At 40.2% G+C, this 112640-nt stretch overlaps 3 protein-coding genes and 1 long non-coding RNA gene across 5 annotated transcripts in view; 2 read left to right on the top strand and 2 right to left on the bottom strand.

The window, feature by feature from the left end:
• Positions 1–7039: 7039 nt before the first annotated feature.
• Positions 7040–60939, top strand: LOC308403342 (integrin alpha-5-like). Its single transcript, XM_080892667.1, has 30 exons — positions 7040–7417; positions 14963–15087; positions 16939–17039; positions 17526–17649; positions 18135–18196; positions 18362–18407; positions 18565–18690; positions 19719–19763; positions 19951–19994; positions 20110–20166; positions 23902–23954; positions 25714–25922; positions 27440–27631; positions 27724–27769; positions 27847–27960; positions 30966–31021; positions 31529–31686; positions 35751–35888; positions 41929–41996; positions 47918–48068; positions 48598–48690; positions 48981–49060; positions 51754–51834; positions 51925–52030; positions 54228–54386; positions 54484–54591; positions 58247–58360; positions 58796–58897; positions 59013–59135; positions 59679–60939. The coding sequence occupies exons 1-30, from the start codon at positions 7218–7220 to the stop codon at positions 59760–59762; spliced, it is 3165 nt and encodes a 1054-aa protein (XP_080748793.1). The 5' UTR covers positions 7040–7217; the 3' UTR covers positions 59763–60939.
• Positions 60940–63088: 2149 nt separating this feature from the next.
• Positions 63089–68238, top strand: fbxo2 (F-box protein 2). 2 transcript variants are annotated; one of them, XM_080890877.1, is made up of 7 exons: positions 63089–63206; positions 64160–64225; positions 65044–65170; positions 65810–65902; positions 65984–66122; positions 66869–66935; positions 67641–67777. In XM_080890877.1, exons 2-6 carry the CDS (start codon positions 64189–64191, stop codon positions 66908–66910), a joined length of 438 nt encoding a protein of 145 aa, XP_080747003.1. In that variant the 5' UTR covers positions 63089–63206; positions 64160–64188; the 3' UTR covers positions 66911–66935; positions 67641–67777. The 2 variants fall into 2 exon arrangements, with proteins under 2 accessions (XP_080747003.1, XP_080747002.1); XM_080890876.1 differs by lacking the exon at positions 66869–66935 and having other exon boundaries at positions 67641–68238.
• Positions 68239–69511: 1273 nt separating this feature from the next.
• Positions 69512–71475, bottom strand: svbp (small vasohibin binding protein). The gene is made up of 3 exons (XM_080890878.1): positions 71339–71475; positions 70212–70337; positions 69512–70114 (listed from the first exon to the last, which is right to left on the bottom strand). Exons 2-3 carry the CDS (start codon positions 70323–70325, stop codon positions 70028–70030), a joined length of 201 nt encoding a protein of 66 aa, XP_080747004.1. The 5' UTR covers positions 70326–70337; positions 71339–71475; the 3' UTR covers positions 69512–70027.
• Positions 71476–109995: 38520 nt separating this feature from the next.
• LOC308402956 overlaps positions 109996–112640 on the bottom strand; it is a 4193-nt gene continuing 1548 nt past the window's right edge. The window contains exon 3 of the long non-coding RNA XR_013972833.1: positions 109996–111411. This is a non-coding gene — a long non-coding RNA (uncharacterized lncRNA). The remainder of the gene's footprint in view (positions 111412–112640) is intronic.

Below are 112640 nucleotides of genomic sequence, written 5' to 3'. Positions count from 1 at the left end.
CTAAATATCTGTCACTGATATCAGAGTTACAACTTTTCAACCAACACAGGAGAAGCATAGTTGCCTGCTCACGTTTTCCCTACTGTTGATGGCTTTGAGTTTTGTAGAACTGCCATAAAGACGAACAAATCTTTTGTTATGCTGTCGTAGACGCTATCCAATGCCAACAAACTGAATGCTACAGAAAGTTAATGTACATTTACTTCAGGTGTTTAGCAAAACTAGCTTCTGTAATGTGGCCTTGCAGAGATGCAGTTCAAAGCAAGGAGGCAGGAATCCAAGTATGTTGCACTGGCTCAGCGTTAGCGTAGTTAACCTGCCTGAAGCCTTTTGGAGGTGGAGAAGGCCTGGTTGGGGTTATTACAGGTCCTCTGTACTTCATAACAAACACAATATAACGAATGCTTTATTTCCTTTTTGAGCATGCTCCATTCTTTACTTCCTTAAAAAACAAACAAAAAAAGCTGCTCTAAGTTTTAGTTTTCTTCCTGTCTTTGTGTTGCAGTGAAATGTTTCCACTGATTTAAGGACTGACAGAGAAACCTGGCTGCCTCAGTTCAGAATATTTTTCAAGCTACCTGTGGGAATACACGCTAACAGTTTAGGCCGCAGGCAACCATGCTCCCAAGTGTCCCTCATAGATTGAATCTTGGTCACTGATGGATTTCTGTTATTAATAGAGCTGCTTCGTCACCAAGAGGTTAATATTGAAAGGTGATATTCACAGCGGAAGACTCTGGGATTTGCTCCAGTATGAATATAATTTATTGTTACTTGTCTTTTTCTCAATGAGGGGCCTTCATCCGGGTAAGACAGTATCAGAGGCCTGTTTCTTCTCCGCTGGCCTCGTGCTGATCTGCTTGTTTGCAGTGTGAGTTTTCCTTGCTGCTCCCCTTGAGCAGTTGGCAAGTAGGTTCAACTTGGGTAAGAGCTGCATTAGCTCAGGTTCATTAAGAAGCAGTTTTGTGTTGACAAGGCAGATGATAGATTCGCTTGGATTGAGTTCTCTGGAAGGCTGTGGAGTGCCGTGCACGGCTTCATCAGTTCATTGTGGATGAAAGTGATGGAAATGAGATGTGGGAAAACTAGCTCACACACCTCTGGATCTCATTCATAAATATGTTTCCCTCCTGCCCCCACATACACGTACCTCATTCATTACTGTATAAATGGAGAACTAATGCTAATCAACGCTAATCAAACACTTAAACGGAAGTGGTGGCTTTTCATAGCAGGCCATGACTGAAGAAGTTAGTCTCTGTGGAAACGAATGGGAAATCTCTAATCTCTATTTCTTCCTGTAAGACTATTCTTTTTCCTCTACTGCTTAGTCAGCAAGCAGAGAAAGGTCAAAGGTCAGGCTCAACCATTCAAGGAATCGGTGAGATTGCTGCTCTGTGATACAGCAGAGTAGAAAAAACATTAGAACACCACTGTTCATACTGTATATTCTTTATAAAGAAGTATTTTATAATAAAAATGCATCAAACAGACACGTGACAGCAGGGAATTTTAGCTTTTATTGGAACAGGAAGCTGTGAAAAAAAGTATACCCTTACTGCTTCCACAGGACATAAGAGGATAAGTAATCAAATGCACCTGATTAATACCCCACTGTGAGCACCTCTATAAAAGCAAATGTTTTGCTGTTATAGACACAATGTAGACACTTTATTAATGAACAAGCACCAAAGGGTTAAAGAACTCCCATTTAACAGGATGAGACCTTCTGCAGAACTAAGCTCAGGAAGGGTCATCCACCTGATGTAATGAGGGGAGAGGAAAGTGACAAGCACGGAGATACAACAATATTGATGGTTGCAGCTTTTACTGATCCACCTAGCTACAAGTGCTCGTGCTAAACATGCAACGTCCAACAAACTGGGAAACAGAAAAGAACCACTTGCAAAAAGAGACCTATGAACAGTAGTAAGACCTCAAATAGAGAGATTTAATTACAAAATAAGTTGAAACTCTTTTCAGTTCATCATCTTTTTAAAGTAGTGTGCAGAATTAGGATAAGCACACATCGATTGGCACCTAATGACAGTTGCAAAAAGTCTGATTGTCCTGAGGCAGCTTATTTCAGGCTTGGCAAATACCTAACTAATAACCTTAGAAAAACATTTCCAAACTCCTACATTAGCAGACATGTTGTTGTTTTAATTGCAGTAATTCTGTTGCTCTGTGTGTAAAGGTAAGAGTGCCCTTACCTTCATTGTTCAGTGCTCAAGACAACATGCAGACACTCCTAGCAGGTGTGTGTGTTATGTCTCTTATCACCTTCGCCCTGACATGATGCAGACAGTCCTGTGTGGGGGTGAAGCTGAAGGGAATTTTGGCTGTAAAAAGGCATAAATAATGTCCCCACACATGGCTGGTGAGTGGACCAGTGGAAAATGAGACCCTTTAAACTCTGCAAGCACATACGATTGCAAACGATTGCAGAAATGCTGAAAAGGTTGTTTCAGTGTGTGCTTCTGTTCTCAGGCCTTTCCAATTAGCGACTGCAGATAGAGCCGGCACAGCAGGCATTTGAGCTTTTGCAGTTTCAGCATGCTCCTTGTAGCTCAGAGCGTCGTCTTTTTTTTCCACAGCAACGAGCCAAATCAGTAAAGGTCACCTCTGTGCACTTCCCTCTGCTTATTTCTGCTTTGAAACTAAGGTTAGAAACACATAGTAAGCACAGATGCAGAGAGTGTGATTGATGTGATGATTGCTTTGTTTAATAAGCCAATTTTCAGTAAAGTAATGGTGTATCTAAAAAGATATTATTCTGTCCATCCCTCCATTTTCTTCACCTTATCAAATTGAGGATCGCGAGGGTGCTGGAGCCTATCCCAGCTGCCATAGGGTGAGAGGTGGAGTAGGCCCTGGACAGGTCACCAGTCACCAGCAGGAATAACTTTATGAATGCATCTGTGTATGTATGCATTTATTTAATTTTGTAATTGAACTAAAAAAGGAAAACTCTCATATATTCTACATTCGTTATCTGTAAAATGTTACTTTATTTTCGATGTTTGTGGTGACCAGCTCGTGAAAATCAGAAATTCTGTCAATCCTCTCAAATTATTAGAATTATTTTGAGTCCCTTTTAGTAGGAAAAGTGCAACGGGGATGAACCCCGACTTGGGAGGATTGTCAATAAATGTTGCTTCAAGAACTTCAGAACCAGAGGCAACATCACAAGACCTTACCGGGGCTGAGGAGACAAAGAACTGCACTGTTGCTCGGTGGCCTTGTTTTCACATGAAAGTAAATGTTGTATTTTATTTTGAAATCAAGGCCCTAGAGTCAGTTTGATGCACAGAATCCAAGGTGTTTGTAGTCCAGTGTGAAGTGCAGTCTGATGATTGTGGTATTATGTCCTCTGCTGGTGTTGGTGGTGGTCGGCCCACAGTGTCAAAATGGGTTTAATGTATTTGATTGGCCAGCAAACTCGCCTAGCATGACCCCATAGAGTCACAGATAAGCTTGAGGCTTCTATCAAAACAACCTGGCCGGTGTCCTGCAGGTTTTAGGTCTCACCCTGGGTCAACACACCTGAATCACATGATTAGTTTATTACCAGGCCTCTGGAGAACTTCAAGACATGTTGAGGAGGTCAGTTAACCTTTAAATCAGCTGTGTTGGATCAAGGGCACATCTAAACCCTGCAGGACACCAGCACTTGAGGCCTGGAGTCCCCCCACCTCTGCTATAGGGGGTCTCCACTTCTGATCTCAAGCACTGGGTACTGCTAATATAAACTAAACGCACAGCTGTCGTTTTGAAGCACTTGCTTGGTATTCAGCTTCTGTAATTAACTTACCACAGTGAACAGAGAAATCCTTTAGAATAACTGTTTTCCAGAAGCAGAGTTACAGCTATGCTGCAGTCTTAAAAATGTTACAACCAAATTTAACATTTTAATTAATGAAATAAAATCGGGCCTCCCTGAGCCTGGTTCTGTCAGATTTTCTTCCTGTTGAAAGGGAGTTTTTCCTCCCTGTTGTTCCCAGTGCCTGTTCATAGGGGGTCATCTGCTTGTTGGGGTTTTCTCTGTATTATTACTGTTGTAGGGTCTTTACCTTACAAAGGCAACTGTTGTTATAATTAGGTGCTCTATAAATAAAACTGAATCAAATTCAATTGAAATGAATTGAACTGAATATAAATATGAGTACCATGTTACAGATATCCAGAGTGTCAGTGGGCACTTGAATGCACCAACAGAAAATGTTGCTTGTGGTCTTCACATTTGTCCCCTGCATCAAATTGTACAACTGCTACAAAACAAGTTGAATAATTTATTTATATATCTACAAAAATATATGTCTAAATGAACAAAATGAAATAAAATAAAGAGTCAGCCAAAAAGACAAATACCTTCATGGGTCAGTGGAACTGTTTGCAACAACACTAAGTGCGTGTGATTTGTCGTCAGTAGAGAGAAACTTAGGGAGGTGCTGCAATAATTTATTGCCTCATTGCATATTACATTGTAGTTTCAGCACCAGATGGCTCTCAAGCCAAATACATAGCACTGTGTGTTTAGCAGTGCCACTAAACCCTTATCATTGTATTTGGTGCTAGTTTGCAGTTCATACCTCAGGCCAACAGAGGTCAACAAAGGTCACAGGTTGCTTGAGTTATCCAGGCAGTTTGTACAACACATGGTAATGTATATACTCGATTTAAGCCAGGTCTTCACCTCACAGCCGCAACTCCTTTTGAATTTTAACCATCTCCACTTATAGTATATTGCTAAATAATAGGTTTTGAGTGGTGGAGACAGGCACTTGTGAGGAAACACAAATGTTTTAAACTCATTAAAGTTAATGAATAGACCTTCAGTCTCATGGATGTGCTATTTAAATCTGTTACTGAAATACATTCTTGGACAAGGAAATACGTAAAACCCAGCACATTACCACATCAGCTGGCATTTGTGACTTTATAAGGGGAACTAAGCGTTGTATTATGAGTTGCTACGAGGACCACTGTGCCATGTGAAAATGTGTTTTTACCGAGTGAAAACAGTCTTTGTCCAAGTGCTGTTGCCTTTGGCAGGTAATGCATTTTGACTCACTGTTTTTCAAATCTGGGGCCCTCTATTACTATAGGCTGCACATTTACATACACATAACCATGACCAAAGGAGACTAATAATCACACAGTGTATACTCGCCTGCACGTCTGCAATGATAGCAGAAAGTTTATTCCCAGCAGAGTGACGAGAGACTGAGCTGAAGGTGGAACTCTGTGGGCTTTCCCAGTTTAGTCATGCCGAATTGCCTTGACATGTCTGCATGGTAGAGGAAAAGCACAACTCTGACAGTAAGTCTGACTTTGAAAACATACAGCCTCTTTTCTACACACGGATGAGTGAAACTCCAAAACAGCAAGAACAAAGATAAAAGAGTTAATTTCTTCTTTGTATGTTTTCCAGGAAGATCTTTGTAAATGCTAAGAGCAGCTATAATCAGTGTTGGTACAATGATGAGGTGTTAAATGACAATATGAAAACAAAGTAACAATGTTCCAGTGAACTGTCACGTCAATCTGCAGCTCCTTTCAGCAATACAGAGCTTTATACCGACGTTCGGTTCTTTTATTTATTAGTGTAGCAGCGTTGGGAATGTATTTCTGCTGAAACCTAATGTAAAATTTGGAAGTGCATCAGCTGTGATTTGGTAGCACTGCATAAAGGAGTCGACTCTTGCAAAAACATGAAGGTAAATCTGGAACCTTCATAAGAACTTTAGATGTCTGACAAGTAAATGTCAGTTGTTGGCTTACTCTTAGACGTCACATAGTCTTATTTTCCACTGCAGCAGCAATAAAAAAAGAAGAAGCTTAAAACCCCGCTCTTCACTACCTGATGTCTATGTTTCCATTTTAAATTTCCTCCTTTCTGTTAAGTAATGGGATTCACTTTTCCCTAATCGTTCAATCATGAACTCTTCGCAAAAGCTAGACTTCCAAACTTGTTGCCAAGTCACAAATCCTGTTACATGATTGGAATGACATTTAGAGAATAGTCTTATTATGCTAAATGTAAAATATTTAACAGTTGGGGAGCCGTAAAAGTTACAGCAAGTGGTTGCCAACTGTCCTGTGTTAGCCTGGTGACCTGCCCAGGTTGTACCCTGCTTCTCCTGCTATGACAGCTGGGATAGGCTCCAGCCTCCTGTAATGCTGAATGGATAAGCAGAAGTGAATGGATGAATGGGATACACTGAATGCTGAAACCTTACATTTATGTATACATTACAGATATTAACTGTACTTTGTACTGTACACATTTCTTCTAGTAAGTCACACTCTAAATACAGCACTTTACTGTCATTTTTGAATCCACGGCATCTTTCTGCATCTAACTACGAGGTCTAAACCATCTTTGGTAAGAGCCATAGTCCTAATTCTAACCCTGTGCAATCCTCTGGTTTAAGATAAGCATTGACATGTAAATCGAAATGAGGCAACAAGAGAGTTTAATTGATTTAACAGGGCTACATTTGAATAAATAAAAAGTTCAGCTAACATTAATCCAAACGTTAATAAAATGACTGCATTTAGCATTTATATGCATTTAGCTAAAATGTGTTGCAGTTTTGTTTGTCTATATAATAATATAGTGGAAATGTTAATATATATTTATGTGCATCAAATTAAAAAACAAATTTACTGAATTACAGTATTGTAAAATGCAAAGTTTTTATAGTATGATTATTGTACTGCAAAAATACATCTTCTCTTGCTGTAGAAGTGAAATACAGTTTTGATACTGCAGCTTGGAGTCACTGTAACTTACAGTAGTGGCCTGTTTATTTACAATGTGCAATGCTGAAATAACCACTTCTCTCTTCGGTGCCTTGAGGTAAAGAGCTTTAGCCCACACTTGAGGTTCTGCTGTGATATTTCAGATTTCGTGCCTTTTAGCTTTTTACAGCATTTTTTTCTTTGGGAACCAGACTGTCTGGTAATATTTAAAAACTCCACCCCCATATCTGGCCGCACTCTTCCCCTCCCTCTCACTCTGACCCTCTTCCTTTACAGTTCATCGTTCACTGTGGGACTCTACACCGGACCTGTTGCATCTGAAGGAGAGGATATTCAGGACACCAGTTTATGATTACGACTCCAAAGGCGTCCCGCGGAAGGAACAGCACGCATGATGCGTTTGCGGCGCTGCGGCTGTTCAATGAAAGAAGAGACGCGCAGCACAAGAGATGGGTACCGTTCCTGGACTTTCACCTACCCGGTCTTGGGGAAAATGTTGTGAGTGCGCCGTGCTGGCTCTACCTGTAGTGGTGCTTTGGTTTCAGCTTGGCGCCGCTTTTAACTTGGACACGGAGAACCGCGTCGTCTTCACTGGACCCCCGGGGAGTTACTTCGGCTATTCTGTGGAATTTTTCAAGAACTCATCCAGGTAAAGTGCCAGGAACGGCCACAGAGCTGGATTCTTTCTCCAGGTCAGCGAGGGGAAGTTTTCCGGCTCTCCTTACAGTTTGTAAAGTTTCTTTTTATTTCTAGTGTAAGATTAAAATCTTGTCCTTGTGGTTACTTTACGCAGTAACCCACTTCTCTTTTGGCGCCCCTATAACATCACCCTGAGACACAGAGCAGTATTTTCTGGTAGAGCCACCAATCCTGACATGAGAAACAGATTTTAGATTTTAAAAACGCATCTCTGTGTTTGGATCACAGCCTAAATGTGTGTTTACTTGTGTTATTGGCCATTGTCCCAGCTCTTTAAAGGTTTAAACAGCATGGGCTGGGGGGAAATGTATGAAATGAAGCTCACATGCATATACACATACATCTCTCTCCCCCTCCACCACACACACACACACACACACACACACACACACTGGATATAGGCCCAACTCTGATTGGAAACAGACACACAAGTGTGTGTCTGTGTGTGATTGAGGGAGCAGGGGGTTAACCTACAGCAAAGTAAGAAAAATGCAAGTCTTATTCTGAATGAAGACTGAAGGGGCATTAAGGGTTTCCCGATGTTCTTTACTGACAGATGAGGAACTGCCAGGTGAGATGAAGTTAAAGATCAAACCTTCCCCTACAGACAGCCTTTAGCATCACCTATATCTCCTCTCTTCTGGGCACTAGTGGAAAAAGCACACACAGTGATTTTGAAGAATGTGTGAAGTTTATCAAGCAAAACCAGCCTTAGTTACAGTTCTGCATCAGATTTGTTTGAGAGGCCAGTGCCATGAAAAACTAAAACGTTTATAGTAGACTGCAATACTTCAGGGACTCAGTCAGTGAAAACATATTCAGTGTAGTGCTAGAAAAGAAAAACCTGGTTTTCCCAGTTTGAATCCACAGTAGCTGTAAATAGAAAAGAAAAAACTACTTTTCTTTAAACAACATAAGCCAAATAGAAAATGTTACAATCTGCTGTTATAGCGATGTCGTGTACACGTGTGTTTTAAATTGTCACACAACAAACTGTGATCAGGTTTGGCTAAACTGCTATGTTTTATAGCTGGTATGGAAATATCACATAAAAAAGCCTTGTTCTTTTTTTTGTATACTTTATTAATCCCCTGTAGGGAAATTACTCTCTGGCAGTGGGCAGCCACCAATCCAGCGCCTGGGGAGCAGTGTGTAGGGATGGTGCCTTGCTCAGGGCTACCTCAGGGTAGCTCTTTGGTGGATTTGAGCCCCTGACCTTCCAATCATGGGGCGAATGCTCTACCTATTGAGCTACGTCCTCCCCTCCTCCTTCATATATATTTTTAAGTGAGCAGCAGTAATTTATGGATTTGTTTAAAGTTTTTTTCTTTCAGAAAAGTATTTATTTTACATTAATGTACTACTGAGTCATGAACTGTACTGTTTGTGGAGGTCAGTGTAGCCAGATGTATAAATCACCAATACTTTTGTACAATGTTCTGTCAATGGCTCTAAACAAAACCGCGTCACAGTACAAACAGTACAAACAAACAAACAAACTTGGTCCTCTGTATAACACTTCCCTGCTCAGTTTATGGTCTCAGCCAATCATTTTGAAAATTTTGGTTATTCCAAATTTTAGAAAGGAAAATATTTCAGCAGATGCTCATTTGCTGACATATTGTGATTGACAAGCGAATGAACATGTGGTTTCCAAGCCAGGCCCGCCCCTTATGTGTCACATCTGATTTCTAAACAACAAAAATGATAAAACAAACAAACCGACTCATATCCAGCCTTCAAAATGGAACATCACAAACTGTGGGTGACGTCATAGTGATTATATCCATCTTTTATATTGTGCTGTCTCTGGTCAGTACATCAGATGAATGCTAGAGTCACACTAGAGAAAGAGACAGGGCAGGACCAAAATGAATGCAACTTTGTTCAATGAACCTGCGATCTTGTTGCCCTTGTGACCGTTCACAATCAGTTCTCAGATTGACTAGGGTGCATCAAGACAGCAATAAAGCTGTTCAGTCAGTGCTGCAACAGAGTCAGCAGTTAGTGTTATAGAGGGCGGATGGAGCAACCTTGATTATCTACAACTAACAGTAAATTGTACTGCATTACCCCCCTACACAGTCTTCCTAGTGCTGGTAGTTTACCAGTTACAACTGAACTGCTAACAAGCTGACAGAAACAAATACCCTCAAAGTTCTCAACCACATTTTTCTATTTTTCCCTGGAGACAAACAAATCCATGTTGGTTTGTCCAGTCAAAACGCCCTGTTTTAGCCAGCTGTTCACAGCTGCTGACAGCCTCTGGAAGATATGTTACATCACCTAAAAGCACTTTATGTTTGCAAGCCTCGATGATGACAGGGTTGTAGTTCAGTTTTGCTGCAGGTTTAATCTGCTTTATGTTACCACACCGGAGAGCAGCTGGTAGCTGGCAGCCATTGGAAGTCAAATGTAAAGCTACTTTTGCTGGAGTTCACTTACACCATTGTCATCCCTGGGGGCTCACAGACTAAAGTCAATGTTGGTTTAATGAATGTAGATATTTTCATTTAAGGAGGTCGGTTAAGATTACGTGAGTTTGCTCAACTAAGCTTGTGGCAGTCAGAGGGAATATTGTGGAGTGGTTCCTGAGATGTTGGTTTACACACATCTTTTTTTTCTGCCTATGCTGAACAATACCACATTTTGTCTTCCACCGAATTCAAGCGTACTGACAGCAGAGAAATGCAGCTGAATGTCTTCCTGTGAATCTAGTGCTTGTTGCGATGAGTAAACAACACAGGAAAGGGATGCAACTGCTGAATTTTCATTCTGCTGATGGGATAGTTTCTGCAGGCTGTCATGCATTCTGGCAGTTGCTTCGCTGTCTGTCTGTTGGGAGCCTTGGGAAGCTTTCTCTAGCTCATATCAGGTGCTGTGGTGAATAATTATACGTTAGGTTTTCTGTTAGGACAGTGCATGTATTCACTTAGTAATGAGAAGCATTTTGGGATGACAGTCTTGTGGCTTTTTGAGGAAATCAAAACTATGCAAAAATTAGAGAGGTTTGGAGCATTTCTTAATTAGGCTAGGAATATGCAGACGAGTGACTTGGTTTGGAGAACAAAGTCATCTAATGTTTACTACAGCTTTCGGAGCTGTAGACAAACAGTTAAATCCTTCTCATGTGCTGAAAGAATTCTGTCCTATCTGGAATGTGACAGAAGTACAAAACATGGCATATCACATATCAGGTCATTATTTATTTAACAGGAATTATGCAGCAGAAGGTTTGGCAGTTTGCTGTGCCGGAGCATTCAGGTGTTAACATGTTGCTAAGGAAAAAAGACATCAGCACTAATCTTAGAGATAAATGGGAAGGGTTATAAGGTATTTTCCAAACCATTTGTAGTTCGTTATTCTACAGTGCGGAAGATTATTCACAAAGTTGAGCTCACTCACTACAGGCATCAGTTAGCATGTTAAATGTCAAAGTTAATGACAGTAACATTAGAAAAAGAATGAACAAGTATGGGTTGTTGGGCAGGGTTGCCAGGAGAAAGCCCCCTTTCCCCCAAAAAGAACATGGCAACCACAAGGCTTCTTTAACAGTGTTCTTCTAACATTCTCTATATAAAGCGCCTTGAGGCGACCTTTGTTGTGATTTGGCGCTATATAAATAAAATTGAATTGAGTGGAGTGTATATTTGGAGAAAACCAAACACAGCATATTAGCACAAACATGCACACCATGCCAACTACAAGCACGGTGGTGGAGGCGTGATGATCTTGGCTTGTTTTGCAGCTACAGCAGCTGGACTCAACCATGAACCGCTCAGTATACCAAAGCATTCACGAGTGAAATATGAGGCCGTCGGTCTAACAGCTAAAGCTTGACCCAATTTTGATCGTGCAATGTAACAATGCTCCTAAACAAAGCAGCAAGTGTTTAACTTAATGGTTGAAAAAGCAAATCAGTATTTTTTGCAGTGACCCTGAAATGGTGTGATGCAAACTTCAGTGAACTGAAACTGTGTTGTAAAGAAGAGCAGGTCCACAATATGAGACCAATGAAATCATACAGCAAACAATTATTTATTACTTCAAGTTATTGCTGCCAAAAGTGGGTCTCCAAGCTACTGAAACATGGGGTGTCCTTAGTTTTTTACATACAGCTATTTTGCAAATACTGACACAGTGTAATATGGCATGTGTCAGGTAATATTTGCCTAATGTTATGACACTGATAATTTCTGATTATGTCTTGATATATAAAATCTTAGAACAGACACAGCATGTACTTTCTTTTTGCCATGACTGTAAAGTTTTCGACACCAGGAGGATCTAGAGAACAATAAAGCTGCCTAACACCTAAGATGCTTTATGTGCGATTGCCTTTAAGGTGTCACTGACTATATGGCTATTCATGGACTGAAGGATGTATAAAAAATTATATATTACATACTAATTATATGTGTTCATCTTAGTGAGATACTGTAGTGGACTGTTTTGCTTTTGTCTTGCTTGTTAAAACACACAACTAAACGTTATTATAAAGCCGGTTTACAATTTGTTTGGATAGTTTCCCTGTTCATAAATACTGCATAATAAATTGATTCTTTTTCATTTCTAATGGTCCTTCCAGTATTACAGTACGCAGTGCTTCAGAGGTCATGAGGGAATTTCTAACACTGTATTGGTTTGTTACTTAACACTGATTAGCAGATATCTATATCAGCAGCTGAAAACTGGCTCCAGAAAAACGTACGTGTTGGTGAACAAAATGCTGTATTGAGGCTTTTTAAGGAAAACTAATAACCAATGTAATGTGGCTACATCTAGGCTACAGTCTGCAGTGTTGAAATGAAATTTCTTACAGACGTTTAGAATACCAAGATTTATAACTTCCTGTAGTCTATTACCGCCACCAAAATATTCTTTTTTTCCACTACTTTGGTGCAGTTTTGGAGATTCGGTTATTACACTTGCCTTTTGCTCTGATTACTCATAGAGGTTCAGTAATGATCTCATGGTCACAAGTGTAAAGACACTAAGGGAGCAGTATTTCAGGGAATTCTGGGCCACACGCAGACGTGTGAGTTCAGTGAGTATATTTACATGTTAACCAAATACAGCAGATTTTTGGTATGGGGGTCCAGTTCATGTAAACACCATATCCTGTTTATTATAAGAACCCTGATAAAATCTTAAAAAATCTGAACAGTGACAGCACTGTGATGCACGTCAGCAGTTCCCAACCATGCTAATCAGGTTGTGTCTACAGACAGTACTGATCCCTATCACGGGATCAATAGGCCTGTAGGTCATGAGCAGTTCTACCAGTTCTTTGTTTGGATCATTTTACAGACCTGATGTGGTGAAACTACACAAATAAATATAATTTTGTGTACAAATATGCCACCATTAGGACACAACCTATTTTGGAATAATGTGACTGTGAGTAAATTCAATGGAGGTCATAAATCTTTCACTAAAAATTATACGTTGTACTGCTCCTGAGCTTCTTTCCTGTTCGCAGCTGTTCCTGTTGAACATGAGTTCAAGGAAAGGAATCCTGTAATTTCGGGGCTCAATAGTGTCATTCTACTGATAAACATCCTATTGTTCAGGATTTGTAGCTCTAGTGTTTTTAGTCACCTCAGAGAGTGAATAAAAGTTATATACTGATTTGAAAAAGTGAGCCACTGAAAGCCTGTACTCTGCACTCCTTAGTGGCTGTGGAGTGAATGGTTTATAAGGAAAGCTCATCCAGCCGTGTAAATATTCCTAAGACATTTTGGGGGATGGGGAGAGTACAGAGTCTGTCTGATATCTGCTAATGTCATCAGTCACCACTGTCTTAAGCTGTGCCATTGGCTCTGGGTTTTTTTTTTTTTTAGCAAGGCTGCATGAATAACAGGTGTAGGTATATATTTGCACGATATTTATCTATATCCATGCAAGCAAATGTTTAGAACAGCTTTTGATAGGTCACATTAATGTGTGTTATTGCTTTGTTGATTTCCAGAGTATATCATGAAAATATGCACAACCATCTCAGGATACTTCTTGTCTACGCTCCCATTTTTTCCACCAAAGTTTGTTTAATTTTCTAGCTACAAAGCAAAAGTACGTTCAGCACGAAAGTAATAACTGAGAGATAGAAATCTATATCTCTTTAACCTAAAGGAGCTGCCACATGGTTGTGCGCTAAGTGAAAACACTGAGTTACTGTATTTGCATAAATAGCTTCTCGTCATTGTAAGACAAAAAAGCAAATGACCACGTCTTTGTCTTTCTAAACAAATCAAAGGCTAAAACCATACCTAAACAAGGCTTTGAGAAAGATGATTGCCATTCATTAAAGTGAAAAAGAGCTACAATACTCTGGGACCAACGTGTTGTCATCGCAACACTTTGAGTCTATAATTTCCAAACAGGTCACAGTCACCTACGTAGGACAAAATATAAGAACAGAAATTTAACTATAACCAGGATAGGTCCAAGGTCCAATTTATATTTGGAGAAAAAGGCTCTGTTCTGGGATTTTTTTCTACCTTTCATGTGAGAACATGAAGCTGGAGGTGGGCAGAGCAAAACAAGACTGTAGCCCAGAATAGACAAAGCTGGACTGGGACTTATGCAGCACTCTGAGCTTTTAGCAGACAACATACATGACATTAAGTCAGACACAGGATGAAAGGAAGAGTTGGGTTAAAGTGGGTTGCAAAGCAGATTGCAGGTGCAGAAAAAACTGCCTTTTAAGTTTGCCAATAGAAACCACAGAGGGGTATAAAGTGAACCTTCAGTGATGGGGACTAATGTGTAGAAGGCGAAACTACTAATTTTGGAGGCAAACTGGACTTATTTGGGAAAAAATGTAAATTTTTTTATGTATATCAGTTAATTTCACCCCTGGTTGCAAAGACTTGGGATAAAAAAAATTGCATATCTTTATTTCCTCGGCCTGGAGTTAAAGTTAGGATTCAGATTGGGGTCAGAGCATTAAAATGGAGGGCAGGATAAATGACTATAAGTCTTGGTGTTGTCTGTAGATTTATGTTTAGCAGTGCCAGACAACGTCCTGTAACTGTATCTAACATCTGGTGTAAAAGTAACTGGTAATGGCAGGGATCGGTGGGAATGCTGAGGTAATAGCTACAAATTGCTCTTTAAATGTTCTTAACATACCTCTATGAAACAGTTGTGCTGAACTTTACAAACTTCTATAAACAAAACAATGTGATCTAACTTCTCAAATCTTTATGGCTGTGTTTTCATAGCCGGCAGTACAGACTGTCAGAGTCTGGTTTCCTCTTTGTCATCATTTGAGTTCTGATTAAAGGAATTGTGCAGCATTTGGGGAAATGGACATATTTGATTTCTTGCTCAAGTGAAAGGATAATTTCTGTGTTCATGTCTAGAAGCTACAGCCAGGAAGGGTTCATGACTTTCTTACTGTCTTGAGATCACCAAAAAATGTATGTAGATATAGTTTTGGAATTACGCTTCTGTACAGAAATTGGTCATATTTTCTTTTCTGCTGCTCTAGCATCAACATTTTGATCGGTGCCCCGAAAGCCAACACCAGCCAGCCCAACGTCACTGAAGGAGGAGCTGTGTACATGTGCCCGTGGAGCCAAAATAACTGCACCATTATCAGCTTTGACAAGCAAGGTAGGGTGTCTCGTTAAATCTAAATTAACGGTTGTCTTCTTTGCACCGGCACAGATAAAAATCATGCTCAATATTTAAAATCCAAGGGAGACGATTCTCCCTACATCATAATCACAGCAGTGGCTCGTAGGTCATATTGTTCCACAGTATTAAAATGTCACTTTCCCCAAAGGTACCGTGAAATAGTTGAAACAGAATGTGTAGTAAACGCACAGCTGTCTTTACCTCGCCATTAAAGTGGCTGAGAGAAGCTATGGGTAGCTTCCCCCAGTTAAGCGCCGCTGTGCTTGACCTTGAGGTCAGGAGTGCGGCTCCCTGCCATCTTCCATCGCCCGATCTAGGGGCCATGTGTTTTGATTGAAACTAGCCTTTGATGTCTTTCCTGAGTTTTAATGGTGACTGAGTCTTTCCTCAACCCCACCCCTCTCTAAGGTTTCCATTTTGGGCAATGAGCTGCGTTTGCAGTGTTTTCACAGAGCTTTGATTTTTCTCCTCGACTCGGGGCCCAGTGTTGTGAGTGCTCTTTAATTAGCGCAGAGTCATTACGGGGACAAGGACCCCAGAGGACCCGGCCTTCCCCCGGCCCTGCCAGGAAAACAATCACCTCCATCAGAAATGCAGGAAACGATAAGGACCACCGTTTGAGGATCAGAGGGTGTAACTTATCACGACCGACTGCGTGCTGATATCAAATTGTGGTTTGCACAGACCGAGAAATGTGGCTGTGCAAACTCTGCGCACATAAATATACACTCGCAAGATGTTTACAAACACAAATGGTCTCGGAAACTTGATATAGTGTATTAGAAAACACTTAAAACCACGCTTACAGTCACACACCACATACATTTACATTCAGTAGTCTCGCTTTTCCCATTTCAGGCCTCAGGATTAATGGTGTGTTGGAGGACGTAGGCCAGACTCCATTAACCAAACAGGCACACTGAACTGCAGCCAGGAGAGTTTAATGTCACCACTCTAGTAGAGACAGCAGGAACATATATCAAGAAAATCACCACGGTTAAGGTTACAGTTAAAGCCACATTATAAGTATAATTTACATTATTTGAGTGCTTAAACAGGGACTGAAGACAAGTGTTCTCATTCAGGCATGCAGAAGGCGTTAGGGTTTGTTAAGCGATCAGGGATCCTGAATGTTCCTTTTTATGCGTGTGAGACAAAAAGCATGCGTGTGCAAGAAATTGTCCGATAGCAAATCTCTACAACTTTTATTTGCCACTTAGTGAAGTGGTTCTTGTTTTAACTGTGCTCCAAAGGACATAAAGGCAACTTGGCTCAGCTGAGTCAAGTTTTGTGGACCAGGAAAAGCAGTTGAACTTGGAAAACTGTCTTAGTTTCCCAAATTAATTATTTTAACAGAATGTCCCTGAAAAAGCAAAAATCTGGAGGTGTAATGTTGCTGAAGTTGCAAGATTAAAACTCTTTGGCACATTCTCCTTACACTCCACCAAACCTTTCCTCATCGGTGCCTTAGTATTGCCAGGGCCTCTTCTTAAAACACATCTTGACAATCAAATACGACCGTTTGGGTTACAGTAACAACAAGGTCCAAGTCCTTTTGAGCTGTTTGATGTCTGCCATAGCATGGAGGATGGATTAAGACTGCAGACCCCGGGAAGAAGGCCATAAAATATCCATGTAAAAAGCCAAGAACATGTGGGGAACTCTCTCAAATGAAGCCCAGACAGCACAAAAGTCAAACACAACACGGTGATCAGAGTTAAAATAGCAACTCCTGACATCACTGAAGTTTCCTTCTAGTCCTGCTTTCTGAGAACCAAACTGTGTGGTGACTATAAATCTTTTGGGTTTTCTTCTGTGTTTTCACAGGTGACCGGTATTTTTATATAAATGACGTGAACACTCAGGTTGAGTTCAAGTCTCATCAGTGGTTCGGAGCTACTGTGCGTGCCCATGGTAGCAGCGTCCTGGTAAGAATAGCTCATTGGCTAGATTGCTGAAGTGACCTGTGGCATATTTGTTTAATTGAAAAGCTGTTAACATATAGTGCAGACTTTGTTGTCAGTAATTCTTTAATATGGGGTTTCGGAAACACATTCTCACACCCAACAGTAAAGCTTGGTCAGCACACTTTATCATTGCATTTCAACACAACAGCTAACTCAATAGCTTAAGAGACCAGGAGCAAAACCTCAGGACAAGCCAAGTGACTCTTTTTTTCTACTTCTTCACAATCGTCTTGGTTTGTTTGGCGATTTGGTTTGGCTAAGTGACTAGTCAGCTTATGCTATACTATGACTTGGCCATTGAAGTTTCTTACTGTAGGCAGCAAGTCCAGAGTCTTAACAGATTTTTGTCTCGTTACACACTCGATGCACTAGTAGCTTAACAACTGTAAGGAAGTTTAAGAGTAAAGTTTACATTTTTTTATTGAGTCTTCTTTCTCTGGTCTCCAGGCTTGTGCTCCCAGATACTACTGGAGGACTGAACACGACATACCCTTCTCCGATGTTACAGGAACCTGCTACCTCGCTGTAGACAACCTCAAAAGATTTGTGGAGTTTGCACCATGCCGAACAGGTAAGCTAGAGCAGCAACAGCTACCTTTCAGGGGATTCCACATCTTAATCCACCAGGTGACCAGCAGCTCACCCACAATTAGGGTTAGCGTTGGATTTGTACTAAAATGTTGGTTAAACCTTTCAAATGAAGTCTTACACACTCACTTTAGCATTGTACCTTATGATATAAGTCATCACAGGTGCTAACCATAACCGTAACCCCACTCCAACTCTATGTTTGTGTTTGATGCATGTCAGAGTGATTATTTCTGAAAAGCTTCAGGATAACAATTTGGTAACAAAGCTATATATTTGGATTACACAGGGTTTGGGTTCTCTTATGACAACTTAAACCTTAGAGAGTTAATCTAATTGACACCCTACCCCTAACTACAGATGTCAAAGGTTGCAACTCCATTATTGGCAGAGATGTTATGAACAACGTGAAGTTGTTGTTCAATAAATGTATTGATATTTAATATGTTTTGTTGCTGCTCACTGCAGAAAGACATGGACCTGCTGGACAGGGCTATTGTCAGGGGGGATTCAGTGCTGACTTCACCAAGGTAAGAGAAATGTTTGCTAGTTTTATGCAGGAACATGGTCAGTGTTTCTCTCTTTTTGCTGATCAAAGCAGTGGCGATTACACTGTGTGCACCAAACATGCACAGTTTATTTGAAACTGGTGACACACAGATTCCTCAGCTCAGTTGTGTGTGTGTTTTTTTCAGGATGGGAGGGTTGTGCTTGGAGGACCAGGCAGCTTTTACTGGCAAGGTGAGCTGAGAGGAATGTGATGCCGTATGGCTGTTTTAGAACACATCCTCCAGTGTTGTTTTCTTCTTCATGGAGAATGGATAAATAATTGGGAACCAAAGTTCAAGATACACATGCCTCACGAGTCACGACCCTTTGTTACTGGTCTGTTCTGAAGGTCAGCTGATCTCTGCCACTACAGAGGAGATTGTTAAGGCCTACTATCCTGCCTACTTTCTGCTGTCGGTCGCCGGGCAGATTCAAACCCGACAGGTGCAGGGAAGCTATGATGACAGTTACCTGGGTAAGGAAGCACCTTTACCATTCCCAGCATAAACCCGTCGTATGGGCAGTTTTTGTTTTATGTCTGTTTTCTTAAGTCTTTGTTATCTATATATAATTATATCTATTCTTCGAGTAACAGAAGAATGATCAACAATGCCCACAAAACACTGAAAATTTACAATGAAGTTTGACAAAATAAAAAAACATTTTCAGCTTTACTGGAATGAATTGTCGTCAGTTAAGTTGAATGCCTGTGATGTTTAAGACCTGCCGTGCGTTGAACGTGATGTGAAACAAACACATGCAAACGGAAGATCACACTCTGGGGGGCCAAATCAACATGATATATACAAAAATCCAAACAACTGGGATTTAAAATCAATTTTTCAAAAGACATATCAATTTTTGAGGGCCCTTATGTTGCATGTATGCTTACGTCTTGTCAATGCATCACAAACTATTTGCAGTTTTTTTTCCCAAGAATACATTTATTTTTATTGTTTATTTGCTGTCATTCTGTGTATAATACCTCACAGTATTCATAGCATTGCCTAAGTACAGGTGTAGTGTGGTATAAGTAGTGTATAATTGGCCAGCAGATAGCCCTGTGGTTCTGCTTGCATGGAACAAATAGTATGAAAGTAAGAAGGATTATTTTCTTTGTTTCCTGACTGCCAGGGCTTGTGAAAAAATGTATTTTAAAAAAATGACTTAGTCTGATGGTTAGAGTTAGGGTTACAGCTGAGGTCACCACCGACTTAGACCTCAAAGATTAATAAAAAGGGTTACATTATTTTTTCGGATTAATGCTTATAGAAAAATGGAAATAAGGTTTTGATGAGCGACAGTCAGAATGATGATTTTTTTTGTCCCATGGTTACCAAGACTTACAAGAACAATTCAAAACACAAAAACAACATATTCTGATGGGGCAGCGTTAGCGTTGGTGTCATGATGATTTCCACCTCACAGGGTTAAGGCATGTAGGCAAAAATATACTTTTATTGTATCCACCACTTCAAGCTGTTTCTGTCCTCTCTCCTGCAGGTTACTCTGTGGCTAGTGGCGAGTTCAGCGGGGATGGTGAGGAAGGTGAGGGTCATATTTACAGTACTGAGAACCAAAATGCATGGCTGAGTGTGGGGATTGCTGCTTTGTTTCGATAAACGTGTTTGTGTAGTAACAGAAAGGTGTTATTAGCCTTTCAGGAAGCCAAAACATTCAGACCCCCCCTCCCAAAATAAATCTGATAATTATGTTGTTACTTTTCTTTTCACAGATTTTGTCACAGGAGTTCCAAAAGGACTCATGCTGTATGGTTTAGTAAGGAGTTCCTATGTTCTTCTTGATTTTTGCAGTACAAATAGGAAACGTGAGGCAACATGAAGGTTCTCAGCGCACAGGTTTTAATAGCTAACTCTCTGCTGTTCTGATATAGGTGTCCATATTAAATGGAAGTGATCTGAAATCTCTGCTAAACCTGACAGGGGAGCAGGTACGTACAAGTGTGACTGGATGTTTTTTTTTGCCTGACTGCTGTTTTCATGTATGGTCCTATATTTAAAGTGGCATGTGCAATGGAGGGTTGGAGATGAAGGAATTTGCCCTGTGGAGAAGAGGCCTACGCCAGGGTCAGAGCTGCAGGTCACAGTACGCACAGCTCGTGGTTTCTAAAAGCTGTTAATCAAACCCAGAGTTAGCAGACACCAAGACAGTGGTCAGCATATTGATTCAGGATGTGCATTTTTAAAGTCAGTCAGAGCTGAAGAGCACCAGTGCTGAACAGAATTCCTTTAAATAAAGCCCACAGATTAACAGTGTTGGTCAAGTTACTTGAAAAAAGTAATCAGTAACTAATTACTGATTACTTCCCCCAAAAAAGTAACCCCATTACTTTACTGATTACTTATTTTCAAAAGTAATTAATTACTTAGTTACTTAGTTACTTTTTAAAAACACGATTTACAACCTGAAGAGGTGATAAAGCGATAGATCTTTCAGCCCAATTCTACTTTTTCTGCATACTCCATCATACAAAATGTAATCAAATGGAAAAGTGTCTTTTTTTAACTTGTTTTATCAGTTTTAATCTTTTAACTTTATGCATCAAGCAAAAATGTAATTATCTGCAACATTCTCTGACTTGAATAAATTAGTTTAACATTTAAACCTATTTTCTGCACATTCCAGCACATAAAATAAAATATTTTTTGTGTTTACACTCACTCTTTCAAATAGATGCAAGTAAAACACAGCAGGAAATAAATAAAGTCAAAGACTCAGCGGTCCTGTTGCTCTATTTTCACCTGTAAAGCAGGACTGCGGTAGGCGGAGGTTTACCCTGGTGCAGGTGTGCCGCGGTCAGTTGATGAATCCGCGAGTTTCTCTGTGAGTTTCCCATTACGTCGTTGTGCACTCGGTGCTTGCTCGGAAGTTTAGGGGTTTTTTCACTGTAAAAAGTTTTCTTCCTACGCACAACGGACACTAATGTTTTTGTCACTTTTTATGGAATCAAACTCAAAGTAAGGTCAGTACTTCCACGCTTTAAACGCTGCACGCTCATACTCTCTCCTGCACTCATATATGATCCATTGTTGATCTGCACACAGCTGTTGTCACTAACGGCGCACTCGCTTACGTCACTGTCATGAGACATTCTCGCAAAAAAAATCACGGTTTTAGTAACGCAGTAACGCAGCGTTCCTACGGGAAAGTAACGGTAATCTAATTATCGTTTTTGCAATAGTAATCCCTTACTTTACTCGTTACTTGAAAAAAGTAATCAGATTACAGTAACGCGTTACAAGAAACGCGTTACTGCCCATCTCTGCAGATTAATCACGTTGGTATATTTAGCTCAGCTACTCATTGAGCTTTATTTTTGACATGTTAACTTTCAACGCTGTGCAGCTGAAGGTGTGAAATGTCATCTGTTAACCACCTACTTAATTTCCTGTGAAAATGTAAGTGCTAGATTACAACGTTACCCTTTACTATCATTAAAATACTATTTATCAATTCTCTAGTGGTGAAAAAGCTGAAGGGTGGTGATGAGTCATTTGTAGAGGGCATTCAGAAGCCCCTTCCTTTGACCTCGAATGTAAATATGAGTACATGTTTCATTTACATCCAGAATAAATTTTCCTTCTGTGTTTATTGTATTTGCTTAAAAATGTAGGTTAAAACCAGTAAATGAAAAGGACAATTTTTGTCACACATTTTGGTTTTATTAATTTAGCTAAATTTGAATCTTGTCCCTGAACTCTGACACTGAATTGACTTTAGGGTGGGGTCACAGACAAACTGTAGAAGGGGAACAGAAACGAAAAACTCTTTCCCTGTACAAACTGTCGTGTGACACAAAGGTAACGGTATTGCTTGAGTTGTGACATACCAGTTACGTCATTAGGCTTTGCTGATGCGAGAGCATGTGACACCTGGACTCATGGTAAAGCATATGGCTAATCGTGCGTTTATGTTTGTGCGGCGCAGCCTGGGAGGTCATCAGTAAGTGCTCAGAGGTGTCCATCTGAGGGTGGAGGGCGCCGGATAAACTGTCAGGTCATAGTGAGAGTGATCTGGTGTAAACTCCCGGCTAATGAGGCTCCTCTCTCTGTTGCTGGTCTCTCTATGGGTGCTCAGACTGTGATGTAGAGATCAGCTGTGAAAACACACCAGAAAGCCTTTCTCCAAGAGGTCGTGTTGCTTTGCTGTTGAAAACGACAGTGTCGGTCGCTTGGACGCAAAGTTGCAGAGCGGTACAGCGTCACATGTACAAATGCAAAGTGGGTGTAGGTTAAATTGTAGGCTCTACATACGTAGATTCAATGAAGAAGTTTAAATTAAACTTCAGAGTTAGCAGTTTGACTGCGTTGCTCATTAACCTTTGGTCACTAACCTTGTCTGCTTTTGGTGTTCCACTTTGTTCATCAGCCACAGCTTCTTTGGTGAAGGGCAATTATAAACTACCATTAGCATTCAGGTTAGGGCAGCTTTAATGAATGGGTAAAAAAAAAAGGCTCTTAATTAAAGACAGACAATGCTACATTTACATCACCATCATTTGTTTGTGGACTTCATATTTAAAAGCTTTTGCTTCAGCTTTATGGCAAACCCTACCAAGCTGGTTAGCAAGCTGTGCCCATAAACTGTAGGGTTGCAATGTCTCAATGCATGCATCCAGGTAGGCAAATCCCAAAAGGTTGATTCTGTTCATCTGGATGTAGCTACATCCAGATGAACAGAATCAAACTTTTTGGATGTAGGGTTGCAATGCACACAGACACTGGTGTGTCGAATTTTTCTCACCAAGACTGGAGATCAAACATTTTGGACTGTTTCACAGTTTGTTTGTTTTTTAGCTGATTTCAATTTAAAAAATACTGCAAAAGGCACGAGCAGCACAAATGTGTGAATATTTTAACATGTTTGGCACTGCTGTATTGGTTTGATTTTTGCCACTTTGTTACAGAACTTTGTGGCCTGGTCCTCATCTCTACAAACCTGACGCAGTTTGTAGAGCTATTAAAGGAACCCCAGACGTTGTGGCTGATGACTGAAAAGCCATCAGTGGTTGACTTTTCCTAGCTTGCTGTTCTCACCACAGCTCACCAGACCTCAGAAGAACATTACCAGAGCACTTGATTTTGTTTTCTTGGACTTTAAGTGTAGGGCAAAACAGTAATGCCAGAGTTTTACATTGCTGCATTAGAACTTTATCCTGAGCCTCAGTGATTTATGTTAAGAGCTGCTTTGCATGTGCACAACGGGAAAGCAATCCTAGTATTCAGTGTTGTTTTTCACAAAGGTTTCAAGTGTTGGAAACCCTTCAGTGACGCTATACTACAAATCACTTTGAAATCAGAGTCAAACGAGGATGTAACGTGACCCTTATTTATCATACATGCTCATACATGGCATGAAATTAAACCGGAAAGCCCAAGTCCCACAAGCATTTTCTTTGGGTGTGCTTTAAAGGAGTTGTAGTTATCAATTCTCAGACCCCCTACCTCAACTCGAACTTACAGGAGCGTCAACACTGAACCCCATGAAAAGAGAGAAGAGGAGACCCCAGGGGATTGTGGGATTGAGAGAGAAAAAGAAAGCTTCTGGGGGTGGTGGTGGAAAGATAAAAAGGAAACGTAGAGAGAGAAAATGAAAGAAAAGAAAGGGATCTGTGCGCTGTGGTATGATTACAGGCTAACTGGGTCTTGTTTGTAATGCATTCCAGATGGGGTCCTACTTTGGCTACGCAGTGGCAACCACTGACATCAACAGCGACGGGTAAGCGACTGTCATGGTGGCACAAAATATCAGCAGTGAGTGATGAAATGGGAGAGATACGATCAGCTAAAACAAGAAACTAAAAACAATTGAAACAGAGGTCAACAGTGTGACTTTTGGACATTTCCCACAGTGGTTCAATTACTCATGCTTTCTAATGTGTCATTAAAATTTCCCCCCGAGAGTATTCTTGTTCTGTGCAATGAGTTTTTTTGCCATTCTCACTTCCTCACTCCCTTCTTCTTTTAGAATTTCAACATTTACTAGTAGAAGAGTCACAATGTAGCAAGTTAAACCCTGAGAACGTTCTAAAGCTCACACCCTTCTTTGTTCCGCTCTACACTTTCAGTCATGATGTCACATACAGTGTTAACCTCACTCAAAGGACTCAACACACTGTACAGTATCTGTGTAGAATAAGAGGCTTTTCCAGAATGTTAATGTTACTGGAAGTCACAGTGAAAGGGCAGTTAGGCCATATTTAGCAACTGTAGTGTGACATAGTGCTAAATGAAACTGAATACAACAGGCATTTAAATCAAATCTATGGTTGGACTGTGAGAGAAGTAGTCGTGGCTTAGCGAGAAAGCTCAAATGTAAATGTAGTGGCAGACTTTATTATTTCCAGATGAAATCCACACACGCAAAAATCAGCTATCTGTGCTAGCTAACAGTCAGTGCAGTTTTATATGAGTTGCCCTTTTAGCTAGTCACCGCAAATCACATTTGATTACGTTAATCTCAAGCTGAGTCACAATGCTGCAAACTCCTAAATTTACATAAGAGGGAAAAAGAGGATTACATTTTGAAATGAAAAAATGCATTTTTTCATTTCATTGTGTGTTAAAAGCAAATACTAAAAGGGGAGCACCTAAAATCATTCTCTGATTATGTGGCTTTGACTCAAATTAAACTCTTTGTATCTTATTGTCTGTGTTAATGTCCTAATTTTCTCATCCTGTCCTCATTTAACCCTGTGAAGCCAAGTGTGCTTTTCCTCTGAAAACCCCCCAAATTCCACAACATCTTTTAAACAACTGCAATTACAAAAAATATCGGATGTAGCAAATATGATGCAAATTAAAACTCATACATTACAACAAGTTTCTTTCTTTAAATTTAAAAAAAAATGGATTTTCTGGTAATTAATTTATGTACAAGGGTAACTATTGTTACTCTTTTCTAAACTGAGTGGTTTCTGTCAGACCTGCTTCCAGAACAAAATTATTGGGGTGCATCAGACGTTAATCAGGGTGATCTCTGCCTATACAGTTTACTGGTCATCAAAACAACTCTTTATTGATATACAGGGTGGAGAAGAGGGTTGCATTGACAATCCAACACAATGGGCAGCACATTGAACACATTTTATAAGTGGTCAGAAACTTGTAAATAACTCATGAAAGAATAAAGTTATGTTGAAACCAAGCACACCATTGTTTTTCTTGTGACATTACCAATAAGTTTGATGTGTCACATGGCCCTCTTCCAATTGAAAAAACAAAAGTTGTATCCAAGATGGCCGACTTCTAAATGGCCACCATGGTCACCACCCATCTTGAGGAGTTTGCCCCCTCACATATACTAATGTGCCACAAACAGGACTTTAATATCACCAACCATTCCCATTTTATTACGGTGTATCCATATAAATGGCCCACCCTGTATATTGAGGTGTCATTGAGGGTACAGGGTCTTCCTGTTGTCTTCATGGGGAAAGAATAAAGCTTCATAATTTGCTTTTTGCCCATAACTCCAGTCTGGATGACCTGGTGGTTGGAGCGCCGCTGTTCATGCATCGGGGGTCTAACGGGCGTCTGGAGGAGTTGGGAAAAGTGTATGTGTATCTACAGAGGGGTCCTCTGGAGCTGGAACCAAGTCAGTCTCACCTCCTGGGTCTTCAGGCCTTCAGCCGGTTTGGCACCTCTCTGGCCCCGTTGGGTGACCTCAACCAAGATGGTTTCAATGGTAAATTTGCATCATAGAGAATGTGCTGAACATAGACCAGAACGAGACAAAATAACTCAGTTGTTACACTATAGGTCATAACCCCATTTCTGAACATACTTTACTATAACTTATGTAATTCTATTGGAAAATCCACCCATTGTCTTAACCACTTACACAGCTTAGGGGTGCAGGGAAACTGGAGCCTGGTGTAGAGGGAGAGTTAAACCCTTGACAAGTTTCCAGTTCATTATACCATTAACACATACAGTAGATACAGACAGCCTCACAGGCGCATTGTTGAACCTAACATGCACGTCTTTGGACTGTGGGAGGAAACTAGTGCATCTGGAGAAAAAGGAAGGCTTTTTTTAAATTTGAGGCATCATTCACCACCATGCCACCTTTTCTTTTGAGACCACGTTAGTTAAAGTAAGATTATTTTTCCATCTGGAGTCATTTATTTTCAGATGCATGGCTCTGTTCTTGTTCCTCCCTGAAATTCCAGGCATACGTGATGGGAGAGCTGCAGAAACAGAAAAGGCCTAACTGACAAAAGACATAACCTTGATTAAGTCAGAAATAGCATGAAATTGATAATCTGGGGTAAAGGTGGGTTGCAAAGGAAACAGGATCAATGCTAAAGCACCCTTAAAGGAGCCACTATATGAGATTTTGGCAATATGACATGAGAGTGTAGTGTAGTGGTTTTCTTGGCAAGCAGAAGGTTCCTGGTTCAGTTCTAACTAGAGACACAAAAGCCTTTGGCGTTGTCAAATATAAATGAAAATGTTTCTGAAACAAAACCTGCAGAGCTACTTGCTGTGGTGAAGCCTTTAGCCAAAAGTGGCCCTCTTGTGTGCAATTAAGAAGTGTACCAGCTCAACTGTCTGTGGGCTGGCAGATTAGCAGATCTGTTGGGAGTGCTGGCTGAGGTGAACTTTGTTGCCTACCAGAAATAATACTGCACTCAGTTTGTTTTTTTAGATTTGGTTTCTGTCCCATGAAGTAGTTTCTTTCATACAGATCTGCATTCAAGTGTCCATTTGTCTAATGAGTTTCTTCTTTGGTTGTTTCATGCTATAAAAAGATAGAGAAAAGGGTGAAAAGTGCCAATCATATAAACAGGGAAAAGCAAATCCTCACATTTGCGCAGCATAAAGAGCCAAATGTTTTGTTTGTTTATTTCCTACATGACTGAGTCAGTATAAGGGAAAGGGTGTAGTGACTGATTTCATGTTTCAGCACTCGTTTAAACGGCCTCAGATGCTTTTCCAAATGTGAATGATAACTTGGCTGAGCTAACAGACACACTGACAGAGTCTACACTTCATTCATTCAAGATTCAGCCAAAGTCTAACAATGTAAATAACCAATAAACACAGCAAATGACTGAAGTCTGCTCCTTGAAAAACAACTGTCAGTCCTAGAACAATTGTTCTTCATTATTTTGTTGTTGAAGGAATATAAGTGCGTTGTGCTGCCTTGCATGATAATATACATGTAGTTAACAAAGTCTTGTTGCTGTTTACGATCAGACGTGGCTATCGGCTGTCCGTACGGAGGAGACGACCAGCAGGGGTCGGTTTTCATCTACAACGGTCATGTTGGAGGACTGAAGGACACCCCCACTCAGATGCTCTCGGGCCAGTGGGCTTTCAGCTCTTTCCCGGCCAGTTTTGGCTTTACTGTGCGAGGCAACAGAGATCTAGATCAAAACGGGTACCCAGGTATTGCAGAAAAGGCTCCAACAGATCTCTATCAACGCTTCTTCTTTGTTTCATTTCATTTATTGATTTAAGTCACTTTCCTCTTCTCGCAGACCTGATTGTCGGTGCTTTTGGGGTAGATAAAGCTGTCCTCTACAGGTATGTTTAAACTTTTAGTAACGTAATCACAATCATGCAGACCATTCTACTCATTCTTGTCTCGTGTCTGCAATCAGAGCTCGGCCAATAGTGAACGCCAGCGCGTCTCTCACAGTACAGCCGACCATGTTCAACCAGGAGGAGAAGCACTGCATGCTGACCACAGGGAATAAAAGTCTTTCTGTGTCTTGGTAAGGTATTTTCCTGTTCAGAGTTCGAAACATATGCTTATTAATAGGTGGATTATACACAGTGTGATCGAGCCTTTGGCACTCACCGCTGTAGTGGAAGTTTCTTTAATGGTCTACCAAAAAAGTTTAAGAGCAACTCAAGAGTTCTCTGAGGTTATGGAGCATCTCCTAAATTATGTAACACACATCTTAGTCAGTACTTTACCTCAAGAGAATGTCAAATGACTTCATGTTTGCCAGTTTCCTCCTCTGAACACAGAGTATTCTTAGAATCAGTGGAAAAACAAGGAGTAAAATTCTCCCAGCTTTCAGTCCCAATAAAGCTCTTTCCACAAGTTCACTTTAACCATTGGATTCAGTGTGGAACCTTTAAATGCTGTTGTGGGGTGTTTGCCAAGCTGCCTGGTGTCTTTGTATCTGACTCTGATGTTGATACAAACGAGTCTTGTTTTCATGCTTATTGCTGTATTTTTTGCTGCCGTGGAAACAAAACGGAAACAGAGGGAGAGAGGAGAAGATGGGGAGGTGGGAGAAAGGTGGAGTAGCTACATGGAGGAATGAAAAGAGAGTTGGGAAGGAGACGGAGGCTTTGAAAAGGTTGGAAAAGGCTTGTAAGTTTTATGGAATGAATGAACACGATGTTCATTCATGTACGTGTGTGCATTTCAAAGCTAGAGCTCCTAAAAGGGACCTTTCATGTGTTTCCATAGTTACAACAGCTAATATTAAACATGACAAGAATTTTTACTTTTCACTTAAATTCCCTCACTTTTATGTGTTATAATTCTGAGGAATAAAGCTCAGGTGTCTGAGGTGTTAGACTGTAGCTCTTTTTGCTCTTGGTTCTGCACAAGGCATTTTATATTTTAAGGTAAGGACCCTACGATAATACAGAGACAACCCCAACAATCAGACAATCCCCTATGAGCAAACACATGGTGACAGTGGGAAGGAAAAACTCCTTTTTAACAGGAAGAAACCTTCAGCAGAACTAGGCTCAGGGAGGAGCGGGGCCATCTGCTGCGACTGGTTGGGGGTTGCAGTGAAAGACTTTAGAGTAAGCAGTGGGAGTAGGATTGTAGAACGTGGTGATGTTGCATATCAGCTGGTCATGTGTCCAGCTGAGATGAATTGTGCCTAACCATGTCTGTGAGGGTGAAGTCAAACATAACCCAAACTTACAAATCACAAGTTTGCCTAGAGAGGATAAATAAATCTGTGTACAATCAGAGGAGAAGTAGATCTCACGAAATGACAAAACTCCTGAAAACATCTGAAGAACGTGATCCAGCGAGATGCCAAGCAGCTCCCAGGTGTCGCCAAACAGATTTACACAGCTTGTTTCCTGTGCTTTTATGTGCACCATTCAAGCACATAGTGTAATTGTTAAGTGCTGACTTTGTGTTATTATTCCAGCACATTTAGAGTCAGTGTTTACTTTGGTTTAAATGCAAGTAAATGGCCAAGGATGGCTGGAATTAATTTAGAATCAGATCAAACTGACAACATTTTCGTATCTAATTGAAAGCTGTCTGGGGATGTTGCATAAACATAGACTGGAGCATTCCAGTGTTTTATTCTGATCTCTACCAATCTGCCACCCCTGCTGACTGCAGGAGCGGAGCAGTGGATCTTCTTGTTTTAACTGGTTAATCCAACCATCCATTTCCCTCTGTGAGCATCGTTTCCCATCACACCTTCTGCTTTGTCCAGTATAATGTTACAGTCACGGTACACAGAAAATCTACCGTATTTCAGTTCTACGGTTATATAGTGAGGTAATAATAACAAACATCTTGTACTTAGCAGGTTCTAAAGTTAGGCAAATATAAAAGCAAAACAACAACACTAAACTATTTTATTATTATTTTTTTTTAAAAAAAAAGCTCAAATGCAGTGTGTAAAAACTTAAATCCACCTGTGTCTAGAGCCACCTTTAGCAGCAATAACTTTAGGTAATCATTTTCCGTATGACCTAGTTTCGCATCATTGTGGTGGAATCTTTGCCCACTCTACTTTACAATGTTGCTTCAGTTCATTGAGGTTTGCGGGCATCTGTTTATGTGCAGTTCTCTTAAGGTCCTACCACACCATCTTGGCCAGTTTGAGGTCTGGACTTTGAGTGGACCACTGTAACACCTTGACTCTCTTCTTTTTCAGCCGTTCTGTTGTAGATTTGCTGCTGTGCTTGCGATCGTTGATCGTTCCATGACCCGATTTTGGCCAGACTTTGGTTGTCAGACAGACGGCCTCACATTTGACTCTAGAATACTTTGGTGTACAGACTAGTTCATGCTCAACTCAACAATGTGCTTGGTGGTGCTGCAGTTCTATGAGATGTTCTCTATAAATGTGGTGCTGTGCATTATGACCAAACATCTTCTCATGGTTCATCTGAGGTTGAATTTTCCTAATTTTAAGACCTGCTAAGAATCAGATAAGTTTTTTTAAATTATTGCTTAATACATACAATCCTAAACTTTAAGAGAGGGAGTACTTTCTGTCATCAGATTACTTTCTGCAGAATTTGGTCTTCAGAAGGTTGCAAACAGTCTTAGACTGAATTTGGCCCTTCTAATCTGTATCTGAATTTATTGCACAGCATCAATTTAGATACACTGGTTCTCACACTTTTTCTGCTATTTCTCATTTAAGAAGCACAATACTAGATTTTTTTAATGAATTATTAACAATTAAAAATGATACAGTTTGATTTTGACTTAGGATAAGCACAGGTAGCATCAAAGGACCCTTTTATTTGGTCTCCGTAAGAGAAGAACCATAATTATTCACTTTATTTACTGAACAGCTGCCTGATAGAGGCATACTGTAGATGCTTAATGCACACTGTCTTAGTGCAGGGAAAAAACCCCAAAACAATAAATCTATGAATAGGGGATACTTTCTGAGGAAGACAGAGCTACGGCTCAAATAAAGTCAAGACATCCCTGCTAGCTCTGCATGCTAATTTTTAAAAAATATTTGTGTCTGTCTTAAACCTCCAGCGTCAGCATCACTTTCTGCCTGCTGGCTAATGGGAAGCACCTCCCCTCTCATCTAGGTGAGGCACACACACACACACACACACACACACACACACACACACACACACACACACACACACACACACACACACACACGCACAGATGGTCCCCATTACCTTGCTTTCTTTGTGCAGCCACAAGTATGCTAGCCCTCACTGTGGTCAATTTGGCAGTTAAGATCAAGATAAAAGAACAATCGTGTAAACACGGGGTAACTTGGTGGGCTCCGGCAGTTTAGAAAAGTGCGTGTGTGTTTATTTGAAGTGAGTGGGTGTGTATTGTCTCTGTTCTCTGCATAGTTGTTGTCATGTGGTCTGCAGCAATGCTCTCTATGTTTCTGTACAGAGAACAAAATAGCACACAAAGGCTGTTTGCCATAATAATATTTACTCCTGCATATGTGTGTGTTTGCATGTGGCCAGGCAAACACAGACGGCTGAGCACATATGCGTTCGTGTATGTGCTTTGCACCAATTGGCATATTTGTGTTAAACATAGATGTGTGTGTCATACATTTTTTTAAGGCTTCGTGGCAGAGGTGCAGTTGGACAGTGGGAAGCAGAAGCAGAAGGAGTCTATCAGGAGGACTCTGTTCCTGGACAGCCAGCAGCCCAGCCTAGTGAAGACCTTTAACCTCACCAACAGAAAGCCCCTGTGTCACAACAGCAATATCTATCTGCGGGTCAGTCACACAAGCTGTGTTTGCACCTTGAGGTCAAGCAGTTTGAGCGAATGTTTTCCATTTGATTTTTTTTAGCAAACCTTTTGTTTTGGTCAGGTAGAATTTATTTATCTAGTCAAACTAGAGAAGATATAGGACTTCTCCTATTTTTTTTCCTAGTCCCCCTTGTGACTAGGAAAAATTGCCCAATGATTCCACTGAATGCTTTTGAGGGGAAATAGCTGCAAACCAACTGGTCGCCTAGAGGTTGAACATACAATACCCTCAGTTACTGGGTAGCCACTTTTCATGTCAAAGGAATTGCACAGGAAGCAACCTGTCTCCAAACTGTTGTGGTCTGATTGCAATCACGTTCAGGTTCTCCATTGGCAAAGGCTTGCAAATAACATGTTGCAGTTGCAGTCTGCACTGCACAGATCTCTTTGTAATAGGGTACTTCACTTAACTGGTTACATTCCTGTATAAAAGAGACGTTTCTGAGCGCCCATGTCATTATTTCTGGAGAAAAGTCTTCATTTCTGTTTCAAAGTAGTTAATGTGAAGTTCTGCTTAATATGAATTTCTGTATATGTAGATGATAACAGATTTACAAGATGGGAAAGTATTTCTGATTTTTACCATATTTGTATTTATTTTTTTTATTTGACCTTTATTTATACAGGCAGTCCCACTGAGACTCAAGGTCTCATTTACAAGAGAGACCTGTTTCAGACAAACATATTAAAATTACGACAACAAAGAATAGCCTAATGTTTACACAGTCATTTCAAAAAGAGGAACAAGTTCCCATAGTGATGATTTTACAAGGTAATTTTTTCATTTTTTTAAATCTGCAACTGAGAGAGCTGCGAGTCCTTCTGTAATGCATCCAATGAGGACTGGGCAGAAAACGAGAATGCCTTCTTTCCAAGTTCTGTAAGAGTCTGATAAATAAGAGGGGAGTAAACCACAAATAGATTTATAGATAAAATTATACCAATGAGCCATCCTGTGTAAGGCCAGTGGGAAGCAGTCAGCCAGAGAACAGAAAGTACAGTGATGTGTTAAAGGTTTACAACCAGTTAGAAATCTTAGTGCCCTGTGATATCATGATATCATGTAAATTATATCATGTTATCCAGGAGGGGTAAAAAGGTGGTAGCAACGAGCCTTTTCCCTGCCGTGAAAGAGAAACACGATCGATTTTGGGAATATAAATAACTGTAACTCATCATATTATCACAGTTTGTGAGTAAACGCCAACTTCAGTTGCAAACTGATAACCGACTTACTCAATCTTAAAACTGTTTTATCACCGTAGCACAACTGACTGCTAATGTTCACAGAGCTGCTGTTCATCAGCAACAAGACTGCAAGTTCTTTGTACTCTGTCACAATAGTTTTGGTTGTGCTGCTGTGTCCAGCCACTGTGTGACTGTAACATGAGGTGCTCCTCAATGAATAAGAAATGAATGAAGCTAAATAATTTGCATGGTTGCTTATAAAGCATTCATAACTTGATTTGGAGCCTCTGAAAAGTACAAAAATGCAGTGAAATACATCCATGAACCGAATAATTCAGCAACAAAAACTTAATTTTTATTCTGTGACAACAATATAAAGCAAGAAAGACCTCAAGCTCTTTCTCTTACCTTTCTGAATCTTTCTCTTGAGTCTCATTCTAGTTTCTCATCAAATACAACTAGTTCAGATGGTCATCTGGAGCTTTGGCGCATGCCGTTCCCCTGATCTCTTTCACCACATTTCCTGTCAATTTGTACCACAAAAAAAGAGGGAGAGAAAAAAATGACACGTGTTTTATGACAACCACTAGTAAGATTACTGATCAGTATTTCTTATGCATGTACGTACTGAAAGTTGGTACCATAGTTAACATATAAAAAACATTAAAAAAGGACAACATATCTAACAAAAGTTAACATAAACAGTGAATCTGAATCATTCATGAGCTTTGCAGATCTTTTGTAAGGAATGAAAAACATTTAATAATTTAAAGGCTAAAAGATATGTAAATTGCATTTTGGTGAGGAGATATTGGCTATAATGATAAGTACACCCAGCAATTTTCAGATATAAACACACGCAGGGACAGAAATGTACTTTTAGGCAGAACTATGATAATAAGCCTGCAAATAGTCGCTCATATTTCATGCTGTCATCTGGGCAGGAGAACAAGCACATATCATTTACAAACATGAAAGTAATTGTGCAAACAGCCCTTATTCTTCAGACCAACCATTTCATAAGTATGCTTTTAATAATTTTTGCAAATTTTCTACTTCTTAATGTTTGGAAACGACTCCAGCCCTGCTGCTTTTCATTGGAGCCGTCTAATCAGAGACTGGTTTGCACCTGCAGAACCAGGTGAATGCACTTAACTTTCGGCTAATACCGAGGTTGAAGTCATTTCCTAATAACAGGGTTTGAAATTGCTGTTTGAAGTGCTACGTGAGGTGAAACTGCTTCAGTACCAATCCTCTCATCACTTAGTGGTGACCTGATCAAAGATTGTGCCTGACAAAGGCGCTTATGTCATACGTGTGGATGTTCACTGTTAGATATAATGAGCAGAGCACTTTGGTCTCTGACAGGATAAGAGACCAGAGTAGAAACTGACAAACATGCACTCATGTCAGTCAGCACTTATCTGTCTGTGTACTCTGTACTCTTTCTTTAAAAGAGCCACATCATTGTCTTTATGCAAAGGGAATTCAGGCAACATGTTATTAACTTTAAACACACTCAGGCCATTTTAAAGGTAATATTACTTTAAAAACTAACTTGTTATATCACTGCTGTTATAATATCAAAATCCCTTTCAATTTAGCTTAGCAATTTGGGTCAGTTCATCAGTTGTGTGCATTATAACCTCTGGTTTTATTGACTTTACCTCAGTGCATAATAAGTTGATATTGCCAGCCTCTCCTTTAACCCCTTAACCAGAAACAAACCAATTTGTTGTTCTCTGATCAACAGTTTTGGGGCTCAATCACAGTTGTACCTTTGTCCTACACATAGCTTTGCTGACTGATTTTTCATACAAAGAGCTGAAGTGAAACCAAGTGATAAAAATAGGTGCACTGAAAGCCACTTTTCTGTGTGTTTCATGCCGTTTTAATTTTAATTCTTTGTGGGGGTTTTTCATGCTTCTTGCTTCATCCACCTTTCAAAATCAAAATTAAAATCATCCACTTATAGACACCATCAACCACATCAAGCTGTTGGTCATTTGAATGACTGCATATGTTGTATACCCAGAATCCTTCACAATAAGCGAATACAGGTTTGAATCCCCCATTAGCCAAACTAAAAGCTAGCTAACAGTATCACTGGTATTTTGTTAGCTAACCTAAAAGCTAGCTAGCAGTAGCACTGGTATTTTTTTCCTTCTCAGCACAAGTTTTGTGGAGTTTAGCTTGCAGGGAGTTATTGTAAATGTCAGGTAAAGATCCTTAACTTACATATATCCTATAAATACTCTAAAAGAAGTAAAAAAAACAATCAATCTGCATCTACTAAAACTGATTTCACTCACACAATTTATGTTTTTGCATAGTGCCAATTCAGAACAACAGTTGCCTCAAAGTGCTTTATACTATAAGTCTTATAGTATAAGATAACCAACAGTCCGACTGACAATCCCTTATGAGCAAGAACTTGGTGATGGTGGGAAAGAAGAACTCCCATTCAACAGGAAAAGACACTTCGGCATAACCAGGTACAGGGAAGGTCGGCTGTTTGAGGCAAATGTTTGGGGGTCAAGGGAAAGAGGAAAAAATGAGAGAATAGCAAGACTGAGAGCAAAAGAACTTGAGCCTGTAGCAGTATAATTAAGGGATGGTTCAGTCATCAGATCCATGGGACTGGTTCACTAAGGAGACGGGTGTGCTAAGAAGTCAGAGTGAGCCACACCAGACATTAGTTACTACAATGAAAAAGTAATGTAGGCCAGTTTTTGCTGTAAAATCTGTTCTTATTTTCAGAAATCGCACTTGGTAGCTTTCTTTTATTTAAATATACAGATTTCTCAGCTTCTAATGCAGTTGTTTCTTTCTCTCTTTCAGCCTGAGGAAGAATTTCGGGATAAACTGTCCCCCATTTACATCAGCCTTAATTTCAGTTTGGATCCACAGGCCCCGCTAGACCAACATGGCCTCAGACCTATCCTCAATTACGAGACAGAACAGCTCATAAAGCAGAAGGTATGTACATCATCTAATGATAGGATAATGCAAAACGCTGTGACAATACACTGTTGTATGCATGTAGAAACAGATGCAGGGATGGTAGAGTTAAACAAGCAGTTTGAAGATGTTGCCTATTATTATTATTATTAATAATAATAATAATAATAATAATAATAATAATAATGTTATTCTCGCAATTAAAAGCCGAAATGCTACAGTTTGGTGGTGCCAGTAGCGCCTGTAAAGCACAACATCAGGCATTTTAAGCAAAACAGCAAATACAAATCAAAACCTGTTTAAACCCTCTGTTGCTAATGCGAGTATTAGGAATTGGTCATTGAGATAAAGTATTTCTTCAGGTCTCATTAAACCACTTCAGAAGAAAGTGGGCAACACAAACCACATATATCTGATTGCAGCTGTGCTGTAGGGAAGTGGGTGTGTCATGCATAGGGTTAAAGTTAGTGTAATGGTGAGGGTGGTGGTGTCATGAACTTGGTTTGCAAGGCTGCAGCTGGATGCTTCTACAGCAAGCTGTGGAGCAATTTTATGGCGGATTACAGTTTCTCCATATCCTGCACTATTAAAAAGGCGAGAGGAGCCTCAGCTTACCCAAAATTATTGGTGACAATAATTTTAGTGCAGTTTCTTTGAAAACACTGGATTTTTAATGATTACTTCAGCAAAGACATTGCCTTACAATTCAACCATCTTTCTAAAATGAAACCCGTGTTGTGGTCTGGAAGTTATCTGACTGTCTGCTGGACACCTTTCCCGGACTTTCTAGCATGTGGTGTTGGTTACTAGGACCACTTCCTGAGTTAACTAGCCATTGTGCAGAGGATTGTATGTGCTCCTGCCATTAACAGCACGATACAAAAAGTATATCATTTACTTATGGATAAACAAATGCACTACCAGCACCCTCCTTCCTAATTTAACCTTACCAAAACCTTCCCAAACATGATGGTCGAGCCTCACCTGTGCACATTTATTTAAATCTTGCAATGAAAGCTTCAGTGGAGATCGTATGCTTCATGTGTGCCGCATATTTACTTGCAAAGTCTGTTTTTTGCACTTTGTTTTTGTGAACATGGCATCTGTCCCACCTATTTTCTCCTCTTTTTCTGTCAGCTTTGTAGAGTGAACGACCCAAAGGAAGGATGCAAAGCAGACTGATAAGAAAAAATTAACCTTGAAGTCTGGCTTAAAAGCAAAAACACCAAATTTAGCACACAGCAGAAATCCAAGAGTTCCAGGAAAAACTGAAAGAGCAAGAGGGAAGATAGACAGATGCTTAGAGGGACTATGTGTCTGTCTGTGGGGAAGGACAGAACTATATATACACACTGAGGACTAACTGGGAATTGAAAACAAGACAAAAAGTAATCAAGACAATCACAGGGGAGGAAGTTAAACTGAAAGCAAGACACACGAGACGACTAGTTATCAAGTAAATTAGGAAAAAGAACTCAGCTAAATACAGAGACAAGGAAACTATCAGTAGGAAGACATGAAGGCTAACTTAAAGAGAACAAGCAAACTATAAGTACATCACAAAACTGAAAGGCACTACAAGAATAAGAATAAACAAGGCCGGGACCCAAAATAAAGGCAATGCAAGAAACTTCAAATACTAGAATAAACAAAACCCCAAACTCAGGTGTATTAACTATGGATACAAACTCAACCATGTGATGCATCCCAGGGGTTCATAACATTTCCCTTTTCTGCTGTGTCTTGGATGCATTTTTAACGTAACCCTTTGAAAACTGTCTTTGAAGTCTAAAGTCTCTGAGGATAAGAAGTGTGTGCTTCTGTAAAAGTGTAGAGTCTGTCTGTACTGTATATCACATTACCACACCAAAATCCTAGACCACACCACTTATATGGCCACACGCCGTGCTTCTTAGGGTTTAACCAGATGGTCGCCACAAATGTTACCAGATGAAGGGAGAGCAAGGGGAGTGAGGATGCTCTACCAAGCAACCTAAAGTCATGTTTGTTCCATACATGGTGAAGTCACGGCTCACTCTTACTTTTCATATAGGAACATGACTTGATTGGCAAGGACAGAGGCTAGCATTGGCCCTTCTATAGTAGCGAAGCCCATATGGTTAGAGGTTGCGGGTCGGCACTGTTAAATCAAGAGCTGCGTTCTGCTCTCTGGTCTCTGTTGGCAATTCCTTTGCGCGCGTTTCATATACGAAGAGTTGGAAGGTTTATGGAGGACTTGCGAGTCATGGCTCTGCAAAAACACAGAGGGGGGACTGACAGCTCCGTTTGGGCGGGGTGGTGCTCAGCTCACAGACATCTGGTTGTGGTTTGTTTATGTATGTTGCCAGTGGTCTCCTCCACCAGGCAAGAGCCAGGGCCTGCAAATGTGCACATGTTTATGTGAGGTATATAAGCTGAAGTGAGTGTGTGATGTGGGTGTGTAAGTGTGCACTACATGTGCTTGTAATTGGAGTTTTGTAATATTGAGTGCACCAAACTTTTTTGAGTTCGGAATCCTTAAAGGAAAAATTACCAGGTTCATCTGTTGATCTCCCGTTTTAGCCGTCCTTTGCATAAAAGCTAAGATTTTGTTGAGTTGTATGCTTCCACTGAAGCAGATTTGTGACACGGAGTAAGATTTATTGGCATTATGATATAATTAGATAAAGCTGCAGACTTCTTAATCAATTAGAAATATCACTCTTCCTTTAGTTTCCAACACAGCTTTAATGAGTAAGCAACCTAAACCATGCTTACTGTGTGTTAGCAAAGTCACACCTCATCAGCTGTGTTTTTCCTATGGTGGCTTTGGTTACCTGCATCAGACTGCAAGTAAATTCAGCACAGAGTTGCCCCCTGATTGCTTTTATTTTCTTTGCTCCTTTGCTGTGAAGGATGCGTACTCCAACATGATAATTTGCCCCAACATACGTCAAAGCTTTAAAAACTACCTGATGACAGAAGACCAAGTCACAAACTTTCCTCCATAGTAAAGTAACCCCACTGAGGGTTTGTGGGGTTTAACCCTTGTTATTTTTCTTCGCCATACTTTTTGTGAGACAGGGTTTAGAACTACAAGTCCCATAATGCTTTACATTGTGAACTACAGTTTGAGCCCTGTTATTTTCACTCTCTGTGTTCACATAATGCCAAATTAGCACCAGTGAAAATTTCCTCAGTCAGCTGTCAGTAATTGCCATGAGCTGTGTACCCATAGACACTAATGCTGTGGACAGATTTGCTGCTACGCCTTTCTAGACAAAATCAGTTTCACTGCTTTTTACTGCGTCCAGACAGGCTTATATATAGTAAACTGCAGGACTACAGGACACTTAATCAGAGCGTAAAGGCCATTGATAAACTTGATAATGCTTCAGTGATGTTGCCATGCATTTCACGTTAGAACATTGCTGGGTGTGGTGACAGTACAATAGCCCACAACAACCACACCAGCAACTACAGGGATACTGCAGAAAATTGAAATGATGTCAGAGCTCATTATTCACTGCATTAATGGCTTTTCACTAATATCCAGTTAATTAATTTCTGTTCTGTAATTGCTTTGTTATATTACAATGTTTAGTGAGAATGACACAGTCTGCTGAGCTGTCAATGACTAGTCCAGTTAATGAGTTCATTTTATCATCATTGTTTTTGTGTTGGGGAAAGAGTCAGACGTCCATTGGAGCAGAATTAGTCTCTCGTCTGCTGTCGTAGCTGGAAAGACCTTCTATCCAAACCATTATGAGACTTTGTGTTTGGGTCCAGATGAATGTGTCTCTTCAGTACATTTCCAAGCTGTTGATGTGCTCTTAAAGGTCTTGCAGTTCAAAAAATGAAACATGTATATTGTATTTGCATTTAAAGAAGGGTTGACGGCATATAGTTTTAGCCCTCTGAGGTCTAAGCCTAACCCTATATTTTGGAGAAAAACAGTGTTTGTGAAAATGATTATATCTCTTTGTCCTTGATTACCAAGACTTGGGAAATGAATTTCATAAAAACTTTTTATCTGGGATGAGCGTTAAGGTTAGGGTTGTTGACGATGAGGACTTCAGGAGGTTAAGATCTTCTCTTTTGTATAATGTCGCTTGGGTCAATGGTTATGACACATGTCATTAATTTCCAGTAAATTGTTTTGAAACTGAACTTATGCCAGATCTAATTGTGATGCTGTTTGGAGTTTTCACTGTAACATGAAGTTGATGGCAGTAGAATAGCCTGCTCCTTTAAGATCTGGAGGGAAACATGCTTTACATTTGTGAGGATCAAGAGATGAAAGTGAACGACAGATGAAGAGTTTTTAGAAGGAAGAGATTATAGGTTAGAGCTCATCACTTGATCTTAGTAAGTGTATCACAGAGCATGTTATTCTCAGTGGTGCAGTCACAGCGACGCCCCATAAGCAGCACTGCACTCACCAACACAAACAGTCAACAGGCCAAATCAGACAATGATTCCACTCTTTTTTTTTAACCACATTCACACATGTTGGCTGATATTGACCTAATTCTCTGACCCTACGTCTTACCTCTCATGACTCCCAGTATATAAGGCTGGCCCAGAGTACTTATGTAGAAAACAATAAAGAATCGCAATATAGTACTGGGCCGTCAAGCAGCTGTGTTTAGTTGTAAGTGGCCAGACTCAAAGATCTCAAAGAGTGTAGACTATCAGAATGTGAGGGAGGTGTCTGCTTAGGCTTCTGCAACCTGGATAAGCCAAAGCAAATGGATGGATGGACTACATGAATGAATTTTATCAATGCACGTGGATGGTAACTTATTTTAGGCAACTATAATTACAGCAGCTCAGTTAAACTCAGTTCTTACCCACATAAGAACTGAGTTGCATAAGGTCAAAGGTCACTTTGCCATTGTAATGTTCTGCACATCTGCAAGCTGCTTTACCACCCACCTCCACCTCAGCTTCTCCTCTATCAGTGTCATATCTGTTGTCATTGAGTCAGGAATCTCCCAGAGCAGAGCCATGCTGCCAAGTATAAAATACTGCAGATGGGAAGAACTTTGACTACATGGTCTTGGCTAAATTTTATTACAGCTGAAACCAAAACAGATGAAGGGGAAGTTCTGTTATGCTCTGCATCCATCCTCCAATTCTATGTCTGTGCACATAAATCCAGTGCCGGTCGAAATGAACTCATATTAGCAAACACAGGTGACTGTGGGCGAGTTTTAACAGGAAGAGACTTCACGCTTAGAAGTGTACAGTGTATACCTGCATAGCATTTAGACTCAAGCATGTTTGTTATTAAATGGCCGATAGCATCTTGGGTCCTAAATAAATGTAAAACTAGGAACTTGAAGCAGGGATCTCCACTGAGACACTGTTAACCATTGCCAGGCTGATTCTTTGCTCTCTGTTGCATTCTTTGGGAATCTAATGATTCCCATATGTTGGAGAGACATGCCACAGCTACGATGACAGTAAAGCTACAAGGAAGAACAGAGAAGAGAAGACAGAAAAAAGGGAGAAAGGAGGGAATAAAGCAAAACGCTCAAGGGCACGTTAAAGAAAAACTATACTTCTAAATCAAATAACATTTATCTTGTACTGTGGTCATCTGTCACGTAAGACTAAAGGGCAGATTAATCCCTACTGCCTTTAAAATATGAGCTTTTCTCTGTTTTTGAAAAAGACTTTCCCACAAAAATGTAATACTTGTTAAGATGGAATTACTATCCTTTGATTCTCTTAAACCTTCCACCACCATATTTTCTCCCTTTTCTTCCTTCCCACATACGTGTAAGGCACGTATTACTTTTACTCTGCAGACATTAAAGGGTCATGTTTTCTCACAACTTCCCAGCATCTGGTAGATGCAAATATTGTTACAGTTTTTTGTGTGTATATAGAGGATATGTATAGTCTGTATCCTCTCTTATCCTTTCATTAAATCACAAATCTGTTGTTCTGGCTTCTGTCAACACCCACTTCCTCCAGAGCTTTTCTCTCCCTGTACCTTTTGATTTTACAAGGAACCAAATCTAACTTACTGCTCCTATTTATTCCATTTATCTCGGTCTTTTTTTTTCAGGCCCAGATTCAGCTCGATTGTGGAGATGACAACATCTGTGTCCCAGATCTAAAGCTGGCTGTTTATGGGTGAGAGGAACCCACCTGATCCAATAAACACAAGTTAAAACTGCTAGCCACCTGAAGCTAAACTGCCATAGTTTTGTCCCTCACGCAACAACAATTCTAATTATTCCAAGAAAAGCTTCGACTTTTTGCAGCCAGGAAGACCAACAGAAGTCGACATGTTGTCATTTGATGAAATCAATATTGCTAAGCTGTTAGTAATCTTGCTCCTGGCTGCGTAGCTAATGCAAATCCAGCATTCACTCGTCTTTTAGCTCCGTTATGTTAACTTACTAACACTATCCATGCGGCGATGGGAATTAAGCAAAGAATAAAACACTTCCAGTTGTAACGTAATACAAAGTAGATAAGAGTGGTGAGAGTGAATCACAGAATTCGACACAGTTTTCAGGCCTTAAAACCAAAACAAGGAGCTGAAAGATGCTAAAATAGTGAACTTGGGGAAAATGATCATTTGCTCATTTTCTGTAGTATCATGACTAGTTTGCATATGAACTAAATACATATAAATACTGCAGTTTTAAAGGCTTGTTTCTTTTTAAACTGTTTTACATGAACAAAACTATAATAGCAATATCCATTTATACAGTCACACAATTCCCAGCAAGCAAACGAGCAAAGAAGAAAAACCCCTGTTATTGGCGAAGGGTTTGGGACAGGTGTAGATGTGGTTCCACCCGTTTTTCTTTTACTTTGACTCATCTGAAATAAATCCCCAAATGGAAATCTATTAATAGGAAGACTGTAACGCCTAAATGTTTCAGTCTTCATTTAAAAAGTAACACTGTTGCTGACAAACCGTCATTTTAACCTGTGACTTAAATGATAACCAAGCCATAGATTGGTTGTTTGGTGCATGTTAAAAGCTCAACAGTTATATTTGTTTGAATTATTTTATTTAATTTACTTTGAAAGTTTCAGTGTAGAAAGACAGAAAACGTGGAATGGAGGTCCTCTGGTTTTATGTTACTAAGTACTAAATAACTGGACACACAGGGAAAAAAAGTGGTAACAGAATTAAACTTCATGCAAATTTCGAAGTTATTTATCTAATGAAATCACAAATTCTTAGCAAAACATAAAATAAAGACTTTAGCCATCAATTAACTCTGAGGTCTTACTCGTCACAGGTGATAACCCTAACACCCTAACCCCGACCCTCCCTACGTTTTTCAGAAAGTGTTTCACTTAGAATCATTTCTTTGTTTGTTTCTCTGTTTCCTGATTGTCAAGACTTGGGGAAAAATAATTTTGTAAAATTTAAAAAAACAACATATTTTGATGCAGATTAGGGTCTGGGTTGAATTTCTATAATTCTAATTCTATAGTTCTTTATAAAATAGTCATTTATTTAAAGAAGTTAAGGAAAAACATATGAAGATATAAGCCTGATACACACAGAGTGAATCCTCCACCAGTATCTGAGGTCTGGGTATCTTGGCGATGACCCTAAACCTGAGCTCAACCCTAACCCGGCACAATCAGTATATATTTACATATAAAACCATGCAGGGTTCAGGTTAGGCAGGTTAGTGTCATCGATGACTCAGACCTCGGAGGGTTAAAGAACGTGATCTGGATCCACTGCAGAACTGAATGAGCTTACATGTTTCACGAACTCCAGCTTGTCAGTCTTTTTCGCTGTCAGACATGATCACATCCCCCTCTCCCTCACTGAGGAAGAATAGGAGGTTGTTTACAGCTCAGAACATGCGTGCACTGGGGTAAAGATCGTGGCTCAAGAGTTGGGAGTTCGCCTTGTAATCGGAAGGTTGCCGGTTCGAGCCCCGGCTTGGACAGTCTCGGTCGTTGTGTCCTTGGGCAAGACACTTCACCCGTTGCCTACTGGTGGTGGTCAGAGGGCCCGGTGGCGCCAGTGTCCGGCAGCCTCGCCTCTGTCAGTGCGCCCCAGGGTGGCTGTGGCTACAATGTAGCTTGCCATCACCGGTGTGTGAATGTGTGCGTGAATGGGTGGATGACTGGATATGTAAAGCGCTTTGGGGTCCTTAGGGACTAGTAAAGCGCTATATAAATACAGGCCATTTACCATTTACCATTTAATGACTCCTAGCTCTTGGCACAATAACATATCATTGTATATTAATCCTGAATCCTTGTTGCTGAATAGGCTCCAGCCAGATAGTTGGCTGTGCCTCAGCCCATTCACAAAGCGAACACACACTCCAGACTTTCTCCTCCCAGCCTGCCAGCTCTGATATGTGGACTGTTTTGCATTACATGGCCATGTGATTTCTCTTAGCTGTAGAAATACAATCAGTGCTAAAAGTTTCCCATGAAAAGTCAAAGATCTGCATTTGGAGCTGCCACAGGACCAAACTTGGAATGATTCAGCACTTCATCCATCTGCCGGTGGATCACTGACTTCCTGACGGACAGGAAGCAGCATGTGAGGCTGGGAAAGAATGTCTCGGACTCCCGGACCATCAGCACCGGCTCCCCTCAGGGCTGTGTTCTTTCTCCTCTGCTCTTCTCCCTGTACACCAACTGCTGCACCTCCACCCACCAGTCTGTCAAGCTAATCAAGTTTGCAGATGACACCACCGTTATTGGACTCATCTCGGACGGGGATGAGTCTGCCTACAGGAGGGAGGTTGAACGTCTGGTGTCCTGGTGCAGCCACAACAACCTGGTGCTGAATGCCCAGAAGACAGTGGAGATTATTGTGGACTTCAGGAAGCACACAGCCCCACTCCCCCCCATCATCCTGACTGACACCCCCATCACCTCTGTGGACTCATTCCGCTTCCTGGGTACCACCATCACCCAGGACCTGAAGTGGGAGCCCACCATCACCTCCGTCATCAAGAAAGCCCAGCAGAGGATGTACTTCCTGAGGCAGCTGAAGAAATTCAACCTGCCAACACGGACGATGATGCAGTTCTACACTGCAATCATCGAGTCCATCCTCACCTCCTCCATCACCGTGTGGTACGCTGGAGCCACTATCAGGGACAAACAGAGACTGCAGCGTGTTGTGCGCTCTGCTGAGAAGGTGATTGGCTGCAGACTCCCATCTCTGCAGGACCTATACACCTCCAGGACACTGCGGCGTGCAGCCCGGATCTCAGCTGACCCTTCTCACCCTGGACACAGTCTGTTTGACCTGCTCCCCTCAGGCAGGAGGCTCCGGTCCATTCGCACCAGAACCTCTCGCCATAAGAACAGTTTCTTCCCCTCTGCTGTTGGTCACATGAACAATAACCATATGACTGTCCCCGCCACTAACACATGACCCTACGCTGTGTCACTGCATCATTTCATGTTTGGCACTGATCACCACCTGCACTCATGTATATATCTTTCTACGTAGCACTCTATTCTTATTCTCATGTATATATCTCATGTATATCCCATGCACATATCTTTCTACGTAGCACTTTTAATTCTTATTCTTACTTTTTTTTTTTTTTTTTCATGTCTATTTAAGTGCTATTTATGACACTATGTTTGCACTGAAGCACCGCAGCAATTTCCTAATGTTGTAAACCTCAACATCTGGCAATAAACCCCATTCTGATTCTGATTCTGATTCCACTAAAACACAGTTTCCCTTCACTGACTGTTGCACACAGCGATTTCCCTTCTTTGCCAAGAATTTGCAAACAGTGGGATGTTTAAGATTCATAACCTAAAGGTCTGTCGCTGGTGTTTTAGTTGTATCCTCTGGCTTTAATTATGCTTTTATGAGCTTCATGATCCACTGTTATATTTTTCCCAGCGAAGTCAGTGTAGTATAACGTGTCAGCTGTGAGCTGCTGATTCCTGCCCATTCCTGGCATCGGTGAGAGTCTGCTGTTTGTGGGATCAGAGTTGCTTCCTCTGCATTTGCTAAATTTGCCCAAGGTTAATTAAAATCATCTGGGTGTCGTCTTACCTAGTTTGGGGTCACTGTGTCCAGACCCCTTTTTTGGGGGCGGGGGGGGGAATGGAGTGAAAGATGAACCCCGGTTCCAACCTTCAGCCACGCTCCTTTCTTCCTTTCCTGCTCAATAGAAACGTGAATTTACTACTGCCAAGTGTAGCTGATGGGGGAGGGCCAGAGTTGAAGGGTGTCGAGTGGATTTATCACTTCTCTGAAAATGTGTTTGCACACAGGGGTGTCACTATGAAGTCGAAGAATAAGGTGGGGGTCGGTTTCCTGAGACAAATCACAGTGATCAGATTTGGGTCATTTCCCATGTCACTCATGACATGATATGTCGGAGAAAATGGCCTTTGGGGACAGACTGAAACAAAGATTCATTGTGTGGAAAGACTTTGTCCCTGCTTTTCATTACGTTTTACCTTCTTTTGGGCCACGTTGGTCATGTCCTGCACCCAGTGACTTGACATAGATCTGGAAATGAAGGAAAAGTGAACTCTGCTGGCGTAGAAGCTGTGTGTGAAAGCTGCTGTTTTCAGTCATTTTGATTACAGTAAATAAACTAGCTTTTCAAGACGGAATAATAAATGGCCTGTGACAGTCAAGGGAACCAAAAGCCAGAAAATGAGTCTGACACCATGCAAGTGGCTGTATAAGGATGTACTTAGGACTTCACTATACTATGGTAAGATGGCATTATTATACAATCATCTATCATATATGATATCTGTGTATTTAAAAAAGGCATGTCAAATTCACTGTGGACCACACACAGCCCACTTTGATCTTAATTTTAAATCCCTGTGATAATTTCAACAGTACATCTCAGTTTCTCCGCATGATAAAGAAATGCTGCTGTAATCTATTACTATGACATGCTGGGCTTTTATTTAAAAAATAAATATGTCAAATTACAGAAGAAGTTTTGGTAGCTCATTCCCGAGACTGTCCTGAATTTATAAAACAGAAAGTTCTTGTGAATTCACTGATTTCTTTTCACTTTGAATATATATATATTTTTTTATATATTAAAAAAACATTTCTGTAGTAGATAGTTAATAAAACAGGAGGTTTTGATGAATTTAATTATTCATATATTACTTAATTACTTGTAGTATGAATGGTGTGGGGTGGTCTGTATCAGTAGGGAAAGCTGTAAAACCTATGAAAGTGCAGTCAAAAGGTACTCTGACCCCCCAGGTCATTTAAAAAAATAATTTACATTTAGATTCTATTAAGAGTTTCAACTTTCAGTGGCAGCATCACAAAATAATACATCAAGTACTGATAATTTTTGGCATATTCACATTCACATCAATGAGCTTAGCCTGTAACGCTGAATCCCGACTTTACTTAGTGTTGCTGCTTTCAGCTCTTTGTTTTGCTTTGGCTGTTTTTGTTCAGTCTTGCTGCTCTTGAAAAACCTTTGAAAACTTCGATTGGCAGAACCGAACATGAGTGAGAAACACTGTGGAGAATTAAGCAGCTAAAGAGTCACAGATGAGTAGCTTCCTCAGGGGCTGCTGAAGAACAGAACAGATCTACAGGAGGGAGATTATAGTGCTTATTTTAATCGTGTGGCTTAAAGCAGACTGCAAATGATTGTTTGTTGACTGTGTAACTCTTGCACAATCTGACACTTTTTGTGCATTACGTAATCATTAGGATTGTGATATATTAACCCTCTGACCCTGACGTCTCATCACTGGTAATGACCCAACCCAGTCCCTGTGTTTTGGAGAAGAGTGTTTTCAATGTTAGCCTGACAGCACTAGTTTAGGGTTGGAGTCATTGTTGATGATGGGTACTTTGGTTACGGTTGGTTATAGTATATCACTTTAGGTTAATAAAAAATAAAAATCTGGTTCAAAAACTGTTTTTCTCTGATAAATCGATTCAATTCTCAGTGTTACATGGAACTTATGGTTTTATGTGCAACAGGAAGTCTGCATAAACTGTTCTTTTAACAGCTTTCAACAGCTTTCAAAAAGGTAAGGCTCAGTGAAAACGTAGTGATGATGTTGCGCTTCTCTTTGCCCAGTGACAAGACAGAGGTTTACTTGGGAGGCGAAAACTCCGTGAGCCTGACCTTCAATGCCAGGAACGAGGGAGAGGGAGGTGCGTACGAGGCTGAGCTCTATGTGGCGCTTCCCCCAGAGGCTGACTACAGCGGGATAGCACGCAACAACGTGGTGAGTCGGTGGCGTTTAAAAGGAGGTTTAAGTATCACGGTCAGAAGCACCGTGTTTTTTCATTCAAATGATAATTATGCATAAAAATGCTTTAATGCAAATAAAATGTGGAAATTATTTTGACTTTGCATAAAGTCAAAGGTCACTTTGCCATCGTAATGTTACGCTAAAAGAGTTTTCTCAACCTGACGCCCTCCTTGTTGAGTTAAAGCCGTGAAAGAACGTGAATACACTTACTACGTTTTGAATACATTTTTTGAAAGCCCTGAAATGCAGCTGGTTGGTAGAGTCACACTCTAACTCTAGTCAGAGTTTTGATTTATTATTCTAACAACTCGTGAGACTGAAGAAGTCACTTGGCTGAGTGACGAAACGTTTCTCACACTGAAAACGCTACGTCCAGATGAATCTTCTTTCCTTACCTGGATAGCTGAGCATGCATCAAGACAACAGCTCTTTAGCTTTTACAGCAGTACACTTAATAAAGTTAAATACATGATGGAGTTTTATTTCTTTGTGTCCTTTCCAGAGCTTGACTCAGCTGACCTGCAGCTACGAGGCAGAAAACCAGACCCGCTATCTCGTGTGTGATCTGGGAAACCCCATGAAGTCTGGTACCAGTGTAAGAGCCAATAAGACCCACATGTTATTTTTGGCCTTTCCCACTCTTTGTGTCTCAGTACAATTAAGCCAAGTTGACTTGCCTAATTCATACATAAGCAAACTCGACATGTTTTCTCACCGACCTGATAAAACCTGATAAACATTGCTTTTGTGTTGAAAGAGTTTTCATTCCTTGTTTCCAAAGTGGGCGTCTCTAAGAAAAAGAACCCAGACTCTATTTAACACATTTATTTCCTTTCTCATGTTCCCTGAAATAACTGCGTGAATTTTCTGTGGCTGTTTTTGTAGCTGTGGGCCGGTCTTCGCTTCACCATCCCCAGACTCAGTGATACTTACAATACTGTTCAGTTTGAGCTCCAGATACGAAGGTAGGCCACTTTTTAGGGATTCCAGTTCAAGTGGGATGGGGTATCTTTGGCAACTGCATACCAGTGGAGCAGATTTTAATCCAAAGTATTCTCTTAATTCTTATTATAAGCTACATACAGTTTTTTTTAACAAAAAATTCTTTAGGGCAACCAAGTAAATCTGTAATCATCACTGTTATTGTGATTCTGTGGTGTAGTGGTTAACACATTTGCATAATGATCCTCGGTTTGATTCTGGTAGGACGAACAGGAGTCACAAAGCCACTTCAGGGATTAGTGTACTCTTAGTGCTGCTCTGAAGCTCAGATAAATAGGAGGGTTATGCTGGGAATGGTATCCAGTGTAAAATCTGTGCCAAATCAAATATGCACATCCATCTGAAACCCCTCAGGAAATAACAGAGCAGTTAAACATACATACTACTAGTGCTAACTCATGCTGAAGTCAACCTCAGCTGATGTCATTGCCAGTCCACACCAGCTGACTTCTTTCTACACATGGTAAATCCCATATAGGGCATGCTATTAGGCTGCTTTAGCTGCTTTCAACGTTGCTGCACCTCAACCCCAGCTCCTTGATCTATTCAGTTCAGTTTTATTTATACAGCACAACATCAGTCACCTCAAGATGCTTTATATTGTAAGGTGGACCCTACAATAATACATACAGAGAAAACCCAACAGTCATATGACCCCCTATGAGCAAGCACTTTGGCGACAGTGGGAAGGAAAAACTCCCCTTTAACAGGCTGCTGTCACGATGCCTGCTCTGTTCTTCCTAGGATTTTTTTGGAAGGGTTGAAATTTGGATTTCCATTGAAACCAAAACAAATTACACAATGTGTCAATAAAGACTTTCAACCTGAATATTTCATTCATGAAGACTTGATGTCTGAGTTAAGTGATCCCTTCATTTTTTGAGTAGCATTTAAGTTGCTGCAGATGGAAACAGCCTGTTTTAGTGATCCTGACTGAACCGCGGTTAATGTGGCTGCGTTGTAGTGATATCACACCAGCAAACATTTTGATGTTGAGAAGGTGATGGTGATCCACATCTAGTCTTCCAAACTGAAAGTTGTACTAAGTTTGGAAATTCTTAACCTGAACAAACTGAAATTGACAAAACACGCTTCATTGAGACAAGAGGAAGAACGCCAAGAAAAAAATGTTACTCATCCTACCAAAAAAAGGGACTGTGGACCTGGAAAGTGACCTGGATACTCTGGCTCCTCTAAAAATAAAGGCTCCATATGAGAAATACTCAGCAACGCGTACCTTAAAGCAGTTAACCTGTAAGCTGGAGAGGAAATGGCATCCTGCTAATTTAAAAGATCTTTTTTTTTAGCTTGGAAAAAGAGTTTGTTGCTCTATTTCTGTGGAAAGTGAACAAGATTTTCTCCAGCAACTAGAAAACACCTTTTGTAAAGTTAGAACATCTTACGATTTGTCACTGATTCAGTGCTGAAAACAAGAACAACCCCAGGTTTATTTAGTCAGAGCTTCGTTGAGCCAAATACTCTTTGAATCTGAATTAAAATGACTTTGTTCACAAGTAAAATTTTAACCATTAAAGAAAAAAAAAAGATTCATAATGAGCAGCTACTTCCAGTACTACTGATATTTATTTAGACTCATTCTCTCTGATTGAACTTTCTGTAATAACTTCAGTAATTACTTCCTCCAAACCAGCAATGCATCTACTAATGTGGGGTCTTTATGTTGTGTGTTTGAATATTAAATTCAAATTCAAATTTTATTTGTCACACACACACAACCATACACAGTATGACATGGGGGTGAAATGCTTGTAGCTGTACAATGCCCGACCATTAAATGACAGAAGAAAAGTTTTACAATATTTACAATTTACTACAAAAATTTACAAATTAACTTAGGAATTTACAGTAAAGAATGTGCAAATAGCAGAAGAGATTATAAAGATAAGGATTATAAATTATAGGAATTATAGGATTATAGGAAATGTGTGGTGGTGCGTGTGGTGATGTGTGTGAGAGTCCAGTCTTATAGTGACGTGTTTGGGAGAGTCTAGTCCTACACCTGGTTCAGGCCCCGAATAGCCTGGGTGAAGAAGCTCCTCCTCATTCTCTCTGTTTTGGCCTTAAGGGAGCGGAAGCGCTTCCCAGACCTCAACAGTGAGAAGAGTCCATTGTTGGGATGGGAGAGGTCCATCATAATCTTCCTAGCTTTGGACTTGCACCGCTTGGTGTAGATGGACAGCAGGTCAGGGAGCTCTGATTGAATGATGCGTTCTGCCGAGCGCACCACCCTTTGCAGATCTCGTCTGTCCTGATTGGTGCTGTTCCCAAACCAGGTGCAGATGTTTGACGTCAGGACGCTCTCGATGGTGCAGGAGTAGAAGTTCTTGAGCACCTTCAGTGGCAGATGGAAGTCTCTATTAGCGTGCAAAATAACTTAAACTCCCACTGGTTAAATAATACCTCATGTGAAAATACATGTTCCTACTGTGTTATCCAAATATTTTTGATTCATTTTATCTTGTAGGGTTTTTTGGTAGCATTTGCAAAGTTAGTTTTATATATATATATGTTTAATAACTTCTCAGCTCGCTTCACTAAAAGTCTACAAAATTCAGGTTTGTAAAGCTGTTTAATGCTTCTTGATCAGGTGATCAGGGCTGTTTCAGTAACATTACGTTTTTGTGGTTTGTTCTAGTAAAAATGCAAATAACTCTGAGAGCGAAGTGGTGTTTTATGAGCTGAAGGTCTCTGCCATGGCTGACATCATTCTCCAGGGGTGAGGCTTCACTTTAGACACATAACTATGACATCATTTTTCTTAACCTTCATTCTTGCCAAGATAAAAGTGTGACTGTGCCGTTTGCAGTGTTTCTCGGCCAGACAAAGTCATCTTTCCTCCTCCCAACTGGACTGTGCGACAGGGTCTGGGGGAGGAGCAGGAGATCGGCCCTGAGCTTCAGCAGGTCTTCGAGGTAAAAATAACATCTACGATACACAAGAAGCTAGTCCTATCACGTTTGCACACTGAAACATAGAAGAGTAATACATTCAAAATATTCACCAACTTTTAATGTGAGTATAGTAGTGTTGGTGAGCTTAAATTAATAGTCGTGTAAAATAGGAGCTCGGCTATTTCACTAAAACATTTTGCACTGTGAAAAAGAAGCTAACATTATCTTCTGAGGCTTAAAACGTCAGCTGTGGTTACAAAAAAAGTACACATAGGTGCCAGTGTTCACAGGAATGACTGTCCAAGAGCTGCATCTCAGACTCTACAGGCCTCAGTTAGCATGTTAAATATTGAAATTCATGACAGTACAATTAGGAAAAGACTGAACGTCTTTTAAAAAACAAATTGTCTCTTCTCTCCAGCAAGAAAATAGAATGGTTACAGTTTTGTAATGTTGCATCTAAACGAACCAAAAGACTTCTGAAACAAGGTGGTGACATTTTGCCATAATGCGCAGTGGCATATTTGGAAAATACCTCAGACCAGATGTCAAACACGGTGGTGGAGGGTTGATGATTTGGGCTTGTTTTTTGGAATATTGGAGTCACCAAGTCAGGCATGAACTCCTCTGTATAAATATTCCAGAATAAAATCTCAGGCCATCTGCCTAACAGACAGATCAACAACAGGAAAATGATAACAAGCATAGCAGCAAATCTACAATAGAGTAGTTGAAAAAAGAATCAAGGTGTTGCAATGGCTGAGACAAAATCCAGACCCCAACCTGAATGAACTGCTGTGCATAAACCAAAGCCTGTAAACCTCCAGCAACGTAAAGAAGAGTGGGTCAAAATGCCTCCACAGCTATGTGAGAGACTAAAAGTTAATACTGCTTAAGGTTGTTCTACAAGGTAAATAGGGAGCTGTTCATAAGCCATAATCATTAGTTTTTCTTATGCTCTTTCTGTATGTTTATGTGTTTTAAATGATCTTATTCTTCATTTTGTTTTATTTTTACTATTATGTGTCATTACAAAAAGTTGCAAATCTTCAAACTTGAGAGCCTGAAAGATCCTGGACTTTTTCAGATCTGTGAAGATCTGAGGAGTTCAGTTCTAAAACAAACTGGCAGGTGATTAAACTCTAGTGAGGGAATTCCTCCTTCTAACGTCACCATCCAGAAAAAGGAGGCGTCCTGAGTAACATTCCTGTGTAAAGACCGAAGCATCAATCGTCAACTGATTATCACTGCAAAATTACCACACTCCTCAGTGACACTAACACTTATGAGACCCCCATAAGCAGATACAAGAAGAAAGTCATGCATATGCAGGGTGTAACATCTCGGTGTAGGCATCAGTATGTATGGTGGTCAGTAGCTTTTTCCCTTTTAAGCTGTTGTATGCAATTCATGTCTTTCATCTAGTAGCTGCTTGTGTCTTACATTAAGAACTCATAAGTGTTGCTGTAAAATATTACCACACTCCTTAAATTGTTGAAAAGTGTGGTCATTTTGGAGTGATAATCAGATGAATTGAGAACAGCACTGCACCTCCCCTTGTCAGCTGGTAATATTGAGATGCGTCGGTCTTAACTAAGATGTGCGATAGTCTTCTTTTCCTTAAAAATGTGGCTACAAGGGGTTTCAAAGTGGGTCTCCTCCACTAGTGGATAATAACCTGGGTGCGTTTGTTCACAAGTAATCTGGTAGGATAAATCCAGTCAGAACGGATCCTGAAACCTGTTCAAAGGGAAAACAGGATTACCTGATTGGATAAGATCAGATAATCCAATAGTTTTTGGGTTTTTAAAAAAAATCTAGATCAAACCTCCAGTTTGTCTTGTTCATTTCTTCTTTTGAACAACCAGGACAAAAGTGAACTGGATGACGTGATCCATGGAAAGGAAAAAGCCGGTTCATTTTATCCGGGCTACATCTGTTGAACAACTGGACCACTTGTTTTAGAACTGAAGAGAGGTGAAACGTTCACAAACCAGTCCAGTCGGCTTCTTTTATTAAGCTCTCAAGACTATCATGACGTGGATGGCTGTGCTGGCGCGCTTGATACAGTCAAACATTGCTAATGTCATTTCACGCGTAGGACTTGTGTTTCCTTTTACTAAAATCACAATGCAAGGGAGTTTGTTTGTAAAGTGCAGTACACAATGTACAGTGTACTAAAAGAAGACACAGTATAACATGTTAAACTCTTTCTCAGTTGGTGAATAACGGTCCCAGTGTGGTGAGCCAGACATCTTTAGTGGTGAAATGTCCCCTGAAGGCTCATGGTCACTGGCTGCTCTACCCTCTGGAGGTGGTCACTGAGGGTCCACTCAGCTGCTTCTCCAAAACAACCTTAAATGCACTGAAACTTAAGGTGAGGACACACACTTACACCTTTGTTGTTAGTCTATTCTTGACTGTGAACACTGGCTTGTGTTTGCTAATGACTCCTAATGTATTTATGTTTACAGCTTCAGCCTGGGGCAGTAGAGGGTCCAGCATCACTGAAGTCCAATGTTGAGCACCGCATCCAGAAGAGGGACGTGCACAGAGATCCTCTGGCTGAACAAGGAAACCTGGTGAGACATTACAGAATATAGAAATTCAACCTGTGAAGGAGTTTTACAGAGAACATGTACTGTTCTTTGATTAATGAATGGAAATGCTTGATTACAGATTCTAGCTGCAGCTAACTCAGCTTAAAGCCATCAGGAGCTAAGCAGAGTCTGACATCTCTGTGCACTTCATGCCAAACCTTCACTGTAGCACCATAACCTATGTATAGCCTAGCTTAGCACAAACACACACAGCAGGGTAAGTTCGTAGCAAACCTAGCTAAATTCAAGTTTAAACTGAATATCCAACTTTATTCCTTCTTCTGCAACCTTGTGACAACATTTGCTCCTCATCAGTGGACGTCATGTGTCCCTTAAAGACACGGGTCATGTTTGTCTCTGTCCTCAGTGTCTGACACGTGGGTGGAGAGTAGTGGCGAGATTAGCTTGCAGATCCCAAACACTTTAAAACAAAAGCTCTTTTGTTGGGTGTCGAGTCTCTCTGAGTTTCTACGGGACTGTGTAGTGTTCAGTGGTATTTACACATGTATGCAATGCACTGAAACCAAAAGATGCAAATGAGACTGCAGAAAGCAGTAGCTCTGCCTTTTCTTGTTCTGATTCGATTGTTTGTTTCAACAGAGGAAATGGAAATAAAGATGATGAGCTCTGGTCAACATCGACAGCTGCTTGCTGTAATTGTTTGTGAGAAGAAGTTAATTACGTTTGTGATTTACTGAGTTATTTTTGTGCGGCTGACATTTGACAGCTCATCTCTAATGGCACTCGGATGAAACCAAACAACCTTAGCACACAGAAATGTTTCGAATAAACCGTGCTGCACAGTGGGAATTCTAAAAACTAAAGTATTTTTAGTATTAATGAATTGGTGCTAACTTAATAGAAGTTCACAGGTCAGTGTGAACAACAGTTACACACTCCCAGAAGAAAGTTAGGGCTGCAGAATACTGTACATGTGCATTGTTGGGTTATTTTTAAGAGATAAAAAGCTTTAATTTTGATAACTTGTAGCTTCAGTGACTTGCTGTGGTATGTGACAGTCACTAGTTTTGTTTCCAACATATCACACAGTCTGCCATGCAATGCACGATTGTTGTAGGCAATTCAATTCAATTCAATTTTTTTATATAGCGCCAAATCACAACATAAGTCGCCTCAAGGCGCTTCATAGATACAGAGAAAAACCCAACAATCATATGACCCCCTATGAGCAGCACTTTGGCGACAGTGGGAAGGAAAAACTCCCTTTTAACAGGAAGAAACCTCCGGCAGAACCAGGCTCAGGGAGGGGCGGGGCCATCTGCTGTGATTGGTTGGGGTGAGAGAAGGAAGACAGGATAAAAGACATGCTGTGGAAGAGAGACAGAGGTTAATAACAGATATGATTCAATGCAGAGAGGTCTATTAATACATAGTGAGTGAGAAAGGTGACTGGAAAGGAAAAACTCAATGCATCATGGGAATCCCCCGGCAGCCTACGTCTATTGCAGCATAACTAAGGGAGGATTCAGGGTCACCTGGTCCAGCCCTAACTATATGCTTTAGCAAAAAGGAAAGTTTTAAGCCTAATCTTGAAAGTAGAGATAGTGTCTGTCTCCTGAATCCAAACTGGAAGCTGGTTCCACAGAAGAGGGGCCTGAAAACTGAAGGCTCTGCCTCCCATTCTACTTGTAAATACTCTAGGAACAACAAGTAGGCCTGCAGAGCGAGAGCGAAGTGCTCTAATAGGGTGATATGGTACTACAAGGTCATTAAGATAAGATGGGGCCTGATTATTTAAGACCTTGTATGTGAGGAGCAGGATTTTGAATTCAATTCTGGACTTAACAGGAAGCCAATGAAGGGAAGCCAAAACAGGAGAAATATGCTCTCTCTTTCTAGTCCCTGTCAGGACTCTTGCTGCAGCATTTTGGATTAGCTGAAGGCTTTTCAGTGAGTTTTTTGGACATCCTGATAATAATGAATTACAGTCGTCCAGCCTGGAAGTAATAAATGCATGAACTAGTTTTTCAGCGTCACTCTGAGACAGGATATTTCTAATTTTAGAGATGATGCACAAATGGAAGAAAGCAGTCTTACATATTTGTTTAATATGTGCGTTGAAGGACATGTCCTGGTCAAAAATGACTCCAAGGTTCCTCACAGCGTTACTGGAGGCCAAGGTAATGCCATGCAGAGTAAGAATCTGGTTAGATACCATATTTCTAAGCTTTTCAGGGCCGAGTACAATAACCTCAGTTTGATCTGAATTAAGAAGCAGAAAGTTAGCGGCCATCCAGGTCTTTATGTCTTTAAGACATTCCTGCAATTTAACTCATTGGTGTGTGTTATCTGGCTTCATGGACAGGCACAGGGAGACTAACGCTTCCATGAGGAAACTAGAAACCCAGACAGTGTGGTTCATTCATAATCATAAAACACACCAACACTGTTGGTTATATATCATATTTCTACACATATGAACCGTTCATGACCCCTGGAATCATTTATGGATTTCTCTCTTTTGGGGCTTATGGGAGGCACATCTTGTTGGTGTAGGTAGGGTTAGGACAGGCTGTATTCACGATGTGAACCCTACTCAGTTGGTAATTGTTGATTTCAAAGGGACACTTTAGACCCTCTTGGCTTTTTAAAAATATATAGGGTTTGGGTTTAGGGCTGGGGTTTCACTGACAATGACTTACACCTCACAGGGTTAAACTGAAAGCTGAAATATTAAATAAACAACAACATTACTTTGTTCAATACACGACTTTACTCATTTACACACATCACAGGAGTTTCAGTGTGTGCTGTGGGGATCTGAGAACAGAGGCATGTGAATTGCCAGCAATCTTCTTTTGATTATATCCAAAGAATGAAGTTCAGTTTTTAGTCAGTGGGATTTTGAATGAAGTTTTCTTGGCGCTCAAACTGGTTCATATCAACTCTGTATAGAGCACCGGTGACTTTGACATCTTATATCATCACTGCACTGTAATCTGCTCTTACTCTGTCACTGTGCTGCCAAAACCATTTAACTGTGTGAGCCTTTCCAGAGGACCCGTCTTATTTTTAGAACATGTTTCAACATTTTAGCTTAATTCAAAGTCATAATAACTAACAATACTAATGCTAAGCATAATACAAAGAAACATAATCTCTGTTTATCCATGTGTTTATATTGCTACAAAAACAACTGCTAGGGTTTATGGTTATGCAGTTATATCACAGCATGTGAGGTATTCTCTTCTATATCGAAGATGGGGCTGTTTCTGTATAGTTCTTACAGGAAATTTGTCTTGAGCTTAGAGTCACTGCCACTCCGAATATTGACTGCCAGATGATGCATTGAAGTGCCAAAGCTCACAAAGTACGGAAGTACACTCAACAAATCATCCTACAAATCAGGAACGTTTAAAAGACTTTTGCAGGCTTCTCAGTCCCTGAGGCTGTGAGAATTAACGCTTAACAGTGAAATTGACAAATGGAAAACTTTTTATCAAACTAAGGAAAGTAAAGCACATGTATGCAAATGCATCATGTAGTAGAAAAATCCTTGCATGGTTTTTTTTTGTTTAAATTGCTGTTGTGAGGGCAGTAATTAGTCATTAGTAATGAAAGAAATGACGGTGAATGGTTAACTGGAATGTGCTGTGCCTGCTCTGTCCCTCTGTAGACATGCAGTACAGTGGAGTGCTGGCAGCTGCAGTGTAATGTGGGGCTGCTGCAGAGAGGACGAAGTGTCATCCTGACTGTACGCTCAAGAGTCTGGGCTGAAACGTTCATGGAGGTGAGACTACAGGTCTTTGAACTCTGCATTACTGCTCTGTAGTGTCAGTCATGTCTTTCAAGTTTGAGAAGAAGAAACTCAACTAAGGAACAGACTAGAGCGGATGAAGGCGAGAACCTGCAGGAGTCTGTGCTCATGCTGCCCTCTGTCGACCGACAAAAACAGACAGTGTGTCTCATCCACATTAGATCATTATTCATACCTAACAGTTTTCCTAATGAACTTAATAGGCTTTCTACTGTTAATTGTGACATTTTATAATTAAATTTTGAGCCTACTATAACCCACAGTACAGAGTAGATGATGTATGGAACGATAAACTAATATTTAAAGAAATAGTACGAAACTGATTTCGCAGAAATCACAGAGGCTTTTGATTTTCCTTAGATACAAAAAAGTTTCCTCATTAAACTTTTGTTTATCGATCGTCCACAGCGAGCCTATAAGCAGTACACGCTGGAGTGCTCCGTTCACTTCAGCGTGGACAGGATGCCGTATTCTGTTTCTCCCACATTAAAGCCATCAGGATCCAAAAAGGTAACATCAACAGCTTTTTTCTGTGTTTTTACAATTTCACAAGCTCTTTAGATTTTTCATTTACAAATGAAAATCAGTGCACGGTGGATCAGTTCTGCGGTTTCCTGTTGTTCAGGTGGCGACTGCTGTGATGTGGAATAAACCCAACAGTCAGTACTCGGTTCCTGTGTGGATCATCATCCTGGCTGTTCTAGCTGGGTTGCTGTTGCTGGCCTTGCTCATATACTTACTTTACAAGGTAACAAGGTGTTCAAATACCCTACTTTTAGCATGATCACAGAAAAACAGCTCTGGAATAACTTGGTTGTTACACATTGCAGTTTTTGTAATATTCTTGATAAATATGAGATTGACAGCACTAACCTTCGGGCTTTTCTGCTCTACTGAGTTACAGCCTGAGCCAAAGACCCCAAAAACAGATTTTTGTTTCTTTAGTCAGTTTGTTTACTTATAACTGCTGAAAGCTGTGATCTGAACTAAAGCTGTGCTTGCAGGACACGGAAATTGTAAGATTGTCTTTCAGTTGTTACTGCGGGAACAAAAACCCAACAAAAACCATTACAGAAGCAAGAAAAACAATGTGTTGTAGAAAAATCAGTATGGCTGTCATTAGATAGTGTTTGTGGATTGACTAGATATTGTAAAAGTGACTATTCTTTAAGAGTTGTGAGTTGCATTTTGGGTAAGTTATCAGGGAACAGTGTATTTTTTTACACGTATCAGTTGTGAAGCTCACACGTTATTATTGTTTTGCATCTAATCTCTTCATCCTTTGCTTTAGATGGGCTTCTTTAAAAGATCAGACCCATACGGTACGACCATGGAAAAGGCCAAACTCAAACCCCAGGCGTCCTCTGAAGCTTAGATCTGAACGGAGCCTCCACCTGCAGCTGTTCCAAAGAACTGGAAGTATTGTCGCATTCCCAAAAAAATAACGGAAATTCCTAATTATAAGCAGGCCACCCATTCATGAAGGGACAGTTATGGGTGCTGTATCACTGGAAGATAAAAATGTCTGGTGCTGCACTAAAACATTACAGGGGTCACGCAGTTGGATATGCACTGCTGTTTGTTGGACATTCCTCTGTGCAGTCAGAGACTTTTCTAGAAGCTCATCCTGTCATATTATACTCCTGCATTGACAATAAAGAAACAAATGGACATCCAACAAAAGGCACCAAAACGTCGGTAGTTCATGAATGCAAAAAAAGTGTGATTCAAGCCATGTTTGTAAGCTTGGTGTTGATGATTTTGAAAATTCCTGCTTATGAATGATGCCTAACCCACTTGTTATTTATGGCACAATGATTTCCTATTGATTGTTGAATGTTGTACTGTACTGTCCACAGGAAGAAAAAAAATCAAAAAAGCAACTTGCCAAATCTGCAATGTTTAACTTGAATTTTTCTCTCCCATATTGGGAGGTACTTTGTGTATGATGTAATGTATTCATTGTGTTATATTGATGTTGTGGCGCAGAATAAAACCTAATTTTGTATACCCACACAAGAAGCTATGATCAGCCTTTTACAGCTAGATTGGGCTGCCTGGTAGGGAGCTGGTTAGCACTGTTGTAGGAGCTGCCTGCTCGAGGAAGGAGATTTTGCAGTGGAGTAGGAACACCAGCAACATCACCTCGCTCAACTTCTTCTGCAGGAACCTGCTCACCAAATTAAACCCCTTTCACCCAACTTAATCCCCAAGAGCTCCTTCAGCTATTTTTCTTTTCTTTCTTTCTTTCTTTTTGCATTTAGGGGCACTGGCACATGGAAAAAAATGCTATATGTAATAGGTCATTCTTCTGACGTCTATTCACCTTTTCTTTAGTTGGACTGAACGTGAAGTCCTCCAACTTAAACTCCATTTTTGACACCACCACACACAAGAAAAAGCTACTCATTTAGAAACATTGATTTATAATTACTCCCTTTATTTTCCATTAAATTATCAAATAATGATTTCTTTTGTATTTTTAGAATAAAAATAATTAAATCCAGCACTGCATCATAAAACCCTGAAGTGCTGTTTTTATTTGCAGAGTATTTTAGACTTTCTTATAGTTTACACCTGGGACACGGAGGACAAAAACTGTGATGAAATGTATTGATGCTTTCATCAACCAATAAAAGCAAGATGAAAGTTTGGAAGTGATCCAATTAGAAGTAATATCCTTCTGATCAGGAGTAATATCCTTGTGCAGTAAGTTTAGACCCTCACATTTTCTCATGAAAATGGGACAAAATGTCAACACTTGGGAGGACCAGAAGACATATGGACACATTTCCCATCTGATGTTATTGAAGATAAGACCCTTTGTAAACCAAAGGAGCAACTGCAGTAAAAACACAGCAAAGGTAGGCTTTACATTTTACATTACATTACATCAAAAGGCGTAAACTACATCGAAATGTGCTGTCAAAATGCTAAGAAGCAAAAATAATTTCTAAAATTATTATTTTTAAATCGCCGAATAAGCTTGCAAGATAAGAATAATTTAACGACTCTGCTGTTAAAGTGTGTCACCAGTAATTCCTTTGTGGCTTGTGGGTATGACCGTCCCTTAGTTTGGGTGTATGACTGATTTAAGTTTGTAAATAAAATAAGAAGTTGATACGCTATTACTTTTTTATGATCTATTTAGCCCTACAGCTTTGACAAAATGGGCCATGATGGTGCAGGGTGTTCTGGGAATCCATCCTACCTGACAAACCATCCTACCCGTTGTTTCTACGCATGCGCACAACACGAAATTCAGTGGCGAACCATCCTACCTATGTGAATATAAGCTACTAACATACTCTGATGGGTACAATTAAGTGCCAAACCGTCCTACCTTTGTAAATGTGACGTACAAGCATACTTTAACAGCTAAAATTAAGTGGCAAACCGTCATACCTACTTACATTTGTGCTGGAATGACTCTGTGACAGCAGAAATGTGCATAAACTACTTACAATAGGACGTTTTGCCAAAGCAGGACGTTTTGTCAGAACACCGGCTTCATTAATATTGTTTGGTTCGTTTACTTTCGTTTAAATTAAAAACTTACCAGTCATCTAAGTTGTGTTTCCATCATAAGTCACACACTTTTCCTGGGAGTGCTCATCAGACAAACCACAGAGCAAATCTTTGTCTAACATGTGAACAAGTGTTTTACATTAAGGGCATAAGCTCGCTTTTGGTTTTTGGCAGAACCATCATATGATACCACATCTCCCTCTGCAGGTGATATATGTTACTGCCATCCACAACCTTGCTGCCGCTGCAGAGGAATGTGCTACACATTGACAGCATAAAAGATGCGTGAAGTCAAGATTGATAAAATATTTAATATCTACTCAAAACTAAGGCCCAGGCACGAGGAAAGGTCCACTAGACAATATTTTGGACAGATATTTTATGTGTGATGTGTGAGGCCTATGCAGAACAGCAGCACGGACATGTGCTGCATCACCCTGTTATATTGTCCACTTGATGGTGACTGCAGCTGGACTCCACAGTCCCAGTGAGTTCCCAATGGATGTTATGAGTGGACCATTAGTCTTGTACAGTCCCACTCAGGTCAGTCTGCCTGGTGTTACAGCGTAGAGTCCTGGTGTACTGCTCTATCAGCCGGTCTATAAGTCAGCTGTTTGATTGTAATGCATGTTACTGTATGGCAAATTCTACTTGGTCCCCTTTCCCATCAGTTTAAGATGTGTTTCCTGGTTTTGAGTTTATTTTCACTGGGTCTGTTCACTTCTGGAATAACTTACCTTCTACAATCTGGTGTCCTTTCATATGTCATAGATCATTTTCTGATTTTAACTAATTCGCAAAGTTTGGTATTTAATTCTTGTTATTTCTTAACTTTCTTGGTTATTGTTTGGCTCTTCTTGTATTTGAATGCTACATAAAACCTCACGATCAACTAAAGTGACCCTATTAGTATATGCAACGTGACTTACTGAATGCTTTTCTCCCACAGCTGCTGTTGAAGTGTTTCCTCTGACATTTGTGCTGAGTCCATGTGTGTTCTGCTGAGTTATGCTGGATGGATGCACCCTGCCTCCAACCAGAGTGTTCTGTGTCTCTCCTCCTCCTCTCTTCGCTCTCACTCCTTCTCGTGTGTGTGTGTGTGTGTGTGTGTGTGTGTGTGTGTGTGTGTGTGTGTGTGTGTGTGTGTGTGTGTGTGTGTGTGTGTGTGTGTGTGCGTCACAGTCTATAAAAGCCTCTCTATTGTGGGGGTGCAACTCTGCAGAGGAACTCAAGTGCAGGCAGAGAAACAGCCAGAGGAAACAAAAGACTGCACCTGGCCACCTTCTTGTCTGTGAGTAACATACATAATATGCTGCTTTATGCATTTAGCTCAGTGTTTTATTTAAAGCAGAGCATGTCATTAGCATGCGTGTCATGTAGCTGTTATGCTTTGCAGGGGGAAATGACTCAGTAGTTTTTTCTCAGTCTCAGTGAACAGCAAAATGCAGATCCAGTATCTTGCACAGTGTCTGATGCACAAAACTCTGTGAGACTAAAATGACAAGTTATCGTTTTGGGCCTTAATGCAAAAATGATTAGCTCATCTTAAAAAACATTGTTGGTACCAGTGCTGAAGCACACAAACACCAGGCATATAAAGAGAAAGCTAATGACCAGGCACTGTACATACACTGTATTCGAGCTGCTAGAGTTTAAAAGTGTTGCTATCCCTGGTTGTTTTCCTGCTGACTGATGTCTGTCTGATGACTGCTTGATCCTCTGTGATGCCTCCTATTCAGCATGTAAAGCGTGAGGCTTTCACCCTCTCTGCTGTGCTGTGAGTCAGCAGACAGGGTATTAGTGTTTGGGTTGGGATGTTTTTGAGACTATAGGTCTCACCTCATATGCTCCTGAGCCCACCTAAACCACATATGCTGATCATTGATTGCACCAAATGTCACAAAGATTTCAGTCAATTTAAAACAGCCTTTTGCTGTAAAGGAAACTCTAGCACCATGTGACCACTAAGAGTCCCAAAGTCACTATGATTCTCCTTGGATGTTTATTTACATGTGCTTCCCGAGCACAAGCCTTTGCCTTATTGGACGTTCCCCATTGAGTGGAGTTCAGCAGTCTTCCAGCTGGCATGACACACACACACACTACTGTTCCAGCACACTACTGTGTAATATAGAAGAGACCTGTATGAGTACCTCTCCTGCAGCTAAGCCAATACCTACATGAAGGATCTGGTTTAAATTGTAATACTGGTCCAAGTAGCAATTTCCTGTTTTTCCTGTGCAGGTCGTGCCTTCTCTGAGTGAGCTGTAATCATGGCCAGAAACCTGCTGAAGAACCCCAGCGGAGATGGTAAGATATTATTTTTCCCTCAGTGGATTAGAGAGCATGATGAGCTTTTTAAAGTAGTAGTTTTGACATTTTGTTTATAACTTTTACTTTTTGCAGAGCTTACCTCTTGTATGAACCTTACATGTACACAAGAGCCTAGTGTAGGATACAGGATACCTCCAAAGTTACAAAGCAAGGCAGAATCCAAGCAGTCAAAGATGAGACAGGGAGCAGTGCACACATAAGGTTCACGGGGAGGCCACTGATCCGAAAGAGGGAGCACAAGATGCTTTGGGTAGACTGGAAATGGGGCACAGGGAGAAACAATAACGAACAGGAGACATACACACAAGAAGTAGTGTTATTCATTTAGAAACATGTTTCTAGGCACCCGGTGAATGGTAGTCCAGTGTCCACTTTTCTTCTTGGCTCTGCTTTTGGTCTTCACCAAGTTCTGAGGGGGGGTATCTGACTGGTTTGCCGTCGAGTGTGTTCAATAAGTTGCTAATGATTTCTGCCTTTTACCGTGATATTTTAGGATGTGACACTGAGAACAGCTGTCAGCTTTGTTCACTTTTGTTTCTCATAACTTACTCATAACTATTTCATAACAGAAGTTGCATAGCTAACAAGTTACTCACCAGATCAAGACTAAATTAGATTTCTTTTTAAAAACTATTAGTTCTGGTCTTGTTTTTGAGGCCGTTTCGTGCTGGCCAGCACTCAAATGCAACTAATTGTGCTCTTGTATTTGACCCAATAAAGCTCATGTAAAAAACAAAACAAAACGAAACATAATACTGTGACTGGAAGCTTGAGACTGTGGATTTCCCTCCCAGATGAGTTGAAATTCTGGGAGCTGATAGAGAATGGTGGGAGCCAGTGGAAGGTGGAGGACATGCCGGGAGACTGTGGTCATGACTTTTGCAGTGAAGGAGTGACTAAATACTTTGCAACCTCCTTTGAGTGAGTAGTTATCACATACAACATATGAGTATTGGTCACACCACTACATTCTGTCAGGCTTCTTTTAGGGTCACTGGAAAAGGTTTAAATGGTAAGTATTTGTATAGCGCTTTTACTAGTCCCTAAGGACCCCAAAGCACTTTACACAACCAGTCATCCACACATTCACACACCGGTGATGGCAGCTACATTGTAGCCACAGCCACCCTGGGGCGCACTGACAGAAGCAAGGCTGCCGGACACTGGCGCCACTGGGCCCTCTGACCACCACCAGTAGGCAACGGGTGAAGTGTCTTGCCCAAGGACACAATGAGACTGAGACTGTCCAAGTCGGGCTCGAACCGGCAACCTTCCGATTACAAGGCGAACTCCCAACTCTTGAGCCACGATCGCCCCATAAGATGTTAAAATGTTTGGACAGATAGTTATGATACTCTATAATACAGCGCATAGTTCTAACAGTATTATTGAGTCTGTCTCAACAACATATGTACATGCATAAGGTTTTACTAAACTACAACTTTGTTATTCACATGAAACATATTAAGTTCAATTTAAACATCATATATGTGGCAGAATGCTTTTTTTGTTTTCTTCCCAAAATTAGTTCAGTTTGCAAATATATCCTGTGTGTCCCAGGCTGTGTCTGAAGAGGCAGGTGATTGACCTGCTGGCAGAGGGATTCTCATCTGAACAGCTGGATGCACAGCCTCCTGTCACAGTACAAGACTGGTAGGACACGTCTGAACAGACACGTTATTTCCTTTGTGTCAGAGAACAGACTCAGTGATTAAAGGGAAGCTCATCCTGCAGGTACTGTGGGAGGACGGACTGTGGCTGCACCTACCAGATGACCGTGTGTCTGCTAGATGAGAACCACGAAGTCATACAGGAGTTCAGACCAGATTCGGTGACTCTGGACCCCGACTGTGATGACTGCTCATGGAAAGAGGTTTTTGAAAGCCCCTTTAACTGTTGGTAGAACCTCAAAATCCCATCCTTTCGTGAACCTCGGGACCAAAAATTGTCCCGCCCCAAAAGTGCTCTAAAAATGTTATATATCAATATTTTTTTCTACTTTAAATTAGTCAATCTTTTAAAACTACTTCTGCTTAAAATATCCATGTCAAGTTTTAATTATATTTTCATTGTTTTAACCCTTTAAATCCCAGTTTTATTACATGAGCGCCCTGTTTTTTTAGCCCCAAAAAACAAAAAAACTAAATATTTTCCAAAAAAACCATTTGAAGTAATATTTGTTTGTTATTATAATTAGGCCTTTAGATGGACCAAAGATTGGCACCAACATTCATTTCGATCCACTTTTATTTTTTTTGCAGGAGCGCATTTCATAAAATGCACACACTATCGGTCCTAATCGACCACGCCCAAAAAAGTGCTATAAAAAATTTATATATTAATATTTTATTCCACTTTAAATTAGCCAATCTTTTAGACCTACTTCTCCTTGAAATATTCATGTCAAGTTTTAATTACATTTCGCGGATTTTAACCCTTTATATCCCGGTTTCGTCACATGAGCGCACTGCTTTTTTTTGCCCCAAAAAACATAAAACTTGAATATTTTCCAAAAAAAACATTTGAGGTAATATTCAATTGTTATTATAATTAGGCCTTTAGATGGACTAAAGATTGGCACCAACAGTCATTTCGATCGCCTTTTATTTTTTTTTTCAGGACCAGAAAATGGTCTCCAGGCGGCAAATGCTGCTCCTCTAGGCCGAAAAAAGTGCATCTTCCCGGGGTAAGTCGCGACGATGACCGGGGCACGATCACCGGGGACTGCTTTTTCCAGCACACACGTCCGATACCACGTGACAACAAATACATCATTTCCTGTTGACTAAAAAAAAAAAAGCACCCTCTCACGGTCCTAGGGACCGAAAATGGTCCCGCCCGATCAGCGGGCGAAGCCGCTGCTGCACGCCGGGAATCAGGCTTCTTTCCCCGCAGGTCTGTCTAAGCAGCCCGCTGTTTTCCAGCCCGGGGTCAAATGTGAAGCAAGGGCGCCACCCGGTGGACAAATAAAAAAAATTACAACTCTAAGGCCTCCTCAAAAATGAAAATGAAACTTAAAAACATCGACGATCCCTTTGACCGTAATTAATTTGCAGTGAAAAATAGCGTTTATAATGGGTTTCAAGGGGCAGAAATCGGCCACGAGGTTCGATAGTGGATGCATGCCTTTTATTCAGCCATTTAAGCTCATTTAAAAAACTCAGACTGAAATTTTAAAATAAAATGGGAAAAAAAATACATGTTTGAAAATTTGGCTATACTCCATTAAACACAGTGGAAATGGCGTGGAATTAAAAAACGCAAAGGCCACGAAATGGTCCCAGGTTCTACCAAGGGTTCAGTTAAAAATCAGATTCTTATAAATGTGTGACAAACACAGTGCTCTGTATCCTGCATTACAGCTCACAGTGGTTTTCTGTCTGTACTGCAGGTTAACCACACGTTTTCTGACTATGGCCCTGGGATGCGTTTCATTTCCTTTGAACATGGAGGACAAGACACTAAGTTCTGGGATGGCTGGTTTGGAGTCCGTGTCACTGGAAGCTCCGTTACTATTGAGGTTTAAGCAGCACTGACAACAGAAAAAGGGAACCACATAATAGTGAAAGGTGGAGAATAAAGAACTAGAATATTATTGTCAGAGCTTTCGATTGATGGCCAGCTTTGCCTTATCCTGCATTTTGCTTTTCATGCTGTGAAAACACTGCTTCACATTTGTAAAATGACACAACAAAACCCTACCATCGTGTCATCTTGGCTTTACTAACCTGAAAATCCTTAAACTGCTGCCTGCACCAGTTATTATCTACTACATAATCTGTTAACTACTACCTCTGTGGAACTACACTGTGGGTTGAACTAAGGGACTGACTTGATGAGTGGGGTTCTGAAAGTGACCACATTTTATCAGTTAACCTGGAATTATAATTAGGATATAAACCAAAAAGTTAATAAAGAATTCAATGGATTATGACTTGTCCTCATTTATAAGAAGACTGCTTGTAGGGGGTTGAGAATATCAAGATGGACGTACTTCCTCTGCTACTGCTGACTATATCTGGTCACAAAGGCTTTCTCGATGGACCATGAATCAATACATCATATACAAATGTTTGGTAATTTATTCAAATATTTTTCTTTTAATACTTCTGTTCTGCTACAGAGCAGAGGGGTAATCTTACCACCACACCCTTACAAAAAAGGTGGGGTGTTAAATATAAGAGCTGCTGATCTGTTGGTGTCTTTGGAGATGAAGGACTCAGGAAGTAGCTGCTGTTGATGGCTTTTTGTGTTAATTCATCTGACAGATAAAGTTTTGTCAAAACACAAAGAAATGAAAGCACATATTCAAAAAAACTCACTTTTTATTTTTTTTATAAATCATACTCAGGTCAGAGTAGATGCCATAGGGTAACAAACAATACAAATATTTATAGGTTACAAAATTAGTGACTGTGGCAAAAACATGCAGGAGTAGCTCGTGAACAGATCAGTGAGACTCTGACGAGTCTATATGAGCTGTGGTAACACACAGATATTAAGGACAATGGATTTTAAAGTTACTATTAGTTTGTGTTCATGAATCACTGAAACACAGCCTCATGGCCAGAGCGGAGCGTAGTGTTGCATTAAGTATGCTGGTAAGAGAATGAAAACTTTCAGACAAAATCTGAAGAGCTAACATGGACCAAAGAACTTTGTTTCTCCAAGACTTCCACCAGTCTGCAGCTCCACTACCTCCACCTAGAAGTCCCTGAATCCAAAAGGATGTGTGCCTCTGAATTAGTTTGTGATATTCTCTTCAAAACATCAGGACAGCTGTTCTTATACAACAGGGTATGTATTTAAGAATGTATGACACTACGTATGTAGTAATGGTAAAGAAGGCTTCCAAAGGTACGTGAATCCAGATCAGCTGAAACAGTTCAAAGCTGGGCCAAAATTCACACACGATGGCAAATTCATCCGGATAACTAACAGACAGACTGACAGAACACATACCATCACTGGAAATCACACGGACAGATAGAATAGACTTCACTCGCAGTAGGACATAAAAATGTGACCTTCTACAGTCTGTGATTGGGTCAGAGTGAGACATCACTGTAAGGTACTGGCTGAAAAACACAGTGGAGTGGAGGAGTGATAGCAGGATATTAAAATACTCCTAATAAAAACGTAGGCAGGTGACAACAAGTCAGGAGAGCATAATGTACAGACTAGCAATGTTTATGACCGGAGCTGTGCCAAAACTGATGATTTCTTCAGTAAAGCTGTGATTTTTCCTCATTACTATGGTACTTTAACGCCTGCAGCAAGCTTTAAATATTAAGAAGTTAAAAATAAAGCACTCTGTCAAAACAGGCTCTTAACAACTCACTGTTGCAAAGTGACAATGAGTTGTTAGAGGAGAGGTCCAAAAACATCTCTCCTCTCATGGATATCAGCCTTAAACCCATTTCCGGTTGGCTGAGAGACTTCCTGGGTTAAGAAAGCAGGTAAAAATATCACTATGTATGTTTGACCTGGACACCTTTCACATGCACACCTCGGGGAAAGGAAACATCAGTAACCTGATGCGCCTCAACATCAGCTTACAACAACTAATGTGTGGCATTTTCAAGTCCGCTGCAGGGCCAGGAACTGGAGTCTGTTAAATGTCACATGTTGCCTGATTCAACACCAGAAACAAATACTTTTTAAATTGTTTCCAGCAGGTGGCAACAACAGAGATGCAGCTGAATATAAGAGAGCAGTCTGTGTGTGTGTCTCTCCATGGTGTTTTTGGAGGGTGTGTAAAATAGGGAGGACAGAGCATCATTCTCCTTGTGACTGCATCTGTTTACAAAAGGCCTCAAACTGCTGCTGCTCCAACTCTGTCATCACCTTGTTCAAAGCATAGATCTGCAAATGAAAGAAAGCAATCAAATTTAATGTCTGTTTATGATTTTAGGTTGGGGTATGTGTGCTAGGTTTAATAACAAAAGGGGATGATGGCCACCTCTGCTCTCTGCCGCTGCTTGAGCTCTTGCTGTGCAGACTTCTGCTTGGCTCTGTCTCCTCTGGTCGGGGTTGAGTTCAGCTTTGGTTTGTCTTTACGACACGCAGGCTCCATGGTGATGGTCCACTAGAAATGTAACAAGAGACGAGCGTCAAATGGTCTCATAGTGACAAAACATTAAAAAGAAAACCATATATTGTGACTAAAAATAGAGTCAATATGAGAGCAAATCATGATGGATTGTCTAATGTGATCAAGAAGAGTTCAGTAACACATAACTAGCTAAACCTAATGAACAGCTAGTGAAACAAACAAATGAGGAAAACAACAAAAACGAGTGGGTGAGAGAAGCTGTAGTTTCAAGGTTTACAATCCACTGCCCAATTATACAGCCGTGACATCAAGGTGGCAACTATTCACAATACAGAAATTTGAGAACATTTAAATAAAAAAGGAAACAAGAGAACTAAACCCTTTGATGTAGAAGATTAAGACACAAAAAGCGCAACTTTTAACAAAAATGACCCACAAAATGAGAAATATATCAAGTTTACTTAACTAATTGTGGATTTTATACATTTAAATACTTATTTAAATGCATCACATCACCCCTCCCCTTTCCCTCCAATTATCCAGTGTGTGTTTGTGTATGTAGGCCTTTTATAACTTGTGATTTTGCTCCTTCTCTCATCTGTATGTTTAGGAAATTAAACAAGTATTTTAGGCAGTGTCATAACCAGCTTTATGATGAATGCGTTCCACATTTACACAGTTTTAGGAGTTTAGTTAGGACCTTACATTTTCATTCCCTGGACAGCGGGAAGTTTTAACGATCTTTCCCCCTTATTTTCGAACAAAAACAATTAACGGAGTTAATGGATGATAAATGAGCGTTAGCTTTGGCTGTAAAGCTGCAACAGCAACAAGAGCGAAAACAACTGTGCCGACACAAGTCAAGTGCTCCACAAAAAGAGAAATCTAAACGTCCTAAATGTGCAGCTCTAATCCTTTATCGCCAAGATCGTCTCTGTACATGTAGCTAATATTAGCGAGCTAAGAGTTTGGTTTTAATAGAGTAACATTTCAATCGCCAGCAGCATTTTAGATTCTGATAATGGTACACTTACCCTACAGTTGACAAAGTAAAGACAACAAGTAGAAAAGGCGTTATAACGTGCTTTGACCACCCTTAATCAGCTTGTAAACTGACTGCAGCTAGCTACTAGACGATCACTAGTGCTACCAACAAACAAGTCCGTGTTTAGTCTGCGGGCATTTGTGGAAGGTTCCGGATATTTTTCCTTCTTTTTCTATTCAAATTTGCGGTCAGCTAGAGGCAACAAAACCACATTGGTGCCCTCGATAGGTCTTATGTAGTTTGTGAACTTGGAAAACTAAAAAACAAACAATAAACAAACAAACAAACAAAGAAAAAAAATGTGGAGAAAATAGTCTTAGTTTTGTATTTGTTAATCTGATAAAAAATAATAAAAAAAAAGTTGTCACAAACTTCCTGATCAGGCTTTTATGGACATGTTTATTGAGACTTTGTATGTCTACAAGACTGAGTCAACTTCTTCCAACTGTTTCTGTTGAAATATAATAAAATATACTGATATTCCTTAATCGTTTCTCTGGCGTAATAAAAAAAAAAAAAAAAACTAAAACTAACACTGAAACTAATAAAAGCTAAACTAGAATCAAAGATATTCAAATAACAAAAACTAAACTGAAATGCGCAAACACATTTTGGAAACTAACTGAAACTGAATTAAAAATAAAAAGTTAAAATAAAATAAAATAAAATCTAATAAAAAACAAAAACAAAACCAATAATTCTGGATCCCACATTAAGGCAAACTCCATGAATTTTGGTAGATTTGGCAAATTGTTTCAGAATATGTCTGCATCATTAAAAAAAACTGTTACCAAATGCTGATCCTTTTTTGCTTGTATGTGTACTGTGACATGTTTATGTCTGTATTCATGAAAAAAAGAAGAAAATATTCACTGATAGATGTGTAAACATATACATGTTCAGATTCATGAATATGACTTAACCCAAGCAATTTCCTGTTCTGCTTTACAGACCTGCACCAAACTATCAAATTTATTATATATTTACTGAGGAAATGCTGTTTAGGTTATGAATACTTTACATTTATTAGTGTGAGTCTAACTGTCTTTGAGAATGAATTATAACTGTTAGATATTCATAAATGAACCCAGCCACAGAGAGAGTGAGGGTGTGGTAGGAAGGGCATTTGGTGTAAAATCATATGCAAACATGATTCATAAGGACATGCAGATGGTTGTTATGATAGAGGATGATAGGGATGGTGTGAGATGGAGCCAGATGATCCACTGTGGTGATCCAAAAAGGAAGTGTGACAGAAGAAGAAGAAGAAGATATTCATAAATGATTTTGTGGCATTTAACCCAATAGATTTTTAAGTTTTTCTTTGACTGAGGTCATGTCTGATGCTTAGTCCAAAGGACAGAGGTTTCCCATCAGCTGTGATCTGTAACCTGTAGCTTTACAGAGAAAGAGTTTGCAGACACAAATCAATTGTGCTCCCTCTGCTGGCTATGAGTTGAACAGCAGTACAGACTTGTTGCAGATACTTGCCTCAAGATTCGTTAACACAATGCTGCCTTTATCAAATTTTTTAGTTTTTTTTTGTTCAGTCTTTGATAAAACAAGATTGACCTCTTTGTCTTGAACGCCAAGAGTTATATCTGGAGGAAACCATGCACCGCTCATCACCAGGCCAATATGAGTCCTACGGTGAAGCATGGGGCTATCAGCTTCATGCTGTGGGGCTGTTTTTCAGCAGCAGGAACTGGGAGATTAGTGAGTGTCGAGGGAAAGATGAATGCAGCAATGTACAGAACATCCTTCATGATAACCTGCATCAGAACAACTATGGACCTCGGAATGGGGTGAAGGCTGATCTTCCAACAATACAAACACACTCAAACTTAATAATGAAACCATTGCCAATAATCAGCACTGTTCTGTGTTCATAATTCCATCAATTCTGACAAGGTTGCCAACAACACTGGTTGAAATGAAGCCCCACACCATGACAGAGCCTCCACCATGTTTTACAGATGGCTGTGGACACTGTTGTACCTCTCTACTCACCTCCTTTATTGACGTTGATTTGGAACAACAATTAAAAATTTAGGTTCACAACTCCATAAGACCTATTTACACTGATTTTTAGTCAGTTTTTATATTTCATTTCTGTAATTTGGCATACATGAGGCTTTTTCCTTGTTCCCTTTCCTTAAGAATAACTTCCTGACAGCCACCTTTCTTCTGAGTCCATTTCTGTTTTGACTTCAGTGAACAGTAGATGGTTCAGATGCATCTCTCAGGTTCTGTGTCAGGTCTTTACTGGATTTTTCTTTTTAGGCTTACCAGTTCTTTTTCATTCACTCGAGCATTTCCCTCCAATTTTTTAAGCACACACTGCACACCATGCCAAGGTACACCAAGTTCTCAGCTAATAGGGGAACACCTTGTTGGTGCTTTTAGTGAATAATCTGTAATGACCTTTAATAGTTCATAGATTTCACGTAAAAAGATGCAGAAATTCTTTAAACCTGTGTTATTTATGGTTAAAAAAGAACAATATAAAAGTAAAAGAATTTCTTGATTTATGACCTCATTGAGAAATGACTTGGACAAGAGCAAGAAGTTGGTCACAAATCTCTTATATGTCTTCAGAGAGACTGACATTTGGTCACAACAAAGGTCCCTGGATTTAACTGCCATCAGTGATCTCTAATGTCGCGTGAAATCCTGGAAAAGACCAAACCCATCGGGACCAAAATATTTCATCACCAGAACAACTTATTAATGATTTGCAGTAACTGTTCCCTGTGAGGGCACACATGGAATCAAACTATATGAGAACCACCTTTTCCTGGGGACTTTCCTAAACCACCAGCCCCGGTTTGCTACACATATAGCTGTAATATGAATAGAATAGAATAGAATAGCTTTTTATTGTCACCGTTACAAGAATAATGAAAGGCAGTTTGGCATTTCTCCATGTGTGTGAAGTACACAATAGCGTAAGTATTTACACAATAACAGACAAATTTACATTTACACAAGAAAGATATGTACAAGTTATACACACACAACTGCAAACTTACACACACATACATACATATATATATATATACACATGTATGCATCCGTACATACATACACACATATATTTCCACACACACGCTTACATCTACATACATGCCATCTAACTAGCAGGTGCATTGAGAAGTGCAGTGTGATCAGTGATATTGAGTGTGAGTGTGTGTGGGGGTGATATTGCACATTGAGTGGGGGGGGGGGGGGGGGGTGCTGTTGCAACTATACTAAATAAGGTTATAATAAATACAGTTTAAAGAGGTAGGGATGTTGGTTGCATTGAAGTATAAATAGAAATACGATTTATAAATAAGGTGTAATGTCCATGAGTGTTGGCAGTGCAGTCATCCTCCAATCAGGGTGGATAATGTTTGACAGCCTGTGGGTAAAAACTTGAGTCTGTTTGCCTTCGACCTAATGGACCTGTAACGTTTACCAGAGGGAAGGGGGGGAAAAAGTGAATGTCCAGTGTGCGAGGGGTCTTTGATGATGATGCTGGCTTTCTGCTGAAGTCTGCCAGTATAGATGTCTCTGAGGGGGGTTAGTGAGGTGCCGATTGCCCGCTCTGCTGCCATCACCACCCGCTGCAGTTTCCTCTTGTCCTCCGCGGTGCAGCAGTTGAACCAGAGTGTGCAGCAGTAAGTCAGAAGGCTCTCGCTGATGGAGCGGTAGAAGTTTACTAGCAGTCTTTGGGGTAATTGGGCCTGACGTAGTTTCCTGAGGAAGTAAAGCCTTTGTTGTGCTTTCCCTACCTGGTGGGAGATGTTTGTGGACCAGGTAAGGTCGGCTGAGATGTGGACTCCGAAGAACTTAAAGCTTTCTACCCTTTCTACCTCCTCCCCATCAATGTAGAGGGTCGAGTGCTCAGATCGCTTTGTTCTCCTGAAGTCGATTACCATCTGCTGTGTACCATGTGCTGTGTATCAACTAAGTTGAGGCTAATTTTAAGAGGTTTCTAATAAAGACTGCAACAAGATAAAGTGGAACTGCATGGTGTGTAGCGCTGGCTGTTCTCTAGTCAGGTCTGGCCACTAGATGTCGCCACAGTCCAGCAGTAAATTTCTGTCAGTTTCCATTAGCACAGATCATTGGAGTGCGTGACATTAGAAACATAGACGTCTCACAAGAGAAACTTCATCAAATTGTTCCCGTTGGAACCTCATCATCTTACACCTGCATATGTGGCCAAAAAAGGAATCTTTAGATAAACAGTTTTTAAGTGTTGTCCACTGTAACTGATAAGCACTGCTCACACCGTACACATACTGAGCAGACTCCCCTCGGGGCACCTCTTCAGTGCATAAATCAACTAGGTGAGGAGTGAGGCTGACACCGGCCAAAGGGTGGTCCACAACACATTCATCACCGCAGAAACAAAAACAGTCATTACGAAGCGACAGAATTACTAAACACTCTCACATATGAAGCAAGGAAACCGTCTCCTCACACCAAATATACCTGACAGCACTGCAGGTCTCTGCTGTTGTGAACTTGATGTCTGATCGTGCGCATGTGTGCCCTCTGGCAGTGCTATATGCCACAGAGATTTATCGCACGGCATACCAATGGTTTACCTGGATTTATCCTCCAACTATGGGAGAGCGCTCTCCCTCAGAATAATATCCTGCCAAGAACAACTTCAGCTCAAAGCTGCAGACGACGGCCAGACCGGCTACTCCATATGCACAGCAGTGCAAATGAAAAACACTCACATGAAGCTTGGCAATCAGCTACAGGGGTTAAAAAGTAGTCTCTGGACTTTGGTCATATAGCACAACTAAGAGTTCATTTAAAGCAGCTGAAGTGTAAATGTTAAACTCTTTGCCTGCTTTGCTCCTGTGTGCAGGAACCTGGGCTGGTTTGGAAGAGCTGAGGGAAAAATCCTCAGTAGGGGATGTGTCTTGTGTAGCAATGGTCATTTAACTGACAACATAGACAAACTGGGCAGTTAGGACAGTCATCATGTCTGCCACCTACAGAAAATGCAAGGGGAAAGACGTCACAGAGCTGACCACGCTGTTTGATGGACAGGTGATTTCAGGGAAGAGCCAAGCACAAACACCCACAGCGATGACGGGACCAGACTTAGCAAAAGATCAGAGGGAAAAGGTGGTGCAGGGTTGGTTAGTAGCTGCATGGTACCTTAAATAACATGCTGAGAAATCCTTCATATTGTGCAGCTGCTAGGTTTGCTTGGAAGGAGCTTTAACAGAATATAGTCCCATTCACATAAGTTTATAAACAAGAGGGGAGTACACAAGTGGTGATAACACTTGATCTAACAAAAACAAGTCATTATCATCACTTTGACTTTTAGGTAGGGACAACATAATCAGATATTATGATCCTCTCTTGTTTTATCTTCATTTGCTCCATCTTTGCTTTATGGTAAAGAATTATGAAATATTATTACATTTGTAGATATAATCTGAAAATGTACTATTAGCTGACAATGACAAGTGGTGGTTGGATTTGTTTTATGAACCATTCTTTTAGCAAAACTACAGAGATGCCTACACAAAAGCTTCAACACTATGTGACGTGGTTAACTGTCGATATCTACAGAGGGGACGAAATACATTCATGGGAAATGAAGGTGTATCAACAAAACAGCTGGTTAAACGTATCCCTTCACTCAATCAAGTGATTTCTCAGAAAGGCTGATCTGAACGCGCTGGTGGCGTCTGTGCCTGTTCAGCTTGATTAGAGAATTTCTTTGCTAACGTGGTTAAAGGGGTTATTTCACTGCCGTCTAAGTACCGTACATTACATAAGCTGGCTAATGTGGTCAGTAACAGAAAATGTATCTGTTACGATGACAAAGCGGAGCTTATGTTCGAGCTGTCTGCTCTGTTTCCACACAAAGTGGAAGAGGTGACTGATCTCAGAGCAGTGAAAGTAGAGTTCAGTAGAGCAGACAGCTTATCTAGCTTGCTTGTCCCCCATTAATTTTTAACTTACAGGGATTACTTGTATGCAGACTGACTTCATGTGAAACTTTGGCTATATTTAATATGAACTTTTGTATGAAATCAGTGAAAACTTTCTTAGTTTTAGCATTAATTTTCAAATTTAAATGCTTATTTTTGAAGGTCCTTCATGGACTATGACATCAAGAAATGCTAGGAAGCTACAAACAGGCTTTGCCCTTCAGGTCAAGCAGAGCAGACTGCCTGATTTCTTCCCTGGAAGACACTGGAAAAATCTGCCAATTTATATTTGGCATTCTCCAAGATCATCCATATTTAAAGCCAAACTAAAAACCCAGACCTATCAGCAGTCATGATCGGTAATCTCAGTCTGATGTTAATAATCACTCGGTTTTATTAAACATCTGCTTGTTTTATCCATTTCATTTTTTTAAAAGGTTTTTTTTACAGTTATACTGGGCTGCTGCTGATCTTCATTACTATTTCATAATATTCTTAATCATTTTTATTGATTTAGCAGTTTTATCATTGTTTCCTATCCCACTGTTGCCTTTTATTTGTATCTACTAGTTACAGTATGTCTGTTTTTAACTATTTTATTGACCAAGTTGTTGATATATATATATAAATATCTATATATAGCTTAAACATCAATGTGCAATGCTGTGTGGAGTCCCAAAACGTAAAGGTAGATAACTGAAAATAAGGGAACTAATACAAACCAACTAAAGTTAAGAACATAACCCAGCTAATCATGATATTAGGAACAGAGATTGTTATGTATTATTGTAGGGCCTACCTTACAATAGTGATTGTGATTTGGCGCTGTATAAATAAAACTGAATTGAATTAAACTCCCAGGGAAAACCAGAAATACCTAATATGAACAAGAACACAGCCTAGACAAAAACATGATATTAGACCAAACTTTCAACTGCAAAGCTACCACAAACCATGACAAACAGGGAACGGACAGAAATTGAAAGTCCTGGGTGAAAACCCAGGATCATAGCAGTCTGTGGTAGCTCCTGCTTTCTGCAGTGCATTGTGTTCTCACCTGGAACTAATTGTGCTATATCTGTAAAGTTTTGCTTGCTTACTTATTATGTTCCATACTGTTTGTAGACTTATTCTTGCACTGAGTCAGAGCACAAATAAGCACCGTACTGGTCTTTAATTTTTTGAATGATGACCCTAGTCTGAGCCTTCCTGCTCTGCTTCAGGATTTCTGACAGTCCTGCCTGATGAGCATCCAGACTTGTGATTTATTACTAAGAAACCAGACATGCAAATGCTTGAAAAAACAAACAAACAAAAAACCTCAGAGAAAACTTTATAGCATTAATCAAAATCATAGCAGACAATAAAGTAATGGAGAGATTGCTGACCTACTATTGGCAACCTTTTACCCAGTAATGTGTGATTATACAATCAAAGAAACAGATGTGAGATAAAATCTATAAAAAGGTTAACAAGTAAGGCAAGAAAAGATGGAGAGATGCTTAAAGGTTTATAGAGTGGCAGAGAGAGCTGGGGAAGGGGAGGGATGAGGTGTGGAGTGATAGGCCAAGGAGACGGCAACAGCACAAGAGTGTGTTAGGAGCCTTGTTCTTCTAAATTAAACCCTCTCTCCAGGGGGAAGCGCTGCTCTGACTGCTCTTTCACACCAGCGGCCCTGAACACACAAACTCACCACAACCTCCTAAGCTCCTCTGCCAAAACACACACACACACACACACACACACACACACACACACACACACACACACACACACACACACACACACACACACACACACACACACACACACACACACACACACACCTTAGCACAGTGTGTACAAATCCCTGTAGACATGCACATATGCATACACACAGTCTTTCAGGCCTAAAAATAAACGGCCATGGCGACTGTGCCTAAAATAACTGGGAGCACACACATACATACAGTTATTGTACACACATACACAAAGGCCTGCGCGCCATGCTACACACAAATGTGCGAACATACTCGGTTGCTCTCTTTACACCTGAACCCCAACAGACCTAAAGCCGCCAAAGCAAACAGCAAGTGGTAACCAGCAAAAAAGATATGAACAGGATGTGACCTGACAAGCAGGGGTCAGTTAAATGATGGAGCACACACACACGCACACTTGGGCAGACACACAAACATGACAATATGCGCACACTCCTGTCAGTTAGTATTTGAGGTTAATTTTTTTGAAGCCAGGAAAGGTTTTCAGATTTCATGCCTTCTTAACACCGCTCTGCATCACTTTCACAGCTAGAGGTGTAGCTCTGTGTGCAGCAGAAAGGTGAGTAACTTGCTCATGAGCACTTTAAAAGTTGTCTGCAGAGTTGTGTTGCAAGGATAGGGGTAGGTGGAGACTTGACTTGAACATTACTTGAACTTAACTGCAAGAACCTGTCACGTTGCACAGTAAGATCCACAAAATCTGATCCAGATCAAATCTCAGGTGAGTTTTTGTTCAGTCACTTCTTTAGCATATCAGAGTAAATAGGACGTCAAGTGGACTAACCATGTCTGAGGTCAAAGCCAAGTCAAGTTTTAAGACCTTGAACCTCAGTCCTAGAAATACGTCAAAATCCTTTGAGATCAAGTCTCAAACTGGCCAGAGCAAGAACCAAAGCAGTTCTAAAGTCCTTGATGGTAAGACCTCGCCATCGCATCCGTGTAAATTCCTTTAGGTTGAGTCAAAATGTAGTTTCATGACATCAAAATAATCTCAGAGCACATTTCAAGTCAAAGAAAAGGTCCAAAAAATCTACGTAAGGTCAGGTTCAACTCAAATGACAGATTTATCAGATCAAGACCTGCTTCAAGTCTCTAGTTCCCAAAGCCAAGTCAACAAGCATATCGTTGAGTACTTAATTCTAAAATCCTTCAAATTTACAAACGAGATATTAAAATGTTCAAACTTTCTGCCTTCAAGTTATGTTTTTTTTTGTTTTTGTTCTGAGAGTTTACTTTTAACTAGCCAGCACATTTGATCCTGTTAAGTCTGGGACTGGGGGATTCACAAAGCAGTAACATTTTCATTTTCATGACCTCAAGTCAAGCCCAAGTTTTAGTTTTCAGCTACAGCTCTGATCTTCCACAGGCATAACATATCAAGCTGTGATTGGCAAACCTTTTAACCACAGTCTTACTCAATGCATTGTTATAAATAGGATGAGATTTTTTTTTAAAACAAAACTGATCAAAAGTGATCAGATTGAGGACTTTAAAAACGGTCATTGGTGCTTTGGTATATTGAATAACATAAATAAGGTAACACTTAGCAAACACTGATGTTAAACCGCCCAAAAAACATCTGTGGGGAAAAACTGACCCCGACCCCCAACCCGATCCTCCTGGAGACTGAGGGACTTTAAATCTTAATCTCCTGTCTCCTCTCCTAGTCTCTCAAATATCAAAACAGACTCTGTTTTGTGTTTGTCCTGCATGTGTTCCCATGCAAGCAAAACTGCATTATATTTATTCGAATGGCTTCTGTTTTCTCTTTCAAATGTACAAATACATATTTATCTCCAAATATCCCTCTCAGCCTCTCTCTGGTTGGTTTGATCCCCGATTCCTGCACGTGTCAAATTGTCCTTGGGCAATACATCAAACCTGAAGCACTGGAGAGGGAGTTTGGCTGCACTGTTTACAAAGTGGTTAAACGTAAAACAGAAAATGCTACAAGAAAGTGCGTGCATGGTTGAAGGTAAGAGGAGTAAGAGTAGATAAGTATTATGTAGATATCCAGTGTTGGGAAGGTTAAAATGTATTCCACTACAGATTACAGAATGCATGCCCCAACATGTATTTTGTAGTGTATTCCATTACGTTACTCAACACTTAAAATATATTATCATGCTTTTTACAACTACATGAATGTACTATTGCTGTGTGATTTATTACTATTACTGAAGGTTACTCACCATACCAATACCAACTAGATTTTTAAATCTTAATATAAAATGAGTAACAGTAGGTGGACATTAGGTAAGGCTGCACTTTTTTCAGCGATCTCCTATAGAAAACTATTCCGCGCGTATATAAAACAGGTCCGCGGCTCCGAACCGTAAACCGTAAAGGGACCTCTGGCTAATGCGTTGGGTTCATGTCGGGCTCGTAGCTGAAAACTAGCTTTACTTTGTTGTCTGGGTCAACTTTGCTAGCCAGAGACAGAGAGAGGCGTTGAAAGACTGCTCCAACGGAACTTATTGTTTCGGAGGAAAACACGAACACAGCGTACAGTCGAGTCTTAATAGCGTATTTACCACTGGGCTCGTCAGGCACTCTTCTTGGCTGCAGTGGTTATTATTATATTTACATGCTTCCAGCTCCCGTTTCTAGTCGGTGGTCATACTTTTCGACTCTCCTTTTTCTCCCTCCCTCGCTCACAGACACATAACGGGTATGGCAGTCCATGCAGCACGGACTACGCTGCCCATGAGGCTACATTCTTTACATTCCTGTAACACTCTGCCTTCATATTAAATAATTTTTTTTTAATATTTCTTCATGTCATTATGAGACCCTGCGTTTTGAGTTTTAGTTTATGGTTTACGTTTAAGCCCTTCAGGTTTTCTAGTTCATTTTTTATCATGCCTAGGTTGTTATAGTTTGTTATTAGATTCCCCTTGTGTCTTCCACCCCTGTTAAGTCTCCCGTGCCCTTCATGTGTTTCATGTCTGTGTCTTACGTTGTCAAGTTCAGGTTGTCATGTCTGCGACTTACGTTTCCTGTTTTATTTTGAAGAGATCTTGTGTTCCTGTGTTCACCGTGTTTAGTTTTACTCTTTCCCTGCGAGTTCATTATGTTCATGTGGGTTGTGCTGTTTTGATCTTTATAGTTATTATTTCCCTAGGTTTCAGTTATGATTATCATGGTCTTAGTTCTTGTAATATGGCTTCACTGTGTTCCATGTTGTGTCTACTGTGCCTTTCTGTACCATGTTTCAGGTTCCTATGTTCAGTCTCGCCAGTTGCTGTTAACATGACATAGAGCCTCTTAATGCGTGTTTTGTTTGGGTTTTCACCTGCGTGGAATTACCAGAAATAGAGAGGGCATAGCCTAACATATGAAACAGGAAAAGACCGCAGTGTAATCTATTTATTTCAACAAAGTAACTGTATTCTGAATACCACCCTTTTAAACGGTAACTGTAACGGAATACAGTTACTCATATTTTGTATTTTAAATAAGTAACGGCGGTACATGTATTCCATTACTCCCCAACACTGTAGATATCAGTCCATTTCAAACTGGAGTAAGTGGAGTAAGTGGTGGGTAAAATACTTCTTTACTCAAGTGAAAAAAAAAATACTAGTACAATATAAACAACTAAATTGCAACGAAAAGTCTTTAAATGAAAATAATATTTAGCTAAGCTAGCTTGACATTATGTACATGTATTACCCTCTGAGTTTGGAGGCACTGTTGACGATGAGCACATGGTCAATCAGTAATTTGTTAGACATTTCTGTTTGTTAAAAGCTAAAAAGTTTTTGTTGTCCTTTCGGAAACTTTACAATTCATCCAAGATGGGTCTTCTTAGAGTCTTCCACCAGGTGTAATTGAATTGAATTGAATTGCACTGGAATTGAACTGAATTCAGTTGAACTGAATGTAATTGAACTGAACTGAATTAAATTGAATTGAATTACAACCTCAAAATAGGAAGGATTCAAAAAAACGTGTGGAATAATCTGCCTCTTTGATGAGATGAGAGATCAGAGAGGCTGACAGTTAATTGTGAAAGATGTTTGTTAAAGGGTGTGTGAGGGTTTAATCTGATCTGCAATTTTTCCTTCTCGCAGATGCTATGCCGGTGTATTTATGTGGACAAACATTTTGGCATAACTACCCTGCATTTCCCACACACAGCTACAAATGTACCTCTAATTGCCATCACTCACCTCATACACCCCCTCCACTCCTTTCACCCTTACACCTCACTGGTAAATGGAGTGGCGAGAGCCGGGTGCAGGAAGGAGCGTGGAGTAGAGTGAGGGGTGAGGCTGATGGAGGTGATGGTCGTGCTATAGGTGGACAGAGGGAAACAGTGGATCCTTGTCCATGCGAGAAAGACAGCAGGATCAGTGTGTTTGGCCTGGCCGGGTCTCCCCTCTCTCTCTCTCTCTCTCTCTCTCTCCCTCCCTCTCTCTCTCTCTCTCTCCCTCCCTCTCTCTCTCTCTCTCTCTCTCTCCCTCTCTCTCTCCACAACTCTCTCTCTCTCTCTCCCTCCCTCTCTCTCTCTCTCTCTCTCTCCCTCCCTCTCTCTCTCTCTCTCTCTCTCTCTCTCTCTCTCCCTCCCTCTCTCTCTCTCTCTCTCCCTCCCTCTCTCTCTCTCTCTCTCTCTCTCTCTCTCTCTCTCTCTCTCTCTCTCTCTCCCTCTCTCTCTCCACAACTCTCTTGCTCTCTCTCCCAGGAGCTGCTTCTCATTAAGCCTGTTTGTTTTGGCTGACACATAGTGGCACTTAGCAGCAACACGCTCACCCACGTGTGTGCGCACAAACACACGTGCACCTCAAGAACACATGCATGCGCAGTTTTGTTTGTTTTGGCAGTGGCCAGGTGCCACTTAGTAGAGCCTCTAAACACCAGTGATCAGCCGAACACACCATCATGTTTATTTTTGCAGAGTATGGACACACACACACACACACACACACACACACACACACACACACACACACACACACACACACACACACACACACACACACACACACACACACACACACACACACACACTCCCCGTTGTACAAATGTATTACAGAAATTAAGGTTTTAGTTATTTAACATTTATTCTGTCCTTTCATTGAAATATTTGCATACTATAATACTGACCTTGAAACAAGCTAATATGTCTATCAGAAAATCACTGTACTTTTTTCATGCATTGTCTTTATTTAACCCATTTGACTAAATACATATCCAAAACTTTATTTACAGAATTGTTTGAGACTCACACTGGAGACTGTAATTTGAGTCTAAAGTCATATCTGTGGTGTGATTTAGCCAGAAAATGCAGTGTGAAGAGACCAGAAAGATGCTTTTCACCTGAAGTGTGGCTGCACAGGTCTAAACATTTTTGTCTAAAATGTGGTGAGATGATTGATTAAATTTCAAGCGCTTTGCACCCCTGTGCCAACTGAGTTTTGCTTAAGAGGTGTATTTTGAGGCTGAGAGCTAAAACTGTAAAGCATTGCTCTGTTCCAGTGATGATCGAGCATTAAACAGCAGAGATTTTAGTTATATTTAACCCATATAGCAAATGCATTGGAAAGAATTGTGGGTTTCATCCACACAGTGCCAGTGTTTCTTGTGTTTATGTTGTGTAGAACTCTGACACTGGTTTAATGTAGATAGAGCTGATAATACCCCTTAAAGAGCCTGTCACAGTTAGGCTGCTATTGCTTTATGCCCTGTGGCCAAACCAGAGAAAAACATATGATACACAGCTATTACACTCCACAACACACTGTACACACGCTGCACACATAGTGCAGGAAACAAACGCAGCGTTCTCCTCTCTCACCGAGTATAATTTGGACCCCAACCCTCCCAATTTTCTGTCTGGGACAGGCGGGCTGTGGAGAGCAGCAAGCACTGTTAGGTTAAGGTTTCCCTACACACTGCAGGAATATGATAAACAATACAAGCATTCTTAGGACCTGGCACACACACACATGTGCAGGCAGACATCCATGCAGTATGGCACAAATATGTTCTCACTCTCTCTCACTCTTACACACACAGAGACATATGTGTCTGGTAGTTTTAAAACTATTGAACAGACATAAAAATGTCATGGTCTCTCTGTCACACACAGCTGGACTATGACCACACACCCAAATCAGTGAGGCTTCTCCAGCACACTGAGGTTCCCACTACGGTCCAGACGCACTGCAGCCGCGTGGTCAAGATGTTACTAAATGATGTTGGATCTGAGCCATTCTATGAAAACCCCCATCTCACACTGTGTTACAAAAACAAAAACAAACCAAAACTGTGGGCAACTTGACATTATCACGAATCATTTCACAGTAAAAACTGCTGGGATGTGTTACTGGAGCCCAAATACATTAATTAATTTCTCCACCTCGATAAATCACATTCAGTTTCTCCACGTGGTTTCTCTTTATTGAAATAATTGAGGTCTTGAAGTAAAAGTCCTGTTCAGTTTAATCAGCTGTGCTTTTGTTACTTCTGATAAAAAGCTAAGAGTGGTACAGTGAACAATTAGAAAAGCCAACTCAAGAGACTCGATGAAAAATAATTAAGAAACACACAAATCTTTAAATAAGATAATGATACTGCTTCATTATGTTTAATCAGGAAACCTGAACTTGACTGTAGCGGCATGGTGACAACAAAGGTGGTAGGTCAGAGGGTTAAGGTTTCTTGGGGATAACAGCTGTCTAAATATGTATACACACACACACACACACACGCACGCACGCACGCACGCACGCACGCACGCACGCACGCACGCACACACACACACACACACACACACACACACACACGGCAGCCAGGTGTTTTAGTATGAATAAGTGTAGTGTCTCCCACCTGCACAACACTATCTCACTCTATCACCCTAATTGAGCATATAACCACAGCTCACATAGAGGAGACTGATTACCTGAACTGTACTTCAGTTCTGTATGTCAGAGCAGTATTATGCATGGTACCCACTACAAGGTAAATCTACTGCAGTGGCCTGCAAATTGTGTGTATGATTGTGTCTGACTCATTTTGTGGGGCAGTCAGGGTACTCCATGTATACATGTGTTTACTCAGTGAGATTGGCGGCTGGGTCCCGAGGGAGTAGTGGCTTAGCCGACGCCGGCACACTGTTAAAGCTAAACATGCCTAATTGAGGACGACGCTTACAGGCCCTCCTCTGTGTGTGTGTTGGAGAGTTAGACAAGAAAGTATGGAATGACAAGAACACAGGAGTCTTGCTGTGGTAAATAAGGCAGGGGCAAATGTGTCAGTGGCCCTTTCTGCCCTTTGGTTGACAATGTGCTGATGTCTAGTAGCCAAATGAGCTGTGTGTATGCAGTGTTCTCGATGACAGCCTGCAGATGACATTGTATCACAAATTTACTGACATTTAAATGAATATGTGTGTGCGTGTGTCTTCATTTATGCAGCAAAGCATTCTCAACTTGGATGTCTACTTATTACATACAAGGCTTTCAGTCAAATCTCAGCTCCCGGCCCTGAGCCTGAAACAAGCTTTTCTTATTTTTCCAAAAAGGTTTAGAATGGAAATCCAAGCTCAAATGACAAAGTCTTTTGTTCTCATCTATCCCCATTTGCTGTCTGACCCCGCTTAAGCTAGAATCATAATTCTGCAGAGATTCATGAAGACATAAATACATGTTAACATCATAACATCCACCCGAGCCACTTAGAGAAGAATTAGGGTGAACCACGTGCACAGCATAGTGTCCAAAATTATAAACCTTTCAAATCGAATCTCTTACATCCATTTTGGCCTTAGAGATTAAACTGGTATTCTTCAGGCAGTTTTCTGTATAAATGGGTTGATGCCAAGCTAACCATACCTCTAACTCTTACATAGGTCACCAGCAATCTGGCTACGTCTATTTGTTGTAGAGGCACACAGACGAACAGAAAAGCCTCTCAACACTCTATAATGTGCTGTGTGGACCTTGCAGTAAACCTTGTATATACAACTTTATTGTTGTATAAAAAAGAAAGATACAAATGTGACCAAACTACCTGGATCATCGCAGCTACATTTTTCTGCAATGAATCATAACACCCATAGACTTAGAATCTCATACAAACATTGAAAAACAAAGATCTGTAATCACACATCTGCACAGTTTCATGGATGTTCAGCTGCTAGTCTTTTTTTATAGTTACATCCACTTTCCCATGCTGTCAACCTCAATGCTGGCATCATTGCTCTAGTCCAATCATCCTCTTGCTTGCCCTCTCTAAGCCAATCAACCTCCATCCTATGTACTTTGAAACCCAGTACTCTTCTGTAATTCTGCCTTTCCGTCTCCTTGCTTGAAATTCCATTATGCTATGATGGGTCATCAGATTCTAATTAACAAACAGCTTGACTGAATTCTGTATTTCAATAAATCATGTTCAATTGTTCCAGATGATTCCTCCTTATTAAAGTGATTTTGTTCCCAATAGGACAAAAGACAAAGCAAGAACAGAATGGAATACAAAATCAATGAATATACTCAAATATAAGCTGGAGTATTTGTTTGCAAATACTAGGAAAGCCCCATCATCCCTGAAAATAATTGATACGGTTGTGAGTATATATTTGTTAACTTAACTTGAACTTGCACCTGTATTCAGATTTTTTCAGTTTTATAATAAATATAGAAAAAGATTTGCTAATAAAACAATTTAAAGAGCAGTTCACACGTCAGTGATAACTGGTTGGATGTTATGAAGTTAATCAATATATTTTGTGAAGGCGCATATACTATTTACTTGTGTTCTTCAGTCAGTGTCACATTGCATGCTCATATATTCCACAGCAAATTAAACATTACTATGAGAACCCCAATAAAATCTTGCTATAATAATACATATGTGTGAAAGATCTCCACTTTTGTTGCTCTTATTTGAAACAAACATACGATTTCCTTTTTTAAACTGAATATTTCCTTCCACGTTTTCACTAAGTCTTGTCACATTCAGTCAAATCAAAGAGGTCCGGGCCTGTTGCCAAATCCAACTTGCAGTAGTCACAAACAGAAAATGGACTTCAAAGATTTTTCTTGGCTATAATCTGATGTGAACAGCTCCTACAAGCCGAACTCTACAATACCTGCCGGCTCTCCCACATGAAACGAATGGTGCATTAAACGGGGCAGGTGCTGCAGGTGTTGCAGTTCTACTCTGGCCTGCCTCGCTCTCCCAGCCATGTTCAATACGGGCACTGTTAAGTTAGTGCGTGATTCCAGTGTTTTAGCAACTCCTCTGGCTGCTTCCCTTGGACGACTACGCCAGCAGGGTTTACTTAGGGATGGGAGCGTGACAGCTGCTGGAATGCCTGCGCTCTGCCCACAGAGAACAGGACATGGGTCACACCAACACTATGGCTACACAGGCCCAGGCAGCACAGTTCCACCAGGCAGGTCTAATGGGCCGTGGATCAGAGGGGCTCCTTCCCAACTACAGATGCTGCCATGGATTGTATATTGTAAATGTCCTGCAGAACGTTTACATCTGTCCTTAACTTTTACACGTTTTTTGCAGGTTTTCTAAATAAACATTCTTTGATTTCATTCTTTGACTGTTCTCCAAGAAAGAATGTTCAATAATGCTGTTGTTAGATGCCTGTTGCTTTTGGGCATGAATAATTTGTACTTTGGGGAACAAAAATTTGGGGATATGTTGGGGTGAGAGAAGGAAGACAGGACAAAAGACATGCTGTGGAAGAGAGACAGAGATTAATAATAACTAATGATTAAATGCAGAGAGGTCTATTAACACATAGAGAGTGAGAAAGCTGACTGAAGAAGAAACACCCAGTGCATCATGGGAATCCCCCAGCAGTCTATACCTATTGCAGCATAACTAAGGAAGGATTCATGGTCACCTGGTCCAGCCCTAACTATATGCTTTATCAAAAAGGAAAGTTTTAAGCTTAATCTTAAAAGTAGAGATAGTGTCTACCTTCTGAATCCAAACTGGAAGCTGGTTCCACAGAAGAGGGGCCTGAAAACTGAAGGCTCTCCCTCCCATTCTACTTTTAAATACTCTAGGAACAACAAGTAGGCCTGCAGAGCGAGAGTGAAGTGCTCTAATAGGGTGATATGGTACTACAAGGTCATTAAGATAAGATGGGGTCTGATTATTTAAGACCTTGTATGTGAGGAGCAGGATTTTGAATTCTGGACTTAACAGGAAGCCAATGAAGGGAAGCCAAAACAGGAGAAATCTGCTCTCTCTTTCTAGTCCCTGTCAGCACTCTTGCTGCAGCATTTTGGATTAACTGAAGGCTTTTTAGCGAGTTTTTAGGACATCCTGATAATAATGAATTACAGTCGTCCAGCCTGGAAGTAATAAATGCATGACCTGGTCAAAAATGAGATTTCTCGTAATATTACTGGAGGCCAAAGTTATGCCATCCAGAGTTTGTATCTGGTTGGATACCATATTTCTAAGTCGCTGGCTTTGGGGGGCATCTGTTCTTCTGCACTTCAGAGTGTGGGGTGGATGTGGATGGATGTCTGTCTTCATGCAATTTCTCTGTGTGAGTGTATGTGTGGGTGTGTGTATGGCTATGCCTGGGTCGGGGGCTCGCTAAGCCATGGCCCCTGTGGGACATTGTTCTTGTGGGTGGGGGAGTTCCCCTCCCTGCCACTCCCCACCGGTTGTTGCTGCCATCCCTGGGCATGGGTACTTGTTGGTGCCTGGATGGGCATTTTGGTGTGGTTGCTTGGGTGCTCCCTGGAAGCTGTGGGTCGGAGTTGCTTGGACCTCTTCATTGCTTGGTGGGGCCTTTGGTTGTTGGTGCCTTGTCCGGAGCCTTCCTGTTCCCTTTGTTGGGATGGAGATGTGTGGCTTTGGTTCTTCAGCATCCTTGGACAGCCTGGGGTCTTTCCCTGTCTGCCCCTGGCTCCTGTTTCAATCTCTCACCCTCATTATCAAGTAAGCTTCATGACAAACGCTCAGACATAGACACTCAAATTCTCTCCCTCACACACACACACACACACACACACACACACACACACACACACACACACACACACACACACACACACACACACAGCAAAACTGTATGTTTGTTTGTGGCCTTCACCTCATGTCCACTGCAGCATAAAACCCACTCTGATAACAATGTGAATAATAAAATTAAATAAAAACAATACAAAAAGACTAACAAGAGGAGACAGAGAGTCTATAGTGCTCCTCTTGGCACAACAAGGCATTCAGACCATGAATCTGCTTGCTAAAACTACTTCATTTATCCCTTAATGGGTAAACTGATGGCAGGAAAGAAAAACAGATGCATGTTCAACACAATCAAGTGCTAAACTTTGTAACATAGAGTCAAGGTAAAGAAAGCAAACCCTCTGTCACTTCTGTGGTTTTACATATTAGGACAAAATAAAAAATGGCCATGTCCTTAAAATTGTATAAATATAACCTGAGATGAACAACAACACAGCTTGTAAAACCACCTTTAGCCGAAATAATGTGAAGTAATCCTTTTCTGTATCATTTAGTCTCTCACTTTAAGTTGTGGGCATTCAACCCTAGAACCCTAGAACCGAAAGAAGCTGTGCTTTCTTTTTACCATGACTGTAATCTGGGTAAAAACTTTGCTTATGACACTGCACTGCAGCTGACTTGCATTTTTTGTTAGGCCTTCTGGTTCTACTAATTCTCATAAAACAGCATGTGGGGTATTTAGGGATGGACAGGGTGCAATTATACTCTATCGCAGTATGATTGGAACCTGTGATTTTGACTGATTACATGTGGCAGCTCCAAACTGTCATACAGTCAAGTCTTGTATATACATTTGCTTCAGTTTATCTTAGCACAGCATGCTAATTTTTAATGTTATGTTAACATTATCACTGACGGACATAATGTGTTGCTCAAAAAGCCTGTGATGACTTTTTTATGCCCATCTACTAGCTCTCTGCTCTCACCTGGGACCAAACATGACTGGAAGGCGTGTTGGTCCAAGGCTTCTCCAGCTGTATTTATTTCCTGGCTGGCAGTTCAGCATTGGTGATGGTGGTTCATGTTAGTCACGGCTTGGCTCCTTCAGAGCAGCCTCAGAGAGTTACTCTTGGCCCAGCTTCAGCTGGGACCTGAGTGGACGCTTAGGACGCCAGCCGGATATCAAGTCTTTGGACATGCATTCATAAAACTGATGGCTTATTTGTTTCTACTTTACTACATACATATTCAATCACTCCATGGAATGGTTTACTTCCAGATGCTGAGTTTTTGTACCTGTTGTTTCAGTTTCAGTACCAATAACAACTTCATTTGAAATACAAATAAGGGATGTTGGCATAGTTTGCTAGCTTGCAGAGGTGATCTATATGCTCTAAAGGTATAGCACAAGCTTTTGAGGTTATTTGCTGCATGTTTTCCCCCTGCTCTTTTTATCAGTGCTCTTGTCTCATCTCCTCTGTCCCAGCTAAATAAAGGCAAAAAAGCCTGCTTCTCTCTGAACAATAATAAAAACAGAACAATAGAGTTGATTGATAAAAAGCTCCACATGAAAGGTTAGGAGGCCCATTAAGCAAACTGAGTGACAAAGTGAACTGACATTGGAAAAGTCTTTAGCGTGAAACTGGCACTCAGAGGTCCTTCATGCAAGAGGGCATGCCTCTCATCCAGTGTGAACATCGTAAACACTCATACACCTTCAGAGACTTGGCACAAGAGAAAGCAACTTGGCATCAATGAGTGCCCTTAGCCCCTAGTGCCATGCTCCAGCTGCATTGGAGATAACACCCCTCAGATCTCCAAAAACCATAGGTGACTGCAACATGACTACTTGGCTCACAGTAGGGGATGTCAGTCACTTAAGAGACAAATTATGCAAGCATACCCTAACAGATTTATAAAATACATACCAGGAAGATAAAAAGAAGATAAACATAAACACCAGTGAAAGTTGCCAGAGCACTCATAGTTTATCTACTTAGAAAGAAGGATATGGTTAACAGAAACTTTAGAAAAAAACACCAGCCCTCCATAAAAACAACGTTCTTTCAGTATACATTTCCATTTTCTAAACTATTGTTGAGATTTGTGCGATTTGTTACAATAAGCATCTTGTTAACTCAATAGCTCTGTATCTTTTCCCCAGTAAAGTCCACCACCCACTGGGAACAAGTCAGATTTATTGCTGGTAAAGTGGCCCAAGCTCTTATTGCAGATGTACAAGGACATAACAATGGGCAAAATTCCCCATGCTCCTGAAGCACCTCCCACAGAATTCCTCAAGGGATGAGGTCAAATACCTGCTCCGAGCCCATAAAGCAAATGCAGACTGATTGGGCAAATTCCCATGCACACTTGAATATCCTTAAGAGGATAAAGACCTGTCCAGCATTCCAACACCAGGACTAAAACGGCATTACTCCCCATCCCACCCAAGCGGTGATGTTCCATGTCCCTATATCTAGCCTCAGCAGCTGGGGATTGGACGAGCAGGGAGACCCGTGGCACAACACACAGACTTCATGTGGGATGTGCGTCCACAGGAGGGTGTGTCCAGGTCAACTCTTCAGCCTGTGCATAGTTTGACTCCACATTAACAAATCAACAACAACTTTAAAACATCTATCAGAAATATTAATGTTATTGATCATAACAATATACAAAACAATAAAAACTGGGTCATGGCATTAATGTGAATGATTTTTTGCATTTTCATTAGTCTCAATCATTTTGCAACACATGAAAATCCTTTTGGGTAGACCTGTTATTGTTAGCCTCACTAGCAAAAAAGAATTACTGATAATTAAAGATCATTTTTTAGCTATTCAATATGCCAACATTTTTTCTAGTACCATCAAATGTAATTTTAACTTGTCCTCCAATTGCTACTAGTCAGCCTTACTGGTTATAGCTTAAAGGGCTCGCATTAATCAATTCAAAAGTACAGAGAAACAGTGGGAATGCACGTGTGCGCTGGCACGAGCACAGCACCACAGCTGTTTGTCATTTTGGCCTTAGCACGCATGGCAACCTGTTCTGAATAACAGAACCCCCTCTGCACTTCTGTGCATTTATCATGTAGTTTACAGTAAGGTGATATTCATCACAAGGGCTACGTACCTCATGCGCAGGTCCACTACAAATCACAGAGAATCTTGATGAGTGTGATAATGTACAGAGCTTCGGGCCTTTTCCACCTTTCCTTTCACCACTCATTTTCTTCCAGGTCAGGTTAAGAGCAGCACACTGAGGTAAGACATGGAAGGCATCAATGTTATTGCAGCTCTCTCCACTAGTTTGTTACAGAAGAAGACCATCTGTAACACAGAAGTAACACTGTCTTGTGTCCTAGACATTTCTTTATCATAGCTTTCTACCATAAAGTGTCCTGACCCAATTCTGTATGTTCATTGTTTTTTAATCTTTTCCATAAGAGTGAGTCAGCTTTGGAAATTCATTGTTCCCAGAAAATCTGATATCCCCATCTCGAGTCTTAAGTTTCGCTTAATAGTCACATGACTAACCAGACTGTGTTCATGCACATCACCCCATAACTTTTTTTTTTTGGCTCAGTTATACCTTTTTGCCGCCATATATACCGTTTAATATTACATTCATAATAGCCAAATAATGAGGCAAAGGTAGTCCCTATGAGTCAAAAGTGAAGCCTTGATGGTGCTCTGAATATTAGTTTCCAAAATTATCTTTCTTTGAATCATCGGCTGATACTGGTACAATATTGCACAAACTACTGGTTACAGTGGTTTTGGTACTGTTGGGTAAATTGCAACAAACACTATACACCTACCCAACATGTGTGCAGACTACAGGGGCGGGGGAATACTTTTATTCCTGTTAGTTTCAATCACAATTCCACTATAATCATTGTAGGTATCAGCCTTGATCTTTGCTTTGCATTTTAAATACAGTCATAAAGGAGAAGATTTTGGTATTTTGGCAAAGTGCTCCATATGGGCTTCTCCTGTGCTGGTCCTGCTGCTGGCAGAGCGAAAGCATCAGATAACGAAGGTGGTGGACCATGCACGGTTATACCCAGGTGAGATGTGTGTATATCCTAGGTGTGATGTAGCGTGAAGAGAGCAGAGCAGCACAGTAGATGACCCAGATAAGAGGATTATTAGTTTATAAAACATCTCAACTGCACAGCTGGGCTGCGATAAAGAGCTCTCCGCAGCTTGCAGTCAGCTGTGGGTACTGTGATAGATCGCCACCCTGCAGCTCATTTGCTCCTTCAGTAAGTTGTCATAGCGGACTTCATATCTTCACTTCAGCGATTATTTGTGTTATAACAGTTATATCTAGCAGAATCACCCATGTTTGCACATAATCTTTCTTAATGGTGTGCTGAACTGCTGGTAGGCAGGTTGTCCTGTTCCCTGAGGAACACCTAGCGCGATAGTCACACAAAAGGGGTTGAAGACTGTGGCTCGACCAAAATTATTGCAACTGTGTGCAATGAACTAGTAGTTTCATTACCTTTGGAATGGCTGCTTTGAATATGGGAGCCAGGTCTGAGTTGCAACCTCACCGGTATCAAGCCTGTGATATAACAGGAATAAGCTGGAGTCAATCTTCTGTTGTGCTTCAATGGAGTTAAATTGGCAGTTACATTAATCTTTTTTTTGTTGTTGTGATAATACAACACCAATTATTTGTAATAAATAAAAAAGAAAAAATCGCAAATCTGTTTCCCTCTACACACAGAGAAATTTATCTTAAACAAACTTAATTACTTAAGTTTTATTAATTACTTACATTAAATTCAGAGTCCAACAGAAATTCAGAAAAAGATATTCTTTAATATTTAAAAACATGCAAACATCCAATGTATGAGAAGAATTTGAAACCCGACCTCCTCGAGTAATTTCAACATATCCAACGAAGCTATGAACATTTTTTCCTTAATACTTCCAATAATATTTCCAAGTTATAGCCCTTGGAATTACATACTTTTTACATACAAGAGTTAGTTTCTTGAACGTCTCAGGGATGAAAAAATAACTTTAATGCTAACTCCAGCTCCATAACCTTTGAATTCAAAAGATTTTTTAAAAACTGTATGGTGGAATATATCATAGCTTCAACAGCAAAATTCCATGTTTATCATTCATGTCAAAACAAATATGAAAGGCACCTTTCATGATACCATTTTCATCAACCATGATTCCTTCTTAGAATTCTTAAAACTGTCCTGTTTCACATCATGAGTAACTTAATCACTTGTGAGCCATACTGAGCTACTGCTCCTACTGAGCTGCTTTTTTGGAGAAATGAAGTTACAGCAGTTTTAAAGCTGTATCTCAGCTTCTTTGGAGGAGCGATCTCCAATGCAAATGTGTGTATGAGTGGGCTGCATTTATATGGTGTTTTTCTAGTCTTAGCCACCACTCCAATGTGCTTTATGAGTATATCACACTGACACTTGTTTTCAGTGGCTAATTATATTATGGCTACACAGATTTCCACACAACTGATGTTTCATGCTTTAGTACGTATGCGCGTGTGTGTACGTGTTGCCTTTGTGTTTGTTTCTAGTCGCCTGGGATTATTTATTCTTACTGTGGCTTTTCTTGTCATCACTGAAGGCAACAGAGATTTAGGATGAATAACAAATTATGAAGACTAACTGGGAACAGTCGTGCAGATGGGAGGAAACCGGTTCCAGTGAGGTTTTGCCGATCTCACGACACCATGCTCATTTTTAAGTGTTCCCATGAACGATGTTATGCTAATGGCCTTTCTGAGTACTTCCTGGTCTGTGTCCAATCACGCTGCTCAAACCATGGTGACAGCAGGTCGTGCTCCAGAGAGAATGATTTGCACGTCTATATGTAGATAGAGGTGGGATGGGGGACAGGCTTAATGGGCTGTGAATGTCACACACATACAAAAACACACAGTATTTAGTGCTGTCTGTTTGTGGCCTTGATGAAGTTATGCAGCCTTGCAGATCTTTGTCTTTGAAACTCTTAAATTTACCTCTGTAACCCTCAGATCTGTAAGGTAGGTTCTTTAAAAAAAAAAAAAATCTAATTTCTTCATGTCTCTTTTGCAACATCTGGTTCTGTTCCTTCAAAGTACTCCAAAGCCAGCATTTAGTCTCCCTGCTGGGTTAAATTCACCACGCTTTGGGACCGCGACACGCACACAGCATCTCTCAACATCCATCCTCTCATCGCTTGTTTTTGTACCTCGTATTCTGTCCTTACTTCCCATCTGCTTTGCAGTGCCTGGAAAACATAACAACACGGCAAAATGATTTCTTTCAGACCATTTTAGCTTCCATTTACATTGCACAAATTTAAGTAAATAGCAGAACCACTGATGTTTGTAATGGATTTGAGCACTCAAGCTGAACTTCTGACAGAGAAAAAAGGGAAACATGAACAGATGTTTTAAATAATGAATATAAGTCAGTACAAATGATAAGGTTGTGCCATGTAGGTAATACTTTGCAAATAGTGAATTCCTAAAGTTTACAGAGCCTTCAAGTTTTCGCACTATTTGTTTTGACTTTGGGTCATCCTAAAGTGGATTGTTTTTTTTGTAAAGACTCTGAACAAAGTTCTCCACTGACACCACCCCCACCCCCTGCCCCCAGTGCTACATCAATGGCTGATACCCTCTAGAACTTGGGTTTGCTATTACCTGGTTACATGGAGACAGAAAATAATACAGGCAGACAAAGTAGGTGAGCTCAAAAATGAGGAAGACTAAGGTAGGAACAGACACCAGGTACAGACGGCTAACAGGGAACAGGTGAACACAATCAGATAATAATGGAGGAAAGAACAACAACAACAGAGAAAAGTTAAAACACAAGCACGTAAGGAACTGATGCCCAAAATGAAGCAGGATGTAACAGGTACTCTTAAAATTCCTTCAAACTGTTTGCTTCTAGTACAGTTTGGATGACGTTTGATGCTAAAAGCTGCAGCACAAGCTAAGTGTTAGTAAGAAACATTATCGAATGCTTTGCTGTATCAGTAATGTTGATAATGATGTTCGTCAAGTGGAGTTGAACCCATCTCTTCATAGGAAATGGGATAATCCAACAAGCTATTGAGTAATCTTGATTCTTACTGACTATTACTGCAAAGCTAGGGTCCTTTAAAAAACACCAAAAACAAAACAAGCATACATTCATTTGAGCATGTTAAATCTAACATTATATTGTCTTTTTTGTATGTTTTGTTCTTTTTGTTTTTACAAACAGTTGAATCAGTCACTGCAAAGAGCCGAGCAGTTAGCCTTGAGCTCAAAGTGAAGTCACGAGGTCCAGGCAGAACAGACAGCTGAAACATTGCAGAGGTTGGTTTGGAGGGAAAATGTGATGTCTCCATGCTGATTATTCTCAAAAGGGCAGCTTCTATTTGCTTTTTTAAAACCACATTAGCCCAAAATTCCTGCATAATCCATCGTGACAGTTGAGCGTTTGCAGCTTCCTAACATCTTTATTAGCATACAACCTAAAATTCCGAAAACGCCTTTGTCTTGTTTCCTCAGTCTTTCATGTTTGAAATGGAAGGCTTTACCTTCTTCACCGTGTGCTAATAAAACTAACTCTTAGGGTGTATATGAGGAATAAGGATAATGCCTGTATGGCCTCCTTAAGAGTAGGATATTAGAGAGTTCTGGAACACCTCAAAGTCTATAAACACAGCAGGACAATGGAGGCAGCAGCAGTGACAGTCTTTGTTTAAACGATTGATCCTCTGGTGAATGGAAGCAACCAAGATATAAGCTCTAAGCATAACTCGTGGTTTTAAGAGGAAAAACCAGTCACTTTGCCACTTTCTGAAGGCTTATCTCCAGGTTCAATGGCTGGTTAAAAGTGTATTCAGATTACTCGTCCTTAACTTGTATTTGAAGAAACTGGAGACAGACAGCAATTAACTTGCATCAGTTAAGACTGCAGGCAGCTTTAGTTCTTGCCCCTGCCGATACACAGTGTATTTGACTTACACTTTATTGCCAAAAGTATTCGCTTGTCTGCCTTCACACGCACGTGAACTTGACATACCATTCTTAATCCATTGGGTTTAATATGATGTCGGCTCACCCAGTAAACGTGGAAGAAAAAGCAACAAACCTGACCTGATATTACAGTGTGAGGTTTGGACAGTGCACTGTTTAGTCACAGCTGAAGACACGCCTCTTGTCATCAATAAGGGAACTCAGAATAAAGCTGATTGAGGTCCATTATGAAGTTTCAGAAGCACAAGTATGCAGTGAGGTGCCCATAGAAACCTTAACAAAAGCTATTTACATTTTGAGCAAGATTTTTAATATAAATCAATATATGACCTATTATTATTTTTCCTCTCTGTCAGTTTGTGCAGTGTGTTCATATGTGGAACAACATTAACAGAAACTCCTCTATGATTTCCACGAGTAATCCGTATAGAGAGGATTTGTATACATTCCATTGAGGCACTTAAGTCCCGGATCCTTGTCAACAGATTTGTGTTTTATTGGGTGGAGAAACAGCAGTAAGGGCTTGTGGCTCTGTGGGCACCAATCATGCCAGCATAAACACCTCTGACGTAATAAGCAGCTACAGTTTTCCTCGGAGGTAAATGCTGGTATCTGTGTGAGCGGGATTACACGTGTATGTACGTGCACACGAGTGGTTTGAGAGGAGTGTAATGGAGTAATCACAGGATATTAACTTCAGATTAGGAGCTTCTGCAGACTTATGACAGACATGATTATATTTACTGATAACTTAGCTTTTCAACATAATGTTATTTGATGCTCATGTAACAGGACATTTGATTAAAAATGATTCAAAAAGTCATTCAAAAGAATAAGAGATGGTTTTTAAACATGTAGTACTGACATGTGCTGATTTAGTTAATGCTGGTTAAAGTTAGGTAACTTTATACACAAAAACAATCTTGGGAAATGATTAGGGAAAGATTATGGTTTTGGTTGCAATGGCAATTTTATTAAAAACACTCCACCCATACAGCACTGCCCTCCTATAAAAGTAACCCACGATGGACTAAAAAAGATAAAAAAAAAAGATGCAACAGAGCCAGACATATGGTTGCTTTTATTCCCTTCAGTTTTATTTCTACATGCCCAGGGACGGATCTAGCCATTTTGTTGGCCTCACATGAGATAAGGATTTAGGTAAAATGATTATCATCCATGTCAGTTATTGTTAAGAAAATACAGTATCAGTTTATTTATCTTGTGCTTTTGTTTTATTGTTCTCCCTTGTGTCATTATTCTGTTATGTGTTTTATCCTATTGTACAGTGTCCTTGGGTGTCTTGAAAGGCGCTTTATAAATAAAATTTATTATCATTATTTATTATTATTATTTAAGATTTTGGAAAGCCTGAAAAATCTGTACATGTATTAATGAAATAAAATAATCGTCATTGCTGCAAGGTCACTTTTCCTGTTTACTTTTCTGATTATACAGGTAACATCATACAGCGTTATCTACATCCTGTCTGCATGCACAACGAAAAACATCACACTGATTTTGAATTTAAGGAAAAAAACAAAGATCTTTTGAACTGCATTCAAGCTCTCGATTTTTTAAATGTAAAACTGTAAGTTGTGTGTCCTTAAGTGTGTGACCAGACCTGAAGTGGGTTACCATATTAACTATGTGCATGAGTTGTTAGCTTTTTACAGGACCCTCGGGTGTCTCTGTGTATTATGGCCACATATCTCTACGTTGGTCCTGCCTGTTCGAAGGACATTGTTCCAGAAGTCTTGAGGTTTGTTCAGATGAAATTTAACAAACCTAAGCTGTGCAGCCATGTTTCATTAAAGAGAACAAGCAATCTTTTTATACTTGTAGCGTCACTAGCTGTACAATATTGAACTGTAACGATCTACCTGAGTCATGTCGAGTCAAGTTGAGTTTTATTGTTAGCGTACGTCTGCTTTCATTGAAGTGCTCACACTTGCTGATGATCAATAGATCAATTTCTTTTTAATTAGTAGCACCTGGCTGCTGTTGAACATTTTAATTGCTATAGAAGCAGTAAGAATTTGTTTCCGTTTCATTTTCACATGACTGTTTATGCAAAAATCCTGAAAACACTAAAAGAAAGTAAAAATGAAGAAATACTCACAAAATCAATCCTGCTCACCCGCAAACCCTTTACACCCTTAAAAAAGAGAGAGAATTAAAAGGGCTCAAAAAGTAGCAGGATGTATTTGCAATTGACCTGGATAGGCTTCAGGCTCAAACTAAAGTAATAACTTAATTGGATGAATATGTTATGCCACACATTTACTGAAGAAGCTAAAATGAACCCCAGTATAAAGTCTTGGAGCGTTTATCGAAACATCTATTTACCTTCTTAGATCTTATATTAAACTCTTCAGATTTTCTAAACATGTAACTGCTTCTGTGTTATCTTGAAAAGATCAGATTATAGTTTCAGCAACTTTATTCTCTAGGAAGCTAGGAAACACTATGGCATCTAAAATTCTGAATAAAAACAAAGGAGCTTATCAAAGTTTCCACGTGGCCCCTTGTGGTTACAGAAACAATAAATTGGCCCTAAGGTGGTGCAAAGCTAACTTGATTCCAACTTTTTCAGACCTCCTTCATTCCCATATGACGGTGGTCCAAGTACTAACAGATTTCACACTGTTCTTTAGAACCTAGCAAGGTGTTTATACACTTTTTTCCACACATGCAGTGGTACTTTCACCATCTTTTTAAATCAGACACAGCACAAGTTCACATTTTGCACTGATTTAGGCCATTTTAATAGAACTAAATTAACATGCATTATGTAAAATAAAATGAGAAAGAAAAAGAGATGCAGTAATTCAGACAGCTCAAAACAGCAGAAACGGCCCTTATCATAATAGAGGGGTTAACTGGTGTTGCTGGCTGACTAAGAGTTTCAGTGCTGAATCTACTTCCCTGGGATATTGTCACATTCCACTGAGTCGCTGGCCAACAGAATCTGTGGTCAGCCGCACACAGTTTTACTGTGGGAGAGCATGTTACTGAGTATGAATGCCAATGAAGTGATTGATATCATCTATGTTGAAGACTCTGGTCTGTGTGTGTGTGTGTGAGAGAGAGAGCGATGCCTTGTTCTCTGATGTGATTTGTGTAAAGGACACATGTTTGATACATTACTTGATTTGGACCATGACATTTGCGTGCGGCACACACTGATCAGAACTCTGTCAAATAACATCACCCGTGATATTGCCAACAGCACATTTATAAGTCTGTGTGCAGATGGGTGGAACGGGACAAAAAGGGCTAACGCATGACAGAATGATAGAGACAAAGTTATGAGGAATTTGCAATCATTTGCCTTTGTGTGTGGGTGTGTGCGTCTGTGTGTGTGTGGACATTCTTCAGCAATCTCGTCACTGAAACCAAAAAGATGGAGCATCACTGTATCAAAACACAGCGTCTGTGCTGCTTTCAGGTTATCTAATTGGCTCCAGATGGAACAAATGAACGTCTCTTCTGAAAATAGATTCGATGGTTTCCACTGGCACAACACACACACACACACACACACACACACACACACACACACACACACACACACACACACACACACACACACACAATATTGTATGCAAAATCACTTGATCAAACACATCGACGCCCACACATATAAAGTAAAACATGTAAACATGCATATTCATCACATGCATACTGTAAAAGTAAACTACTACATGTCATACACATAAACACACACATGTTTTTATACTTTCTGTAACTGTTTAGGAAAAGTCGTTTATCAAATCATCTCTAAAATTGCAAGTGTTGTAAATATGACAGAAAAAGGCAGAAGTCTGCAACAAGCTAAGAGCTCACATTGCAATTAATACTTTTCAAAGTATGCTAAGGTGGAAAAACTTGTACAAAAAGATTTAATTAAGTTTTTATAATCAGATCAAAAACTCCAATGAACAGCTACACCATCACCAACATAAATAGCAGCTAATAATCCATAAATATAATCCAATCTCAAGAATAAGCTAAAATGTGTGTGATTTAATCACACACACATTTGAGATAACGGCTGTGCTGTGATTTGGATGTAAAATGATCACTCAGAAAGTTAGAAGTCTCTTACATTTACTTTTCTCCTCACGCAGTCAGGGTGTTTATGTCTATATCACAAAACCAGCCGAAACACAACTGAAAGGTGGGCGCCACAGAGAACTCTAATAGGCTCTTCCACGGTGTGTCTTTGTCCTGTCTCCCCCCTCCCCTCACCCCCCAACTGGTTGTGGCAGATTGCTGCCGATGTGCTGATTGTTGAGCCTGGTTCTGCTGGAGGTTTTGTCCTGTTCAAAGTGAATTTTTCTTTCCCACTGTCGCCAAGCCCTTTCTCATAATGAGTTGTTTGACTGTTTGGGTTTTCTCGCTTTTATCGAAGGATCCTTACCTTATAATATAAAATGCGTTGAGGCAACTGTTATTGTGATTTGGCAATAAATAAATAAAATGAAAAAAATTGAATCGCTATGATCATCATGAATACCCTATTTTGATTTCCAAAAAACACGACACTTGGCCCAGTCATGAAGAACTTTAATAATACTGTTTGCTTAAATAAACATATTTAACATATTTAAACAATGCCTTCTCTGTGCGGTTAATGAATTGTGAAATACAAAATGCCATATAGACTTTCTGTGAGCGCAGAACAACCACTCACAAAGCAGCAGTTCGGGGATGACGTCCCACGTATCTGTCCTCTGTAGGCCTGTAGGAAAACCCGGACATTTTCATCAATCTCGAAAATCCTCCAGGCGCCCCAGACAAAATGTGAAAAGTAGACATGTCCGGGGAAAAGAGGACGGTTGGTCCCCCTAATCACTTCTATGTCAGCTGATAGATTTGATTGCATTTGATTGCATTGATTCAAACTGATCAGAAACATCAATAATTAAAGAGAATCCCTCAGCTGATGGTACTGATGTGGTCCACAGCTCGACTTTCAACATTCAGGCCACAAAATTTGTTCTTTGCAGTAATATCTGGGATTGCATTAGTTTTCGATCACAGCTAGTGCAGTCACAAAGCCAAGCATGGTGGTAACACTGTGGACCAGGAAGTGTGGATGTAGCAACGTCTTCATGAAACACATCATGCTACACCCAGGGTGTTTCCTCTCGGTCGTAATCAGCTCACCAAGCTCCTCCACCTTATTGATCACAAAAGGACAATAGGACATGAAAATACACTGTGGTTGTCTAATAGCTACAGTGTCAATGGTCATTCGTCAGTCTTTCTTGTTTCTTTTTTTTGCCTTTTCCCCCCAAGATTTTGTGTTTGTTATTCTGCAGTAAAGCTTTAGTCCTCGCCTTAAAATAGTTCCATTGAGAGACTTCTATTCATTATATGAAAGGCTTCAAATGGGCACAGAGGTTAAAAAAAAGAGCTCCCTCGCCTTTTGAACTCAAAGTTCTGTACACGATGAAGTCTTGTGGCCAACCAGACTTGTTGTTGTCAAAGCGAGCTAATATATGGCAGAGTGATGTAAGCAGAGCTATGAGGAATTTGTAATCTCAAGGCACTTATAAAAACTAAGAATTATATGGCTCTTCTGGGCTTGCCAGATTTTACAGGGCACACGTGCATGTGTTAAGTCATTTTGGCATGTTTGATGCTAAGATAATGTACTCACCTCTATCTCAAAATCACCTTTCAACCCGCTGACATATGACATATGTGGTGAGGGCTACTGAGCCATGCTGCCTGACCTGTGAGTCTACATTAATCATTTGGGACAAGAAAAATTGGTTAGCATGCTGCAGGTGCCAGAAGCAAATAAAGTGGACAATGTCCAACAGTCTTTAAGTTAGTAACGACAAGAGGTGTTGGCACAGTTCAGATACACTGGGACTGGTGTTTTGAAAGAGGATAAATCAAGCAGAATACATTATCAGAGAATGTGCAAGGGTTATCAATCACATCCAATCAAATCAGCTCCTCTCATTTCTTTTAAGGCATGGCAATCACAGCCATGACGTAGTGGCACGAGAACGTCTAGACAGACTTCTTCATCCTGCCATGAAAATACAGCCAAGAATAGATGGTATTTATTCTAAATGTTTCTACTAACCAACTTTATTTTTTAAATATATAGTGTATAGTATACATAACATCCAGATAAGTTCAGTTCTTGCTTTTCTAATGAGGGATAGTTGTAGCAATCAGTCCAAGAAAAGTGAAGAAGAGTGCTGGCAAACAAACATCAGTGTAAACGTTTTGCATGGAGGTTTCAAAAGATACCCTCATCCTTTCATCCGGTTCAAGATGAATGTAATTGAATTAATATTTCATTGTTACAAACAGGTACTCTGCTTTATCTTTGAAGTGTGTATCATCCTGTTAGCGTGCCTGTGTTGGAGTTCAGGTGGCAATTATTACACAATGGGGAACATATTAACAATGTGCGTCCTATTAAAGATTTTCTATTGCATTCAGCCCTAAAGGATTGGTTCCGATCACAGAAGCTTGTCACTGTTATGAGGCCTAATTCTTCTCAGATGATCAGTTTTAAACACACACACACACACATGCATGTACAGTGGGGGAACTCTGTTGATGGGAGAGTTAACCGATTGACATGTTTCCGTGACAACCCCAGTCTCCTCCCTCCAGTGGACAGCATTGGGAAACTCCTAATGAGTTTCCAAGGCCAGAAACACTATATCACTTACACACACGCACACACGCTCTCACACACGCCCACACACACAGCGGCCTGTAGAGCCAGAGTGAATGGGATTTATTGTTATTGTGATAACCTGGGAGTCCAGCAGTGGTTCAGTGTGGCTGAAATAAGGCGGCTTTAATAAGCCCTGATTTAAAGTGGGACTCCTGGAGGAGTTACTCACGCACACACACACACACACACACACACACACACACACACACACACACACACACACACACACACACACACACACACACACACACACACACTCTTGGAACAGCTCTCTCTCAGCCTTTCTCATTCTCCTTCACGTCCAATAACCTTCACCTTGTGTGTGAGCAGGGCAGAAAGCACAGAGGTGTTCATGTGGATCATTTCCATTCATCTGTCTCGAGTCGTGAAGAATCGATTCCATCACTGCTACGTCACAAATGTGTGTGGGCACATGTGTGTGTGTGTGTGAGTGTCCCTGTGTGTAACTTTACTGTTACATCCCAGGGGGATCAGGTCTCAATATATCTAAACTAAGCAGGCAGCCATGACAAACATTAGCCTTTTGAATTATGACCCGTCTGCTAGATGCCGAGTGTGTATCTGCTGTGCGAGTGCAAGTGTGTGAATGCGACGGTGTGTGGCTGTTTCCAAGAGTTTAATAGAGAGTGCCTAGTGCACAGTTCATAACCACAAGATGTTTTCAGTTTCATATCAAAATTTTTTAAGGTAATATGGTTAATGGCAGTGCGTGCAGGGGTGTAGCTAGGAGCTACAGTTCTGTGAAAACACGAGTACACTGTTACTGCTTCCACAGGAATTAAGAGGGTAAGTAACAGCCAGGTGCCGGTAATTACATGCACTTGTTTAACTGATTAGCAGCAAGTGTGAGCACAGCTATAAAAGCAGATTCAATCTGGCAGTTTGCGAATGGTCAGGAGAAAGACTTTTCTTAAAAAAAAAAATTGCTGCAAAGCTTCGCTTTGGAAAGTTGCATCGGAACAATAAGACTTCTGGAACAATGTCCTCTGGACAACTACTGACCACTGACCAGCTGGCAGCATTAGTGGAAAGGATACGAATTAAGCTCCCACCGTTACCTACACTTAATTTAACTTAATACATACAAGTATTTGAGGCTTATGTACTGATATTACTCTTCTGTACTTTTCATTTAATAATATAATATGTACTTCTGAACTTCCAACTTGCCTTTGAATCCTTAATCGAGTACCTTCTCAGTCTTGTCGACAGAATTAGTTGAGGTTTGCAATTACAGCTCAGTTCCATTTAATTCAGTTTTATTTAAATAGTGCTAATTTACAGCAATAGCTTCTTCAAGGTGTTTGCTGATGACAAGTTAAACCCCAGAGGGTTAAAACACTGGCCAGATGTCCAAGTGAGGTGAACACCATGTCCACGAGCACATTCACAGAAACATGTGATTCTGCTCTCCTTCTCCCATTTTTAATTGTCTTTCGTTTTGACTCAGTCCACTCCTCCCTCGTCTCCCATGCAGTGATTTACAGGCTGCACATTGGTATCACAATCAGTCTGTCTTACAGTCTTGTTAACAGCGGTATCCTGACACATTACAGGCAGGCAGATTACACTGACCTCATCTGAAATAGTTTTTATCTCTGTATACACAGTTTTTGGTTTACATCTTGACTCTTGTAAAAGTCTGAGTCAGACGCTATGTCACATTCTTGTGTGATCACAGTGATCTACAAAGGTTTATAACTTTTAAAATTCTTTGTTGGTTAATCTCTATTGGCTTTGAAAAGAATTACTTGGGGTTAAAACCAATTTTTATTTAGGACATACATTTTCTTCATTTAGGTGTCTCAGTCTCATTCAATAAGTGCTCCCTTTTTCTGTGGTGATATGTTGAGAGCTCTGATGGATGGGTGGTATGTATGAATGACTGTCTCTATTTATTGAAGGTGGAGGACACAGACGCTATGTTGTTAGGACAGGACTCAGACCATGACCTTGTGACCTTACATCCACACACACACACACACACACACACACACACACACACACACACACACACACACACACACACACACACACACACACACACACACACACAAACTTTCAGGTAGTGCCATAATGAGTGTGTGTTGGTCACAGCGACCTCTTTCACCTGACCACTGGCACACAGATGCAGACCCAAACACATGCTGATCAGTCATCATGTCTCTGCTCACTGTAATGAGTCTGTGTCATTTTGATAAGTATGCCGTAATGACAGCAGGCTGCAGTAGGCTGGTGTTAAAGAAAGAACTCTTTTCTTATTACGTGCCCAGGCACCAAAGCAAAATAGCACCCTTATTATATGCTCTGGTGCAAATGGTTTTATTTTATTATTATTATTAATTTTAATATTTGTATTTGCATATTTTGTCAGTTTTTGATTAAAATCAATGTTTTATTGAATTTTATTTAGTCAAACTTCTTGGATAACATGCTTTTTTGGGGGCTTCATTTGTTAAATGCAGAAATAGCAAAAGGGAGTTTTTCCTTCCCACTGTCGCCAAGCTCTTGCTCATAGATGCCCAGCTGAGTGTTGGAGTTTCTCTGTATTATTGGAGGGTCTCTACTTTACAATAAAAAGTGGTTTTGTGGTAACTATTAAATTTATATAATAAGGTTACAAATATGCATCACTTCCTTCAAAAATCTTCTTTGAAAATGGAAAAACAACTAGTAAGTCAGATGTCTGTGCGACTTTCATCGTCACTTCATTTTGACTTGGACTTGAAAATTTGTTATCTGATCAACATAGTATCCCTAATTCTATAAATTTTCTATGAAATATGCAAAAGCAAACAACCCCCCCTCATGTATTACTTATTAGGTCTGTAGGGTAACTATAGACCTGTGGGGAGGTCTATAGTTACCCTTAAACTAAAATTACCTTAAACCCAAAGAAATCTAAGGGTGTGGACAGTTTAGACCCATCACTCCTTCAACACAGAGCTAATCTGATCACTGCACCTACAAGTCTCATGATGCATTCTCAATTGTCCAGGTAAGGAAGGGAAAAGCAACGTCTTCATCTGGACGTTGTTTTTCCAGTCTGAGAAACGTTTGTCACCTATAATGTAACGTCTTCATTCTCAGCCGACTGCAGGTTTCACCAACCTTATAAACAGTTTGCATGATGACCAAAACTGGCAACACTCTAACAGTTCTGGTGATTATTTCAAAACTGTCTTGCCTGAGTTTACAGGCAGCACAGTCACATTATAGTTAAAGTCACATCACAACAACAGCTGCTGTATCTGTATTCAGTAATTATATAAGCCCTTGATAATTATCAGCATTGTGCTGCAGTTTTCATAGATCTACTAAAAGTATTTAATTCAGCAGAATGGCATTGTATTTAAAAAAATATTGTCACTTGGTTTGGATGAATGTCCTTTCTTAGTTAGTAGTTTTGCAAATTTGTAGGTCAAATCTGTTTGTATGGATGTTCCTTGGGTTCTATATTTGAACCTCTCTTAATCACTCTGTACATAAACAGTGTTATCTCTGCCACTTAAAATTGTGATGTACCTCTTTTTGCAGATGACACTATTTTATATGTCACTGTCTCTTCCCGTGATCAGGCCATGAAACTTTTGTAATCAGTTTGATTGATTACAAAATTCTCTGATCACACAAACTTATTAAACTCTTATAAAACAAAGTGCATTATTTACAATATTTACAAGGACATCTAAACATGTCCACTTGGTTCCTAACTGCTAACTGCAAAGGCTATTAAAATAAAAGCAGTTTTAACAGAGTGCCTTCTTTTGAAACATGCTGCCTGAACCTCATTTCAAATCACTATTATTATTACGTCATATTACTGGTACACTGGTACAGCACATGTGAGTGAGATACTTGTGTGCAAGTTTTATAAGCAACAGCGGTGAAAAAATACAAGAACATAAGAAACAAGCGAAATATAAGAGCAGGAATGTGAGAAGAATACACCTATGCACAATTATAATTAAATCAAATCACTTTTTTTTTATTTATTTATTTTTTTTTTATTGTCACATCACATGTGCAGGCACACTGGCACAGCACATGCGAGTGAAATTCTTGTGTGCGAGCCCCACAAGCAACAGAGATGTGCAAACACAACAACACAAACGAGCAAAATACAAGAATGGCCAACCTGAAACTAATAAATATATGTACAATATATAATAGTGTATGCATTTCTGGATGTGTATACTAAATATTTTCCTACGTGTGTGTGTGTGTGTGTGTGTGTGTGTATACACATTTTTACAAATTAAATAGTAAAAAAATAAAATAAAATAATAATAATAATAATAATAAAATATATAAAATATACAGAGTTGAATATGTGCAAAACAAGTGGCATTTATATACAGTGTGGAGTGCATAATGTTGAAGTTCCAGTAGTGAAGCTGAGGTGTCTATGACGTGTTCAGCAGTCTGATGGCCTGATGGAAAAAGCTGTCTCTCAGTCTGCTGGTACGGGACCGGATGCTGCAGAACCTCCTTCCTGATGGAAGCAGTCTGAACAGTTTATGGCTGGGGTGACTGGAGTCCTTGATGATCCTCCCCGCTTTCCTCAGGCACCGCTTCCTGTAGATGTCTTGGAGGGAGGGAAGCTCACCTCCAATTATCCGTTCAGAGCACCGCACTACTCGCTGGAGAGCTTTGCAGTTGTAGGCGGTGCTGTTGCCATACCAGGTGGTGATGCATCCAGTGAGGATGCTCTCAATGGCACAGCGATAGAAGGTCCTGAGGATGCGGGGGCTCATGCCGAATCTTTTCAGTCTCCTGAGAAAGAAGAGGCGCTGCTGCGCCTTCTTCACTGTTTTGTTTGTGTTAATTGTTTGTGTTAAATGTTAATTATAAGAATGTATGCACATGACTCATATATATGTATATATATGCATATGTGTGTGAGGGCGTGTATACATATATACACTGTAAAAAAATATTCCGTAGAAAAACAAAATGTCCTGGTAATTTTCTGCCAGTACATTTTCTGTTTTTTTACGGAGGTTTGACGGACCTTTCTGTAAATGATAAAACGGAAAATTCTGTAGATTTACAGTATACTCTCTGTACTATTTACGGACATTTCCTTCAGCTATAAAACAGAAAATTCCGTTTATTCACAGTATATTTTCTGTATCATTAACTGATATTTTCGGTTAATAGAAAAATTGAAATTTCTGTTTATATTACTATTTCCAAGCACTTCTTTTCACTGTAACTCATTAAATATAGTTCTTTATATCCATAAACGTACATTTCTATGCAATTACAACCTAGTACACCATGTACTCAAAAATTCATAAATTAAAACTTAAATTAATTTGTGCTTCGTACACAACAACATTGGTACAATTAATGTTAAATATTCTTTTATTCTCCTTAACTCAAACACTATACTAAAATATAATGACAGCATCCATCTTGTCATAAAACTACTAAACAGCTGATACATGAACAAAATAACTCACAAGCTTTCAAATTTGAGCATTTTTATTTCCTTGAAATCAGGTTGCCCTCATGTAAATGTGTTTATTTACATTCATTCAAGTGGCTACCAAGTGTTTTCTTCAAACAGGACACCTGACAAACAAAAAATGTCATATTTAACGACATGTTCACATTTAATAATATCCAGAGTACCTTTTAGTTAGAATCACTGCCTTGTGGTAGTTTTGCCTCAGCCAAATGGTTAAGGTGTGGTTTACATCCATCTCTGTCCACTTATGATACAGTATACACATGTAGTCAGTTATAGCCAAACACCTTTGATTACTGAATTACATTCACTTCATTAATGAAGTGAATGTAATTCACATTTGTGTGAACATTTGTCTGAGATTAACTCTTTGGGCTCTTTACCTTACAATATAACATACTTGAGTCAAAATTTGTTGACTGTTTAAGTGGTGCCACATGAATACAACTGAACAGATCTAAAGAAGATGTTCCTGAACTTTGGGTTTATTCGAACAGGACTGATGGATAACCACAGGACTTTTCCCCATATGATAACTACAACACATAATAAATTAAGACAGATTACTGTCCCAAACTTAAAGATAAAAGTGTATTTACGGGACTTGTTTTGTCAGTGAGGAGCAAAGTATTATTAGAAGTGCTTGTTCTGATGAAAAGTTAAACTGTAAACAGCAGCATAGTGAATAAGGATCTGTGTCCACGAATCCTCAGCAGTGACAACACTTAAACATCATAGTTCAAAATCCTTAATGCACACCTTTTTCTCCACGGTGTTCAAATTCTCTAAGCTGGTTAAGTAGAGGAAAAAGTCTGACATATTTCATGACCATTAAATGTTAGACAAGGCTCTGAAAACGAGGTTACAGTTACAAACAAAAACCTCTGCTAGTGCGCACAGACCCTAAATCACAACAAATAAGACAATAGTAAGACAAATTACTACAAAGTCTTGTTACCGCTCTTCATATAACAGTGTGACAAAGTCCTGAATGCAGCCTGCATGTTAGTACATCAAGGTCCACCTGAGCTTTAAGTAAAATACACTCAGCTTTTCCTTGGATTTTAAGAGTTGCTCAGTTCATACAGGAACTGCAGCAGTCGGAGTTAACGTGTCGCTGTGTTGCTCCTCCGTGTCAGCCATTGAGACTAGTCGCAATTTATTCTGAGGAAAAAAAGAGAAACAACAAGACATTTTTAAAAAGTTTGTATTTTTATAATTTTTTTTTACCTAGAGCATAAACAACATAAACAAAAAAAGGATTAGGGCTGTGCGATATGACGATATATATCAGATTACGATATAAAAATGTCTATCGTTTCATATTATACACTATTCTTTGTTTTGTGGTGTTGCAAAATAAACTGTTTACGGCAATATTTTTTTCATGGTTTTGATGGTCACTGTAGTTGCTATATTATTTCTTAAAGTTCTCTCCTTCTCTTATACTTAAAATAACCACACTATGGACGGACAAGTGACTGTTTTTACGCGTACTTTCGTTACCAACAATGAGGATAAAACCATCGTGTGGCTCCGCCGTCCGCTTGTTTATTTTCCACATAAACCTTTCACAATAAAGCTCAAGTTTCTGTTGAGACTTTTCAAACTAAACTGAAATGATATACATTATTCTCAAACATAAAATTTCAGAATATGCATCAAACAAATGACCTCAAATAAAAACATCAAGTAACTATAAATGGCGCTTACAGTCACCACGCAGACGAAGGCACAGAGAATACCAGCATGGCCAGCAAGGATGAGGCAGAACCAGAAGGACCAGTCAAAAGAAATCGAGAACCTTATTGTTAAATGAGGGGCTACCTCTGTAGCATGGACATGGTTTGGTTATGAAAAGTCTGACACGCCCCAGAAAACTGTACTATGCAAATTATGCCACAAACTGGTCCCCACCACCACTCGAACACGACAAACCTCTTTAACCACCTACACAAGAATCACATGAAAGAGTTTCGAGAGAGTTTACGAATGAAAAGCAAAAAAGAGTCGTCAGGTGCTCAAAATAATCCTTAGACTCAAACGTTAGAACAGGCTTTTCCTTGCAGCACGCCGTGTAATAAATACTCAGAAAGAAAATGGCGGCCATTTAAACTCATATCTAAAAATGTATAGTTTCATGCATCGGTCAAAACACTCGACTCCAGGTACACGACGCCCAACTGAAAACATTTCACATAAGTCGAGTTGCCCGAGAATCACAGAATTTACAGAAAATGCACTATTTTGTGATATATATCGTTATCAGGAGAGATACGTCTTATATTGGGATATGAGATTTTGGTCATATCACGCAGCCCTACAAAGGATTATAATTCACGTAGAGTTGCATACACATAACACCATTCTGTTGCAACAAAAGCAGTTTATAA

Source organism: Rhamphochromis sp. 'chilingali', assembly GCF_963969265.1.
Source record: "Rhamphochromis sp. 'chilingali' genome assembly, chromosome: 9".
NCBI lineage: Eukaryota > Metazoa > Chordata > Actinopteri > Cichliformes > Cichlidae > Rhamphochromis > Rhamphochromis sp. 'chilingali'.
Note: the sequence above shows the minus strand (reverse complement) of the source record. Positions and strands in the feature narration are given on the sequence as shown.

Coding starts and splice junctions, on each gene's coding strand:
- LOC308403342 (XM_080892667.1), top strand. CDS start 7,218: ATGGGTACCGTTCCTGGACTTTCACCTACCCGGTCTTGGGGAAAATGT. Junction 18,197..18,361: donor TCAGTGCTGACTTCACCAAG/GTAAGAGAAATG, acceptor TGTTTTTTTCAG/GATGGGAGGGTTGTGCTTGG. Junction 27,961..30,965: donor AAAAGTCTTTCTGTGTCTTG/GTAAGGTATTTT, acceptor TTAAACCTCCAG/CGTCAGCATCACTTTCTGCC.
- fbxo2 (XM_080890876.1), top strand. CDS start 64,189: ATGGCCAGAAACCTGCTGAAGAACCCCAGCGGAGATG. Junction 64,226..65,043: donor GAAGAACCCCAGCGGAGATG/GTAAGATATTAT, acceptor TTTCCCTCCCAG/ATGAGTTGAAATTCTGGGAG. Junction 66,123..67,640: donor ATGACTGCTCATGGAAAGAG/GTTTTTGAAAGC, acceptor TCTGTACTGCAG/GTTAACCACACGTTTTCTGA.
- svbp (XM_080890878.1), bottom strand. CDS start 70,325: ATGGAGCCTGCGTGTCGTAAAGACAAACCAAAGCTGAACTCAACCCCG. Junction 70,115..70,211: donor AGCAGCGGCAGAGAGCAGAG/GTGGCCATCATC, acceptor TTTCATTTGCAG/ATCTATGCTTTGAACAAGGT.